Source organism: Oncorhynchus mykiss, chromosome 18, assembly GCF_057628025.1.
Source record: "Oncorhynchus mykiss isolate SJ-2025 chromosome 18, ASM5762802v1, whole genome shotgun sequence".
Classification (NCBI taxonomy): Eukaryota; Metazoa; Chordata; class Actinopteri; order Salmoniformes; family Salmonidae; genus Oncorhynchus; species Oncorhynchus mykiss.
The window spans coordinates 72,705,416-72,849,594 of NC_143039.1; the positions used below are offsets into that span (position 1 = coordinate 72,705,416).

The window sequence follows — 144,179 nt, forward strand, 5'->3', positions numbered from 1 at the left end:
ATCTGCCATATCAGTTATGATATTAACATATGATCTGCCATATCCGTTTTGATATTAACATATGATCTGCCATATCAGTTATGATATTAACATATGATCTGCCATATCAGTTATGATATTAACATATGATCTGCTACATCAGTTATGATATTAACATATGATCTGCTATATCATAACATGAGCTGTTTACCATCCGGTCATGTAATATCCATTTAATTTATTTCAAATAACTGCGCCCAGTTCTGGGTGAATGTGAAAGATACCAGGCTTTGGCTGTGAGTTTCAGTGTTTTTGCCAATATTGTGTACAAGGCCAGCCATTCAGGTCTCTAGTTACTGTTATCCAGGCAAACATGTCCGACAGTGTGTGTGTGTGTGTGTGTGTGTGTGTGTGTAATAACATAAGTGAGATTTAACAAGGCTTGGTTATGTCATGTCATGTGCAGTGTCTGAAAACAAAGTGGCGCCCGCTAGTCTTCTAGCAGTTGACACACTTTATAAAAAAAGACACAGTCATATGGGTAAGAACAGTCCTTTACTTTGTCTGTTGAGAGCCCTGCCCCCTTTTCGACAAAGGAGTGCGACATCAAACGATTTGCACAAAGCACTGGCGTCATTTCCAGCAGTAGGGTGCGTCAACAATCTACAGGTAAAAAAAAACTGAAGGATGTCATCATCATTAGGTGCTTTATAATATATGAAACGGGAATGTTACGAAAATATGTCCAAATCACCCTAAAAAGACACATATATCTTATCTATATATTTATATCATAATTAAATATAGTACCCGTCAAAAGTTTGGACACATCTCCACATTCAAGGGTTTTTCTTTATTTAACACATATCATGTAGTAACCAAAAAAGTATTAAACAAATCTAAATATATTTTATATTTATATTTTGATGACAGCTTTGCACAATCTTGGCATTCTCTCAACCAGCTTCACCTGGAATGCTTTTCCAACAGTCTTGAAGGAGTTCCCACATATGCTGCGCATTTATTGGCTGCTTCTCCTATACTCTGTGGTTCAACTCATCCCAAACCACCTCAATTGGGTTGAGGTCAGGTGATTGTGGAGGCCAGGTCATCTGATGCAGCACTCCATCACTCTCCTTCTTGGTCAAATAGCCCTTGCATAGCCTGGATGTCACATTGGCATGAATGACTCGGGAGACAGACGCAGGAATGCGTAATAGTTTTTTTTATTAAGCACCAAATTACGGCGTGCCGTGTAAAGACATGGAGACGAAGACCAAACAAACACTTAACAAAAACACAGGGTTGAAACCCAAACAAAAGAGCGAGGAGTACCTCGAATAAATAACACACGCGCACAATGATTAACACATGGGACGTGACCCGTAATCATCTGCGCAATCCACAAGGGCACGAAAGCCCAAAACACACAGCACAGGTACTCACACGCACCAACAGACATTATAACAATAATCGACAAGACCATGGAAATCAAAGGGCACACTTATACAAGTACTAATCAGTGGGAATAGGGGACAGGTGTGCGTGATGAAAGTTCCGAAGGGTTCAGTGACTGTTGAAAAACAAATGAAAGTCCCACGAAGCGCAAACCAAATTGGATGGTGTATCGCTGCAGAATGCTGTGGTAACCATGCTGGTTAAGTGTGCCTTGAATTCTAAATAAATCATGACAGTGTCACCAGCAAAGCACCCCCACACCATCAAACCACCTCCTCCATGCTTTACGGTGGGAACCACACATGCAAAGATCAATCATTCACTTACTCTGCGTCTCACAAAGACATTGCGGTTGGAACTAAAAATCTCACATTTTGACTCATCAGACCATTTCCACGGGTCTAATGTCCATTGCTCGTGTTTCTTGGCCCAAGCAAGTCTCTTCTTATTATTGGTGTCCTTTAGTAGTGGTTTCTTTGCAGCAATTAGACCATGAAGGCCTGATTCACACAGTCTCCTCTGAACAGTTGTAGTTGAGATGTGTCTGTTACTTGAACTCTGTGAAGCATTTATTTAGGCTGCAATTTCTGAGGCTGGTAACTCTAATGAACTTATTTCCTGCAGCAGAGGTAATTCTGGGTCTTCCTTTCCTGTGGCGGTCCTCATGCGAGCCAGTTTCATCATAGTCCTTGATGGTTTTTGCGATTGCACTTGAAACTTTGAAAGTTCTTGAAATTTTCTGGATTGACTGACCTTCATGTCTTAAAGTAATGATGGACTGTCATTTCTCTTTGCTTATTTGAGCTGTTCTTGCCATAATATGGTCTTGTTGTTTTACCAAATAGGGCTATATTTTGTATATCCCCCTACCTTGGCTCAACACAACTGATTGGCTCAAATCCATTAAGGAAAGAAATTCCACAAATGAACTTTTAACAAGGCACACCTGTTAATTGAAATGCATTCCAGGTGACTACCTCATGAAGCTGGTTGAGAGAATACCAAGAGTGTGCAAAGCTGTCATCAAGGCACAGGGTGGCTACTTTGAAGAATCTCACATATAGAATATATTTTGATTTGTTCAACAGTTTTTTTTATTTGTTTAACACATGATCCCATATGTCTTATTTCATAGTTTTGATGTCTTCACTATTATTCTACAATGTAGAATATAGTAAAAATAAAGTAAAACCCTGGACTGAGTAGGTGTGTCCAAACTTTTGACTGATACTGTATATAAAAACATTCTACACAGAAATAGAGCCAAATATGTACAGAACAGCCCCCCCCAAAAAACTCTTAAGATTAACAACGAGCAATATACATATATAGATATATATATATATACGGTATATACACATAGGATGCTATGGTGCAATAGAAGGGATCAGGTAGTGACAACACAAACAATCACAAAGCAGCCATCTGCAGCAACTGTTGTTTGAACTGTTGAGCGTGGTGTGAGAGATCCGTGACTCTGTCCACCATGTCCTGAACGGCGGCTGTGTTGGGGTAGTGCAGCGCGGCCGTCTTAGTGGCTCCCACCACAGTCTTCAGCAGGTCGCAAAGCACATTGCTAGAGTTCATCACCCGGTTGGCCACCTCGGGCGTGGCTGCCTGCCTGGACAGAGTGTCCCCAATAAATACCAGTTTGTGAGTGCTGAGGATGACAAACTTGCTGTGTGCCACAAAGATGCGGGGCGGCTGACCAGCGCCCACGCAGCCGAAGAAAGCGTCCACGGCCTTGAGCAACGTGACAAAGTGCTGCTGGCACTGCTCTGCGTAGAAGCCCAGCAGCTGACGGTCCCGCCCACACAGCTGGGCCCTGCCTCCTGTCAGGGAGGGGGAGGGAGAGGAGGAGGTGTCTGACGGGGAGGAGGAGGGGCCTGTCGGGTGCTGGTGGGAGATCCACTGTGTGATGTCATTCTCCACTGGTTTAATCACCTCTTGCTCCAATTGCTTGAACTGGTTCATCTGTGAAGGTTGAAAGAGAGTGGATATTTCTTTCTTCATATTTACACAAACTAGTTAAGGATTGTGGCGAGACGGGAGACGGAAATCTCTCGTACACAATAAACATGATGAAAATACATCCTACCTGTCAATTCCATCATATTAGTATAAAACAGAAGGAATTCTCATAATTTTTCCATAGAGAGCGTAACATTAACATTAAAGTAATGGAGGATTACAGGAGCGAAAAGGTTAATCTCCTCTTCTATGGATGTGTGCCCTGAGGCCTGCCTGGTGGGCTGCTCTGTCAGAGGGAGACAGATGTTCATGCAGTACATGTTGGCGCTGCTTTGTTCTAGGTACCTTCTATGAACCCATGCTAGAAAGGTCATCCACTGCGTGTTTCATTGAATCATGTGTGTTCCATAAATGATGTGAATAGTACAAAACAGAGAAGAACAGAACAGAGAAGAACAGAACAGAGAAGAACAGAGCAGAACAGAGAAGAACAGAGCAGAACAGAGAAGAACAGAGCAGAACAGAGAAGAACAGAGCAGAACAGAGACAAACAGAACAGAACAAAGGAGAACAGAACAGAGAAGAACAGAGCAGAGAAGAACAGAACAGAGAAGAACAGAACAGAGAAGAACAGAACAGAGACAAACAGAACAGAACAAAGGAGAACAGAACAGAACAGAGACAAATAGAACAGAACAAAGGAGAACAGAACAGAGAACCTACTGGGCACAGATGTCAATTCAACATCTTTTCCAAGTTATGTTCAACGTAATTTCATTGAAATGACATGGAAAAAAACTTGGATTCAACCATTGTCTGCCCAGTGGGACGCCGCCAAACTTACCCTAGTAAAACTGACTATCCTACCGATCCTCGACTTCGGCGATGTCATCTACAAAATAGCTTCCAATACTCTACTCAGCAAACTGGATGCAGTTTATCACAGTGCCATCTGTTTTGTTACTAAAGCAACTTATACCACGCACCACTGCGACCTGTATGCTCTAGTCGGCTGGACCTCGCTACATGTACGTCGCCACTGGCTCCAGGTCATCTACAAGTCTATGCTAGGTAAAGCTCCGCCTTATCTCAGTTCACTGGTCACGATGGCAATACCCACCCGTAGCACACGTTCCAGCAGGTATATCTCACGGATCATCCCTAAAGCCAAAACCTAATTTGGCCGCCTTTCCTTCCAGTTCTCTGCTGCCTGTGACTGGAACGAATTGCAAAAATCTCTGAAGTTGGAGACTTTTATCTCCCTCACCAACTTTAAACATCTGCTATCTGAGCAGCTAACCGATCGCTGCAGCTGTACATAGTCCATCGGTATATAGCCCACCCAATTTACCTACCTCATCCCCATACTGTTTTTATTTACTTTACTTTTCTGCTCTTTTGCACACCAGTATCTCTACCTGCACATGACCATCTGATCATTTATCACTCCAGTGTTAATCTGCTAAATTGTAATTATTCACTTCTATGGCCTATTTATTGCCCAACTCCTCATGCCTTTTGCACACAATATATATAGATTATTTTCTTCCCTACTATGTTATTGACTTGTTTATTTTTTATTGTTTACTCCATGTGTAACTCTGTGTTGTTGTCTGTTCACACTGCTATGCTTTATCTTGGCCAGGTCGCAGTTGCAAATGAGAACCTGTTCTCAACTAGCCTACATGGTTAAATAAAGGTGTTCTCAACTGGCCTACCTGGTTAAATAAAGGTGTTCTCAACTGGCCTACCTGGTTAAATAAAGGTGTTCTCAACTAGCCTACCTGGTTAAATAAAGGTATTCTCAACTAGCCTACCTGGTTAAATAAAGGTGAAAAGAAAAAAAGAACAAAGCAGAACAGAACAGAGAAGAGGAGAGAGAAAAAAACCTTTACCTGTTCCTGTCCCAGCTGCACCTTGCTCTGTTTAATGATGTTCTCTTTCTCCAGGAGCTCTTTCTGCTGACGCTCAAAGTCCTCTTTTCCCTGAGAAGAAACGAGAGTGTGAGAACTCAACTAAGAAAGCAGACTTAAACAGAATAGGGTGGCTACATACATAGGGTAGCTACATACATAGGGTAGCTACATACATATGGTAGCTACATACATAGGGTAGCTACATACATAGGGTAGCTACATACATAGGGTAGCGACATACATAGGGTAGCTACATACATATGGTAGCTACATACATAGGGTAGCTACATACATAGGGTAGCTACATACATAGGGTAGCGACATACATAGGGTAGCTACATACATATGGTAGCTACATACATAGGGTAGCTACATACATAGGGTAGCTACATACATAGGGTAGCTACATACATAGGGTAGCTACATACATATGGTAGCTACATACATATGGTAGCTACATACATATGGTAGCTACATACATAGGGTAGCTACATACATAGGGTAGCTACATACATAGGGTAGCTACATACATAGGGTAGCTACATACATAGGGTAGCTACATACATATGGTAGCTACATACATAGGGTAGCTACATACATAGGGTAGCTACATACATAGGGTAGCTACATACATAGGGTAGCTACATACATAGGGTAGCTACATACATATGGTAGCTACATACATAGGGTAGCTACATACATATGGTAGCTACATACATAGGGTAGCTACATACATAGGGTAGCTACATACATATGGTAGCTACATACATAGGGTAGCTACATACATAGGGTAGCTACATACATATGGTAGCTACATACATAGGGTAGCTACAGTGCATTCGGCAAAGTATTCCGACCCCTTCTCTTTTCCACATTGTGTTACGTTACAGCCTTATTCTAAAATGTAGATTTTTTTTCCCTCATCAATCTACACACAAAACCCCATAATGACAAAGCAAAAACGGGTTTTTAGAAATGTTTGCTAATTTATATTTTAAAAAAATAAAGAATTCAGTATTCAGACCCTTTGCTGTGAGAATCAAAATTGAGCTCAGGTGCATCCTGTTTCCATTGATCATCCTTGAGATGTTTCTACAATTTGATTGGAGTTCACCTGTGGTCAATTCAATTGATTGGACATGATTTGGAAAGGCACAGACTTGTCTATATAAGGTCCCAGAGTTGACAGTGCATGTCAGAGCAAAAACCAAGCCATGAGGTCGAAGGAATTGTCCGTAGAGAGCTCAGAGACAAGATTGTGTTGAGGCACACATCTGGGGAAGGGTACCAAAAAAGTTCTGCAGCATTAAAGGTCTTCAAGAACACAGTGGCCTCCATCATTCTTAAATGGCAGAAGTTTGGAACCACCAAGACTCTTCCTAGAGCTGGCCGGCTGGCCGCCCGGCAATCAGGGGAGGGGGCCTTGGTCAGGGAGGTGACCTTTATGGTAGAGTGGCCAGACGGCCTTTATGGTAGAGCCAGACGGAAGCCACTCCTCAGTAAAAGGCACATGACAGCCCACTATCGGAGTTTGAAATAACATTTTATGGTCTGATGAAACCAAGATTGAACTATTTGGCCTGAATGCCAAGCGTCACGTCTGGAGGAAACCTGGCACTAGTACTAAGCTGAAGCATGGCGGGGGCAGCATCATGCTGTGAGGATGTTTTTCAGCGGCAGGGACCGGAAGACTAGTTAGGATCGAGGGAAACATGAACTGAGCAAAGTACAGAGAGACATGCTCATACTCAATAAGACTTGAGGCTGTAATCGCTGCCAAAGGTGCTTTAACAAAGTACTGAGTAAAGGGTCTGAATTCTTATGTAAATGTGATATATATATATTTTTTTTTTATAAATTAGTAAAAAATTGGAGAAACCAGTTTTTGCTTTGTCATTATGGGGTATTGTGTGTAGATTGATGAGGGGGGAAAAAAAAACAACAATTTAATCAATATCAGTATAAGGCTGTAACGTAACAATATGTGGAAAAAGTCAAGGGATCTGAATACTTTCCGATGCACTGTGCACACAGAGAGTAGCTACATACAGATTGTAGGTACATGTATACTTATAAAATACATAGCCTCATTCAACCTTTACTTGCATTCCGCTCGATTAAGATCTGCCTCTTCCTTGATGAACATATGGTACAACCCAATAGGCTGATACAGCCTGACTTCCTCTACACTGTAAGCAGCTAGCACACACATCCTGAATACCACCAGATCATCCAAGGGTCAATAAGGGTCAACTTTCCAAGGGTCAATAAGGGTCAACCTTCCAAGGGTCAATAAGGCAGCAACACACCTTAGAAGCTGTAAAGGAATTTCACATCCAAGCTCTCATACATACATCAGGAATCACGTCTTGACATGAGTGGCTAACATCTTACCTACAATGCCTTGCAAAAGTATTCACCCCCTTGGCATTTGTCCTATTTTGTTACATAACAACCTGTAATTTAAATGGATTTTTATTTGGATTTCATGTAATGGACATACACAAAATAGTCCAAATTGGTGAAGTGAAATGAAAAAAATGACTTGTTTAAAAGAATTACCAAAACAGTTAGAAAGGAAAAGTGGTGCGTGCGTATGTTTTCACCCCCTTTGCTATGAAGCCACTAAATAAGATCTGGTGCAACCAATTACCTTCAGAAGTCACATAATTAGTTAAATAAAGCCCACCTGTGTGCAATCTAAGTGTCACATGATTTGTCACATGATCTCAGTAGATATACACCTGTTCTGAAAGGCTCCAGAGTCTGCAACACCACTAAGCAAGTGGCACCACCAAGCAAGCAGCACCACGAAGACCAAGGAGCTCTCCAAACAGGTCAGGGACAAAGTTGTTGAGAAGTACAGATCAGGGTTGGGTTATAAAAAATTATCCGAAACTTTGAACATCCCACGGAGCACCATTAAATCCATTATTAAAAAATGGAAAAAATATGGCACCACAACAAACCTGCCAAGAGAGGGCCGCCCACCAAAACTCACAGACCAGGCAAGGAGGGCATTAATCAGAGAGGCAACAAAGAGACCAAAGATAACCCTGAAGGAGCTGCAAAGCTCCACAGCGGAGATTGGAGTATCTGTCCATAGGACCACATTAAGCCTTACACTCCACAGAGCTGGGCTTCATGGAAGAGAGGCCAGATAAAAGCCATTGCTTAAAGAAAAAAATAAGCAAACACGTTTGGTGTTCGCCAAAAGGCATGTGGGAGACTCTCCAAACATATGGAAGAAGGTACTTTGGTTAGATGAGACTAAAATTGAGCTTGTTGGGTTTGCACTGTCTGGCGCAAACCCAACACCTCTCATCACCCCGAGAACATCATCCCCACAGTGAAGCATGGTGGTGGCAGCATCATGCTGTGGGGATGTTTTTCATCGGCAGGGACTGGGAAACTGGTCAGAATTGAAGAAATGATGGATGGTGTTAAATACAGGGATATTCTTGAGGGAAACCTGTTTCATTCTTCAAGAGATTTGAGACTGGGACAAAGGTTCACCCTCCAGCAGGACAATGACCCTAAGCATACTGCTAAAGCAACACTCGAGTGGTTTAAGGGGAAACATTTAAGCCCAGACCTCAATCCAATTGTGGATCTGTGGTATGACTTAAAGAATGCTGTACACCAGCGGAACCCATCCAACTTGAAGGAGCTGGAGCAGTTTTTGCCTTGAAGAATGGGCAAAAATCCCAGTGGCTAGATGTGCCAAGCTTATAGAGACATACCCCAAGAGACTAGTTATACACTCTCAAGTGTTCTGTTTTTTGCCTTATTTGTTGTTTGTTTCACCCCCCTAAAAATATTTAGCATCTTCAAAGTGGTAGGAATGTTGTGTAAATCAAATTTTACAACCCCCCCCCCCCCCCCCCCCCCAAAATCAAAATTTAATTCCAGGTTGTAAGGCAACAAAATAGGAAAAATGCCAAGGGGGGTGAATACTTTCGCAAGCCTTTGTAGCTACCTTTTTTTGTCTTAACTAGCTACCCTAAGTTGAATCCTCGACTGTACGTTGCTCTGGATAAGAGCATCTGTTAAATTACCAAAATGTAATGGAAATGTAACATCCAAGTGGTGAGTCGGGCTAGAGTCAGAGTCAGAGTCAGTCATACCTGCAGATGGACGTAGTCATAGTCCTCCATCCAGCTCTTAACACACTTCTCACTATTGTTCATGTTGCCTTTGTCTTGGCTGGAGGGCACAGGAAAGGGCTTGGTGTGGCCCCTGTAGTTATCACTATCTGAGGGTGGAGAGGTTAGAGGGTGGATGACGGCCTCCTCGGGCGTACCACCCCTGGGGTAGGAGGACCCGTTCATGGTGGGTGCTCGTCTAAATAGCAGCTCAGCATTACCCCCCACGGAGGAGGCCAGCTGCTTGGCGTCGTCGGGCACCGTCCTGGACACCATGACAAAGCGATCCAGGTCGTCACTCTTGATCTGGTGCTTGGAGGCGCTGGAGGTGGTCACGGTGTTGAGGGCCCAGCCGCAGTTCTCCAGGCTCTGGTAGGTCTGCAGGATGATCTGCTGGGAGTCCTCCAGCCTACCCAGCTGCCTCCTTAGCTTACTGTGCAGGCTGGGGTCTGACAGGGCAGTGGCGTTGGCCGCAGCACCCCTCCCAAACACCACAAAGTCTGCCAGGGCTGCCCGCACTCGGTCCAGCACGGTGCGCACCTCGTTGGTATGGCGCTCCATGAAAGGGTAAGTCCTCCAGTGGGGGGAAGAGGCCAGGCTCTGCAGGGCCCCGACTGAGGCCTCTACCGCCTGCTGCTGGCGGCACAGCCTCTGGACGGCCTGGTTCACATCCAGGGCCAGCCGGCCCTCAGCGCTGGAGACCGTGGAGGTGGAGGAGGTGGACATGGAACTGTGTGTGGAGCCCGTACTGGAGAAGGACAGGCGATTCACCCCATCAGTCACGTCCCCCAGAGCAGGGGGGATGTCATATATGCCTTGGCCCTTCCCCCTGTCCCTCTCCTGGGGGGTGGAGCGGTGCTGGGAGGGGGGCTGCTGCATCCCCCTGGGGATGTCATACAGGTCCCCCCGAGGCACCGCCCCAGAGAGCTGGTGGGAGGGGGGCGGCACGTCGTAGATTCCCTCGTTGTCATTGGCGATGGGGCGTTGGAGGTGGTGGGGGCCAATTGGCTGGGAACTGGGGGGGAAGTCATAGTTGGACTGGGGGGACAGGGAGGCTGAGGGCTTGGTAAAGGTGGGAGGGGGTACGTCGTAGATGCCCTCCTGTTGTTTGTGTTGTTTGAGAGGCTGGGGGAAATCGTAGTTCCCCTCCTGGAGGGCTGGGGTGTTCCAGCAGGGAGGCACAGAGTACACCTGTGGGGACAAGACAAACATTTGTTGAGTGCCTCAGACTACAGTAAGGAGGGCAGTAGACAGCGATTCAACCAACAATGCCTCATAGCTACAGACACACAGCTTACCCATATCAATATCATAGTTACAGACACACAGCTTAGCCATATCAATATCATAGTTACAGACACACAGCTTAGCCATATCAATATCATAGTTACAGACACACAGCTTACCCATATCAATATCATAGTTACAGACACACAGCTTACCCATATCAATATCATTGTTACAGACACACAGCTTACCCATATCAACATCATAGTTACAGACACACAGCTTACCCATATCAATATCATAGTTACAGACACACAGCTTACCCATATCAATATCATTGTTACAGACACACAGCTTACCCATATCAACATCATAGTTACAGACACACAGCTTACCCATATCAATATCATAGTTACAGACACACAGCTTAGCCATATCAATATCATAGCTACAGACATACAGCTTACCCATATCAATATCATAGTTACAGACATACAGATGACCCATATCAATATCATAGTTACAGACACACAGCTTAGCCATATCAATATCATAGTTACAGACACACAGCTTAGCCATATCAATATCATAGTTACAGACACACAGTTTACCCATATCAATATCATAGTTACAGACACACAGCTTACCCATATCAATGACAAGCACACTTTGCATCACAATATTTTTGTCAGATATTGAGGAACTGAAAGTACTGTTTAGTTTCTGTTGATTCTATATGTGTTAATCTAAATATGGTGTCTGTCTATTCCTCTAATTCTTCCCCCATGATAACTCCATATCAACTTGAATATGACAAGCATTATAAGCAATAAACAGCTAGACCTTTAAAACCAGTATAGTCCTGACAGAGTGGAATAAGGATTGTGAGGTACAGTAAATATCATGCAGCATTAAAGCGGAGTTGTATAAATAAAATGAGTGAGCTGTAAGTGATTTCACTCAGCTTTGAAATCCACTCCTGAACCCAAAATGTAATTAGGAGCAACACAAATAACGGGTTCCCACATATTTCATGTTATTACAAAGCAACTGATGTCCCTAAACCTTGACTGGTCCTGGAACGCTGGTTATTACAAAGCAACTGATGTCACTAAGCCTTGACTGGTCCTGGATAGGCCTGGAACACTGGCTATTATGATGTCATTAAGCCTGCTGGCCCTGGATAGGCCTGGAACACTGGCTATTATGATGTCATTAAGCCTGCTGGCCCTGGATAGGCCTGGAACACTGGCTATTATGATGTCATTAAGCCTGCTGGCCCTGGATAGGCCTGGAACACTAGCTATTATGGTGTCATTAAGCCTGCTGGCCCTGGATAGGCCTGGAACACTAGCTATTATGATGTCATTAAGCCTGCTGGCCCTGGATAGGCCTGGAACACTAGCTATTATGAAGTCATGAAGCCTGCTGGCCCTGGATAGGCCTGGAACACTGGCTATTATGATGTCACTAAGCCTTGACTGGTCCTGGATAGGCCTGGAACACTGGCTATTATGATGTCATTAAGCCTGCTGGCCCTGGATAGGCCTGGCACACTAGCTATTATGGTGTCGTTAAGCCTGCTGGCCCTGGATAGGCCTGGAACACTAGCTATTATGATGTCAATAAGCCTGCTGGCCCTGGATAGGCCTGGAACACTAGCTATTATGATGTCATTAAGCCTGCTGGCCCTGGATAGGCCTGGAACACTAGTCATGTCTCAAATGGCACCCTATTCCCTACATAGTGCACTACTTTTGGCCACTCCTTTCTACCACATCCCTATTGGCCCTGATCAAAAGTATGCACTATATAGGGAATAGGGTGCCATCTGGTACATAGCCCAAGAGAAGTAATCATTTATTCATTGACTTTCCCTGCGAGAGAGAACGCTATTTTGGCAGGCAACGCTTTCATTTAGGGAACTGCAAAGAAGTCATAAATATGATAATTTGACATATTATTCATTTATTACCAGGCAATTAAGAGGAAAACTAGGACCTGTATCAATAAACGCATAGTAACATTCTCCAGACATAAACGGCTACCGCTTCTTACAGGCCTTCTGTATGCTGTCTCTCCATGTGGGCAGTGTTTCTGTGTGTAGTATGAGTGGTCCCAGACATACCCCTTGTGTGGAGGGAGGGATATCGTAAACCCCTTGTGTCCGAGGGTCCATTTGAGTGGATGGAGGAATATCATAGATTCCTCCTTGGGGACGAGCATTCCCATGTTGTCCGGGAGAGTGTGAGTCCATCAGTTTCCCAGGAGGAATGTCATACACCTGGAAAACACGGAGACATTCCCAAATCAGGATACCATAGATGACATTACATCTACAAGGCAGAATTAGCTATGTGAAACACAGAGGCTGTGTCTGAAATCGCTTCCTGTTCCCTTTATAGTGTTTGGCCATGTCTCTGCACAGCTGCGTTTCATATACAGTAGCTAATTGCATACGGTGAAAGATTCCATTTTGGAATAGTCCTGACGGATTGAAATAGGCATTGCTATAGACCGCGTGTAGTTGAGTGAGACACATACCCCCTGTGGTCTCATTGGAGGAACGTCATAGAGGTCCTGTTGGTTATGCTGACCAGCGCTGTAGGCATAGGACTGTCCCACTCCTGTCGGGATCACCACCTGTCCACACCAGGGGCGAGGCAGGAAGAAACAAGACATGACAACAGGTTCATGACAGTTCCAACAGCCCTACGAATGCTTAACCTCTATACCAGTCAGTTTGTTTCATGTTGTCATGCCAACGAGTGGCATGATGTCACAAACAGACTGGTACCCAGGCAACCAAGTAGTGGCATGATGGCACAAACAGACTGATACCCAGGCTACCAAGTAGTGGCATGATGTCACAAACAGACTGATACCCAGGCTACCAAGTAGTGGCATGATGGCACAAACAGACTGGTACCCAGGCTACCAAGTAGTGGCATGATGGCACAAACAGACTGTTACCCAGGCTACCAAGTAGTGGCATGATGGCACAAACAGACTGATACCCAGGCTACCAAGTAGTGGCATGATGGCACAAACAGACTGGTACCCAGGCTACCAAGTAGTGGCATGATGGCACAAACAGACTGGTACCCAGGCTACCAAGTAGTGGCATGATGGCACAAACAGACTGGTACCCAGGCGACCAAGTAGTGGCATGATGGCACAAACAGACTGTTACCCAGGCTACCAAGTAGTGGCATGATGGCACAAACAGACTGATACCCAGACTACCAAGTAGTGGCATGATGGCACAAACAGACTCGTACCCAGACTACCAAGTAGTGGCATGATGGCACAAACAGACTGGTACCCAGGCTACCAAGTAGTAGCACGATGGCACAAACAGACTGGTACCCAGGCTACCAAATGCTAGCCCCACATACTGTATATTCACCCTGTATGTCCTATGAGTTGATAATGTAGTCCCTGAGTCACTGTGACTCTAAACCTGCACATCTCTCCTGACTATCATGGCTGGGTCACATTCATTAGAGCACACAATAGTAAAACGTTTTGCAGTGGAAATCAAAAACAGATGTTTCCTATTGGACATGTTCAAGCATTCCCCCCTGCCCTTCCTGCCTTTCTCAGTCTGTTTTCTTACGTTTGGTGACCAGTGTATATGAATGACCCTATTCTCTGTTAGTGTCCCAAATTGCAACGTATCCTACTTTTGACCAGGGCCAAAAGTAGTGCACTATATAAGTAATAGGGTTTGATTTGGGATGCAGGCCCAGTCAGTCCTCTCCTTATGTGACCCTGCAGCAAATAATAACGACTCAGACCAAATCAGTCCTGACTGTGCATGTCTCGGCTTACTCACAGAGCGCCCTCCAAACCCAACCATGTGATAAACAGAAGCCTGGCAAAGCAAAGGGCCAATGATGTGAGAGAAGGCTAGATCCAACCACTTAGGCAGGGGCGCTATGGCCAGAAATGTCACAGGAAAGCCATGGCGCGCGTCCCAAATGGCACCCTATTCCCTATGTAGTGCACTGCATTTGACCAGAGCTCAGCCAACAGGGCTGGTGCCAGAAACAACAAAAGAAAAAACTAAAGCCATATGAAGTAGGGGACTGAGCTGTCATGAGGTGTGATGCTGCAAGTGAAAACAGACGTCCCAGGACATGGGTGTCACTTCGGGTCCACGAGAGAGGAGAGACAAGAAAGAAGGAAACAGCCCAAAAAGGCAGTAATGCAGTGACAGCTTCTTCCTCCCTTTCCAGCATTTTCATTCATGGGTCTCTCATTACACTCACAAAAGTTACAAATAGAGACATTTCGAATGTCATATTATGGCTATGTACAAAAGGGAAAATAAATGTACCTAAATATGGGTTGTATTTGTTGTATGAATCTTCCTGCTGCTGCGATGGCAAACTGTGGTACTTCACCCAATAGATATGGGATTTGTTTTAGAATTCTTTGTGGGTCTGTGTGATCTGAGGGAAAATCTCTCTCTCTCTCACTGTCCCTCCCCCATACCCCTCCATAGACACACAACCCACTAGCATCGCCACACTGGAACACGCAAGGTTCACTGACAGGGCTGGAAAACGGGACCCATACATACGCCTTCCAGTTACAACAACAGAGAGACTGCCTGTGAGGGGGGTGCGTGTTGGTGGCAGGGAAGTCAGGCGCAGGAGAACAAACTTGGTATAAACGGAGATCTTTAATAAACGCTGACAAAACATCCAAAATGAACAAAATAACAAAGTGGGTACAAAACCCGTCGAGCACCAACACTAAATAGCACATCTCATACAAACTAAACAATCTCCGACAAGGACATGAGGGGAAACAGAGGGTTAAATACACAACATGTAATTGATGGGATTGGGAACCAGGTGTGAAGGAAGACAAGACAAAACCAATGGAAAATGAAAAATGGATCAGTGATGCCTAGAAGGTCGGTGACGTCGACCGCCGAACATCGCCTGAACAAGGAGAGGGACCGACTTCGGCGGAAGTCGTGACACTGCCTCTCAAATGGCAACCTATGCCCTAAGTAGTGAATAGGCTTATAGGGCTAGGGTCAAAAGTAGTGCACTATATAGGGAATAGGGTGCCATTTGGGATGCACACAGAGGTCTCTTCTCTGTCTCTTCGTCTGAATGATCAAAGGTATAACCCCAGCATTATACCCCATCCATCCACCCGACTAAGATGAATGTCTCAGTGGACAGAGACAGGGAGGGAGAGAGAGACAGAGAGACAGAGAGGGAGAGAGCGAGACAGAGAGGGAGAGAGAGAGAGAGACAGAGAGACACAGAGATAGAGACAGAGAGAGACAGAGAGACACAGAGATAGAGACAGAGAGGGAGAGAGAGAGAGACAGAGAGACACAGAGATAGAGACAGAGAGGGAGAGAGAGAGAGACATATAAAGACAGATGGAGAGGTATAGAGAGGGGGAAAGGGATGAGAGTAGAGAGGAATGCCATTCAACCCAGACCCTGACTGAAGACCCTGAGTGAAGACCCTGGGTGAAGACCCTGAGTGAAGACCCTGAGTGAAGACCCTGAGTGAAGACCCTGGGTGTAGACCCTGAGTGAAGACCCTGAGTGAAGACCGAGTCGATGTGGAGGTTTGTAACAGGGGGTACCGGTACAGAGTCAATGTGGAGGCTATATACAGGGAGTACCGGTACAGAGTCAATGTGGAGGCTATATACAGGGAGTACCGGTACAGAGTCAATGTGGAGGCTATATACAAGGGGTACCGGTACAGAGTCAATGTGGAGGTTATATACAGGGGGTACCGGTACAGAGTCAATGTGGAGGCTATATACAGGTGGTACCGGTACAGAGTCGATTGACTGAATACCCTGAGTGAAGACCCTGGGTGTAGACCCTGGGTGTAGACCCTGAGTGAAGACCCTGAGTGAAGACCGAGTCGATGTGGAGGTTTGTAACAGGGGGTACCGGTACAGAGTCAATGTGGAGGTTATATACAGGGGGTACCGGTACAGAGTCAATGTGGAGGCTATATACAGGGGGTACCGGTACAGAGTCGATGTGGAGGCTTTATACAAGGGGTACCGGTACCGAGTCATTGTGCTGAGGTACAGGTTATACAGGTGGTACCGGTACCGAGTCAATGTGCTGAGGTACAGGTTATACAGGATGTCCGTTATTGAAACATGGGAACAAACAATTCTGCTACATTCTATTTCTCTCACACACACACGTACTACCAGATACAGCAGCCAGTTACCCTCTGGAAAACGTCCTGGACTAGAAGGTCCTTGTTGCTTTCTCCGTAGTCCCTACTACTTCCTATGGTGTGACTTTGTGTGGGAAAGTTGCAGCGAATGGACATAGAACACAAGGAGATCTCTGTTTGCGGTTCCCCTCTCTCAAACTCAGTCCATAGAGATGGCTAATACAGTACCTGTTGAAGGCAGAAAGCCACAGGGACCAGTCTGGACACTCAACAGGTACATGTCAGAGTCTGTGTCCTATACCGGCCCCCTATACCCTATACAGTGCACTACTTTTACCAGATCACGATGGGCTCTTTGTTAAAAGTAGTGCACTATAAAGGGAATAAGGTGCCATTTGGGACGTACAGCCACTTTGTGCTCCCTTCTTTCTGTCACTGGGTCCTCTCAGGCGATGCCAGACGCATACTGCTCATGTATTTCCCATATACACCCTCTGTTTACCCAGCAAGCTTTGCTGTTGCGGCAGGCCCGGCCAGGGTACTTGGAGCTCCTAATGGTGGTTGGGTAAATATTGACCAGACTTGTTCTTTAAGGAAGAGGTAACTTTGTGTTCGTGTAACTTTGTGTGGAGGCAGGTAGGTGTGCGCGTGTGTGTGTGTTTGCTTGTAGGTGTGAGTGTGTGTAAAAAGACCCACTATGAGACTATCGTCTCATTGCTCCATCACACGCTGATGACCTGATGACACGTGTCAACGGGCCCATCAGACCTGTCAGTGGTGGCCGGGTCACAGTAATGGTGATAATGACGCTTCCAACAATTGACCCCTTTGTTCCAACCGAATGGGATGATTCTATCTAATCTATGGTTTCCATTCATCTATTCGTCCCCCATCCCTTTGTTCATTTTGGACTTCGGTGAGGGTTTTTTCATCTGTTTGGGCCCACAACATGTTCTGCTCGAGGCCAGCTAAAGTTCAGAAGCCCAAGTCTACGTGCCTTCGTCCAAGTCTTTTAAAAGAGTATGTGAGCACACTCGTTCGGTTCGGCTAGCTGAGGTCTGCTTGGCACCTTTACCCAGCAGTACTGAAGCATGCCGACACCTTTACCCAGCAGGACTGAAGCATGCCGACACCTTTACCCAGCAGAACTGAAGCATGCCAACACCTTTACCCAGCAGGACTGAAGCATGCCGACACCTTTACCCAGCAGGACTGAAGCATGCCGACACCTTTACCCAGCAGGACTGAAGCATGCCGACACCTTTACCCAGCACGACTGAAGCATGCCGATACCTTCACCCAACAGGACTGAAGCATGCCGACACCTTCACCCAACAGGACTGAAGCATGCCGACACCTTTACCCAGCACGACTGAAGCATGCCGACACCTTTACCCAGCAGGACTGAAGCATGCCGACACCTTTACCCAGCAGGACTGAAGCATGCCGACACCTTTACCCAGCACGACTGAAGCATGCCGACACCTTTACCCAGCAGGACTGAAGCATGCCGACACCTTTACCCAGCAGGACTGAAGCATGCCGACACCTTTACACAGCAGGACTGAAGCATGCCGACACCTTTACCCAGCAGGACTGAAGCATGCCGACACCTTTACCCAGCAGGACTGAAGCATGCCGACACCTCTCATATTACCTACCATTCCACCATCCCCACTCACCCCCCGGCTTCCATCCCCCATCTACTGTTCGCCTCTGTCAGCTTTGTCACTGAGGGAGGGCAGGAGTCATGCAGGCAGACTCCAGGATACATGTGGGTACCAGTGAAATTCAATCTGCTGCCACCCAATAGGTGATTCAGAACGTAGAGGAGAGTGGTTTTTCCTCCTGTCACTCCAAAGAGAAGGGCCGTGGCAGAGTTCCTTTAATAGCCTTGCCTCTTGGTTTCAAGGGGGGCACCTGCAGTTGCTGAATCACAGTCGGATAGCTTTACAGTGTTATTATAGGTTACTTTTCCAGCTTTTCGCCTAATGTTCCCATCCACAGCTCCACAGTGGCCTATTAAAGTGACAAACTAATTAATGCAGGCAATTACGTGGACAAACCCAAGAGGCCGCAATCGGCCGTCTCCATGACGACGGTGTGACCATGTGGCCAAATCAAAATCCAAACAGAGATTGGACATAAAGAGGGGCAAAAGGGAGCACACACACACACACAGATTACATCGCTAATAAGGATAATATTTTATTCCCTCTGATCAAAGGGCTTCTCAAGACAGGACCCAACTTTAATGTGATTATGCTAATGATGGCACGGCCATTTCCTGTTTGCTTTCCAGAAATTAATTAATTATTAAGATGTTCCTGTTGACTTTGTTATTCATTCATTATTCAGATGTCCTTCTTGACTCCTGAGAAAGTAAAAAAAAGGCGGGAAGAGGGGATGAGAAATGTCTGGGCTGAACCCTGACCCCTGCCAGCATAGATGTTAAACATGGGAAAATGTAAGTTACCTTTCAGCCAAGCATTTCCTGTCCTTCTTTACTTTCACTCCTAGTTCTTACTCCTTTGCATTGCAGAACTTTTCCGGAAATGGTCTCGGTCTCTCAGTCTCTCAGTCTCTCTGTCTCTCAGTCTCTCTGTCTCTCTGTCTCTCTGTCTCTCTGTCTCTCTGTCTCTCTGTCTCTCTCTCTGTCTCTGTCTCTCTCTCTCTCTCTCTCTCTCTCTCTCTCTCTGTCTCTCTGTCTCTCTGTCTCTCTGTCTCTCTGTCTCTCTCTCTCTCTCTCTCTCTCTCTCTCTCTGCGGTGGCAGGACGGGCCAATGCCTTTTCATACAATGAGATTTATGACCTTGCCCTGGGTCAAATCACGCAGGCCAGTGATTCGTCACCACGGCGACAACAGAGAGCAGACAAGTGTCTAAAGGAGTGGAGCGCCACAGGAAGGAATCATTCATTTATCTGCTGCTGGGGCCCTTCCACACATGATTAGAGGGAGAAAATATGTCTGTCAAGCCTCACAAACAAGTCCACACAGTACATTAGTGCTTAACCTGGTTAAAATCATCTTATCAAGCTAACGGACGGCTCAGTTACCCAAGCAGTGCACTTCCTCAATCCTCTGTGACTTGTGGGAGTTTATTAACTCAGTCCCTCTGTGTTCCTGTCTGTCCTGCTGGTATGTCCATAGTCCACATCAGTGAATAATAGAATCTATAATATATGGGTATTTAACATAGTGACAGGAAGGACCCATAGAAGGAGCCTTGTAAGGCAGGATGTGAAGCAGAGGAGGCGTTCCAGCCTGGTAGGAGTAGATAAGAGGCTTGGCGGGGCCTTTGAACTTTAACCTGACTCCGTCTTTGAGCGCTGTGACCTCACTGCCTGACTCACGCAGGGGGAATTACAGAGAAACAACCAGGACGTCAAAGAGAGAGAGAGAGGGAGAGAGAGAGGGAGAGAGAGAGGGAGAGAGAGAGAGGGAGAGAGAGAGAGGGAGAGAGAGCGAAAGCGCGAGAGAGCGAGAGAGAGAGAGAGAGAGAGAGCGAGAGAGACAGAGACAGAGACAGACACAGAGACAGACACAGAGACAGAGAGAGACAGAGACAGAGACAGAGACAGAGAGAGGGAAACAGACACACCTTTCAGAATCAGAGCTGTAAAAAATATCAACAATAAGAAGCAGTGCCAGTGGCTGATGATAAACGTCCCTCTAACACCAGGGTGACAAAGTGGTACAAGGCAGCTCCTGGTTTCCATGTGAGGGGCTCTTTGTGTGGCCGAGAGCCCCAGGGATGGCTTCCAGCTTCAGGCCAACACTGGGGCCTTGAACGGGGCAGCTGTGGGATGCTTGAGCTCACCCTCCCAGGAGGGTCAGTCAAGGACAGACAGGGAGGGCCACAGCATCAAACTGAGCAGCCTGGGAAAGCTAGCTAGAGCCAGTGCCAAACCTCAGTGTGCCTTTATATACCACATGAACAGAAAATAACCAGTCGCCAATCTGGATTTGCACAGCGGGGTGGGCACACACACACACACGTACGTACACACACACCACACACACACACACACACACACCCACACACACACACACACCATGCTGGGTCCTTTCACTGTGGGGGATGACATGTCGACACATGGTGGCTTTGGTGGAATATGAGAGGGGATCTTCAGTGCAGGATGTTGCCTCAGTGCCCATTACCATTTGATTCCTCAGAGGAGGAAGTGTGTGTGTGTGTGTGTGTGTGTGTGTGTGTGTGTGTGTGTGTGTGTGTGTGTGTGTGTGTGTGTGTGTGTGTGTGTGTGTGTACTTGGCAACCAGGAAATCCCTCTTCTAATCAGCTCAGTCAAACAGAACACCTAAACAGCATATAACCTGTCTACAGCTCTCAGCCAATCAACAACAGGACTGAGCATTCCTCTTACTTCATCAACCTAGACCAGGACTGCTTCACAAATGGCACCCTATTGCCCCAGTCAAAAGTATTGCATTATATGTAAATATATGGAATATCAAATCAAATTTTATTTGTTACATTTCCCCCGAATACAACAAGTATAGACCTTACAGTGAAATGCTTACTGACAAGCCTTTAACCAACAGTGTAGACCTTACAGTGAAATGCTTACTGACAAGCCTTTAACCAACAGTGTAGACCTTACAGTGAAATGCTTACTGACAAGCCTTTAACCAACAGTGTAGACCTTACAGTGAAATGCTTACTGACAAGACCTTAACCAACAGTGTAGACTTTACCGTGAAATGCTTACTGACAAGACCTTAACCAACAGTGTAGACTTTACAGTGAAATGCTTACTGACAAGCCCTTAACCAACAGTGTAGACCTTACAGTGAAATGCTTACTGACAAGCCTTTAACCAACAGTGTAGACCTTACAGTGAAATGCTTACTGACAAGACCTTAACCAACAGTGTAGACCTTACAGTGAAATGCTTACTGACAAGACCTTAACCAACAGTGTAGACTTTACCATGAAATGCTTACTGACAAGCCCTTAACCAACAGTGTAGACTTTACCGTGGAATGCTGACTTACAAGCCCTTAACCAACAGTGTAGACTTTACCGTGGAATGCTGACTTACAAGCCCTTAACCAACAGTGTAGACTTTACCGTGAAATGCTTTACTTACAAGCCCTTAACCAACAGTGTAGACCTTACAGTGAAATGCTTTACTTACAAGCCCTTAACCAACAGTGTAGACTTTACCGTGAAATGCTGACTTACAAGCCCTTAACCAACAGTGTAGACTTTACAGTGAAATGCTTTACTTACAAGCCCTTAACCAACAGTGTAGACCTTACAGTGAAATGCTTACTTACAAGCCCTTAACCAACAGTGTAGACTTTACAGTGAAATGCTTTACTTACAAGCCCTTAACCAACAGTGTAGACTTTACCGTGAAATGCTTTACTTACAAGCCCTTAACCAACAGTGTAGACCTTACAGTGAAATGCTTACTTACAAGCCCTTAACCAACAGTGTAGACCTTACAGTGAAATGCTTACTGACAAGCCCTTAACCAACAGTGTAGACCTTACAGTGAAATGCTTTACTTACAAGCCCTTAACCAACAGTGTAGACCTTACAGTGAAATGCTTACTTACAAGCCCTTAACCAACAGTGTAGACCTTACAGTGAAATGCTTTACTTACAAGCCCTTAACCAACAGTGTAGACCTTACAGTGAAATGCTTACTGACAAGCCCTTAACCAACAGTGTAGACCTTACAGTGAAATGCTTTACTTACAAGCCCTTAACCAACAGTGTAGACTTTACCGTGAAATGCTGACTTACAAGCCCTTAACCAACAGTGTAGACCTTACAGTGAAATGCTTAATTACAAGCCCTTAACCAACAGTGTAGACCTTACAGTGAAATGCTTTACTTACAAGCCCTTAACCAACAGTGTAGACCTTACAGTGAAATGCTTACTGACAAGCCCTTAACCAACAGTGTAGACCTTACAGTGAAATACTTACTTACAAGCCCTTAACCAACAGTGTAGACCTTACAGTGAAATGCTTAATTACAAGCCCTTAACCAACAGTGTAGACCTTACAGTGAAATGCTTACTGACAAGCCCTTAACCAACAGTGTAGACCTTACAGTGAAATGCTTACTGACAAGCCCTTAACCAACAGTGTAGACCTTACAGTGAAATGCTTACTTACAAGCCCTTAACCAACAGTGTAGACCTTACCGTGAAATGCTTTACTTACAAGCCCTTAACCAACAGTGTAGACTTTACCGTGGAATGCTTACTGACAAGCCCTTAACCAACAGTGTAGACCTTACAGTGAAATGCTTACTGACAAGCCCTTAACCAACAGTGTAGACCTTACAGTGAAATGCTTACTGACAAGCCCTTAACCAACAGTGTAGACTTTACAGTGAAATGCTTTACTTACAAGCCCTTAACCAACAGTGTAGACCTTACAGTGAAATGCTTTACTTACAAGCCCTTAACCGATACCTAGTCAATGTGCGAGGGGTAGAGGTTAATCAAGGTAATTTGTACATGTAGGTAGGGGTAAAGTGACTATACATAGATAACAAACAGAGAGTAGCAGTAGTGTACATGTAGGTAGGGGTAAAGTGACTATACATAGATAACAAACAGAGAGTAGCAGTAGTGTACATGTAGGTAGGGGTAAAGTGACTATACATAGATAACAAACAGAGAGTAGCAGCAGTGTACATGTAGGTAGGGGTAAAGTGACTATACATAGATAACAAACAGAGAGTAGCAGTAGTGTACATGTATGTAGGGGTACATACATAGATAACAAACAGAGAGTAGCAGTAGTGTACATGTAGGTAGGGGTAAAGTGACTATACATAGATAACAAACAGCATGTAGCAGTAGTGTACATGTAGGTAGGGGTAAAGTGACTAACTATACATAGATAACAAACAGAGAGTAGCAGTAGTGTACATGTAGGTAGGGGTAAAGTGACTATACATAGATAACAAACAGAGAGTAGCAGTAGTGTACATGTATGTAGGGGTAAAGTGACTATACATAGATAACAAACAGAGAGTAGCAGTAGTGTACATGTAGGTAGGGGTAAAGTGACTATACATAGATAACAAACAGAGAGTAGCAGTAGTGTACATGTAGGTAGGGGTAAAGTGACTATACATAGATAACAAACAGCATGTAGCAGTAGTGTACATGTAGGTAGGGGTAAAGTGACTAACTATACATAGATAACAAACAGAGAGTAGCAGTAGTGTACATGTAGGTAGGGGTAAAGTGACTATACATAGATAACAAACAGAGAGTAGCAGTAGTGCACATGTAGGTAGGGGTAAAGTGACTATACATAGATAACAAACAGAGAGTAGCAGCAGTGTACATGTAGGTAGGGGTAAAGTGACTATACATAGATAACAAACAGAGAGTAGCAGTAGTGTACATGTAGGTAGGGGTAAAGTGACTATACATAGATAACAAACAGAGAGTAGCAGTAGTGTACATGTAGGTAGGGGTAAAGTGACTATACATAGATAACAAACAGAGAGTAGCAGTAGTGTACATGTATGTAGGGGTAAAGTGACTATACATAGATAAACAGAGAGTAGCAGTAGTGTACATGTAGGTAGGGGTAAAGTGACTATACATAGATAACAAACAGAGAGTAGCAGTAGTGTACATGTAGGTAGGGGTAAAGTGACTATACATAGATAACAAACAGAGAGTAGCAGTAGTGTACATGTAGGTAGGGGTAAAGTGACTATACATAGATAACAAACAGAGAGTAGCAGTAGTGTACATGTAGGTAGGGGTAAAGTGACTATACATAGATAACAAACAGAGAGTAGCAGTAGTGTACATGTAGGTAGGGGTAAAGTGACTATACATAGATAACAAACAGAGAGTAGCAGTAGTGTACATGTAGGTAGGGGTAAAGTGACTATACATAGATAACAAACAGAGAGTAGCAGTAGTGTACATGTAGGTAGGGGTAAAGTGACTATACATAGATAACAAACAGAGAGTAGCAGTAGTGTACATGTAGGTAGGGGTAAAGTGACTATACATAGATAACAAACAGAGAGTAGCAGTAGTGTACATGTAGGTAGGGGTAAAGTGACTATACATAGATAACAAACAGAGAGTAGCAGTAGTGTACATGTAGGTAGGGGTAAAGTGACTATACATAGATAACAAACAGAGAGTAGCAGTAGTGTACATGTAGGTAGGGGTAAAGTGACTATACATAGATAACAAACAGAGAGTAGCAGTAGTGTACATGTAGGTAGGGGTAAAGTGACTATACATAGATAACAAACAGAGAGTAGCAGTAGTGTACATGTAGGTAGGGGTAAAGTGACTATACATAGATAACAAACAGAGAGTAGCAGCAGTGTACATGTAGGTAGGGGTAAAGTGACTATACATAGATAACAAACAGAGAGTAGCAGTAGCGTACATGTAGGTAGGGGTAAAGTGACTATACATAGATAACAAACAGAGAGTAGCAGTAGTGTACATGTAGGTAGGGGTAAAGTGACTATACATAGATAACAAACAGAGAGTAGCAGTAGTGTACATGTAGGTAGGGGTAAAGTGACTATACATAGATAACAAACAGAGAGTAGCAGTAGTGTACATGTAGGTAGGGGTAAAGTGACTATACATAGATAACAAACAGAGAGTAGCAGTAGTGTACATGTAGGTAGGGGTAAAGTGACTATACATAGATAACAAACAGAGAGTAGCAGTAGTGTACATGTAGGTAGGGGTAAAGTGACTATACATAGATAAACAGAGAGTAGCAGTAGTGTACATGTAGGTAGGGGTAAAGTGACTATACATAGATAACAAACAGAGAGTAGCAGCAGTGTAAAAACAAATGAGGGGGGGGGGGGGGGGGGTGTAAATAGTCTGGTGACCATTTGATGAATTGTTCATCAGTCTTATGGCTTGGGGGGTAAGAAGCTGTTAAGCAGCCTTTTGGTCCTAGACTTGGCGCTCCGGTACCGCTTGGGCTTTCCTCTGATACCGCCTGGTATAGAAGTCCTGGATGGCTGGAAGCTTGGCCCCAGTGATGTACTGGGCCGTGTGCACTACCCTCTGTGGCGCCTTAGTGTCAGATGCCGAGCAGTTGTCATACCAGGCGGAGATGCAACCGGTCAGGATGCTCTCGATGGTGCAGCTGTAAAACCTTTTGAGGATCTGGGGATCCATGCCAAATCTTTTCTGTCTCCTGAGGGGGAAAAGGTGTTGTTGTGCTCTCTTCACGACTGTCTTGGTGTGTTTGGACCATGATATTTAGTTGGTGATGTGGACACCTAGGAACTTGAAACTCTCGACCCGTTCCACTACAGCCCCGTCGATGTTAATGGGAGCCTGTTTGGCCCTTCTTTTCCTGTAGTCCACGATCATCTCCTTTGTCTTGCTCACGTTGAGGGAGAGGTTGTTGTCCATTTGGGCCTAGCCTAGCTCTCTGAATAACATGAAGCTGGGAGGAAAACAACACAGCCCTGTCTGTCTGTCTGGACTCCACAGAGTACACAGAGACAGAATTTCTGCTCTCCTTAATGGCCAGCAACACAGCTGAAATCTGACTGCACCACTTTGCCAATCACAGATGGGACATTTAGACGTTGACGCAGACTCAATTTAATCTAAAACAAGGCAATTATACACTAGTATAGACACATTCATAAAGACACATTTAAATGACCTTATTACCAAAGACATCATTCCTTTCCCTTAGTAAATCTTCCTGTCAGTGAAGAGGGGGAGTGTGATCGTGATGGTAGGTCTGTGAGTGTGATTAGGGATGTGTCTGGCACCCTATACCTTATAGTGCACTACTTTTAACCAGAGCTCTATGGGCCCAGGTCAAAAGTAGGGCACTATATAGTGAATAGGGTGCCCTTTCAGACAGAGACTGTGGGTGCACAGTACAGGTGGGAGTGATTGACATGCCTTGCTGTTTTCCCTGTGGGTCCTGGTCATAAGTAGTGTGCTATGAAGGGAATAGGGTGCCATTTGGGAGACAGACACAGTTTCCTAAGCACCAGCTCCCTATTTACCCCACAAACACACCTTAGTTGGGTAACGTCTCTGCCAACTCAAGCCATGTTGAAAATACCCACAGACAGAATACATTTCGCCAGGTTATAATTATATTCCCTCTCCTAAGGAGATGGAGTAGAGTACCTACCCAGTTCAGGTTAAGAACAGGTTATAATTACATTCCCTCTCCTAAGGAGATGGAGTAGAGTACCTACCCAGTTCAGGTTAAGAACAGGTTATAATTACATTCCCTCTCCTAAGGAGATGGAGTAGAGTACCTATCCAGTTCAGGTTAAGAACAGGTTATAATTACATTCCCTCTCCTAAGGAGATGGAGTAGAGTACCTATCCAGTTCAGTTTAAGAACAGGTTATAATTATATTCCCTCTCCTAAGGAGATGGAGTAGAGTACCTATCCAGTTCAGGTTAAGAACAGGTTATAATTACATTCCCTCTCCTAAGGAGATGGAGTAGAGTACCTATCCAGTTCAGGTTAAGAACAGGTTATAATTACATTCCCTCTCCTAAGGAGATGGAGTAGAGTACCTATCCAGTTCAGGTTAAGAACAGGTTATAATTACATTCCCTCTCCTAAGGAGATGGAGTAGAGTACCTACCCAGTTCAGGTTAAGAACAGGTTATAATTACATTCCCTCTCCTAAGGAGATGGAGTAGAGTACCTATCCAGTTCAGGTTAAGAACAGGTTATAATTACATTCCCTCTCCTAAGGAGATGGAGTAGAGTACCTATCCAGTTCAGGTTAAGAACAGGTTATAATTACATTCCCTCTCCTAAGGAGATGGAGTAGAGTACCTATCCAGTTCAGGTTAAGAACAGGTTATAATTACATTCCCTCTCCTAAGGAGATGGAGTAGAGTACCTATCCAGTTCAGTTTAAGAACAGGTTATAATTACATTCCCTCTCCTAAGGAGATGGAGTAGAGTACCTATCCAGTTCAGGTTAAGAACAGGTTATAATTACATTCCCTCTCCTAAGGAGATGGAGTAGAGTACCTATCCAGTTCAGTTTAAGAACAGGTTATAATTACATTCCCTCTCCCAAGGAGATGGAGTAGAGTACCTATCCAGTTCAGGTTAAGAACAGGTTATAATTATTATTTTGGAATGAGATGTTTGACAGGCTGCTGTCCACATACTTTTGGTCATGTCGTGTATCTCTCTGTTAAGCGTGGGACATTTTTGAAACAAATTTCCAAAATTAAAATAAATTGGAGCTGATTTGCTGGTGTTTTTACAGAAAATTGGGGGGTAAATCAAATCACCAGTTGGGGAACCCTGCTGTTGGGGAACCCTGCTGTTGGAAAACCCTGCTGTTGGAGAACCCTGCTGTTGGGGAACTCTGCTGTTAGAGAACCCTGCTGTTGGGGAACCCTGCTGTTGGGGAACCCTGCTGTTGGAGAACCCTGCTGTTGGGGAACCCTGCTGAAGGGGAACCCTGCTGAAGTGTATAACTAGCTTATTACAGTATAGAAATACACAGTTGTACTGTACTGCCTGGAACATGAATAGACATGTAGATGACTGGTGAATCCATTTGCACTGGGCTCGGTTGTTGTCTGTGAGCTGGTGTACAGTATTTGAGTACAGACAGACCTAAATACAGGCAGCCGCTGCTGGACTCCTACAAACACCAACAGCATTAAAACACAACTCTGCACTGTTGGCTTTTCCATGAGTTGTGCCCTGTTCAGTGCCCTTTTGTGGCTTCCCAGGCCCTACATACAGCTCGCCAACACACAAATACGCCAAATGGGAGTCTCTCTCTGTCTATGTGAATAAAAACACTGCCCTGTTCTGTGGTGAACTAACATCTCGGCACACCCTGTCCACATTTCATTTCACATTGCTGCCCTGCAATCCTTCCACCCTGTGACTGTGTCTGTGTAATGACTCTCATTAGACTGGTCTGGGGCCAGTGGCGTGGCAGTAACCTCACAGGGCAGGACAACAGAACAGGCCATGGTTTAAACTGGTCTGGGACCAGTGACGTGGCAGTGGCCTCACAGGGCAGGACAACAGAACAGGCCATGGTTTAAACTGGTCTGGGACCAGTGACGTGGTAGTACCCGCACAGGGCAGGACAACAGAACAGGCCATGGTTTAAACTGGTCTGGGACCAGTGATGTGGTAGTACCTTCACAGGGCAGGAAGGACAACAGAACAGGCCACGGTTTAAACTGGTCTGGGACCAGTGACATGGTAGTACCTTCACAGGGCAGGAAGGACAACAGAACAGGCCACGGTTTAAACTGGTCTGGGACCAGTGATGTGGTAGTATCTTCACAGGGCAGGACAACAGAACAGGCCCATGGTTTAAACTGGTCTGGGACCAGTAATGTGGTAGTACCTTCACAGGGAAGGACAACAGAACAGGCCCATGGTTTAAACTGGTCTGGGACCAGTGATGTGGTAGTACCCGCACAGGGCAGGACAACAGAACAGGCCACGGTTTAAAACTCCAATTAATGCCCTTTGAACATCTCAGAGCCCTCTGTCTTCTGTTGCCAGGGGACCGGCTTTAGCTGAGCACTTTTTCTCTCTTTCTCTCTGTCTGTCTGCCCCCCCCCCCCCCCCCCCCTCTCTCTCTCTATCCAGCCCTCTGTCGGTCTGCCCCCCTTCTCTCTCTCTATCCAGGCCTCTGTCTGTCTGCAACCCCCCCCCCCCCCCACTCTCCAGTTATCTTACCTTGCTGGGGGTGTTGTCTGCAGCCAGGGCATTCCTCTGAGGGGGGACCTGGTACACATCTTGTCCCAGGGGTACCTGGTAGATCCCTTGCTGCCCCGGGCTCTGGAGGGACGGGGGCACCTGGTACAGCCCCTGGGACGATGACACGGCCTTCTGCTGGTAGGCCGAGCCTATAGGTGATGATTGGGCGATAGGGGACTGGGCGTCGAACATTGGACCAATCAGCAGCTTGAGGCGGTTGCCCGGGGCGATGCCCTGGCGGCCGTGTAGCGAGCAGAGCCACCACCCCTCCAGGCCACCCGTGTTCTGCTCAATGATTGTTAAGATGTCCCCTTTCCGGAAGGCCAGCTCCTCTGGGGACTCTGGGACGTTGTCGTACAACGCCTTGGCCATCAGGTTCTACAGAGAGAAGAGAGGTCAGTCTACTGTCAGGAACATACAGTTAATGAAGAGAAGTCAGTCTACTGTCAGGAACATATAGTTAATGAAGAGAAGTCAGTCTACTGTCAGGAACATATAGTTAATGAAGAGAAGTCAGTCTACTGTCAGGAACATATAGTTAATGAAGAGAGGTCAGTCTACTGTCAGGAACATATAGTTAATGAAGAGAAGTCAGTCTACTGTCAGGAACATACAGTTAATGAAGAGAGGTCAGTCTACTGTCAGGAACATATAGTTAATGAAGAGAGGTCAGTCTACTGTCAGGAACATATAGTTAATGAAGAGAGGTCAGTCTACTGTCAGGAACATATAGTTAATGAAGAGAAGTCAGTTTACTGTCAGGAACATATAGTTAATGAAGAGAGGTCAGTCTACTGTCAGGAACATATAGTTAATGAAGAGAAGTCAGTCTACTGTCAGGAACATATAGTTAATGAAGAGAAGTCAGTCTACTGTCAGGAACATATAGTTAATGAAGAGAGGTCAGTCTACTGTCAGGAACATATAGTTAATGAAGAGAAGTCAGTCTACTGTCAGGAACATATAGTTAATGAAGAGAAGTCAGTTTACTGTCAGGAACATATAGTTAATGAAGAGAGGTCAGTCTACTGTCAGGAACATATAGTTAAAGAAGAGAAGTCAGTCTACTGTCAGGAACATACAGTTAATGAAGAGAGGTCAGTCTACTGTCAGGAACATATAGTTAATGAAGAGAAGTCAGTCTACTGTCAGGAACATATAGTTAATGAAGAGAGGTCAGTCTACTGTCAGGAACATATAGTTAATGAAGAGAAGTCAGTTTACTGTCAGGAACATATAGTTAATGAAGAGAGGTCAGTCTACTGTCAGGAACATATAGTTAAAGAAGAGAAGTCAGTCTACTGTCAGGAACATATAGTTAATGAAGAGAAGTCAGTCTACTGTCAGGAACATATAGTTAATGAAGAGAGGTCAGTCTACTGTCAGGAACATATAGTTAATGAAGAGAAGTCAGTCTACTGTCAGGAACATATAGTTAATGAAGAGAAGTCAGTTTACTGTCAGGAACATATAGTTAATGAAGAGAGGTCAGTCTACTGTCAGGAACATATAGTTAATGAAGAGAGGTCAGTCTACTGTCAGGAACATACAGTTAATGAAGAGAGGTCAGTCTACTGTCAGGAACATATAGTTAATGAAGAGAGGTCAGTCTACTGTCAGGAACATATAGTTAAAGAAGAGAAGTCAGTCTACTGTCAGGAACATATAGTTAATGAAGAGAGGTCAGTCTACTGTCAGGAACATATAGTTAAAGAAGAGAAGTCAGTCTACTGTCAGGAACATACCGGACTGGGATATGCCTCTGAGAATAACATTAACGTATACACGGACATGGTGACTGAGTTCATCAGGAAGTGTTTAGGGGATGTTGTTCCCACTGTGACTATTAAAACATACCCAAACCAAATAGTGTGGATAAATGGCAGCATTCGCGCATAACTGAAAGGTGCAAACCAGCGCATTTATAACCATGGCAAGGTGACTGGGAATATGGTTGAATACAAACAGTGTAGTTATTCCCTACGTAAGGAAATCAAACAGTCAAAACGTCAGTACAGCGACAAAGTGGAGTCGCAATTCAACGGCTCAGACACAAGACGTATGTTGCAGGGCTTCCAGACAATCAACACGGACAAGTTAAACACCTTCTTCCCCCGCTTTGAGGATAACACAGATGCAGCCCACTCCCAGGACAGTGGGCTCCGTGGCCAACGTGGGTAAGACATTCAAGCGTGTTAACCCTTGCATGGCTGCCAGCCCAGACGGCATCCCTAGCCGCGTCCTCAGAGCATGTGCAGACCAGCTAGCTGGAGTGTTTACAGACATACTCAATCGCTCCCTATCCCTGTCTGCTGTCCCCACTTGCTTCAAGATGTCCACTATCGTTCCTGTACCCACGAAAGCAAAGGTAAATTAACTAAATGACTATCGCCCCGTAGCACTCACTTCTGTCATCATGAAGTGCTTTGAGAGGCTAGTTAAGAATCATATCACCTCCAGCTTACCTGATACCCTAGACCCACTTCAATTTGCATACCGCCCCAATAGATCCACAGACGATGCAATCGCCATCGCACTCCACACTGCCCTATCTCATCTGGACAAGAGAAATACCTATGTAAGAATGCTGTTCATTGACTATAGCTCAGCATTCAACACCATAGTACCCCCCAAACTCAGCATTAAGCTCGGGGCCCTGGGTCTGAACCCCACCCTGTGCAACTGTGTCCTGGACTTCCTGACGGGCCGCCCCCGGGTGGTGAAGGTAGGAAACAACACCTCCACTTTACTGACCCTCAACCCTGAAGCCCCACAAGGGTGCATGCTCAGCCCCCTCCTGTACTCCCTGTTCAACCATGACTGCGTGGCCACGCACGCCTCCAACTCAATCATGAAGTTTGTAGATGACAAAACAGTAGTAGGCCTGATTGCCAACAATGACGAGACAGCCTAACAGGGAGGAGGTGAGGGCCCTGGGAGAGTGGTGCCAGGAAAATAACCTCTCCCTCAACGTCAACAAAACAAAGGAGCTGATCGTGGACTTCAGGATACAGCAGAGGGCGCACACCCCTATCCACATCGGCGGGATCACAGTGGAGAAAGTGAAAAGCTTCCTCTGCATACACATCACTGACAATCTGTTGAGGAAGGCGCAACAGTGCCTCTTCAACCTCAGGAGGCTGAAGAAATTCATAAACTTTTACAGATTGAGTGCATCCTGTCGGGCTGTATCACTGCCTGGTACGGCAACTGCACTGCCCAGAACTGCAGGGCTCTCCAGAGGGTGGTGTGGTCTGCCCAAACATCACCGGGGGCACACTGCCTGTTCTCCAGGACACCTACAGCACCCAATGTCACAGGAAGGCCCAAAAAAATCATCAAGGACATCAACCACTCGAGCCACTGCCTGTTCACCCCGCTACCATCCAGAAGGCGATGTCAGTACAGGTGCATCAAAGCTGGGACCGAGAGACTGAAAAACAGCTTCTATCTCAAGACCATCAGACTGTTAAATAGCCATCCCTAGCTGACTTCCACCCGGTTACTCAACCCTGAACCTTAGAGGCTGCTGCCCTGTATACATAGACATGGAATCACTGGCCACTTTAATAATGTTTACATACTGCTTTACTCATTTCATATGTATATACTGTATTCTATTCTACTGTATTTTAGTCAATGCCACTCAGACATTACTCGTTCTAATATTTACATATTTCTTAATTCCATTCTTTTACTTTTAGATTTGTGTTATGTTGTGAACTGTTAGATACTACTGCACAGTTGGAGCCAGGAACACAAGCAATTCGCTACAACTGCAATAGCATCTGCTAAATATGTGTATGTGACCAATAACATTTGATTTGATTTGTTTTAAAGAAGAGAGGGATCTACTGTAAACAACGTAGTACTGTTAAAGAAGAGGAGTTTACAGTAAACAACGTTGTACCGTTAAAGAAGAGGAGTTTACAGTAAACAACGTAGTACTGTTAAAGAAGAGAGGAGTCTACAGTAAACAACGTAGTACCATTAAAGAAGAGAGGGATCTACTGTAAACAACGTAGTACTGTTAAAGAAGAGGAGTTTACAGTAAACAACATTGTACCGTTAAAGAAGAGGAGTTTACAGTAAACAACGTTGTACCGTTAAAGAAGAGGAGTCTACAGTAAACAACGTAGTACCGTTAAAGAAGAGAGGAGTTTACAGTAAACAACGTAGTACCGTTAAAGAAGAGGAGTTTACAGTAAACAACGTAGTACCATTAAAGAAGAGAGGAGTTTACAGTAAACAACGTAGTACTGTTAAAGAAGAGAGGAGTCTACAGTAAACAACGTAGTACCATTAAAGAAGAGAGGAGTCTACAGTAAACAACATAGTACCGTTAATGAAGAGAGGAGTCTACAGGAAGCAGCATACAGCCTAATGCTATCTAAAATATCATAGACTGTACTGAACATTGTATTAGCCTAATGCTATCTAAAATATCATAAACTGTACTGAACATTTTATCAGCCTAATGTTATCTAAAATATCATAGACTGTACTGAACATTGCATCAGCCTAATGCTATCTAAAATATCATAGACTGTACTGAACATTTTATTAGCCTAATGCTATCTAAAATATCATAGACTTTACTGAACATTTTATTAGCCTACTGCTATCTAAAATATCATAGACTGTACTGAACATTACATCAGCCTAATGCTATCTAAAATAACATAGACTGTACTGAACATTGTATTAGCCTAATGCTATCTAAAATATCATAGACTGTACTGAACATTTTATTAGCCTAATGCTATCTAAAATATCATAGACTGTACTGAACATTAGCCTAATGTTATCTAAAATATCATAGACTGTACTGAACATTACATCAGCCTAATGTTATCTAAAATATCATAGACTGTACTGAACATTTTATTAGCCTAATGCTATCTAAAATATCATAGACTGTACTGAACATTACATCAGCCTAATGTTATCTAAAATATCATAGACTGTACTGAACATTACATCAGCCTAATGTTATCTTACACATGTAACATGACGGTCTTCTAGTCCAGGGGTTCCCAACTTTTTTGAGTTGTGACCACCATCATCCCCTCGACCCATCTGGGCCCCAACCCGACCCACAGTTTGGGAACCACTGTTCTGGTCTATGTGGCTCTTATCCACAGTTAGACCTAGGGTGAATTGTCGCATTTGTGATTTGCAGAACTTGCAATTACCATGCGAAATTCTATTAGCTCCGATGCCAGATGTCTTTTCGACTGATTTGAATTTGATAGGATTTTCTCTCAGTCTTTGCTGGGAGTGCTCCAGGGCATGGTGACCCAACCGGTTGGTTGTTGTGGTGGAGTGTGGTCATAGGAAGGGATAATGGTTCCTAACCACAGCACTAGAGATAGGAAACCCCTAAGGGTTGTTGCTATTGTGTCTATAGGGGACAGACACGTGGTAAACCGACATTCAGTGCAAAACAAATGCGCATACATGCCGTCTGCACTATAGGCTAGCATAGCAATAAAATGGCTATCAAAACATACAACCACAAAAAGGTTCCTTATCTCATCACATCCCAAGCAGAGATAAACCCCCCAGTGGGACTGGCAGGATTGAGCTCACCGTGTAACACAAGTCCACCAGACTTACTGTTCATTTTAAATCCGCTTTTCTTCATACACAGTACAGTCAGTGTGCTTTACTGCTTTTTACTTGCTACGAGAGCAGAGAACCTGAGCTGAGCTACGCTAGCAGAGAACCTGAGCTGAGCTACGCTAGCAGAGAACCTGAGCTGGGCTGGGCTAGCAGAGAACCTGAGATGGGCTGGGCTAGCAGATAACCTGGGCAGGGCTATCAGAGAACCTAGGCTGGGCTAGCAGAGAACCTGAACTGGGCTGTGCTATCAATGAACCTGAGCTGGGCTAGCAGAGAACCTGAGCTGGGCTGGGCTAGCAGAGAACCTGGGCTGGTTTAACAGATAGCACAGCCCAGCTCAGGTTCTCTGTTAGCCCAGCTCAGGTTCTCTGATAGCACAGCCCAGCTCAGGTTATCAGAGAACCTGAGTGGGCTAGCAGAGAACCTGAGTTGGGCTAGCAGAGAACCTGAGCTGGGCTAGCAGAGAACCTAAGCTGGGCTATGCTAGCAGATAACCTGTGCTGGGCTAGCAGATAACCTAACCTGCGCTTGTCTAGCAGAGAACCTGACCTGGGCTTGTCTAGCAGAGAACCTGACCTGGGTTTGTCTAGCAGAGAACCTGGGCTAGGCTAGCAGAGAACCTGGGCTGGGCTAGCAGAGAACCTGAGCTGGGCTGTGCTATCATAGAACCTGGGCTGAGCTGGGCTAGGCTATCAAAGAACTAGGGCTGGTCTGGCCTGGGCTACTCTATCAGAGAATCTGGGCTGAGCTGGGTTACTCTGTCAGAGAAACTGGGCTGGGCTTGGTTGGCAGAGAACCTGGGCTACTCTGTCAGAGAACCTGTGCTGAGCTGAGCTGGGCAAGCAGAGAACCTGGGCTGGGCTGGACTATCAGAGAACCTGGGCTTGACTGGGCTATCAGAGAACCTGGGCTGGAATGGGCTGGGCTATCAGATAACTAGGGCTGGGCTACTATATCAGAGAACCTGGGCTGGGCTTGGTTGGCAGAGAACCTATCAGAGAACCTTGTCTGGGCTGGGCTACTCCATCAGAGAACCTGGGCTGACACAGTACAGGATCATTCATTTCCGTAACTAACAGCTCGTTCTACAGTAACCAACAGCTCGTTTTACAGTAACAACCAGCTTGTTCTACAGTACAAACAGCTCATTATACACTAACGAACAGATTGTTCTACCGTAAAACAGCCTGTTCTACAGTAACAAACAGCTCGTTCTACCGTAACAAACAGCTCGTTCTACAGTAACAAGTTCTACAATAACAAACAGCTCATTCTACAGTAACAACTACCGTAACAAACAGCTCATTCTACAGTAACAAACAGCTCGTTCTACAATAACAAACAGCTCGTTCTACCGTAACAAACAGCTCGGTCTACAGTAACAAACAGCTCGCTCTACCGTAACAAACAGCTCGGTCTACAGTAACAAACAGCTCGTTCTACAATAACAAACAGCTTGTTCTACAGTAACAAGTTCTACAATAACAAACAGCTCATTCTACAGTAACAACTACCGTAACAAACAGCTCGTTCTACAGTAACAACTACTGTAACAAACAGCTAATTCTACAATAACAAACAGCTCATTCTACAATAACAAACAGCTCATTCTACAATAACAAACAGCTCATTCTACAGTAACAACTACCGTAACAAACAGCTCATTCTACAATAACAAACAGCTCGTTCTACAATAACAAACAGCTCGTTCTACCGTAACAAACAGCTCGGTCTACAGTAACAAACAGCTCGTTCTACAATAACAAACAGCTTGTTCTACAGTAACAAGTTCTACAATAACAAACAGCTCATTCTACAGTAACAACTACCGTAACAAACAGCTCGTTCTACAGTAACAACTACTGTAACAAACAGCTAATTCTACAATAACAAACAGCTCATTCTACAATAACAAACAGCTCATTCTACAATAACAAACAGCTCATTCTACAGTAACAACTACTGTAACAAACAGCTCATTCTACAATAACAAACAGCTCAGTCTACAGTAACAAACAGCTCGGTCTACAGTAACAAACAGCTCGTTCTACAGTAACAAACAGCTCGTTCTACAGTAACAAACAGCTCATTCTACAGTAACAAACAGCTCGTTCTACAGTAACAAACAGCTCGTTCTACAGTAACAAACAGCTCATTCTACAATAACAAACAGCTCATTCTACAGTAACAAACAGCTCATTCTACAATAACAAACAGCTTGTTCTACAATAACAAACAGCTTGTTCTACAGTAACAAACAGCTCGTTCTACAGTACCAAACAGCTCGTTCTACAATAACAAACAGCTCATTCTACAATAACAAACAGCTCGGTCTACAGTAACAAACAGCTCATTCTACAATAACAAACAGCTCATTCTACAGTAACAAACAGCTCATTCTACAATAACAAACAGCTTGTTCTACAATAACAAACAGCTTGTTCTACAGTAACAAACAGCTCGTTCTACAGTACCAAACAGCTCGTTCTACAATAACAAACAGCTCATTCTACAATAACAAACAGCTCGGTCTACAGTAACAAACAGCTCATTCTACAATAACAAACAGCTCGGTCTACAGTAACAAACAGCTCATTCTACAATAACAAACAGCTCGGTCTACAGTAACAAACAGCTCATTCTACAATAACAAACAGCTTGTTCTACAGTAACAAACAGCTCGTTCTACAGTAACAAACAGCTCGTTCTACAGTAACAAACAGATCGTTCTACAGTAACAAACAGCTCGGTCTACAGTAACAAACAGCTCGTTCTACAGAGTTATGAATAGAATACAAATACATAAACCAGTTTTCAGGAAGTACCGTCCTTGCTGTTTCTGCATATAGTCTCTCATTTCAGAATGTAGGCTAAGACCTCTCTCTAACACACTGTCTTTCACTGTCACTCTCTTCCTCGCTCTCTCAAGCACACCATATCTGAGCCCTTCCCTTGTCACTGTGTGGGAATCATGATTCAGGAAGCATTCCTCTCAGGCTGAATGTTCCCTGGCCTTCTCCCTTTTCACACCGGCTCTGATTCTCCCGATTTGCGTCCCAAATGGCACCCTATCACCTATATAGTGCACTACTTTTGACTAGGGTCCATGAAGGGAATAGGGTGCCATTTGTGACATACACGGGGTTCCCATGTGAACCTTAACTAGGTCGGTGGTAATCGTTATCTCTCACTGGGCGTCTCACTGGGCGTCTGGCCTCACTAGCCATTGTCTCAGTGCTCTGTCACAGTCCCCAACACTCATTGCACAATTACAGACCACAATTACACCCCCCCCGCCGCCACCCGGCTGCTTGCCTGACCTCAAATGTCACGGCATGCTGCTGGCCAATGGGAGCGGATCGCTGGGCTCTGTTCTTGTTCATTACTCAGATGATGAACGTGCTAGTTACAGTCTCTTAGGAGAAACAGAAATGCTGATTATTATGAGTATGAACTGCCTCTTTTTTCCCCTGATACAGTACAAATATAGATATCTATATCCATCTAACCTCCTTTATGGATGTAAGTTTGGTTAATTGCTGAGACAACAGTTCTGAAAGCAACGCCTCTGCTCTAGTAAGATTCCATGTAATATGTACAGTATGAGAAGGACTGGAGAGGTCACTACCACAACAACAACAGATATGACAAGGACTGGAGAGGTCACTACCACAACAACAGATATGAGAAGGACAGGAGAGGTCACTACCACAACAACAACAGACATGAGAAGGACAGGAGAGGTCACTACCACAACAACAACAGATATGAGAAGGACTGGAGAGGTTACTACCACAACAACCGATATGAGAAGGACAGGAGAGGTCACTACCACAACAACCGATATGAGAAGGACAGGAGAGGTCACTACCACAACAACAACAGATATGACAAGGACTGGAGAGGTTACTACCACAACAACAGATATGAGAAGGACAGGAGAGGTCACTACCACAACAACAACAGATATGAGAAGGACTGGAGAGGTTACTACCACAACAACAGACATGAGAAGGACTCATCTTACCACACAAACAAACAAAAACAACCACACACACACACACACACACACACACACACAGTGAAAAAGCTTTGCTCAGTTAATCTTTCAGAGTGTAAAGATAAAAACTCCACTAATTTTAACACCTCTAAACCACCAATAGTCTGCTAGTTCTCACATCTGACTGTCAGTGGTTAGCTTCCCCTAGTATCAACAGCTTTACCTCACACACTAAAAACACAAAACACTCTTGCACACACACATTGCAAACACACACACACTTCTTATTTTTGCAGGTTTGAAGCACCGAGGCATTTACCCAGAGATGGCAACAAACTTAACACCTCTTCTTCTTTTTTGACTATTTCATCTGAACAATTGATCTTTCGTAACTGCATCTGGTCTAAACACTTCCCCAGGATGCAGAGTCTCTCCCCCTCTCACACACGCACACGCACGCACACGCACACGCACACACACACACACACAACAGCCAATATACAGTAGTGAGGTAGCTCAAAGCCAACACTTTGTCAACACTTATTAGCAAAAGTTGATGCATACTGACCGTGAATAAACTCAACTGTTATACTGTGGTAACTGGACTTCTGAGGTTTGACAACTGTGAGTGAGCACAGATGCGCGCGCGCACACACACACACATACATATACACTCACACACACACACACATACATATACACTCACACACACACACATACACATACACACACACACACACACACACACACACACACACACACACACACACACACACACACACACACACACTCATACTAATACAAGCTCTTCCTGCTATGCAAAGTTTGGGTTTCAAGGGGCTAAAGTTAACCGTTTATAGTAATGATTCAGATTTGTTCATGCAAAGCACTTCGGCAGAATCAATGACTCAGAAGAGTATTAAACCAGAATAGGATTCCAGTTACCGTGAGCTGAATATAGTCTTGATATATTGTGACTGCAAAAACATGATGATACCGGCCATGCAAATGACCTAACAGAAATGTTGAGACTGAGAAATCATTTTGACCTAAAGTGAGGAGGAAATAAAAATATTCTCCTATTTGTTGGTCTGCGTTTGGTCTGTGCTACTACACATCTGTAATTGGAGCACGTGGGACGACCAGTGAGTGCATGCGTACATATATCCCTGGTAAAAACATTGGCTAGTCATAAGGAGGTGACTCAGCAGGCTGTTGATCCTCCAGTAAACATCTGTCCTCCATCTGTCAGTGGGTTGTGAGGCTGGGAGGCCCCTGCTCTTACTCTACTGATGACAACCAATGGGCTTCCTTGGATCCTGGAACATGGAAGTTGTCTTTTAACGAGCAGTAAGTACCGGGTGAGAGGGGGAAAGACGGGCATTCCACCACCTCTCACGACAGGAACCATGAAAAACCAGGGAAGGGTCTTTATGGGTCTTCTGTTACCCAACGTCCCTGACCAGGGAAGGGTCTTTATGGTCCTTCTGTTACCCAACGTCCCTGACCAGGGAAGGGTCTTTATGGTCCTTCTGTTACCCAACGTCCCTGACCAGGGAAGGGTCTTTATGGGTCTTCTGTTACCCAACGTCCCTGACCAGGGAAGGGTCTGTATGGTCCTTCTGTTACCCAACGTCCCTGACCAGGGAAGGGTCTTCATGGTCCTTCTGTTACCCAACGTCCCTGACCAGGGAAGGGTCTTCATGGTCCTTCTGTTACCCAACGTCCCTGACCAGGGAAGGGTCTTTATGGTCCTTCTGTTACCCAACGTCCCTGACCAGGGAAGGGTCTTTATGGTCCTTCTGTTACCCAACGTCCCTGACCAGGGAAGGGTCTTTATGGTCCTTCTGTTACCCAACGTCCCTGACCAGGGAAGGGTCTGTATGGTCCTTCTGTTACCCAACGTCCCTGACCAGGGAAGGGTCTGTATGGTCCTTCTGTTACCCAACGTCCCTGACCAGGGAAGGGTCTTTATGGTCCTTCTGTTACCCAACGTCCCTGACCAGGGAAGGGTCTTCTGTTACCCAACATCCCTGACCAGGGAAGGGTCTTCATGGTCCTTCTGTTACCCAACGTCCCTGACCAGGGAAGGGTCTGTATGGTCCTTCTGTTACCCAACGTCCCTGACCAGGGAAGGGTCTTCATGGTCCTTCTGTTACCCAACGTCCCTGACCAGGGAAGGGTCTTCATGGTCCTTCTGTTACCCAACGTCCCTGACCAGGGAAGGGTCTTCATGGTCCTTCTGTTACCCAACGTCCCTGACCAGGGAAGGGTCTTTCTGGTCCTTCTGTTACCCAACATCCCTGACCAGGGAAGAGTCTTTCTGGTTCCTTGATTTGATCTATAGGTTATGCATCAAAGTAGCCTATTTTGCATTGATAAGCAATTACAATCTCAGTGACTGTTTAAAACATTTATAATAACTAGTGATTCCAGGCAACTGGTAAAAACAGCGTCGAGATGTGTACCTTTTCTATGGCATTCTGGTCTGAATACATTCAAGCAGCATATTTATTTATTCGATTTTACCTTTATTTAACTAGGCAAGTCAGTTAAGAACAAATTCTTATTTTCAATGACGGCCTAGGAACAGTGGGTTAACTGCCTGTTATGGGGCAGAACGACAGATTTGTACCTTGTCAGCTCGGGGATTTGAACTTGCAACCTTCCAGTTACTAGTCCAACTCTCTAACCACTAGGCTACCCTGCCACCTCACATTAACTGGGATAACATTGTAGGTTATACAAAAGCAAGTAAAGAGAGCATATTATTTAATTCTATATCTAATTATTTCACATGGAGCTGTGGGAAGCTAAAAAAGGCTAGCTAGCGTGCTATGTTTTAATCGAGGCTAAAGCCAGCTATTCAGGCTGCCAGCTAGCTACTACGTAACTACTAACGTCCCTAAACAGAGAGGGGGTTTTCTAGTTCTTCTCTTACCTAACATCACTAATGGCATGATTATACAGGGAGACAGTGGTAATGATCCACCCAGGATTCCCTTCCAGGTATCTACAACAAAACATTCTTCAGTATGTTGACTCACTGTGTCTGTCGCTTGGTAGATAGCTTCATCACAAACTGATAACATGGAGTACTAATCTAGCACTAGTAGTTAGACAATAGTTTTAAGATAAGAATTGAACACATAAACAGTTTGTGTGTCTCCAGACACGTAGGCTAATGATTGAAGAGAAAGAAAACTCTGATTCACACATGACCTAGTTGGAGATGTGTCTCACGTCTCTCTGTCCACGGCTGGGAGACGTCTGGCTAGTGATATATAGTCTTGGTCTCATATGCTGTTGTCATTGGACGTGTGGAATAGTGCAGCGTTGAACTGTCCAGACCCACACCTGGAGGCTGGAACATACACAGATACATGTATATGCAGCCGTTTACCCCCTTTCATTCCCTTAACTTAGACCTACCACCCCTCCACCCACTCTGGGGAGTTTCATGACTCAGACACTTCTATATCAACAGGGGTATCAACAGGGTCTCGCCGAAGCACAAATAACAGTTCACTCATTTGTTTGTGGGAACACGTATGCTTAGTTGCTGACCAACCTGAAAATAAAAAGCCTTTACGTAATGTTACCACTGAATGGGGCCCCACCTTCCCTCCCAGCTCCAAGTCAGTCAGTATTCAGGAAGGGCTCACTGGGTGGCTTTGGCTCTGCCTCCAGAGTACACATCAGCCTAATGAAGGTGCTTTGGGTAAATGAGCTCACAAATACGACGGTCCAAATTCCCCCTCTGCTTCAGCCAACATGTCCCTAGGCAACGGGAGAGAGTAGTAGCCCTAGCTGCAATTAAGGAGACAAGGATTTAAACCGCTCCCAAGCCCCCCCCCCCCCCCCCCTCCCCCTCTGCAGATGTGGTACCCCGCAATGGGCTGGTGTGAAAATTAGGGCCAGCCCATCTTTAACACCTGCCCCGGGGGTGATGGTGGTGCATACTGCATAAGAAATGGTGAACCAGCACACCTCATTTGGCCTCATTTCACCATACTGTAGGTAAATATAGAAAATAATTATAGTAATGATGGTGGAAATGAGAACCTGACGACTTTGAACGGCCTGTTCCTCTGAGTGTTCTGTTTCTCTGTTCTGTTCTGTTCCTCTGTTCTGTTCTGTTCGTTCTGTTCCTCTGAGTGTTCAGTTCCTCTGAGTGTTCTGTTCCTCTGTTCTGTTCTGTTCCTCTGTTCTGTTCCTATGAGTGTTCTGTTCCTCTGTTCTGTTCCTCTGAGTGTTCTGTTCCTCTGTTCTGTTCCTCTGTTCTGTTCCTCTGAGTGTTCTATTCCTCTGAGTGTTCTGTTCCTCTGTTCTGTTCTGTTCCTCTGAGTGTTCTGTTCCTCTGTTCTATTCCCCCTGAGTGTTCTGTTCCTCTTAGTGTTCTGTTCCTCTGAGTGTTCTGTTCTGTTCCTCTGAGTGTTCTGTTCCTCTGTACTGTTCTGTTCCTCTGAGTGTTCTGTTCCTCTGAGTGTTCTCTTCCTCTCTTCTGTTCCTCTGTTCTGTTCATCTGAGTGTTCTGTTCCTCTATTCTGTTCTGTTCTGTTCCTCTGTTCTGTTCCTCTGAGTGTTCTGTTCCTCTGAGTGTTCTGTTCCTCTGTTCTGTTCCTCTGAGTGTTCTGTTCCTCTGTTCTGTTCCTCTGAGTGTTCTGTTTCTCTGTTCTGTTCCTCTGAGTGTTCTGTTCCTCTGTTCTGTTCTGTTCCTCAGTTATGTTCTGTTCCTCTGTTCTGCTCTGTTCCTCTGTGTGTTATGTTCCTCTGAGTGTTCTGTTCCTCTGTTCTGTTCTTCTGAGTGTTCTGTTCCTCTGAGTGTTCTGTTCCTCTGTTCTGTTCTTCTGAGTGTTCTGTTCCTCTGAGTGTTCTGTTATGTTCCTCTGAGTGTTTTGTTCCTCTGTTCTGTTCTTCTGAGTGTTCTGTTCCTCTGTTCTGTTATGTTCCTGTGAGTGTTCTGTTCCTCTGAGTGTCCTGTTCCTCTGAGTGTTCTGTTCCTCTGAGTGTTCTGTTCCTCTGAGTGTTCTGTTCCTCTGTTCTGCTCTGGTCCTCTGTTCTGCTCTGTTCCTCTGTTCTGTTCTGCTCCTCTGAGTGTTCTCTTCCTCTCTTCTGTTCCTCTGTTCTGTTCATCTGAGTGTTCAATTCCTCTATTCTGTTCTGTTCTGTTCCTCTGAGTGTTCTGTTCCTCTGTTCTGTTCTGTTCCTCTGAGTGTTCTGTTCCTCTGTTCTGTTCCTCTGAGTGTTCTGTTCCTCTGTTCTGTTCCTCTGAGTGTTCTGTTCCTCTGTTCTGTTCTGTTCCTCAGTTATGTTCTGTTCCTCTGAGTGTTCTGTTCCTCTGCGTGTTCTGTTCCTCTGAGTGTTATGTTCCTCTGTTCTGTTCTTCTGAGTGTTCTGTTCCTCTGAGTGTTCTGTTATGTTCCTCTGAGTGTTCTGTTCCTCTGGGTGTTCTGTTCCCCTGAGTGTTCTGTTCTGTTCCTCTAAGTGTTCTGTTCTGTTCCTCTGATTGTTCTGTTCCTCTGAGTGTTTTGTTCTGTTCCTCTGGGTGTTCTGTTCCTCTGAGTGTTCTGTTCTGTTCCTCTGGGTGTTCTGTTCCTCTGGGTGTTCTGTTCCTCTGAGTGTTCTGTTCCTCTGGGTGTTCTGTTCCTCTGGGTGTTCTGTTCCTCTGAGTGTTTTGTTCTGTTCCTCTGGGTGTTCTGTTCCTCTGGGTGTTCTGTTCCTCTGAGTGTTTTGTTCTGTTCCTCTGGGTGTTCTGTTCCTCTGAGTGTTCTGTTCTGTTCCTCTGGGTGTTCTGTTCCTCTGAGTGTTCTGTTCTGTTCCTCTGAATGGTCTGTTCCTCTGAGTGTTCTGTTCTGTTCTGTTCCTCTGAGTGTAGCCTCATGCTGAGGCTATTCTGTTATGTTTCTCTGATTATAGCCTCATGCTGAGGTTGTTCTGTTCTCTTCCTCTGAGTGTAGCCTCATGCTGAGGCTATTCTGTTATGTTCCTCTGAGTATAGCCTCATGCTGAAGTTGTTCTGTTCTCTTCCTCTGAGTGTAGCCTCATGCTGAGGCTGTTTTATTCTGTTCTTCTGAGTGCTGCAAGCTTGCTAAAGCTAAGGCAGTTCTGTTCTGTTGCCCTGTGTGCTGCTAGCCTGCTAAAGCTAAGACAGTTCTGTTCTGTTACCCTGTGTGCTTCTAGCCTGCTAAAGCTAAGGCAGTTATGTTCTGTTACCCTGTGTGCTGCTAGCCTACTAAAGCTGAGGCAGTTTTGTTCTGTTACCCTGTGTGCTGCTAGCCTGCTAAAGCTAAAGCAGTTCTGTTCTGTTACCCTGTGTGCTGCTAGCCTGCTAAAGCTGAGGCAGTTCTATTCTGTAACCCTGTGTGCTGCTAGCCTGCTAAAGCTAAGGCAGTTCTGTTCTGTTACCCTGTGTGCTGCTAGCCTGCTAAAGCTGAGGCTGTTCTGTTCTTCTGAGTGTTGCTAGCCTGCTGAGGCTGTTCTGTACCTCTGAGTGTTGCTGAGCATCACAGCCAAATGGCACCCTATTCCCTATATAGTGCACTACTTTTGTAGTATATATGGGTGCCAAATGGGACGCAGCGCGAATTAATTGGCCGTGAGGAAGATCAGAGCTCAGGGTACATTTCTTAATGTGGATCTAGCCTAGAGATTGCTGCCGATCCTCTGACTACTAAGGCCTTTAAAACACTGCTGATCCTCTGATTACTAAGGCCTTTAAAACACTGCTGATCCTCTGATTACTAAGACCTTTAAAACACTGCTGATCCTCTGATTACTAAGACCTTTAAAACACTGCTGATCCTCTGATTACTAAGACCTTTAAAACACTGCTGATCCTCTGATTACTAAGACCTTTAAAACACTGCTGATCCTCTGATTACTAAGACCTTTAAAACACTGCTGATCCTCTGATTACTAAGACCTTTAAAACACTGCTGATCCTCTGATTACTAAGACCTTTAAAACACTGCTGATCCTCTGATTACTAAGACCTTTAAAACACTGCCGATCCACTGATTACTAAGACCTTTAAAACACTGCTGATCCTCTGATTACTAAGGCCTTTAAAACACTGCTGATCCTCTGATTACTAAGACCTTTAAAACACTGCTGATCCTCTGATTACTAAGGCCTTTAAAACACTGCTGATCCTCTGATTACTAAGGCCTTTAAAACACTGCCGATCCACTGATTACTAAGACCTTTAAAACACTGCTGATCCTATGATTACCAAGGCCTTTTAAATGCTGGCCAATGTGAATGTAATAACATAATTACAGACTGGGTGAAACCCCATGTCCTGAGTTTCTCCAATTCTCCCAATGCCAGTAAGGCCTATACCACGTCACAACGTCGACTTTTCCATGTCTAAAGTAGCCTAGTACCAGTCTGTAAGGAGGCATTAGCAACAATCTATTATAGCATGCCACATTTTCTATCCCCTTGCAGTTTATGATGCCATGTGTATACAGACTACAGTCCAGCTACAGACTACAGTACAGTAGTAAATCAACGCTACAGTCCAGTTACAGACTACAGTACAGTAGTAAATCAACACTACAGTCCAGCTACAGACTACAGTACAGTAGTAAATCAACACTACAGTCCAGCTACAGACTACAGTACAGTAGTAAATCAACACTACAGTCCAGCTACAGACTACAGTACAGTAGTAAATCAACACTACAGTCCAGCTACAGACTACAGTACAGTAGTAAATCAACACTACAGTCCAGCTACAGACTACAGTACAGTAGTAAATCAACACTACAGTCCAGCTACAGACTACAGTACAGTAGTAAATCAACACTACAGTCCAGCTACAGACTACAGTACAGCCAGTATTTAGATAGTCCATAATAACACACTCCATGCTGAAGCTAACGTCACTGACAAACTCAAGTCAATAGTCATTTTGATCACATTCTGCTGGAAAGCAAAAGTGAAACGGATTAACCAATAGCCAAACTGTGGTAAAGATGGCTCTCTAAATACATTTTGTGCACAAGTCGTTATCAATAAAAGACCACAGTAAGATCCAGATCGTTCTATTTGCCTTCTGGATGGGCATGGAGACCCGCAGCGCCTTTAAAACCATTGACAACTGCGTACCGTTTTCAAGGGATTTGTAAAAAATAATAAAAACACTTGTGGGTCAGATATCATCACCTCTTGAAGAGCAGAGTCAGAACTACGAATGTCAGACTATTCCATACAAAACAACAATGTACATTTAGCTCTGTCATCAGAGTTATAGGCCTACAGCAAGCGGGCTAGGCCTAACTGCATACTTCTCATGATCAGTAGGCTTAACATCAATTGATTATGTCATTTCAAATACGTGAGGGTAGCCTAATAACAGATCATGTCAATATAGCTGGATAACAAGCTTTCAGGGAATAAACCAGATGGCTATGTACCCAGATATTGTTTGATTTGCTTTCCATCTGTAGTAGTGACACTAGTTCGACTGACAACTTTACCAGGACGATGTCAAGCTCTTTCCAAAAGCCTAATCTCTGATGAAGGAAGTGAAATAACACGTTTTTTGTTTGTTGCTTAGCTAGCTAGCTACATGCCAAATGGATCTGGCTACCCTCACAAATACATGATCAATTGATGTTTACTGGTTGCTGTACAACTCTGATGACAGAGCGAAATGTGAAATAATAGGAACGGTGTAGTTCCCACGATGCTCTTCAAGAGATGATATTAAAACCAAATTAGTTTGAACATTTATTTAACAATCCCTTGAAAACAGCACATAGTTGTCAATGGTTTTAGCAGAGCTGGGGATCTCCTTGCTCCCCAGCAGTCAAATACATAGGGGAAATGGTATATAAATATAAGGGTAGCTCGTTGTCACCCACCTTCCCGCCTCTCATCCATGATTCACTATATTCCGCTACACACAGGGACACATTGATAGTATCACCGAAATCTTCCGGTAAACAGTGACGCCATGGCAACTGTAACTTCAACAGGATACGATGTGCAATGTAGTGTCTAACTGCAATGCATGTTGGTACAAACCACACACGCGCGCGCGCTAAGCTTCACCGTGACATTTCCACAAGATGTAGGCGAGCACCAAACTGATGTGCTCAGTCAAAACAGCCCCGTACCTTCCACCCTGTGTGTTGGGTTTCAGAACAGACGTGTCATCGATTTCAGTCTTACATGTGATCATTTCACATATCAAAAGTCAAATCTAATATTGTTGATAGAACCCTTCCCATTTGAGACTCTCCTCTCTTGTGTCTACTGTGTTGGTTAGGTATTCCACCCTCACCAACTTCCACCAAACCAACTTTCAACGAAGACTAGCAGTAAAAGTCTAGATGAAAGCTTTAAATTGTGGGCAGGTCAGAATGTCAGATAGCACAACATCTAAAGACCTTCATTGACCCCAATCACAGAGTACAGTCTGACCGTCTCCAAGCCCATTACGTAAAACACATGTCTTCCGCACCCTTGGGTCAGCCCTCAGTTTGTTAGTTTTATTGTCACATTGATGACATGATGTCCACCTCACTCCTCTCCATTTCCACCCCATTCCTCCTTAGCCTGAAGCAGTTCCTGTTTACACACTCAGACTCTAGCCTGATTTATCTCTGTCTGGCCACGTAGACAACTGAAACCCTCTACCACAGAAAAGAACACAGATAACACAGCTACACACGGGTATATTATTTGAATTGTGTATTGAATAGCCTTCTCCAAAAGGGCTCAGTATAGTAGTGTATTGAATAGCCTTCTCCAAAAGGGCTCAGTATAGTAGTGTATTGAATAGCCTTCTCCAAAAGGACTCAGTATAGTAGTGTATTGAATAGCCTTCTCCAAAAGGGCTCAGTATAGTAGTGTATTGAATAGCCTTCTCCAAAAGGACTCAGTATAGTAGTGTATTGAATAGCCTTCTCCAAAAGGGTTCAGTATAGTAGTGTATTGAATAGCCTTCTCCAAAAGGGTTCAGTATAGTAGTGTATTGAATAGCCTTCTCCAAAAGGACTCAGTATAGTAGTGTATTGAATAGCCTTCTCCAAAGGGGTTCAGTATAGTAGTGTATTGAATAGCCTTCTCCAAAAGGGTTCAGTATAGTAGTGTATTGAATAGCCTTCTCCAAAAGGGTTCAGTATAGTAGTGTATTGAATAGCCTTCTCCAAAAGGACTCAGTATAGTAGTGTATTGAATAGCCTTCTCCAAAAGGACTCAGTATAGTAGTGTATTGAATAGCCTTCTCCAAAAGGGTTCAGTATAGTAGTGTATTGAATAGCCTTCTCCAAAAGGGTTCAGTATAGTAGTGTATTGAATAGCCTTCTCCAAAAGGGCTCAGTATAGTAGTGTATTGAATAGCCTTCTCCAAAAGGGCTCAGTATAGTAGTGTATTGAATAGCCTTCTCCAAAAGGACTCAGTATAGTAGTGTATTGAATAGCCTTCTCCAAAAGGGTTCAGTATAGTAGTGTATTGAATAGCCTTCTCCAAAAGGGTTCAGTATAGTAGTGTATTGAATAGCCTTCTCCAAAAGGGCTCAGTATAGTAGTGTATTGAATAGCCTTCTCCAAAAGGGTTCAGTATAGTAGTGTATTGAATAGCCTTCTCCAAAAGGGCTCAGTATAGTAGTGTATTGAATAGCCTTCTCCAAAAGGGCTCAGTATAGTAGTGTATTGAATAGCCTTCTCCAAAAGGGCTCAGTATAGTAGTGTATTGAATAGCCTTCTCCAAAAGGACTCAGTATAGTAGTGTATTGAATAGCCTTCTCCAAAAGGGTTCAGTATAGTAGTGTATTGAATAGCCTTCTCCAAAAGGGCTCAGTATAGTAGTGTATTGAATAGCCTTCTCCAAAAGGGTTCAGTATAGTAGTGTATTGAATAGCCTTCTCCAAAAGGGCTCAGTATAGTAGTGTATTGAATAGCCTTCTCCAAAAGGGTTCAGTATAGTAGTGTATTGAATAGCCTTCTCCAAAAGGGTTCAGTATAGTAGTGTATTGAATAGCCTTCTCCAAAAGGACTCAGTATAGTAGTGTATTGAATAGCCTTCTCCAAAAGGGTTCAGTATAGTAGTGTATTGAATAGCCTTCTCCAAAAGGGTTCAGTATAGTAGTGTATTGAATAGCCTTCTCCAAAAGGACTCAGTATAGTAGTGTATTGAATAGCCTTCTCCAAAAGGACTCAGTATAGTAGTGTATTGAATAGCCTTCTCCAAAAGGGTTCAGTATAGTAGTGTATTGAATAGCCTTCTCCAAAAGGGTTCAGTATAGTAGTGTATTGAATAGCCTTCTCCAAAAGGGCTCAGTATAGTAGTGTATTGAATAGCCTTCTCCAAAAGGGCTCAGTATAGTAGTGTATTGAATAGCCTTCTCCAAAAGGACTCAGTATAGTAGTGTATTGAATAGCCTTCTCCAAAAGGGTTCAGTATAGTAGTGTATTGAATAGCCTTCTCCAAAAGGGTTCAGTATAGTAGTGTATTGAATAGCCTTCTCCAAAAGGGCTCAGTATAGTAGTGTATTGAATAGCCTTCTCCAAAAGGGTTCAGTATAGTAGTGTATTGAATAGCCTTCTCCAAAAGGGCTCAGTATAGTAGTGTATTGAATAGCCTTCTCCAAAAGGGCTCAGTATAGTAGTGTATTGAATAGCCTTCTCCAAAAGGGCTCAGTATAGTAGTGTATTGAATAGCCTTCTCCAAAAGGACTCAGTATAGTAGTGTATTGAATAGCCTTCTCCAAAAGGGCTCAGTATAGTAGTGTATTGAATAGCCTTCTCCAAAAGGGCTCAGTATAGTAGTGTATTGAATAGCCTTCTCCAAAAGGGTTCAGTATAGTAGTGTATTGAATAGCCTTCTCCAAAAGGGCTCAGTATAGTAGTGTATTGAAAAGCCTTCTCCAAAAGGACTCAGTATAGTAGTGTATTGAATAGCCTTCTCCAAAAGGGCTGAGTATAGTAGTGTATTGAATAGCCTTCTCCAAAAGGGTTCAGTATAGTAGTGTATTGAATAGCCTTCTCCAAAAGGGCTCAGTATAGTAGTGTATTGAATAGCCTTCTCCAAAAGGGCTCAGTATAGTAGTGTATTGAATAGCCTTCTCCAAAAGGGCTCAGTATAGTAGTGTATTGAATAGCCTTCTCCAAAAGGGCTCAGTATAGTAGTGTATTGAATAGCCTTCTCCAAAAGGGCTCAGTATAGTAGTGTATTGAATAGCCTTCTCCAAAAAGGCTCAGTATAGTAGTGTATTGAATAGCCTTCTCCAAAAGGACTCAGTATAGTAGTGTATTGAATAGCCTTCTCCAAAAGGGCTCAGTATAGTAGTGTATTGAATAGCCTTCTCCAAAGGGGTTCAGTATAGTAGTGTATTGAATAGCCTTCTCCAAAAAGGCTCAGTATAGTAGTGTATTGAATAGCCTTCTCCAAAAGGACTCAGTATAGTAGTGTATTGAATAGCCTTCTCCAAAAGGGCTCAGTATAGTAGTGTATTGAATAGCCTTCTCCAAAAGGGTTCAGTATAGTAGTGTATTGAAAAGCCTTCTCCAAAAGGACTCAGTATAGTAGTGTATTGAATAGCCTTCTCCAAAAGGGTTCAGTATAGTAGTGTATTGAAAAGCCTTCTCCAAAAGGGCTCAGTATAGTAGTGTATTGAATAGCCTTCTCCAAAAGGGTTCAGTATAGTAGTGTATTGAATAGCCTTCTCCAAAAGGGCTCAGTATAGTAGTGTATTGAAAAGCCTTCTCCAAAAGGGCTCAGTATAGTAGTGTATTGAAAAGCCTTCTCCAAAAGGACTCAGTATAGTAGTGTATTGAATAGCCTTCTCCAAAAGGGCTCAGTATAGTAGTGTATTGAATAGCCTTCTCCAAAAGGGCTCAGTATAGTAGCGTATTGAATAGCCTTCTCCAAAAGGGCTCAGTATAGTAGTATATTGAATAGCCTTCTCCAAAAAGGCTCAGTATAGTAGTGTATTGAATAGCCTTCTCCAAAAGGACTCAGTATAGTAGTGTATTGAATAGCCTTCTCCAAAAGGGTTCGGTATAGTAGTGTATTGTGTAATACAGTCCTTGACATACCTAAAAGCCAGGCCAGAAGACTTTTGACTCTCAACTAATGTAACGGTATTCATGGGATCAAAGATAAAGAGGTCTCAGCTCTGGGGAAGAAGGGGGTTCTATTAAGAGGAATAAGGGGCGTAAAAGATGCCAGGGGGGGGGGGGGGGGGGGGGGATGTAACCTAGTAACCCTTGGGGACATAATCCGTCAAAGCTATTGGCCGAGATGTACGATGTGTTTACGGTATCTCTACAGGAACACATTTCATGGCTTTACATAGAAACACACCAGATTCGCTTCACACTGTCCTCTCAATTTCACGCTCCACTAAGAGGTTCTGCCCGAACACAAAAATATAAAACGTCCTCCATCGTAGTATCTTTAATTCATAAACGGACCACTTTGGGGAAAAAAATAAGAGTATTTACTCCACAAAGAGTGACATTATAAAACAAGATATTTGCCGGCTTACAAAATAGCAACTAACGTAGACACTGCTATATACTCACTCTAACACAGACACCCACACTGACTCTCCCAGGCACTAAACGCACAGTAGCTGCTTGCATACAAGGCAATTTGTTGTGAAAGCTGAGCTTGAGAATGCCTTAGCAGCATGGGGACTTCTTGGCTGGACCACCATGTTCTCAGCTGTCAAGGTTCTTTTAGTTTGACATCAGGACGGAATCCCAAATGGCACCCTATTCCCTAGACGGTGAACAACTTTTGACCTAGGCCCATATTCCCAACCATCTCAGAGTGATCTAGGATCAGTTTGATTGATTTCCTCCTAAGGTTAAACATGGAAATTATTGGTTTTGTATTGTTATTGATGTAAGGCAGAGAACTCTCAGGCGCCGCGGCCCATAATGCATTCTGCCTCTCCCCACAGCAGGGGGTGGGGAACCTTTGTTCATTCATAGCAGGGGAATGTGCTCTTCACGCTGTTCACAGTGGAACATTTTGTTGACCGGGGGAAGGGGGGGGGGGTGAAGTGGGGGCAACAAGAGGGAGAATTCAGAAATATCTCCAGAGAGGTGTAGAGAAACTGAGTACACACACACACACACACACACAAACACTTATGCAAGCGTACGAGCAAACTACACTCTAAAATGTCTCCCAAACTTTTCACCAGCTCATGAAAACAACGTAGCGAGTCTGTTTTGTGGGGTTCTATATTGAAAGGACTAAGAATGATTTGATATTGAAAGTAAGAACATTGAGATGCAATGGTCGTGTCATACCAATGTACCTGCATAACAATGTCTTTGTGATTACACAGGTACAGGCTCCCTCAGTTAAAGGTTGATTTGTGGGAGAAAGGCCTTGCAACAAAGGAGAGGATTGTATAGTTCAACGATGGCTGAAATCTGCTCCATGAATCAACCCTGTTCTTCTCCTGGAGAATACAAATGCCTGCACGGAGAAGTGCTCTTTCTGAGCAATGCCACACACACACACACACACACACACACACACACACACACACTGTGAACTCTTGGTGGGCCCCGTAGCTGGGGTAAACTCTCGTAGCCAATGAGAAGGGGAAACCTTGAAACAATCAAGTGCATCTTCTGACTAACCTCTCCATACACATTCCTCCAGGAGGGTTTTAGTCATGGGGAGCTCCTGGACTCAACCACCCCACCCCCACCTCACACACCCAGCTCTATTTCCCCTCGCTCCGCCTACCCCACTTCCTATTTCTTTCAGTTTCTTTCTCTTTCAGTATTAGAAACCCCCCCTCCTCTGTCCTCAATCACTGGCTTGCAGAACAATGTATTCACTCTCTCCTCCGCCCCCATTCTCTTTGGACCACTGCCTGGCACCTGAGCCCACAAGAAAGAGAGAAAACACACCCCAGAAGAAGAAAGAGAGAAAACACACCACAGAAGAAGAAAGAGAGAAAACACACCCCAGAAGAAGAAAGAGAGAAAACACACCCCAGAAGAAGAAAGAGAGAAAACACACCACAGAAGAAGAAAGAGAGAAAACACACCCCAGAAGAAGAAAGAGAGAAAACACACCCCAGAAGAAGAAAGAGAGAAAACACACCCCAGAAGAAGAGAGAAAACACACCCCAGAAGAAGAAAGAGAGAAAACACACCACAGAAGAAGAAAGAGAGAAAACACACCCCAGAAGAAGAAAGAGAGAAAACACACCACAGAAGAAGAAAGAGAGAAAACACACCCCAGAAGAAGAAAGAGAGAAAACACACCACAGAAGAAGAAAGAGAGAAAACACACCCCAGAAGAAGAAAGAGAGAAAACACACCCCAGAAGAAGAAAGAGAGAAAACACACCCCAGAAGAAGAAAGAGAGAAAACACACCACAGAAGAAGAAAGAGAGAAAACACACCCCAGAAGAAGAAAGAGAGAAAACACACCCCAGAAGAAGAAAGAGAGAAAACACACCACAGAAGAAGAAGTTCGGTTCACCTAATCACTCTTCACTGTGGTAGTTGAGCCATTTCTACCACGGTTTAAGTACTGTTAGTCTCAAAAGAACCATCTTAAAGGGGGTGGATGTTGGACTACCATGGGTTTGTAGGACTGAGCCATTACGACCAAAATATACACATCACAATATTTTTCTCATTTCTTGATGGTCTGGTGGTATGTGACGGTATGTTTCTGAATAATAACAGTTCTACATTTGTTTTATGAGTAGTGTATGACCCCTTATGACCTATCTTATCCCTCTGCTGTCTTTTACATTCTCCCCCAGGATATTCTCTCTCTCGCCACCCCCCTCGCCCACTCTCTCTCTCGCCCCCCCCTCTCTCTCTCCCCCTCTCGCCCCCCCTCTCTCTCTCTCTCCCTCTCTCGCCCCCCCCTACTCTCTCTCTCTCTCCCTCTCTCCCTCCCTCTCTCCCTCCCTCCCTCCTCCCTGTTTCAGTGTTATGAATCTGTGAACCCCAGACAGTCCAGTGTTATGAATCTGTGAACCCCAGACAGTCCAGTGTTATGAATCTGTGAACTCCAGACAGTCCAGTGTTATGAATCTGTGAACCCCAGACAGTCCGGCAGGCAGCCAGCGAGTCCATTTCATCTGACCCGGGTGGTTTGAGAAAAGTAGTGGACTATATAGGCCAGGGAATAGTTTGTCATTTGGTACGCATTCAGTGTTCCCAGGGCAAAACATAAACAATCCAGGAGGAATTTAATACTTAACACTTCAGCGCTATGAATAATTCACCTCCAGTAAGAGGAAGAGCATCTGATAGAAGGGACAGAAAACTTCCTGTCAATATTTAACTGGATTAAACTGGGCTATGTCAGAAGATAAAGGCTGTAAACTGTCAACCAGAATGGCTGACTCGGGAACAGACAGAAGATAGCTATTAGTGTGTCATTTAATCTATATAGTGGACTACTTTTGACCACAGGCTAATGGACCCTGGTAAAAAAGTAGTGCACTACATAGGGTGGCATTTGGGACTCAACCTGTGAAGTGTATCCAGAGGTCAGGTCCCTGACTGCCAGACCTATCCCAGCCTAGCATACATCCAACCTTCCCTTTCTTTGTTCCGTTGCATAATTAAGATAGGTTATCACAGATTGAATGGTGTGGTGGTGTCTGTGCTATTGCTAAGCCCTCTCAGACAAACATGGCAGAGTAGAGAGTAGTAGAGAGTAGTGGAGAGAGAAGAGGAGTAGTAGAGAGAGGGGTGGAGGAGTAGAGAGAGGAGTGGAGTAGTAGAGAGTAGTAGAGGAAGGAGTGGAGTAGTATAGAGTGGAGTGGAGTAGTAGAGAGTATTAGAGAGTAGTAGAGAAAGGAGTGGAGTAGTAGAGAGAGGAGTGAAGTAGTAGAGAGAGGAGTGGGGTAGTAGAGAGTAGTAGAGAGTGGAGTGGAGTAGTAGAGAGTAGTAGAGAGTGGAGTGGAGTAGTAGAGAGTAGTAGAGAGTGGAGTGGAGTAGTAGAGAGTAGTAGAGAGTAGTAGAGAGAGGAGTGGAGTAGTAGAGAGTAGAAGAGAGTAGTAGAGAGAGGAGTGGAGTAGTAGAGAGTACTAGAGAAAGGAGTGGAGTAGTAGAGAGAGGAGTGGAGTAGTAGAGAGAGGAGTAGAGTAGTAGAGAGAGGAGTGGAGTAGTTGAGAGAAGAGTGGGGTAGTAGAGAGTAGTAGAGAAAGGTGTGGAGTAGTAGAGAGAGGAGTGGAGTAGTTGAGAGAAGAGTGGGGTAGTAGAGAGTAGTAGAGAAAGGAGTGGAGTAGCAGAGAGTAGAGTGGAGTAGTAGAGAGTATTAGAGAGTAGTAGAGAAAGGAGTGGAGTAGTAGAGAGAGGAGTGAAGTAGTAGAGAGTAGTAGAGAAAGGAGTGGAGTAGTTGAGAGAGGAGTGGAGTAGTAGAGAGAGGAGTGGGGCAGTAGAGAGTAGTAGAGAGTGGAGTGGAGTAGTAGAGAGTGGAGTGGAGTAGTAGAGAGTGGAGTGGAGTAGTAGAGAGTAGAAGAGAGTGGAGTGGAGTAGTAGAGAGTAGTAGAGAGAGGAGTGGAGTAGTAGAGAGTAGTAGAGTGTGGAGTGGAGTAGTAGAGAGTAGTAGAGAGTAGTAGAGAGTGGAATGGAGTATTAGAAAGTAGAAGAGAGTAGTAGAGAGAGGAGTGGAGTAGTAGAGAGTAGTAGATTGTGGAGTGGAGTAGTAGAGAGTAGTAGAGAGTGGAGTGGAGTAGTAGAAAGTAGAAGAGAGTAGTAGAGAGAGGAGTGGAGTAGTAGAGAGTAGTAGATTGTGGAGTGGAGTAGTAGAGAGACAGATGGAGCAGTAGAGAGTACTAGAGAAAGGAGTGGAGTAGTAGAGAGAAGAGTGGAGTAGTTGAGAGAAGAGTGGGATAGTAGAGAGAGGAGTGGAGTAGTAGAGAGTAGTAGAGAAAGGAGTGGAGTAGTAGAGAGTGGAGTAGTAGAGAATATTAGAGAGTAGTAGAGAAAGGAGTGGAGTAGTAGAGAGAGGAGTGGAGTAGTAGAGAGCAGTAGAGAAAGGAGTGGAGTAGTAGAGAGGAGTGGGGTAGTAGAGAGTAGTAGAGAGTGGAGTGGAGTAGTAGAGAGTAGTAGAGAGAGGAGTGGAGCAGTAGAGTACTAGAGAAAGGAGTGGAGTAGTAGAGAGAGGAGTGGAGTAGTAGAGAGAGGGGTGGAGTTGTAGAGAGAGGAGTGGAGTAGTAGAGAGAGGAGTGGAGTAGTTGAGAGAAGAGTGGGGTAGTAGAGAGAGGAGTGGAGTAGTAGAGAGTAGTAGAGAAAGGAGTGGAGTAGTAGAGAGTGGAGTGGAGTAGTAGAGAATATTAGAGAGTAGTAGAGAAAGGAGTGGAGTAGTAGAGAGAGGAGTGGAGTAGTAGAGAGCAGTAGAGAAAGGAGTGGAGTAGTAGAGAGAGGAGTGGGGTAGTAGAGAGTAGTAGAGAGTGGAGTGGAGTAGTAGAGAGTAGTAGAGAGAGGAGTGGAGTAGTAGAGTACTAGAGAAAGGAGTGGAGTAGTAGAGAGAGGAGTAGTAGAGAGAGGAGTGGAGTAGTTGAGAGAGGAGTGGGGTAGTAGAGAGTAGTAAAGAGAGGAGAGGAGTAGTAGAGAGAGGAGTGGAGTATAGAGAGTAGTAAAGAGAGGAGAGGAGTAGTAGAGAGAGGAGTGGGGTAGTAGAGAGTAGTAAAGAGAGGAGAGGAGTAGTAGAGAGAGGAGTTGAGTATAGAGAGTAGTAGAGAGAGGAGTGGAGTATTAGAGAGAGGAGTTGAGTATAGAGAGTAGTAGAGAGAGGAGTGGAGTATTAGAGCGTTTTAGAGAGTAGTAGAGAGAGGAGCGGAGTAGTAGAGCGTTTTAGAGAGTAGTAGAGAGAGGAGTGGAGTAGTAGAGCGTTTTAGAGAGTAGTAGAGAGAGGAGTGGATTGGTAGAGAGAGGAGTGGAGTAGTAGAGAGAGGAGTTGAGTAGTAGAGATAGGTGTGGAGTAGTAGAGAGTACTAGCGAGAGGAGTGGAGTAGTAGAGCGTTTTAGAGAGTAGTAGAGAGAGGAGTGGAGTAGTAGAGAGTATTAGAGAGTAGTAGAGAGATGAGTGGAGTAGTAGAGAGAGGAGTGGAGTAGTAGAGATAGGAGTGGAGTAGTAGAGAGAGGAGTGGAGTAGTAGAGAGTAGTAGAGAGTAGTAGAGAGAGGAGTGGAGTAGTAGAGAGAAGAGTGGAGTAGTAGAGAGTAGTAGAGAGGAGTGGAGTAGTAGAGAGTACTAGAGTGTACTAGAGAGGAGTGGAGTAGTAGAGAGTAGTAGAGTGTAGTAGAGAGGAGTGGAGTAGTAGAGAGTAGTAGAGAGGAGTGGAGTAGTAGAGAGTAGTAGAGAGGAGTGGAGTAATAGAGAGTAGTAGAGAGAGGAGAGAGGAGTGGAGTAGTAGAGAGTAGTAGAGAGGAGTGGAGTAGTAGAGAGTAGTAGAGAGGAGTGGAGTAGTAGAGAGTAGTAGAGAGTGGAGTAGTAGAGAGTAGTAGAGAGGAGTGGAGTAATAGAGAGTAGTAGAGAGTGGAGTAGTAGAGAGAGGAGAGAGGAGTGGAGTAGTAGAGAGTAGTAGAGAGGAGTGGAGTAGTAGAGAGTAGTAGAGAGGAGTGGAGTAGTAGAGAGTACTAGAGTGTAGTAGAGAGGAGTGGAGTAGTAGAGAGTAGTAGAGAGTCCAACGATCTAATACTAATCCAGATGTGGGATATTTTCCCAAAGATTAAGGCCAAGCCGAGTATTACAGCATTGTGGTAATTTAACACTGAAGTCATTGGCCCTTAATACTACCGAAACACCAGAAAACTACGTCACAGCTTTGCATGACAGACAGCTCTGACATTCCTAATATGGTCGGATAACACAGACTTCAGACCCAAGCACATGACTCCAATAAAGAACAACAGAGGTGGTTATTTCAGTAAGTACAGTATTTTGGAGGATTCCAAACAGCACCATCAGTCGGTTCCAGAACTTATGACCAGCTCTCTTGCCAAGTGCCCTGCATTTCCTTGATAGTGTGAAGTAGACAAAAGCATTCCAATCGAGAAGAGTACTGAACCTCAAACCATAGTAGGAAGTGGGGTCTTTTCATAAGCTCCAATCAATGCCTTACAGAGTTTGTTAATGGTGACGGAAAGATCTGAAACTATAAGAGGCCAGGTTTTCTTGACTTCGAAGTTGAGAGACAGACAGCTCCATGCCCCCAAGGCAGGATTTTATGCTGATGCTGAGGCATAGCCAGGCCCTGATTGAGCAATCTCTGTTTCTTTACAGATCTCATGAACAGTGAAGTCTATTCAATTATGCAATCTAAGCAGCTTTTAAAAAACCCTGAATATGCTATGTCATGGAGACAATTATGTATAAAGAGGTTTACTTGTTACAACAGGCCAGTCAGTGCTAGGACTCACACCCACAGAGTAGAATGGGTTAAATCAACTTCACTGAATGTCTCGTTTGTTCGTCAGACCTTGAGTGTAAACTAAATATATTGCCCAAACAAAGCTACAGCCACGGTCGAACGGACAGCAAGGGGATACAGAGAGATAACGCAGAATGACTGTGCCGATATATCCTCCTACTAAGTAACCTGATTCGATACAATCATGTATTATTTATTACCCGTGAAGGTATAGCATTCACTGTCAACGCATGAGTATTTCATTACTCCGAAATAAATCGACCCATGGGCAGAGGAGAGAGAATTATTGGGCAGAGGAGAGAGAATTATTGGGCAGAGGAGAGAGAATTATTGGGAAGAGGAGAGGGAATTATTGGGCAGAGGAGAGAGAATTATTGGGAAGAGGAGAGAGAATTATTGGGAAGAGGAGAGGGAATTATTGGGAAGAGGAGAGGGAATTATTGGGAAGAGGAGAGGGAATTATTGGGAAGAGGAGAGATAATTATTGGGAAGAGGGGAGGGAATTATTGGGAAGCGGAGAGATAATTATTGGGAAGCGGAGAGATAATTATTGGGAAGAGGAGAGAGAATTATTGGGAAGATGAGAGGGAATTATTGGGAAGAGGAGAGATAATTATTGGGAAGAGGAGAGGGAATTATTGGGAAGAGGAGAGAGAATTATTGGGAAGAGGATAGAGAATTATTGGGAAGAGGAGAGGGAATTATTGGGAAGAGGGGAGAGAATTATTGGGAAGAGGAGAGATAATTATTGGGAAGAGGAGAGAGAATTATTGGGAAGAGGAGAGAATTATTGGGAAGAGGAGAGATAATTATTGGGAAGAGGAGAGAGAATTATTGGGAAGAGGAGAGGGAATTCATCGGTAGAGGAGAGCATTCTTATGTAGGCTAGTATTCAGCGTCGCATGCGATTCGAGCATCACTTCAGCACTTTAAATCCCACTTCGCCCACTTTGGAAGAGCGCATAGCCTACGCACAGAGAAAGCAACCGGACAAATATATTTTAAACCAATGTAATTAATATCGTAATGTCCCTGTTTATGACTGGAGGCCAAAGAACGAACTGACAGACCACGGAACACCCTCTTCCCGCGTTGACATCCCAAGGCAGCGGTGGGCTAAATGTCTCCCTGGGTAACATCGTTACACAAATGCGGTTAGCCTACAACACTGTTGTTACAACATTGTTACAATCTAAACTGAAACTAACTCAGGTTCATTCTTGTTTTTATTTGTGGTGAAAATAGTTATAACTTTTCCCCAATACATAGCCCTAGGCTACATAAAGTCTAGTCTGAAGGAGATATAATATTGGTGTTTTGCCAGTTTATAATCACACAATAATTTAATAAATCCGTTACAACAGCCATGTCAGTGAATTCCTGAAGATCTCATTTCAATGACTTTGTGAACAGTCACTTACTTTGTACTTCATTTTGAGCGCCTCGTCTTCTCTCTGACTCCGGGGAAGTGTAAAATATCCGCTTGTCGTGTCAAAAAGAACACATGTGAATGTCGCAACGAAACGTTTTATTTTGCGATCAAAACAGCCATCAAGATTTGGTCAATGGTAACGACAATAAAAAAAAGCGAATGTTTCCTTCAATAATTTTCAACCCAGTCGTGCGTATCACCCAGGTTCTGCAATATACTTATCTGGTTGCCGCTGAACGAGAATGATCTTACTACATGAGCGCCTCAGCTCATTTACAATGTCTCTTAACTCATTGGTCAAGTCGCTGCAGAGTACAACTGACGTCATATAATGAACGGCCTGCTACGACGTTAAATGTCCATGTCTGTTGACTACGTTAGAGACAAGGACCACTGGAGGAAAGCGTTTATAAAATGTAGTGAATTGTGACTCAACGTCTTATGTCTTATGTATGTATACAATGTACATGCACCTATAAAGGTATTTTAGCCATCACAAACAGGCAGGGTTGGGTTACTTTATAAATGTAATCCGTTACCTGTCCATCATTTTAACAAGTAACGTAATTTTGGGATTACCCCAAACTCTGTAACGTAATCTGATTACATTCCGTTACTTTTAGATTAATTTCCCCTTAAGAGGCATTAGAAGAAGACAAAAAAAATATTTACCAATTAAACAACATCTATTGCAGGATAAATCAATGTTAAAGTTCACATAGCTGGCCACATATGGATGTTTATTTTTACTTTATGGGTTGGTTATGTAGGCTTCTTCTAACTCATCGCTTTCTACTACATATACGATTAAATTATATCTTTACATTAAAAATCTAAGTCTATCAGAATTTCAGTCATTCCAATAAATGTTATACCCCTTGATCTTCAACAATAGGACTTGGAAATATGGAAGTATAGATTAGCCAAATTGTTTTACCTGAGCATGACACCAAAACGAAGGATTTAGTAGCCAGCCCTACTCTGTTGTTAATGATTTTGTCTTTGGGGACTGATTGGGCTCATTGATTCCAGTTGAAATATAAATGCAGCTCTCGTGGAATGGCATGTTTTGAGCACTACTGAAAAGTGCTATTTACATGTGAAAAATTAATGCCATATTCTGCATTTTCTATAGGCCTATTGTTTACCTTTTGTTGGTGACACTTTGACATCTTGATAATATGCAGCCATTTAAAGGGCAAATCCACAGATGAAACAATAACAAAACTGTCACCCCATGTCTGTTTTGGTAAAAAGCTGAGGGATGGGGAAATGTAACCACTCTCAGATGAAAAGACAAAGCTATGGATGCAAGGACTGAACACCCATCATATAAAATGATTGTTTTAACCATGTTATGAGGCTATACAGTGTTTGTTTACAATGACAATGGACACACCTTCTCATTGCAGGGTTTTTCATTATTTTGACTATTGTCTACATTGTAGAATAATAGTGAAGACATCAAAACTATGAAATAACACATATGGAATCATGTACTAACCAAACACATGTTAAAAAATCAAATCAAATCAAAATATATTTTATATTTGAGATTCTTCAAAGTAGCCACCCTTTGCCTTGATGACAGTTTTGCCCACTCTTGGCATTCTCTCAACCAGCTTCATGAGGTAGTCACCTGGAATGTATTTAAATTAACAGGTGTGCCTTGTTAAAAGTTCATTTGTAGAATTTATTTTCATCTTCATTCGTTTGAAACAATCAGTTGTGCTGTGACAAGGTAGGGGTGGTATACAGAAGATAGCCCTATTTGGTAAAATACCAAGTCAATATTATGGCAAGAACAGCTCAAATAAGCAAAGAGAAACAGTCCATTACTTTAAGACATGAAGGTTAGTCAACAAGGACAATTTCAAGAACCTTGAAAGTTTCTTCAAGTGCAGTCTCAAAAACCATCAGGCGCTAAGATGAAGCTGGCTCTCATGAGGACTATCACAGGAAAGGAAAACCGAGAGTTACCTCTGATGTAGAGGATCAATTCATTAGAGTTAACTGCATCTCAGATTGCAGCCCAAATAAATGCTTCACAGAGTTCAAGAAACAGACACATCTCAACATCAACTGTTCAGAGGAGACTGCGTGAGTTGGGCCTTCATGGTCGAATTGCTGCACTACTAAAGGACACCAATAATAAGAAGAGACGTGATTGGGCCAAGAAACACGAGCAATGGACATTAGAACAGTGGAATTCAAGGCACACTTAATCAGCATGGCTACCAGCGATATGCCATCCCATCCGGTTTGCGCTTAGTGGGACGATCATTTGTTTTTCAATAGGACAATGACCCAACACACACCTCCAGACTGTGTAATGGCTATTTGACCAAGGAGACTGATTTAGTGCTGCATCAGATGACCTGGCCTCCACAATCACCCAACCGCAACCCAATTAAGATGGTTTGGGATGAGTTGGACCACAGAGTGAAGGAAAAGCAGCCAACAAGTGCTCAGCATATGTGGGAACTCCTTCAAGACCGTTGGAAAATAATTCCTCATGAAGCTGGTTGAGAGAATGCTAAGAATGTGCAAAGCTGTCATCAAGGCAAAGGGTGGCTACTTTGAAGAATCTCAAATATAAAATATATTTTGATTTGTTTAACAATTACTACATGATTCCATATGTGTTATTTCATAGTTATTCTACAATGTAGAAAACAGTCAAAATAAAGAAAAACCCTGCAATGAGTAGGTGTGTCCAAGCTTTTGACTGGCACTGTACCTGGTGCATATATAAGCGTAGGTTGACGTAGCAGAGGGTCTGTTGATATACCCGGCCGCCAAACAAATAGCAAACCATCCGGAAAGCAAACCACTACAATGTTTTGTCTACGCCAGGTACACCGCCATTTAGCCGTAACCAACCCAGAACATAAAGGTTATAGCTCAACCAAGTCATGGTCACCAGACAATGAGAATAGTTTCCGTTCTAAATCTAGCTCTTCATCCATATGTTCCTTCTACATATTCGGTGAGAGGTGTTGGTGAGAAAGTTGGGTGCATTAACAGGGACAGGTCAGGAGGAACTACTTTTGCTTGACCTCGTTGAACCAGCTCATCAACCCTGCACCACTAAATCATAGCCTAGGGCCTGTAGGCCAACGCGTTGGCATTGAAACCAAAGTAAGTTTAATTATGTGTAGACATGGTAGTGATCTTGTGCGAGCAGGACGTGTGTGGATAAAGAGTGGGTGAAGTTGATGTAAGTCATCGGTTCCTTCATGTACTGTAGATCATAGAGCTAGCCAAGCCAACATGGAACATTCCATTTGTGTTATATCTTGTCAACAGTTATATCCTCTAAGCAATGGAAGTTTTACTGTTGGCTCACTGTCAGGTAAACTTTCATAAACTGATTAGGGAGGGCACAGGAAATCACAAATAGACACACGCACGTGTGTTTGACTGGAGAGGTCACTACCACAACAACAGACATGAGAAGGACTCATCTTACCGCACGCACGCACGCACGCACACACACACACACACACACACACACACACACACACACACACACACACACACACACACACACACACACACACACACACACACACACACACACACACACACACACACACACACGTGTATTTGAGAAAGAGCAAGTGTAGCAGAGTATTTACCAGTTGAGGTTCATACGACAGATGGAAGAAAAAGGAAGTGCGTTTCTACTGTATGTTTCATGCTTCTTTCAAGCTCAAGCTTCAACGGAGTTTCCGTTTCTATGATAATAAACGATTGTTAATCAACATTTTTTGGGGAAACATACGTTTCTGAACTATTTCCAGTGAATTATAAAAAATAAAAAAAATTGGAGCATCACAAATTGACACAAAAATGTGTCGGTCCTAGTTATTTATCAGTAGCTGTACTTTACTATTTACATGTGCTTTTTACTCCCAATACATTTTCCCTGACACTCAAAAAGTACTAGTTACGTTTAGAATGCTCAGGCAGGACAGCAACATGGTCCAATTCACGCACCTATCAACATAACAGGTTGTCATCCCTACTGCCTCTGGTCTAGCGGACTTACTAAACACAAATACTGCGTTTGGTGTGTTGTAGTGGCTGTCCGTAAATGGAAAAAAACAAGAAAATCGTGCTGTCTGATTTGCTTAATATTAGGAATATGACGTACAGCTTTTACTCAAGTATTTTTTTTTTTACCTTTATTTAACCAGGCAAGTTAGTTAAGAACAAATTCTTATTTTCAATGACGGCCTAGGATCAGTGGGTTAACTGCCTTGTTCAGGGGCAGAACGACAGATTTGTACCTTGTCACCTCGGGGGTATGAACTTGCAACCTTCCGGTTACTAGTCCTACGCTCTAACCACTAAGCTACCCTGCCGCCCCAAGTAGTATGGACGTTCAGTACACTTTTTCCAGTATTTAAAACCGAATACTTTTCAAACTTTTACTCAAGTAGTATTTTACTGGGTGACTTTAACTTTTACTTTAGTCTTTTTTTCTATTAAGGTATCTATACTTTTATTCAAGTATCACAACTGAGGTACTTTTTCAACCAGCGTCTCCTTTTTTGTCTTGACATTGAGTGGGACTTCAATATTCATGATAACTTATCTTTTCCCCCTGATAGACACACCATGGACCTTGATCATACTGTTTTTCCTGCCCAGTAAAATCAAGAACCCAACAGCATCTAATGAGAAAACACTTATTAACCCCCCACCCCACCCTACCCTCACCCTCTAAACAAATGTCCTGCCGAACCACTCTCTTTTATCAACCCTCGTCTAGCTGTTGCTAAGCGAATCATCACACAATCCCTTAATTCTTCAATAATACACACAGCCACTCACTTTTATCAAGACATAATTGCTCCGGGGCGACAGGTAGCCTAGTGGTTAGAACGTTGGGCCACTAACCATAAACGTTGCTAGAGCAAATCCCAGAGCTGACAAGGTAAAAATCTGTTGATCTACCTCTGAACAAGGCAGTTAACCCGCTGTCATTGTAAATAAGAGTTTGTTCTTAATCTCACTTGCCTAGTTAAATAAAAAATATATGTTCTTCACAGAAGTTGGTATCTTTATTTTGTCATTACAGTGAAATATTTATTGTGCTAACCAAGAAAACACTGTCTGAATAACATAATATAAAAGGGACTTACTCCGTCTCTATGCGTGTGCAGTGTTGTAGTTTAACAGCACAGATGAGACTTAAGGTCTTGTCTTAGAGAGTATAGTGGTGAAGAGAATAGAGGTGAGAAGAAACGCCCTAGTTAGCATCTCTGAGCAGACACAGCCTTGCAAGAAAGCCTTCCTTGTGTGTGTGTGTGTACGTGTGTGCGTGTGTGTGTGTGTGTGTGTGTGTGTGTGTGTGGCCGCCTCGCTTCGCATTCCTAGGAAACTATGCAGTATTTTTTATTTTTTATTACTGCATTGTCGGATCTGCTAACCACGTGTATGTGACAAATACATTTGATTTGAAAAGGTTTCAGGTTCAAAACCCTGAGGTGACTAGGTCAGAAATCTGTCAATGTGCCCTTGAGCAAGGAACTTAACCCTAATTGCTAGTGTAAGTGTGTGAACATTTTGGTTTTTGATACTGATTCTCTGCTGCTCTGTGTTACCCAACCAAAATCCCCTGTTTGAAGAGTCTGCAGACAAGCCAAACAATCAAAGGCCGGAGAACGATTAGTGTTAGCGTTTAGGCTCAGTGTTCCCTACCCCACGTTCCCATGACAACAAGTCACCATGGTCGTATCATTCTGTACTAGTTCTACTGTAGTGTGGCAGCAGAAGCAGCTCCCAGAACTGTTTGTGGGGTCTTGCCATCTCTCCTGCTGTATTATCATACCAAACAATGGCACCAGTTTGGCAAGACAACACAAACAGATCTTGGCCTACATTATCACAGGGAATTGCACCACAGAAATAGCCTCACAAATAGCCTTGTAATTACCCTTTCATCTTTGTCTGCTTATGGGTATCGGTGAAGTCTGAGTTGCATAAGAGCCCTGTAGATTTCAACGCTGTTTAACAGGGACAGATGTTTTTCATAAGAAGGTCCCAGGGTTCTGTGCTAAACTGTGAACCGGACTGACGGTTGAAAGAGGCGGGGATCTCCAGATAGTGTGACATGACAACAGGCTCTCTGTGCTGGTTAAAGATAGGGTAGAGGTGGCCCCTCGTGGATTAGAGCCTTCACACTCTCCCAACCACCTTAGGCAGATTTATGAGTCTGCCTCCCTACCTTGCCTTGGCTGCCTCCCACCTTGTCCAGCGGGGCCCAGACAGGGTGTTTGTACTAAATGGCACCCTATTCCCTACATTGGGCACTACTTTTGACTAGAGCCCTATGGGGCATACACAGGCACTACGTAGACAATGTGTATAGGAATTATAGGAAACTACGTAGGGAATAGGGTGCCATTTGGGACTCTAACTTGGTGAGGCCCCAAGTTCGGCCCCCCGCTCGTCACCTCTTTGTGGGCCGTGACCCCCAGTGACCTCGTGACCTGGTAGCAGCATGATGGAATGCTGGGCACGCTGAGACAAGGGCGTCAAAATATGGAATTAGCCCACAATGTTTCTTATATCCTTATATTGATAGGTGCCATTTTGAATTGACATTGAACCCTAATCCTAATCTGCATCGCGGAAGTTCACCTTTCAGCATGATTGGAATTTAAAGGCAATCTTTCTGCTTTTGCAGAGACTGCATTCATGGTAAACGCTGCCAATGTCGGCTCAATCTGAAATCACCTTTACGTTTCTATCACGCAATCTATAATGGTTCAGCGCTACAGAATGAATAGAGCCCTAAATCTGGAACGCCTCATCTGTATCCCAAATGGCACCCTACATAGTACACTGCTTTTGACCAGAGCCCTATGGGAGTAGGTCTGCTATTTGGGACGTAACCTGGATCTAGCTGGGTGTACCTGCGACAGAGGAGAGCTGAAAACATGTGGTCTGTAGTTACACAACTGGGACCGGTCCAATCCTCAAACTGTTTACTTTTCCTTGGGTTGTAAAATGGTGGTATTTTTGTGACAAAGTTCACTGCTTTTCTGCGCTCTCTGTGTTCTTTGTAACCGCAGACAACCCCTGTTCTCCTTGCCCTCTTTTTTTCCGGGTTATTCTAAAGCCAGTCATTATAGATGGCAAAAACATTGCATGGGTTTTCTTGAGTAACAATCCTGGGTAGCACTTTATTTGGATAGTCCATATGTAGATGCTCTACAGACTATCAGTAACATTTCTTTTTTAATTTAATTTTTCTCCCCAATTTCGTGGTATCCAATTGTTTTAGTAGCTACTATCTTGTCTCATCGCTACAACTCCCGTACGGGCTCGGGAGAGACGAAGGTTGAAAGTCATGCGTCCTCCGATACACAACCCAACCAAGCCGCACTGCTTCTTAACGCATCCAACCCGGAAGCCAGCCGCACCAATGTGTTGGAGGAAACACCGTGCACCTGGCAACCTATGTTAGCGCGCACTGCGCCCGGCCCACCACAGGAGTCGCTGGTGCGCGATGAGACAAGGATATCCCTACCGGCCAACCCCTCCCTAACCCGGGCGACGCTAGGCCAATTGTGCGTCGCCCCACGGACCTCCAGGTCGCGGCCGGTTACGACAGAGCCTGGGCGCGAACCCAGGGTCTCTGGTGGTGCACCTGGCACTGCAGTACAGCGCCCTTTAACCACTGCGCCACCCTACTAACCCTAGCTCTAAACTTAACCCTTATCCTAACCCTAACCTTAACCTTTATCCTAACCCTTAACCCTTATCCTAACTCTAACCTTAATCCTAACCTTAATCCTTATCCTAACCCTAACCTTAACCCTTATCCTAACCCTAACCCTTAACCCTTATCCTAACCCTAACCTTAACCCTTATCCTAACCCTAACCCTTAACCCTTATCCTAACTCTAACCTTAACCCTTATCCTAACCCTAACCCCAACCCTTAACCCTTATCCTAAACCCTAACCTTAACCCTTATCCTAACCCTAACCTTAACCTTTATCCTAACCCTAACCTTAACCCTTATCCTAACCTTAACCATTATCCTAACCTCTAACTGACTTAGCAAGGAGTTGCTTATCGACATATAGTTTGTTGATAGTAGGAGAGCATCGACAGATGGAAAATCCATATAAAATAAAGTGTGTCCAAATCCTGTATTGTTTTAAAACTCTTCCAGTTCATTACATTTCCAAGCAGTGTTACAATTGAAAGCACTTTATTTTCATGCAAAAACGTAGTATATCCACCCCTGATGTAGTTATTCAATGCCGCTGTGGACAATGACAGAGTATCTTCGATTTATGTAATTTTCTCAGCGTCATTAGCAAATTATTTATGGAGCAGAGTGAATAGTAATGTGTCCAAGACTAGACTCTGTGGTACTCCAGAAACTCCCGGTTCGACGGCCCTTCAAACAGCCCATGCAAACGTTTCCGTTAGGTGGAATTGTCACAGCTATATAACTCTAGGAGCTGAATAGATCTCCTTGTCTAACGACGTGTCGTTATTTGAGCTCTCAGACTGAGGTGGTATACATGATACACAACCACCCAAACAAGGTCATAAAAAAACAGTCTGAGAGATGGATTGTGCTTGATAAAGTAAATACTATTTTAAAATGATGCTCTATAACTATTTTATATATTAAAAAAAAAAAAAAAAAAGATTTAATGGCATTTTACAGCACCTAGATTAAAGTCCTGTTCTCCTGTTGGTCTCTCATTGTCCGTTGTTCTGATTCTGACGCAGCTTCTCGTTGTACTCATTTGTTTCAGTATAAGACTTTTGTTTTCTAGTCCGGAGAAAACTGTTCATCGTCCTGTTCACCAGCCGGCCACCTCAGAACCATACTTCAGCGTCATCTAGAGTTTTACAATTGAAATGAATAGGTCGCACTTCTGTCTCTCGGTCGCTTCATAACCATTGGCATGAATGTTCTCAAGCCACCCAGCACCTTAGTTGTGCCCAAAAGCTTGTCAATAAACCCAGTCATTTTGAACAGGGGATAACGACTGTTTCGTCTAAATTACACGATAGAGACCTGGATTAGGCAAATATTTAGTTGGAACATCTTTGCCGCCATTATCATGTCATCAAATTGACTTCAGACAGATAACTGGTGGTCTCCCCTCAGTCTTAGCCAACTAGCTAACGTTACATACTACATCTAAAGGCAATCTGGCAACATCAAAATGACGACACAAGGTTTTCCCACAAATGATTTGCCTATTTTAGAAATGACATTGTATTTCTAAGCCACTGTAATGCACTTTCGATTAAACCTTCTTCAGCGCCAAATGACAAAGCATTTGAGTAGAACGATCAGTCGGGACATCAGTCCTAAAACGAATGTTCAAAACAAATATTGTGATGAAAAGTGCAACCCATGAGTGGGAATAGGAGTGAGGTATTTCCTTGTGCTCTCACAAGAAAAGATGGGTATCTAATTCTGAACCACATCGTTGATCGTAACAAGCTCTTCGAGAAAAAAATAGCCCACCTTGATAGTGATGTCAAGGCCTATACATCTCAGCCAATCATTCAGTTCATCGAACAGAACAGCAAGTCCTTACCACCTAAATACATTTCACACACTCCTCCCTCTGGCAATTTAATGGTGATAAGGGTGCTGTATCTCAAATGACACCCTATGCCCTACTGTGCACACATAAGGCTCTGGTCAAATGGAGTGCACTATATAGGGGATAGGGTGCAATTTGGGACAGAGCCAAGGTACCAGAGAGTTTAAAGGTAGCGGGTGTTGGCATAGTTGGGGGGTTCAGTGAGTGATGAGGGCTGATAACGTGTCGACACTTGCATTTCCAAGAGTGAGACACCCCCGCCTGTTTGGTAGTGCAATAAGACCCTTGGTTGGCACGGTGACAGACTGTGTGATGGTAACGGGAGGGACCCCCCTCCCTCTGTGTGTGATGGGGGGGATGGGGTGATGGGGGATGGGGGGGGGCGGAGGGCTCTGTGAGTGTTCAGGCCACAGGGTTTTAAAGCAGCACCATTGTCAGAGTGAGAGGGAATTGAGATGATTTAAGCTGCTCTTGAGACGATATGGGAGGGGGTTGTGTTTGTCTGTGTGTGTGTGAGATCAAGATTGTGGGTCCACAAGAGTGTTTGGGTGTGTTTATTATCAATATCATCCCAATAGGATTTGTTAAAAGCGTTATGCACTAACGAGCCTATGGAGGAAGTCTGCTCAGTCACGGCCACTGTACCACTCATTCCCAGCATGCAGATGTGTTCCTCCGGGCGTCTTTTCCTCCAAGTCCGTGTGACAGATCCAATACATGTGGACAGCCATTTTTTTAGAGAAACACAGCTTTGAAATAGTGACGAGAACATAGTGGTTATCTTCTGGTTATTTTAAGGTCGGTATCCATCCATCCTTTGTGTTTTTGTGGCCAGGGGTGGAGGGGGCTGGTGCGGGTGGGATTCCTAGGACCTGGGGGTTAAAAGTGAAGCTTCCCCCCATAGACTCTGGATGGAGCTTCCCCCATAGACTCTGGATGGAGCTTCCCCCATAGACTCTGGATGGAGCTTCCCCCCATAGACTCTGGATGGAGCTTCCCCCCATAGACTCTGGATGGAGCTTCCCCCATAGACTCTGGATGGAGCTTCCCCCATAGACTCTGGATGGAGCTTCCCCCCATAGACTCTGGATGGAGCTTCCCCCCATAGACTCTGGATGGAGCTTCCCCCCATAGACTCTGGATGGAGCTTCCCCCCAGAGACTCTGGATGGAGCTTCCCCCCAGAGACTCTGGATGGACAAAATACCTTCAAAATACAAACATGCATGAATGCAAACAGGCACGCACATGCATTCACACACACAGACACGCACACACACACAAACACAAACACACACGCGCACACGCACACACACACACGCGCACACACGCGCACACACACGCACACACATACACACAAACACACACACACACACACACACACACACAGTAAATCTAACCCCAACCTCTCCCGGGTTCAGGCCTCCATTTTGTTTGGAGACAAAAAGCCCTCAGCCGAGTGACCTATGTTAGGGTCATGCTAAATAGTAACTGCTTCTCCCTTCATTTAGAGATTCCTTCTCTTGTTTCTCCTCTATGGCTTTGCCATCCTCCAGCTATACCGACAATACCTACTTGTCAGACCCCGGCATGTTGTGTTAGATTCATCTTAATCGTACCAAAACACGAGGAGGAACAAAACAAACAAAATGGACTAGTACAAAGACCCAGGACAAAACAAAACAAAGAGCAAATGGCAACCTATTCCCTATATAGTGCACTACTTTAGACCAGGGCCCTATTCCCTATATAGTGCACTACTTTAGACCAGGGCCCTATTCCCTATATAGTGCAGTACTTTAGACCAGAGCCCTATTCCCTATATAGTGCACTACTTTAGACCAGAGCCCTATTCCCTATATAGTGCACTACTTTAGACCAGAGTCCTATTCCCTATATAGTGCAGTACTTTAGACCAGAGCCCTATTCCCTATATAGTGCACTACTTTAGACCAGAGCCCTATTCCCTATATAGTGCACTACTTTAGACCAGAGCCCTATTCCCTATATAGTGCACTACTTTAGACCAGAGCCCTATTCCCTATATAGTGCACTACTTTAGACCAGAGCCCTATTCCCTATATAGTGCACTACTTTAGACCAGAGCCCTATTCCCTATATAGTACACTACTTTAGACCAGGGGCCTATTCCCTATATAGTGCACTACTTTAGACCAGAACCCTATTCCCTATATAGTGCACTACTTTAGACCAGAACCCTATTCCCTATATAGTGCACTACTTTAGACCAGAACCCTATTCCCTATATAGTGCACTACTTTAGACCAGAACCCTATTCCCTATATAGTGCACTACTTTAGACCAGAACCCTATTCCCTATATAGTGCACTACTTTAGACCAGGGCCCTATTCCCTATATAGTGCACTACTTTAGACCAGAGCCCTATTCCCTATATAGTGCACTACTTTAGACCAGAGCCCTATTCCCTATATAGTGCACTACTTTAGACCAGGACCCTATTCCCTATATAGTGCACTACTTTAGACCAGGGCCCTATTCCCTATATAGTGCACTACTTTAGACCAGGGCCCTATTCCCTATATAGTGCACTACTTTAGACCAGGGCCCTATTCCCTATATAGTGCACTACTTTAGACCAGGGCCCTATTCCCTATATAGTGCAGTACTTTAGACCAGGGCCCTATTCCCTATATAGTGCACTACTTTAGACCAGGGCCCTATTCCCTATATAGTGCAGTACTTTAGACCAGAGCCCTATTCCCTATATAGTGCACTACTTTAGACCAGAGCCCTATTCCCTATATAGTGCACTACTTTAGACCAGAGCCCTATTCCCTATATAGTGCACTACTTTAGACCAGAGACCTATTCCTTGTATAGTCCACTACTTTAGACCAGAGACCTATTCCCTATATAGTGCACTACTTATGACCAGGGGCCTATACCCTATATGTGTCCACTACTTTAGACCAGGGGCCTGTAGGGAATACAGTGCCATTTGGGATGTACAGAGTGATACAATAAATCAAAACACATATTTTGCTAATGTTTTTTGCCGGTGTATCAAAATGCGTGTGTTCCTATCTCCAACAGGGCAGTAATATCTAACAATACACAACAATACACGCAAATCCCCAAATAAAAAGAAAGAAAATTAAGTAATATAGAAACATTAGAATGAGCAATATCAGAGTCTGGAATATAAATATATATGTATATGATGGTGTGTATAGACATTATGGACAGTATAAGAATAGAAAAGGTGGGTACAGTAGTAGCTTTACAGGATGAGCCTTGACTAGAATACAGTATATACATAGGAAGTGGATAAAACAGAATGTCAACATTATTAAAGTGACCAGTGTTCAAAGACTATGTACATAGGGCAGCAGTCTCTAAGGTGCAGGGTTGAGTAACTGGGTGGTAGCCGGCTAGTAACAGTGACTAAAGTTCAGGGCCGGGAACTGGGCGGAGGCCGGCTAGTGGTGACTGTTTAACAGTCCAATCGCCTGGAGATAGAAGCTGTTTTTCATCTCTTTGGTCCCAGCTTTGATGCACCTGTACTCTCTCCACCTTCTAGATGGCAGCGGGTTGAACAGGCCGTGGCTCGGGTGGCTGAGGTCTTTGATGATCTTCTTGGCCTTCCTGTGACACCGAGTGCTGTAGATGTCCTGTAGGTTAGGCAGTGTGGCCCAGGTGATGCGTTGAGCTGACCGCACCACAATCTGGAGAGCACTGCATTTGCTGACGGTGCAGTTGCCATACCAGGCGGTGATACAGCCTGACAGGATGCTCTCAATGGTGCATCTGTAGAAGTTTGTGTGGGTCTTAGGGGCCAGATGAATTTCTTCAGCTTCCCTCCACACTGTTTGTGTGGATGGACCATTTCAGGTTGTCAGTGATGTGCACGCCAAGGAACTTGAAGCTTTTCACCCTCTCCACTCTCTGTCAATGGATGGGTGCGTGCTCCCTCTGCTGTCTCCTAAAGTTCACAATCAGCTCCTTCGTTTTGTTGACTTTGAGGGAGAGGTTATTTTCCTGGCACCACACAGCCAGGGCCCTCACCTCCTCCATGTAGGCTGTTGTGTTGTATGCAAACTTGATGATTAAATTGGAGACATGCGTGGCCACGCAGACATGGGTGAACAGGGAGTACAGGAGGGGGCAGAGTTGAAGAAGTGGAGGTGTTGTTTCCTACCTTCACCACCTGGGCCGGCCCATCACGAAGTCCAGAACACAGTTGTGCAGGTGGGATAGGGCAGTGTGCAGTGCGATGGCAATTGCTCCATCCATGGGTCTGTTGGGGCGATATGCACATTTTAGTGGGTCTACGGTTTCAGGTTAGGTGGAAGTGATATGATCCATAACTTGCCTCTCAAAGCATTTCATGATGACAGAAGTGAGTGCTACGGGTCGATAGTCATTTAGTTCAGTTATCTTTCCTTTGTTGGCTAAAGGAACGACGGTGGACATCTTGAAGCAAGTGGGGACAACAGACTGGGAGAGAATATGTCCGTAAACACGGCAGCCTTGTGAGGATTAACACCCTTCAATGTCTTTCTCACGTCGGCCACGGAGGAGGTGAGCGGCGATGGCCCACGTCGGCCACGGAGGAGGTGGGCGGCGATGGCCCACGTCGGCCACGGAGGAGGTGAGCGGCGATGGCCCACGTCGGCCACGGAGGAGGTGAGCGGCGATGGCCCACGTCGGCCACGGAGGACGTGAGCGGCGATGGCCCACGTCGGCCACGGAGGACGTGAGCGGCGATGGCCCACGTCGGCGCCACTGTGTTTGTCCCGAAGCGGGCAAAGGTGTTTAGCTCTTCCGGGAGCAAGTCTTTGGTGTTCTCGACGTGGCTGTTTTTTCCGTGATTGTCTGGAGTCCCTGCCACATACGCCTCGTATCTGAGCTGTTGAACCACTTTGTCTCCTTACTGACGTTTTGCCTGTGCCTTACGGAGGGCATAGCTGGACTGGTTGTAATTGTCAATGTTCCCAGTCACCATGGTTAACTGCGGTGGTTCGCGCTTTTCAATCTATCCACGTTTTTTGGGGGGGTTTGGATAAGTTGCAATCGTCACAGTGGGAACAACATCTACTATGCACTTCCTGATGAACTCAGTCAATGAGTCAATTCATGTTATTCTCATAGGCAATGCAAACCATCCGTGCTGCAAGGCTCATTGTGCTGTCTCTGGTACGAGTGGCGGTTGGTCGTTTGGTGGAAACTGGGTTTGGAAACTCTGGTCACTCTGATGAATGGGTGTAGTCTGGGGGAAGTTCTTCATGAACTCATTGGGTGTAGTCTGGTTTTCTAGAAGACCAGGGGTGTGTCACAAATGGCACTCTATTCCAGTAGTGCACTTGTGGTGGCACTCTATTCCAGTAGTGCACTATTTTTAACCTTTATTTAACTAGGCAAGTCAGTTAAGAACAAATTCTTATTTATTTACAATGATGGCCTAGGAACAGTGGGTTAACTGCCTGTTCAGGGACAGAACGACAGATTTGTACCTTGTCAGCTAGGGGATTTGAACTTGCAACCTTCCAGTTACTAGTTCAACACTCTAACCACTAGGCTACCCTGCCACCCCTATGTAGGGAAGAGGGTGCCATTTGGTTCAAAAGTAGTGCACTATATAGGGATGAGGGTGCCATTTGGTTAAAAAGTAGTGCACTATATAGGGAATAGTTTGCCATTTGGGACATAGTCCAGGATGACTATTGCTCAGGACCGTCTCTGTGAAAACTAGATATCTTGTGAAAGAGTCTGACTGTTGTTGTGGTTGTTGTTAAGAGCCATTTTGGGTTTAGTAATGAATGGCACAATCCTGTTGTTTGTGTCCCAGTTTTCTGGTGAGGGTGTGTTTGGATGAGATGGCTGGGCTTACTGAGGCAATGTTTTATCAACGTTGTGGGAGTGTATTCTCCCTCTCTCTATTTCACATGCACACACACTCACACACAGCCCAGGGAGAAGGTCAGGTCAAATGTAACATGATGGTGAGAGAGTGGACCTCAGTGTGTGCCCTTCTGTGTCTCACCAACCAGCCATTCAGAAATGACGAGCCGGTCACTAACGTCTTTCAATGGGTAATTTCCTTCCTTAAAACCCACAGCTGCAGAGAAACAGTCAGCTAACGCTAAAAACAGCTTTCAGTCATACATTGTGAAAGATAACTAAAGCTGCGCACACACACACACACACAAACACAAAGAGCCGCCGGTCTGTGGTGAGCACTGTAATTTAATTACTTCTCCCTGCCATCCGGAGTGGTTTCACCTCACTGCCATATTCTAATCCACGAAAGCTTCCCTGGTACAGCACCATGAGCACCCCTCTCTCTACCTCCCTCTCTACCTCTCCCTCTCTCTCTCTACCTCTCTCTCTCTACCTCTCTACCTCTCTCTCTCCCTCTCTCTACCTCTCTCACTCTCCTATCTCTCTCTCTACCTCTCATCTCTCTCTCTCCTGCTCGCTCTCTTTCTCTCCCGTCTCTCCCCCCCCCCCCTCTCTCTACCGCTCACTCTCTTTCTCTCCCGTCTCTCTCTCTCATCTCTCATTACCTCTCTCATCTCTCTCTATACCGCTCGCTCTCTTTCTCTCCCGTCTCTCTCTCTCTCTCTCAATTCAATTCAATTCAAGGGGCTTTATTGTCATGGGAAACATATGTTAACATTGCCAAAGCAAGTGAAGTAGATAATAAACAATAAAAATGAACAGTAAACATTACACTCCTAGAAGTTCCAAAATCCATTGCAAATGTCATATTATGTATATATACAGTGTGGTTAAAGTACAAAATGGGTCAAGTACAAAAGGGAAAATAAATAAACATAAATATGGGTTGTATTTACAATGGTGTTTGTTCTTCACTGGTTGACCTTTTCTTGTGGCAACAGGTCACAAATCTTGCTGCTGTGACGGAACACTGTGGTACATCACCCAGTAGATACGAGAGTTTTATCAGAATCGGGTTTGTTTTCAAATTCTTTGTGTATCTGTGTAATCTGAGGGAAATATGTGTCTCTAATATGGTCATACAAAGGTGAAATAAAATAAACGTTGAGACCCCATTCAGTCATAATATTGACATTTTGATACGGAGGCATGGAATCCGACACAACCAGTTTAAAAACATGGAAAAGCAAACAGCACTTCTTTTGATTGCTGAACATATCACAACAACAGAGAAGAGTTTCAGCATTTCACTTCCTGGCAACAATATTTAGCTATAGATTAGATGACAGTCTCCTTGGAACTACGTTATGGACATACGATAATAGTTCAGACGTACAGTACATTTAGGAATAGTACGGTTTGGGACATTACAGAAGTTAAAAACCAGACGCACCTCTGAAATACAGTAAAATGCAGACAATGTGTTGCTGTTTGCAGTTCTCAAGGTAGAGTCGCTTGTTGATGATGTAAGATTAACCTGCTTCGATCAAATAACGTTTGACAGTGACTTCAAATTCACAATGGTTTATTCAATGTTCCTAAAAAATAAAATAAAATACTATGGTAGAATGGGATTGTTTACTGTGAAATACTTTTTACATTCCTTAAACAAACCAAATCTGAAGGGTTTTGACCATGCAAACAATATAATTCCCTCTATTTTATTCTGTGGACATGTTATTTCTCATCTGGATACGTATACGGTATCACTGACTGACCAAACTTTTCACCTGTGTCCCAAATCGCACCCTATTCCCTTTACAGGGCTCTTATTGTCCTCATAGGCCTATAGGGCTCTGGTCAAACGTAGGGTTGCAAAGCTACCTGTATTTTCCCAAAGTTACCGTAATCTTCAGTAATTTTGGTAATTAACAGAAAATCTATGGCAATCTATCGTCATTTTGGTAATTTATACTGGAATAAAACGTTTTATTCATATATAGTATAATATTTTAAATATCCGTGTCATATTGTTTCTAGCAGATAGAAAGAAATCTAAAGGATCATTCATACTGAAAACACTCATACTAAACACTAATGGTATTTACTAAATTTGTATTTGGGACAGTGTTTTATGGCTTTGTCATTCTATTTATTTTTAAATCTTATTTGATTAATTCATATATTTTACATGTGATAAGGGCGGAGAGAGGTCCCGAAGACACCTGTGATAATCTGAAGTACCCCAAAAGGGCCACTAGATGTCCTGTGATAGATGACATAAAATCCTTGAAAGATACCACAATTCTGCTAGTCTACTGGTAAACTTTGCAAGTCTCCAGTAATATACCCTTTCTTTGCGACACTAGTCTAAAGTAGTGCACCATAAAAGGAACAAGGTAGGACGTAGCCTTCGTTTACAATCCCAATCCCCATCAAATTGGTGTACACTGACATCACAATATACTTTCCAGAAGCTTCTCCTGGACTCTAGACAGATGCTGTGGAGTTAAGGAAGAGATCCAAGTAACAAAAGCTGTAAAATAGACAAAACTTTATAGCAGAGGAAAAATACATTTGGAAAGGAATTCATATCAGGCATAGTGCCTGGATTTAGCCAACCATTTGTTTTTGCTATTGAGTATATCTGGGCACAGGAACCGTATATGATGTTTATGTTCGTAGGCTTCTGACCACGGAAAGGGATCACTCTTTAGTGTTTCTTTTCAGCAAACATGTCTGTCATCAGAAATCACTTTATATTTCCAAATCACGGACCAACACAAGTTTTGAGCCAGAACTGTGGGAAATATTCCAGGAAGCAATACTTTGTCACAACAATACTTATTCCTATCAAATATACCTTTTTGAAATTCAGGAACACATCATACCACATTCATTATGTTGACTTCCTGCTGCTCATCATACGCTACGAGATCTCTTATCAAGATCCATTGCTGTGTATCATGACTAACCTCAGCACAACCCATCCCTCATCTCTCGGGTATCTCAGAGACGAAGGGCTGATCTGGGATCAGATCCCCCCCCCCCCCACCCTGTCCATGTAATCTTATTCATTATATTCTACATTCAAAACTGATCTTAGATCAGCACTCCTACTTGTTGTCTTAGGTCTCTCTTTATGTCGTGTTGTGTGTTTTGTATTATATCTTTATTTTGCCTTTTGTCTTTTGGTAGGCCGTCATTGTAAATAAGAATTTGTTCTTAACTGACTTGCCTAGTTAAATAAAGGTATACATAAAAAATATACATAAAAAAAACGGCCCTAGGTCTGTTTCTTCCCAGCGTAACCCAGTAGCAAAAACCCCATTATTCTCTGAGACTGGCTGACTGCATCGCCTCATCAACTAACTGGAGGAGAGGTCATTAAACTGTAGAGAGGCCTTTTTTCCCCCAGTCAGCTAAAAATATGGAATCCTCATAAAAACACTACATTGGGCTGAACCAGCACTGTCCCCCAAATGAAACCCTATTCCCTATATAGTGCACACAAATTCCTATAAACCCTGGTCAAACGTAGTGTAATATTTTATGAATAAGGTGCCATCCTGGGACACAGCCATAAAGGTGGAATGAAAACAGGGGCACGGTAACAGCTGTAAGACCCCTGAGAAACAACATGTTAATCCTGACCTGAGGTAACCTGGTGTGTGTCCCATATGGCACCCTATTCCCCACATTGTGCACTACATAGCTCCCCTGTGGTGCTGAGGCTCCATGATATTGCAACTCCACTCTGGCTGCCAGCTAACTAACAACCCCCCACCACCATCCACCACTACACCTCACTCTGAATCCAACCAGACTTCTTCAACATCTTCAGAGGCTAGAACATAGGAATGCCATGGAAACAGCATAAACAACAACAAAGAAAATTATATAGATTTTGCACGCTTTCTAGGAATGCCTTAATGAGATCCTTTAGGGTAAACGATGCTAATCTGTCAAGGATCTTTAGATGTGCAGAGACACAGGACAATCTATAGTTTATTTACATCTGCGAGGAGACTTTGCTCTTCCAACATTTCACCCGCTGACATTCAGTCTGCACGTGATAAGTTTTCTGCATGGTTTTGCGAATTACTCCAGATGTTTGATGTTACACAGAAACTTTACGAACCTTTGAAATATAAGCTCAAGTAAGCTCCTGCTTGCCTTGGTCAGCCGATCAGACGGATACATGCACTTCATAGACAGGACAGTATTACCTAATTCACCCAATCTTTGTTGTTGCCAAAAGAGAGACAAAGTCTTATTTAAATTGATTTTACCTTTATTTAACTAGGCAAGTCAGTTAAGAACAAATTCTTATTTTCAATGACGGCCTAGGAACAGTGGGTTAACTGCCTTGTTCAGGGGCAGAACGACAGATTTGTACCTTGTTAGCTCAGGGGTTTGAACTTGCTAGAACCTTCCAGTTACTAGTCCAACGGTCTAACCACTAGGCTACCCTGCCATCTGAACACAGCCAATTCATCTGATTCGTTACTGATACAATCATCCCTGCTACAACTATTTATATTCATATAGTGTGTCCCAGTGGACTATCCCTTTGTTCAGACTGTTGTTTGGACTACCCGGTGAACTCTCCCTTTGTTCAGACTGTTGTTTGGACTACCCTGTGAACTATCCCTTTGTTCAGACTGTTGTTTGGACTACCCAGTGGACTATCTCTTTGTTCAGACTGTTGTTTGGACTACCCAGTGGACTATCTCTTTGTTCAGACTGTTGTTTGGACTACCCAGTGGACTATCTCTTTGTTCAGACTGTTGTTTGGACTACCCAGTGGACTATCCCTTTGTTCAGACTGTTGTTTGGACTACCCAGTGGACTATCCCTTTGTTCAGACTGTTGTTTGGACTACCCAGTGGACTATCCCTTTGTTCAGACTGTTGTTTGGACTACCCAGTGGACTATCCCTTTGTTCAGACTGTTGTTTGGACTACCCAGTGAACTCTCCCTTTGTTCAGACTGTTGTTTGGACTACCCAGTGAACTATCCCTTTGTTCAGACTGTTGTTTGGACTACCCAGTGGACTATCCCTTTGTTCAGACTGTTGTTTGGACTACCCAGTGGACTATCCCTTTGTTCAGACTGTTGTTTGGACTACCCAGTGAACTATCCCTCTGTTCAGACTGTTGTTTGGACTACCCAGTGGACTATCTCTTTGTTCAGACTGTTGTTTGGACTACCCAGTGAACTCTCCCTTTGTTCAGACTGTTGTTTGGACTACCCAGTGAACTCTCCCTTTGTTCAGACTGTTGTTTGGACTACCCAGTGAACTCTCCCTTTGTTCAGACTGTTGTTTGGACTACCCGGTGAACTCTCCCTTTGTTCAGACTGTTGTTTGGACTACCCAGTGGACTATCCCTTTGTTCAGACTGTTGTTTGGACTACCCAGTGAACTATCCCTTTGTTCAGACTGTTGTTTGGACTACCCAGTGGACTATCTCTTTGTTCAGACTGTTGTTTGGACTACCCAGTGGACTATCCCTTTGTTCAGACTGTTGTTTGGACTACCCAGTGAACTATCCCTTTGTTCAGACTGTTGTTTGGACTACCCAGTGGACTATCTCTTTGTTCAGACTGTTGTTTGGACTACCCTGTGAACTATCCCTTTGTTCAGACTGTTGTTTGGACTACCCAGTGGACTATCCCTTTGTTCAGACTGTTGTTTGGACTACCCAGTGGACTATCTCTTTGTTCAGACTGTTGTTTGGACTACCCAGTGGACTATCTCTTTGTTCAGACTGTTGTTTGGACTACCCAGTGGACTATCCCTTTGTTCAGACTGTTGTTTGGACTACCCAGTGGACTATCCCTTTGTTCAGACTGTTGTTTGGACTACCCAGTGGACTATCCCTTTGTTCAGACTGTTGTTTGGACTACCCAGTGGACTATCCCTTTGTTCAGACTGTTGTTTGGACTACCCAGTGAACTCTCCCTTTGTTCAGACTGTTGTTTGGACTACCCAGTGAACTATCCCTTTGTTCAGACTGTTGTTTGGACTACCCAGTGGACTATCCCTTTGTTCAGACTGTTGTTTGGACTACCCAGTGGACTATCCCTTTGTTCAGACTGTTGTTTGGACTACCCAGTGAACTATCCCTCTGTTCAGACTGTTGTTTGGACTACCCAGTGGACTATCTCTTTGTTCAGACTGTTGTTTGGACTACCCAGTGAACTCTCCCTTTGTTCAGACTGTTGTTTGGACTACCCAGTGAACTCTCCCTTTGTTCAGACTGTTGTTTGGACTACCCAGTGAACTCTCCCTTTGTTCAGACTGTTGTTTGGACTACCCGGTGAACTCTCCCTTTGTTCAGACTGTTGTTTGGACTACCCAGTGGACTATCCCTTTGTTCAGACTGTTGTTTGGACTACCCAGTGAACTATCCCTTTGTTCAGACTGTTGTTTGGACTACCCAGTGGACTATCTCTTTGTTCAGACTGTTGTTTGGACTACCCAGTGGACTATCCCTTTGTTCAGACTGTTGTTTGGACTACCCAGTGAACTATCCCTTTGTTCAGACTGTTGTTTGGACTACCCAGTGGACTATCTCTTTGTTCAGACTGTTGTTTGGACTACCCTGTGAACTATCCCTTTGTTCAGACTGTTGTTTGGACTACCCAGTGGACTATCTCTTTGTTCAGACTGTTGTTTGGACTACCCAGTGGACTATCTCTTTGTTCAGACTGTTGTTTGGACTACCCAGTGGACTATCTCTTTGTTCAGACTGTTGTTTGGACTACCCAGTGGACTATCCCTTTGTTCAGACTGTTGTTTGGACTACCCAGTGAACTATCCCTTTGTTCAGACTGTTGTTTGGACTACCCTGTGAACTATCCCTTTGTTCAGACTGTTGTTTGGACTACCCTGTGAACTATCCCTTTGTTCAGACTGTTGTTTGGACTACCCAGTGAACTCTCCCTTTGTTCAGACTGTTGTTTGGACTACCCGGTGAACTCTCCCTTTGTTCAGACTGTTGTTTGGACTACCCAGTGGACTATCCCTTTGTTCAGACAGTTGTTTGGACTACCCAGTGGACTATCCCTTTGTTCAGACTGTTGTTTGGACTACCCAGTGGACTATCCCTTTGTTCAGACTGTTGTTTGGACTACCCAGTGGACTATCCCTTTGTTCAGACTGTTGTTTGGACTACCCAGTGGACTATCTCTTTGTTCAGACTGTTGTTTGGACTACCCAGTGGACTATCTCTTTGTTCAGACTGTTGTTTGGACTACCCTGTGAACTATCCCTTTGTTCAGACTGTTGTTTGGACTACCCAGTGGACTATCTCTTTGTTCAGACTGTTGTTTGGACTACCCAGTGGACTATCTCTTTGTTCAGACTGTTGTTTGGACTACCCTGTGAACTATCCCTTTGTTCAGACTGTTGTTTGGACTACCCAGTGGACTATCTCTTTGTTCAGACTGTTGTTTGGACTACCCAGTGAACTATCTCTTTGTTCAGACTGTTGTTTGGACTACCCAGTGGACTATCTCTTTGTTCAGACTGTTGTTTGGACTACCCGGTGGACTATCCCTTTGTTCAGACTGTTTTTACTCCTCTGGGTGAATTTGAATAATGGAGAGTTTATCAGAGAACATTTCCCATAGAGATAATGCAATCCTGGTGCTGTGCCAAATCATTGTCACGCAGAGCTCAGATAACTCTGTCCTTTTGGATATAGCATTTCACATCCATGATATTCCCTGGGTTCATTGAGGGGCATACAACAATATTTCAGTGTGTCATCATTCCAAACCCTGCAACAAACATGAGCCAATAACCGTATGAGTCAAGCAGCTATACTGCCTCAAGGTGCTGGTATACCTACACTGCTATCTCATTTGTTTGTTTCCATGTCTTTTCTCCAATACATTACCCCACACAGCACGACATGTACGTGACGTTCCACATGTACATCGGTAAGCTGTACAGTACTGAACTCTTTACCTCACGTCTTCCTAACCACTTGGAGTGATCCACCTCTCCTTGGATTGTTGTCTATGGTGGTGGAAGTTAAGTTCTCCACCTGACTCCACCTCCACCCCACCCTGCTGTCAGGGCAGAGTAGACCAGGTCCATTAGTTATGTTCTCCACCTGACTCCACCTCAACCCCACCCTGCTGTCAGGGCAGAGTAGACCAGGTCCATTAGTTATGTTCTCCACCTGACCCCACCTCAACCCCACCCTGCTGTCAGGGCAGAGTAGACCCGGTCCATTAATTATGTTCTCCACCTGACCCCACCTCAACCCCACCCTGCTGTCAGGGCAGAGTAGACCAGGTCCATTAGTTATGTTCTCCACCTGACTCCACCTCAACCCCACCCTGCTGTCAGGGCAGAGTAGACCAGGTCCATTAGTTATGTTCTCCACCTGACTCCACCTCAACCCCACCCTGCTGTCAGGTCAGAGTAGACCCGGTCCATTAGTTATGTTCTCCACCTGACTCCACCTCAACCCCACCCTGCTGTCAGGTCAGAGTAGACCCGGTCCATTAGTTATGTTCTCCTCCTGACTCCACCTCAACCACACCCTGCTGTCAGGTCAGAGTAGACCCGGTCCATTAGTTATGTTCTCCACCTGACTCCACCTCAACCCCACCCTGCTGTCAGGTCAGAGTAGTCCCGGTCCATTAGTTATGTTCTCCACCTGACTCCACCTCAACCCCACCCTGCTGTCAGGGCAGAGTAGACCAGGTCCATTAGTTATGTTCTCCACCTGACTCCACCTCAACCACACCCTGCTGTCAGGTCAGAGTAGTCCCGGTCCATTAGTTATGTTCTCCACCTGACCCCACCTCAACCCCACCCTGCTGTCAGGGCAGAGTAGACGAGGTCCATTAGTTATGTTCTCCACCTGACTCCACCTCAACCCCACCCTGCTGTCAGGTCAGAGTAGACCCGGTCCATTAGTTATGTTCTCCACCTGACTCCACCTCAACCCCACCCTGCTGTCAGGTCAGAGTAGTCCCGGTCCATTAATTATGTTATCCACCTGACCCCACCTCAACCCCACCCTGCTGTCAGGGCAGAGTAGTCCCGGTCCATTAGTTATGTTCTCCACCTCAACCCCACCCTACTGTCAGGGCAGAGTAGACGAGGTCCATTAGTTATGTTCTCCACCTCAACCCCACCGTGCTGTCAGGTCAGAGTAGTCCCGGTCCATTAGTTATGTTCTCCACCTGACCCCACCTCAACCCCACCCTGCTGTCAAGTCAGAGTAGACCCGGTCCATTAGTTATGTTCTCCACCTGACTCCACCTCAACCACACCCTGCTGTCAGGTCAGAGTAGACCCGGTCCATTAGTTATGTTCTCCACCTCAACCCCACCCTACTGTCAGGGCAGAGTAGACGAGGTCCATTAGTTATGTTCTCCACCTCAACCCCACCGTGCTGTCAGGTCAGAGTAGTCCCGGTCCATTAGTTATGTTCTCCACCTCAACCCCACCCTACTGTCAGGGCAGAGTAGACGAGGTCCATTAGTTATGTTCTCCACCTGACCCCACCTCAACACCACCCTGCTGTCAGGGCAGAGTAGACCCGGTCCATTAGAGAATGTACAGCATGTTGCGCTCTCCCAACAACGGCTAGGCAGCAACATGAGGAGTGTATCCTAAATGGCATCCTATTCCCTTTTTAGTGCACTACTTTTGACTAGAGCCCCATGGGGAATAGAGGCCCTTTGGGACACAGATGAACTATTTTATCAACCCACAGTTCACCTCAGTAGTTCAACGTAATGGGGTCCTATCACATACTTTAGAAAACATCTGAGTCAAGACTACACCCTGGGTTCTGTTTCCGTTCTGTCTTCTCAGCTTCTTGGTGCAGATCAAACTGTCTATGAGGAGGAGAGAAGTGGGTCAAGGAGGCCGTGCTGCTCTCTTTTTCAGCCAGTCTGTACCCCTCACGGCAAGGCTCCAGGTCAGCCAAACATTACTCCCTCTGGCTGACAGAACTCAGAGGATAGGCTCGCATCCTCATCCTTGTTATAGAAATGGGGAAAATGTTGTAAAATAATGTCCAGGTCTTGAGAGAACTGTGTAAATGGAATCCTCAGAGGACGGCTGGAATTCATACCTGATTTCCTCCTGATTTCCTCCTTTTATGAGACTAGATATAGGAACACTCCACTTGCTAAATTGAAAGTTTATATATTGAAAGTCTGTACATGAAAAAAAAAAAAAAAAAAAAAGTCTATATATTGAAAGTCTATATATATAAAAAAATAAAAAAAGAGTTCTTAACAGGGAGTGTTTTTTTTTTTTTTACCCTCGTAGGTGTCGTCTCCTTCAGACATGAGCTCGTCGTCAGAGCTAGCCCAGCTGTCAGGATGCCTCTATAACAGGAAAAAGGGTTTTTAGAAAAGCCAACCAGCACACTGCTATGAACCCATGTTTTCTTTCAACAGATGTTTAAGGTGAACAGGTATAAGTTAAAATGGCGCCGGAAGAAATGGCAGCAGTTTTACGGGTGCCCAACCACTTTTTTTGCCACTATTGGTTAGAGCCTGTCAGTAAGCATTTCACTGTAAGGTCTACCTACACCTGTTGTATTCGGCGCATGTGACAAATACACTTTGATTTGATTTGATTACAGTTTCTTAGACCATGTGGGCTGGGCATCCATCCTGAAGGTAAATAAATCAATAAAATCAGGTGCCAGATTTGGTGGTTCAATCTATCACATCTAAATATGTTGATATATGGGACAGTCATTGTCCCTGACGTTTTACATAACAGTACTCTCTTCCAGACAAGGGGAAATCGCAAAGCCTCAGGCTCACGGTCTGGTCCACCGACCCAGGCCATGTCCCAAATGGCACCTTGATCCCTATATACAGTGTCTTCGGAAAAAGTATTCAGACCCCTTGACTTTTTCCGTATTTTGTCACGTCACAGTCTTATTACCAAATGGATTAAATAAATAAAAATTCTGCATCAATCTACACACAATACCCTACAATGACAAAGTGAAAACAGGTTTTTAGATATTTTTGCAAATCTATAAAAAAACAAAAACACAAATACCTTATTTACATAAACGTATTTACATAAGTATTCAGACCCTTTGCTGTGAGATTCGAAATTGAGCTCAGGTGGATCCTGTTTCCATGGATCATCCTTGAGATGTTTCTACAACTTGATTCGAGTCCACCTGCGGTAAATTCAATTGACTGGGCATGATTTGGAAAGGCGCACTGTCTATATAAGGTCCAACAGTTGACAGTGCATGTCAGAGCAAAAACCAAGCCATGAGGTCGAAGGAACTGTCTGTAGAGCTCGGAGACAGCATTGTGTTGAGGCACAGATCTGTGGAAGGGTACCAAAAAATGTCTGCAGCATTGAAGGTCCCCAAGAACGCAGTAGTCCGGCCAAACTGAGCAGTCGGAGGAGAAGGGCCTTGGTCAGGGAGGTGACCAAGAACCCGATGGTAACTCTGACAGAGCTCCAGAGTTCCTCTTTGGAGATGGGAGAACCTTCCAGAATGACAATCATCTCTGCAGCACTCCACCAATCAGGGCTTTATGGTAGAGTGGCCAGACAGAAGCCACTCCTCAGTAAAAGGCACATGACAGCCTGCTTGGAGTTTTGCCAAAAGGCACCTAAGACTCTCACACCATGATAAACAAGGTTCTCTGGTCTGATGAAACCAAGATTGAACTCTTTGGCCTAAATGCCAAGCGTCACTTCTGGAGGAAACCTCGCAAGATCCCTACGGTGAAACATGGTGATGGCAGCATCATGCTGTGGGGATGTTTTTCAGCAGCAACGACTGGGAGACTAGTCCCCTGCTCAGATCCTCAGACTGGGGCAATTATTCCCCTTCCAACAGGACAACAACCCTAAGCACACAGCCGAGACAATGCAGGAGTGGCTTTGGGACAAGTCTCTGAATGTCCTTGAGTGGCCCAGCCAAAGCCTGGACTTGAACCCGATCAAACATATCTGGAGAGACCTGGAAATAGCTGTGCAGCAACACTCACCATCCATGCTGACAGATAGAGAGATTCTGCAGACAATAATGGGAGAAACTCCCCAAATACAGGTGTTCCAAGCTTGTAGTGTCATACCCAAGAATAATCGATGCTGTAATCGCTGCCAAAGGTGCCTTAACAAAGTACTGAGTAAAGGGTCAGAAGTGTCTAAAACCTGTTTTTACTTTGTCGTTATGGAGTATTGTGTGTAGATTGTTCAGGAAAAATAAACTATTTAATACATTTTAGTAGAATGCTGTAACACAACAAAATGTGCAAAAAGTCTAAGGGTCTGAATACTTTCCGAAGGCCCTGTAGTGCACTACTTTTGACCAGATCCCTATTGTAGTGCACTACATAGGGAATAGGGTGCCATTTGGGTCACAACAATGCTTCCAACACACACTGTCCCCTGTCTCAGGCTGTCTGCAGAGCCCCATGTAGACACCCACAGGAGGCCAGAGGTTAACAGACACAGTGTGTTTGGTCCCAAGTACAGACATATATATATCCACATTAATGTAAATGAATGGCTCTGGCCACAAGCTTTGGCTGTCTATGAGTGTTGTCCTGTGGGTCTCTGAGTCACAATGAACAGACAATGTGGTTTTTAACCTGGAACCAGGAGGCGTTTGCTAGTTTTGATTTACAAAAAGCATTTCATTGGATTGAATCTGAGGAGAAGTAATCACTTACATCTGTTTTCATATAAGTTTATCTGTGTCACGTGTGCTCCCTCTCTGGCCTCTAGGTCTCCAGGCTGCTCGTTATGGCGCAGGCCTGTCACCATCATTACGCTCACCTGGACTCTCTCACTTCCCTGGTTAACTTCCCTATATTCATGTCACTCCCTTTGGTTCCTTCCCTATATATGTCACTCCCTTTGGTTCCTTCCCTATATATATGTCACTCCCTTTGGTTCCTTCCCTATATATGTCAGTCCCTTTGGTTCCTTCCCTATATATGTCAGTCCCTTTGGTTCCAACCCTATATATGTCAGTCTCTTTGGTTCCGTCCCTATATATGTCACTCCCTTTGGTTCCTTCCCTATATATGTCACTCCCTTTGGTTCCTTCCCTATATATGTCACTCCCTTTGGTTCCGTCCCTATATATGTCTCTCCCTTTGGTTCCGTCCCTATATATGTCTCTCCCTTTGGTTCCTTCCCTATATATGTCTCTCCCTTTAGTTCCTTCCCTATATATGTCACTCCCTTTGGTTCCTTCCCTATATATGTCACTCCCTTTGGTTCCTTCCCTATATATGTCACTCCCTTTGGTTCCTTCCCTATATATGTCACTCCCTTTGGTTCCTTCCCTATATATGTCTCTCCCTTTGGTTCCTTCCCTATATATATATATATATGTCACTCCCTTTGGTTCCTTCCCTATATATGTCAGTCTATTTGGTTCCTTCCCCAGGCGTCATTGTTTCTGTATCATGTCTGTGCGTTGTTCGTGTTTTCTTGTTTTGTATTACGTTGTGTTTATTTAATAAAACACACACTCCCTGAACTTGCTTCTTGACTCTCAGCGCACATCGTTACAATCTGTTTCCCTGACCACAGTTACATGCATACAATAATCAGATTATTGTAGGTGGTAATAATAGTTTGTTTAAAACATTTTAATGCTTTGCAAGAAGAACGATGTCCCGAATAATCCTGTTTACATCTGAAATCAGGCTACCTGATGGGACTTTTGATAAATGCAGAAAATCGGCAGTCAAAATAAACATTCTACCACAGTGACTTATTTCTGCGAAACCTTTAAAAAAAATGTATTCTGACTACATACAGTTTGTATGTGGAAACTATTTTCTAAGATGCATACTTTGTTTTTACAAACTCACTTCACTCGTAATAGAGGGATGCCCGCTCGGCTGATGCTAGCTCATGCAGAGATCAAATAAACCGCTGGAACACCGATTAAGATGTTTGTTCACATGTCCTGATGATTTGAAACATCGCTCAGAAAACCAGGTGCTTTAATCAGCGTATGCTTACTTAGAAAGGTCATAGTCTATCTCCATACTCAGCCTACTGCTTGGGACGCACAGAAAGTCAAAGTTAAAGGTGTGTCCTTTAAGAGAGAGATGTGTTTGTTTCCTTCGCGCCTCTATCGCCTCTTGCACCTGTGTTTGTGTTACTTGGGCAACATGCAGAAGATGTTTGTGTTAGGCAACATGCAGAAGATGTTTGTGTTACTAGGCAACATGCAGAAGATGTTTGTTACTTAGGCAACATGCAGAAGATGTTTGTGTTACTAGGCAACATGCAGAAGATGTTTGTTACTTAGGCAACATGCAGAAGATGTTTGTTACTTAGGCAACATGCAGAAGATGTTTGTTACTTAGGCAACATGCAGAAGATGTTTGTTACTTAGGCAACATGCAGAAGATGTTTGTTACTTAGGCAACATGCAGAAGATGTTTGTGTTACTAGGCAACATGCAGAAGATGTTTGTTACTTAGGCAACATGCAGAAGATGTTTGTTACTTAGGCAACATGCAGAAGATGTTTGTGTTACTTAGGCAACATGCAGAAGATGTTTATGTTACTTAGGCAACATGCAGAAGATGTTTGTTACTTAGGCAACATGCAGAAGATGTTTGTGTTACTAGGCAACATGCAGAAGATGTTTGTTACTTAGGCAACATGCAGAAGATGTTTGTGTTACTAGGCAACATGCAGAAGATGTTTGTTACTTAGGCAACATGCAGAAGATGTTTGTGTTACTAGGCAACATGCAGAAGATGTTTGTTACTTAGGCAACATGCAGAAGATGTTTGTTACTTAGGCAACATGCAGAAAATGTTTGTTACTTAGGCAACGAGCAGAAGATGTTTGTTACTTAGGCAACATGCAGAAGATGTTTGTGTTACTAGGCAACATGCAGAAGATGTTTGTTACTTAGGCAACATGCAGAAGATGTTTGTGTTACTTAGGCAACATGCAGAAGATGTTTGTGTTACTTAGGCAACATGCAGAAGATGTTTGTTACTTAGGCAACGAGCAGAAGATGTTTGTGTTACTTAGGTAACATGCAGAAGATGTTTGTTACTTAGGCAACATGCAGAAGATGTTTGTGTTACTAGGCAACATGACGGAGATGGTTGTGTTACTTAGGCAACATGACGGAGATGGTTGTGTTACTAGGCAACATGACGGAGATGGTTGTGTTACTTAGGCAACATGACGGAGATGGTTGTGTTACTAGGCAACATGACGGAGATGGTTGTGTTACTTAGGCAACATGACGGAGATGGTTGTGTTACTTAGGCAACATGACGGAGATGGTTGTGTTACTTAGGCAACATGACGGAGATGGTTGTGTTACTATTCAACGTGCAGAAGATGGTTGTGTTACTTAGGCAACGAGCAGAAGATGTTTGTTACTTAGGCAACATGCAGAAGATGTTTGTGTTACTTAGGCAACATGCAGAATATGTTTGTGTTACTAGGCAACATGCAGAAGATGTTTGTGTTACTTAGGCAACATGCAGAAGATGGTTGTGTTACTAGGCAACATGCAGAAGATGGTTGTGTTACTAGGCAACATGCAGAAGATGTTTGTTACTTAGGCAACATGCAGAAGATGTTTGTGTTACTTAGGCAACATGCAGAAGATGGTTGTGTTACTAGGCAACATGCAGAAGATGTTTGTTACTTAGGCAACATGCAGAAGATGTTTGTGTTACTTAGGCAACATGCAGAAGATGGTTGTGTTACTAGGCAACATGCAGAAGATGTTTGTTACTTAGGCAACATGCAGAAGATGGTTGTGTTACTTAGACAACATGCAGAAGATGTTTGTGTTACTTAGGCAACATGCAGAAGATGTTTTTGTTACTAGGCAACATGCAGAAGATGTTTGTGTTACTTAGGCAACATGCAGAAAATGTTTGTGTTACTTAGGCAACATGCAGAAGATGTTTTTGTTACTAGGCAACATGCAGAAGATGTTTGTGTTACTTAGGCAACATGCAGAAGATGTTTTTGTTACTAGGCAACATACAGAAGATGTTTTTGTTACTAGGCAACATGCAGAAGATGTTTGTGTTACTAGGCAACATGCAGAAGATGTTTATGTTACTTAGGCAACATGCAGAAGATGTTTGTGTTACTTAGGCAACATGCAGAAGATGTTTGTGTTACTTAGGCAACATGCAGAAGATGTTTGTGTTACTAGGCAACATGCAGAAGATGTTTGTGTTACTAGGCAACATGCAGAAGATGTTTGTGTTACTTAGGCAACATGCAGAAGATGTTTGTTACTTAGGCAACATGCAGAAGATGGTTGTGTTACTTAGGCAACATGCAGAAGATGTTTGTGTTATTAGGCAACATGCAGAAGATGTTTGTGTTACTAGGCAACATGCAGAAGATGTTTGTGTTACTAGGCAACATGCAGAAGATGTTTGTTACTAGGCAACATGCAGAAGATGTTTGTGTTACTTAGGCAACATGCAGAAGATGTTTGTGTTACTTAGGCAACATGCAGAAGATGTTTGTGTTACTAGGCAACATGCAGAAGATGTTTGTGTTACTAGGCAACATGCAGAAGATGTTTGTGTTACTTAGGCAACATGCAGAAGATGTTTGTTACTTAGGCAACATGCAGAAGATGGTTGTGTTACTTAGGCAACATGCAGAAGATGTTTGTTACTAGGCAACATGCAGAAGATGTTTGTTACTTAGGCAACGAGCAGAAGATGTTTGTTACTAGGCAACATGCAGAAGATGTTTGTTACTTAGGCAACATGCAGAAGATGTTTGTGTTACTTAGACAACATGCAGAAGATGTTTGTGTTATTAGGCAACATGCAGAAGATGTTTGTGTTACTAGGCAACATGCAGAAGATGTTTGTGTTACTAGGCAACATGCAGAAGATGTTTGTTACTAGGCAACATGCAGAAGATGTTTGTGTTACTTAGGCAACATGCAGAAGATGTTTGTGTTACTTAGGCAACATGCAGAAGATGTTTGTGTTACTAGGCAACATGCAGAAGATGTTTGTGTTACTTAGGCAACATGCAGAAGATGTTTGTTACTTAGGCAACATGCAGAAGATGGTTGTGTTACTAGGCAACATGCAGAATATGTTTGTGTTACTTAGGCAACATGCAGAAGATGTTTGTTACTTAGGCAACATGCAGAAGATGTTTGTGTTACTTAGGCAACATGCAGAAGATGTTTGTTACTAGGTAACGAGCAGAAGATATTTGTGTTATTTAGGTAAATAGTAGAAGATGTTTGTGTTACTAGGCAACATGCAGAAGATGTTTGTGTTACTTAGGTAACGAGCAGAAGATGTTTGTTACTTAGGTAACGTGCAGAAGATGTTTGTGTTACTTAGGTAACGAGCAGAAGATGGTTGTTTGTTAGGTTCCTTGTTAGGCCTGTAGGAAAGTCTACTATCGGTTGAAGAGATTTGAGATTTCTTAGGTTCCTTGTTAGGCCTGTGGTTAAACCTTCTATCGGTTGAACAGATTTGTTAGGTTCCTTGTAGTAAAACAATTTCCGACTTGAACTAACTGATATCCTGTGAATGTACTGAATGTGGGCAGGTTGGTGTGTGGTATTGTCTTTTAGAAGATTGACTGGTGGGGTTGACTGTATTAAGCCTGTTAGAAGATGGTGGGATTGACTGTATTAAGCCTGTTAGATGGTGGGATTGACTGTATTAAGCCTGTTAGATGGTGGGATTGACTGTATTAAGTCTGTTAAATGATAGTGGGATTGACTGTATTAAGTCTGTTAGATGGTGGGATTGACTGTATTAAGTCTGTTAAATGATGGTGGGATTGACTGTATTAAGTCTGTTAAATGATGGTGGGATTGACTGTATTAAGCCTGTTAGAAGATGGTGGGATTGACTGTATTAAGCCTGTTAGATGGTGGGATTGACTCTATTAAGCCTGTTAGATGGTTGGATTGACTGCATTAAGCCTGTTAGATGGTTGGATTGACTGCATTAAGCCTGTTAGAAAATGGTGGGATTGTAGAAAGTGGAATATGGGTTTCCCTCTGTGACGTAGAAGTCCGTCACTGGCCGCATTTGGTACTTTAACGCACGCACACATTCATCACTCCTCCCTGCTCCGTTATCAGATAAGGTAACAATGTGGGTCAACACAAATTAACTTCTCTGTCTTCGTACATACATTTCACACTTGTCAGTGTTCATTTTTAATATAAGTAATATGTATTATACTTATCTATGTTGTGGATGAGAGCATTGTTTGTTTGTTCTGTTCCTCTCTCTATTACTGTAGCTTCCGGGTATGCTGGATAAGGACCCGAGCTAAGGGAATTGGGCTGACTTTGTAGTGCCTGTCCCAAATGGCTCATTAATGTAAATGGGCATATTGAAAGACACTGTCAGTAGTGATGTCATTTTGTAAATGTTATGTTGTGATATTGTTTCATAAACACGTTGCACTGTATATACTTTAGTATGTTTAGTTAATGTAAAATGTAGGTTTGTATAGGTAATTGCTTAATTAATTAGTGTTAGTTGTTCTGAAGGGAGGGGCTAGCCCTACAAAAAGGAGCCTCTCTTTCAATTCATGGAAGAGGCCATTTTGGATTGAGCTGTAGATGGGGAAGCATTGTGTTTAGCTGTCCCATAAGGTATATGGTTGATGGCAGTACTGTTGTTTTTGTTCTAGAATCACTATGTAAATAAACACCCTGAAGCACAGAAGAACATTTGGGGCTCCGCCATCTTTTTATTTTGATAGAGGTTAGGTTTTCCAGTATAGCCTTCTGGCCTACTCTACGTGATAGTTAGGTTTTCCAGTATAGCCTTCTGGCCTCCTCTACATGATAGTTAGGTTTTCCGGTATAGCCTTCTGGCCTCCTCTAAGTGATAGAGGTTAGGTTTTCCAGTATAGCCTTCTGGCCTCCTCTACATGATAGTTAGGTTTTCCAGTATAGCCTTCTGGCCTCCTCTACGTGATAGAGGTTAGGTTTTCCAGTATAGCCTTCTGGCCTACTCTACGTGATAGCTAGGTTTTCCAGTATAGCCTTCTGGCCTCCTCTACATGATAGTTAGGTTTTCCAGTATAGCCTTCTGGCCTCCTCTACGTGATAGAGGTTAGGTTTTCCAGTATAGCCTTCTGGCCTACTCTACGTGATAGTTAGATTTTCCAGTATAGCCTTCTGGCCTCCTCTACGTGATAGAGGTTAGGTTTTCCAGTATAGCCTTCTGGCCTCCTCTACGTGACACCCTCATTTGAGATTGTTCTATAGCTTTAGTACCAGGAAATTTGACAATTTAAATTTTTTACTATAGATTAATCTTAATCGCTCACCAAAGGATAAACCTTTATGAATTACCATTTATGAGTCTTTATTTCTGATAGGATTGACTACATTATTAAGCCTGTTTGAAGATGGTGGGAGTGACTGCATTAAAAATACCAATGAATGTCAGGAGTACTCATCCTCTGGGACAACTGAAGTTCAGGAAACGCTCACTCTGACATGGAAGCGGAAACTACTCAAAGGTCAACCCAAAGGTCAAATGTAACATGATGGTGAGAGAGTGGACCTCAGTGTGTGCCCTTCTGTGTCTCACCAACAAGCCATTCAGAAATGAATAGCCGGTCACTAACGTCTTCCAATGGGTTGTTTGTTACAGAAGCAGATCACAGATTCATCCCTCCCCCGTTAGATAAACCTTTATAAATGACGTCTTTCAATGGGTCATTTCCTTCCTTAAAACCCACAGCTGCTGAGAAACAGTCAGCTAACGCTAAAAACAGCTTTCAGTCACACATTATTGTGAAGGATAACTAAAGATACACACACACACACACACACACACACACACACACACACACACACACACACACACACACACACACACACACACACACACAAACCAGTGAATCATCATGCGTGCTTAAACAACCACACTGCTGTGGTCCTCCCACAACACAACCCAATGCCAGGTGTTGATAAGCCTGCTTTGCCTCAGTCCTACCAGTCTAATGGTAGAGGGTGGACCTCAGTCCTAACAGTCTAGTGGTAAAGGGTGGGCCTCAGTCCTACCAGTCTAATGGTGGATGGTGGGCCTCAGTCCTACCAGTCTAGTGGTAGAGGGTGGACCTCAGTCATAACAGTCTAATGGTGGATGGTGGGCCTCAGTCCTACCAGTCTAGTGGTGGAGGGATGGACCTCAGTCCTACCAGTCTAATGGTGGAGGTGGAGGGTGGGCCTCAGTCCTAACAGTCTAATGGTGGAGGCGGAGGGTGGGCCTCAGTCCTACCAGTCTAGTAGTGGAGGGTGGGCCTCAGTCCTACCAGTCTAGTGGTGGAGGGTGGGCCTCAGTCCTACCAGTCTAGTGGTGGTGGGTGGGCCTCAGTCCTACCAGTCTAGTGGTGGAGGGTGGGCCTCAGTCCTACCACTCCAGTGGTAGAGGGTGGGTCTCAGTCCTACCAGTCTAGTGGTAGAGGGTGGGCCTCAGTCCTACCAGTCTAGTGGTGGAGGGTGGGCCTCAGTCCTACCAGTCTGGTGGTGGAGGGTGGGCCTCAGTCCTACCAGTCTAATGGTGGAGGGTGGGCCTCAGTCCTACCAGTCTAATGGTGGAGGTGGAGGGTGGGCCTCAGTCCTACCAGTCTAATGGTGGAGGTGGAGGGTGGGCCTCAGTCCTACCATTCTAATGGTGGAGGTGGAGGGTGGGTCTCAGTCCTACCAGTCTAATGGTGGAGGTGGAGGGTGGGCCTCAGTCCTACCAGTCTAGTGGTGGAGGGTGGGCCTCAGTCCTACCAGTCTAATGGTGGATGGTGGGCCTCAGTCCTACCAGTCTAATGGTGGAGGGTGGGCCTCAGTCCTAACAGTCTAGTGGTGGAGGGTGGGTCTCAGTCCTACCAGTCTAGTGGTGGAGGGTGGGCCTCAGTCCTACCAGTCTAATGGTGGAGGGTGGGCCTCAGTCATAACAGTCTAGTGGTGGAGGGATGTGGGTTATTAATCCCTCTCCTATGATTTTATGATTTTATTTCAGATCCCTGTTAGCTGTTGAAGAAGCAGCAGCTAGTCGTCCTGGGGTCCACACATTATATTGAACATGACCAAATACAGAACACAAATTGAGAAGAACAGCAATACACATCCAAACTAAGAACACCACGACCCCCCAAGAAATAAACATTTTCGTTTTTACATTTTTTATTGTTCATACAATGCATTACATTTTTTATTGTTCATACAATGCATGACATTTTTTATTGTTCATACAATGCATGACATGTTTTATTGTTCATACAATGCATGACATTTTTTATTGTTCATACAATGCATGACATTTTTTATTATTCATACATGCATGACATTTTTTATTGTTCATACATGAAACTGAAAAATACAAACTATCAATCTTAGAGTATTATCTAAAGCAAGGCTGTATTACAGTATAACTAGTCAAGAATACAGCAATTCATGTTGTCTTTATTTGTCTCTATCAGGACTTACAGATGCAGATCACAGATTCATCCCTCCCCCATTAGATAAACCTTTATAAATGACGTCTTCCAATGGGTCATTTCCTTCCTTAAAACCCACAGCTGCTGAGAAACAGTCAGCTACTGCTAAAAACAGCTTTCAGTCACACATTATTGTGAAAGATAACTAAAGACACACACACACACACACACACACACACACACACACACACACACACACACACACACACACACACCAGTGAATCATCATGCGTGCTTAAACCACCACACTGCTGTGGCCCTCCCACAATACAACCCAATGCCAGGTGTTGATAAGCCTGATTTGCCTCTGTCCTAACAGTTTAATAGTGGAAGGTGGTCCTCATTCCTTCCAGTGTAATGGTAGGAGGTCCTCAGTCCGAACAGTCTAATGGTGGTGGTTGTCTCAGAGACTGGAGATGTTGGAGGAGAGGAGCTGTAGTCTCAGAGACTGGCGATGTTGGAGGAGAGGAGCTGTTGTCTCAGAGACTGGAGATGTTGGAGGAGAGGAGCTGTAGTCTCAGAGACTGGAGATGTTGGAGGAGAGGAGCTGTTGTCTCAGAGACAGGAGATGTTGGAGGAGAGGAGCTGTTGTCTCAGAGACAGGAGATGTTGGAGGAGAGGAGCTGTTGTCTCAGAGACTGGAGATGTTGGAGGAGAGGAGCTGTTGTCTCAGAGACAGGAGATGTTGGAGGAGAGGAGCTGTTGTCTCAGAGACAGGAGATGTTGGAGGAGATGAGCTGTTGTCTCAGAGACAGGAGATGTTGGAGGAGATGAGCTGTTGTCTCAGAGACAGGAGATGTTGGAGGAGAGGAGCTGTTGTCTCAGAGACAGGAGATGTTGGAGGAGACGAGCTGTAGTCTCAGAGACAGGAGATGTTGGAGGAGAGGAGCTGTTGTCTCAGAGACAGGAGATGTTGGAGGAGAGGAGCTGTTGTCTCAGAGACAGGAGATGTTGGAGGAGAGGAGCTGTTGTCTCAGAGACAGGAGATGTTGGAGGAGAGGAGCTGTTGTCTCAGAGACAGGAGATGTTGGAGGAGAGGAGCTGTTGTCTCAGAGACAGGAGATGTTGGAGGAGAGGAGCTGTTGTCTCAGAGACAGGAGAAGTTGGAGGAGACGAGCTGTTGTCTCAGAGACAGGAGAAGTTGGAGGAGAGGAGCTGTTGTCTCAGAGACTGGAGATGTTGGAGGAGAGGAGCTGTTGTCTCAGAGAGGCAGCTCAGAAGAGAAAAACACATGTTGGTGATGACTGGGCTTGGGCCCCTATGTTCACAGATAATATTAATATATGAATAAGTATTAATATTAATAATAATCTAATATAGGCCTTGTAGAAGAATACTTTTTTTTCTCTGTGGCTTTGATACCAGTAAATTTGATAATTTCAATATTTTATCACAGATTTGTCTTAATCTTGTACCAAAGGATAAACCTTTATAAATTACAATTTATGGGTCTTTCTGGCTCAGACAAAGCTGCTTACTTACAATGACTGTGTAATGTAGTATGATGATACCTACACATGCCCCAGGTGTGCCCAGGCACATCAACTATGAGAGGCCATTTTTATAATCAGTGTCTGATAAGCGATAAGACTCTCTCCAGCGTAAAAACCGCCTTCCAGAACCTGTGGTACTGAAAGGTGATATCCTAGCGTGCTGTGATCACTACAGCCTGGATCCTGCGCAGAGAGCGGGAAAGATCTCAAGTATCTAAAGTTCCCAATGGTCTGCCCATGACAACACAGACAGGGGCTATTCCCATTCCCCTCTCTATCCTGGGAATACATTTAAAAAAGATTCCCTACCCTGCAGAAGAGAACGTAACCTTACACAGATCCACTTTGAAACACAAGAGAGATGAGGTGTCTGTGCCTGTCCGTCACTTGGTTATTAGTCGGCCCACAGGGTCCTGAGGGAACCTGGTGGGAACACAAAGGCTGAGTCCCAAATGGCACCCTCATCATCTATATAGTGCACTACTTTTGGTCAGACACCTATGGGCCCTGGTCAAAAGCAGCTCACTACATAGGGAATAGGGTGCCGTTTGGGATGCAGAAACAGAGAACAGGGATGACATGTGCCCACTGTTCTACACTGTGAGGTTGTGACATGTGCCCCCCCTTGGGGATAGGGATTAGTATAGGTGTGGTGAGGAGCATGGATGACTGTCACCCAATACACCAACGTCCGTTGGATGTCCCAGGTGTCTGGTGACACATGGTACGGAGGGACATTCGGTTTGTTCGGATGAATCACAGGCTATGGAGTAGAGAGATGGCCTGTGGCATGGTGTCATGACTCGGGTCAAGTGCCACGTCATACTCTGTGTGACACTCTGTGACACATCATACTGCACTGACAATGCCTTAGGCATTTAGTCTGACCCCAGCAAGAGTATAGCTGTGTCGTGTGTGTGTATGAAAGAGTGTGTAATGTTCTACAATGTAGATACATGGTGGTTGTTTCTACGTAAAGTTGACCTGTTTTTCTAAACCTCTGTTTGTGTGTCTGCAACATATGAAGTGAGAGACAAACTGTACAAATGTAATCTACAGTCTAGACATGTAGCTATGGAGAGTCTGTGAAACTTACAACCCAATCTCTCCCCTCCCAACCATCCCCCCCTCCGGCCCCCAATCCCCCGCCTCTCAACACATATCTATCTCTCACACCCCTCCTCTTCCAGACAGACAGACAAGCCCTGAGGATCAGTCTCTTCACCTCATATTGACTGACTGACAGCACACCATGTTCCCATAACCGCTCTGGGACCACGCACTAGCCTGGGAGTATGTTTTCGGATAGTTGTTGTTGAGCTGGCAGACTAGAACGATGTAGTGTGTCCCAAATGGCACACTATACCCTACATGGTGCACTACAGTGTAGGGAACAGGGTAGTCATTTGAGATACATGCATTCAGGTTTCCTTTCTGATGTATTCTTCTGTGAAGTTCAGCAAGGTTATGCTGCTGCAGATGTTGCCACGGTGACGAGAGGAAGGAGTCTGACATGGCCGTTTCCCACAGCTGCCCCCGTGTCCGAGCTGCCGTTTCGTAGAAGCCCAGTGTGACAGAGGGAGAGAAACCGTTTACAGTTGACCGTCTCACAGTGTGACATCATTGCTGCATGGTAACACTGGCCAACACTGATTGGTAAAAAAAAAAATGAAAAAAAATGAAAATGAAGTCAAATATAAAAATACAATTGATATACTGAAAGAAAGCATAGATTGTATAAATGAACGTGTTTGTTCTATCTGCACAAAAAAAATTAACAGAATTGATGGAAATGATTACTGGTAATAGTGTTTGATTGAAAAGCTATACAGTCCCTGTAACTGTTATGACCCTCTCAGCCATATTACAGACCAACATGTTAGATGAGTCCTGGACATAGAAACGGCACAGTTATGACCCTCTCAGCCATATAACAGACCAACATGTTAGATGAGTCCTGGACATAGAAACGGCACAGTTATACAGTCTGTCATCCAGTTTCGGTGTGAGAACATTCAACCTACAGTAGCCATTATCCTCTACTCATCTTCTTAAACAACTCTTGTACACCATTGGCTGGCTGAGGCAATTCTTTAAAACCATTGGCTGGCTGAGGCAATTCTTTTAAACCATTCGCTGGCTGGGGACGGGTAGTTTCTCCAGGAGACGCTACCCAGACGTTTGTAATTCCTCATGGTCACGTTCTTGGCCTGTCCTGCTGCAGGAGATTTACTAGTGGGGACGAGACATTTATGGGGGACGCGGTGGGAAATTGAGGTCAGCGTCCCAAATATTCCCCTTATTCCCTATCTAGTGCACTATTATGGGCCCCCGGTAAAAAGTCATTTTAGTCTATGCAACATTGCTAGTTCCATTCTTTGACTTTTAGATTTGTGTGTATTGTTGTGGATTGTTAGATATTACTGAACCGTTGGAGCTAGAAACACAAACGTTTCCCAACACCCGCAATAACATCTGCTAAACATGTATATGTGACCAATAACATCTGCTAAACATGTATATGTGACCAATAACATCTGTTAAACATGTATATGTGACCAATAACATCTGTTAAACATGTGTATGTGACCAATAACATCTGTTAAACATGTATATGTGACCAATAACATCTGTTAAACATGTATATGTGACCAATAACATCTGTTAAACATGTGTATGTGACCAATAACATCTGTTAAACATGTATATGTGACCAATAACATCTGTTAAACATGTATATGTGACCAATAACATCTGTTAAACATGTGTATGTGACCAATAACATCTGTTAAACATGTATATGTGACCAATAACATCTGTTAAACATGTGTATGTGACCAATAACATCTGCTAAACATGTATATGTGACCAATAACATCTGTTAAACATGTATATGTGACCAATAACATCTGCTAAACATGTGTATGTGACCAATAACATCTGCTAAACATGTATATGTGACCAATAACATCTGTTAAACATGTATATGTGACCAATAACATCTGCTAAACATGTGTATGTGACCAATAACATCTGCTAAACATGTATATGTGACCAATAACATCTGATAAATATGTGTATGTGACCAATAACATCTGATAAACATGTGTATGTGACCAATAACATCTGTTAAACATGTATATGTGACCAATAACATCTGTTAAATATGTGTATGTGACAATAACATCTGCTAAACATGTATATGTGACCAATAACATCTGTTAAACATGTATATGTGACCAATAACATCTGCTAAATATGTATATGTGACCAATAACATCTGCTAAACATGTGACCAATAACATCTGTTAAACATGTATATGTGACCAATAACATCTGCTAAACATGTGACCAATAACATCTGTTAAACATGTATATGTGACCAATAACATCTGCTAAACATGTGACCAATAACATCTGTTAAACATGTATATGTGACCAATAACATCTGATATATATGTGACCAATAACATCTGTTAAACATGTATATGTGACCAATAACATCTGTTAAACATGTATATGTGACCAATAACATCTGCTAAACATGTATATGTGACCAATAACATCTGATATATATGTGACCAATAACATCTGTTAAACATGTATATGTGACCAATAACATCTGCTAAACATGTGTATGTGACCAATAACATCTGCTAAACATGTATATGTGACCAATAACATCTGTTAAACATGTATATGTGACCAATAACATCTGTTAAACATGTATATGTGACCAATAACATCTGTTAAACATGTATATGTGACCAATAACATCTGCTAAACATGTGACCAATAACATCTGCTAAACATGTATATGTGACCAATAACATCTCCTAAACATGTATATGTGACCAATAACATCTGTTAAACATGTATATGTGACCAATAACATCTGCTAAACATGTATATGTGACCAATAACATCTGTTAAACATGTGTATGTGACCAATAACATCTGCTAAACATGTATATGTGACCAATAACATCTGCTAAACATGTGTATGTGACCAATAACATCTGATATATATGTGACCAATAACATCTGATAAACATGTATATGTGACCAATAACATCTGTTAAACATGTATATGTGACCAATAACATCTGTTAAACATGTGTATGTGACCAATAACATCTGCTAAACATGTATATGTGACCAATAACATCTGTTAAACATGTATATGTGACCAATAACATCTGTTAAATATGTGTATGTGACCAATAACATCTGTTAAACATGTATATGTGACCAATAACATCTGTTAAACATGTGTATGTGACCAATAACATCTGCTAAACATGTATATGTGACCAATAACATCTGATAAATATGTGTATGTGACAATAACATCTGCTAAACATGTATATGTGACCAATAACATCTGCTAAACATGTGACCAATAACATCTGATAAATATGTGTATGTGACCAATAACATCTGTTAAACATGTATATGTGACCAATAACATCTGTTAAACATGTATATGTGACCAATAACATCTGATAAATATGTGTATGTGACAATAACATCTGCTAAACATGTATATGTGACCAATAACATCTGCTAAACATGTGACCAATAACATCTGATAAATATGTGTATGTGACCAATAACATCTGTTAAACATGTATATGTGACCAATAACATCTGCTAAATATGTATATGTGACCAATAACATCTGCTAAACATGTGACCAATAACATCTGTTAAACATGTATATGTGACCAATAACATCTGCTAAACATGTGACCAATAACATCTGTTAAACATGTATATGTGACCAATAACATCTGCTAAACATGTGACCAATAACATCTGTTAAACATGTATATGTGACCAATAACATCTGATATATATGTGACCAATAACATCTGATATATATGTGACCAATAACATCTGTTAAACATGTATATGTGACCAATAACATCTGTTAAACATGTATATGTGACCAATAACATCTGTTAAACATGTATATGTGACCAATAACATCTGCTAAACATGTATATGTGACCAATAACATCTGTTAAACATGTATATGTGACCAATAACATCTGATATATATGTGACCAATAACATCTGTTAAACATGTATATGTGACCAATAACATCTGCTAAACATGTGTATGTGACAATAACATCTGTTAAACATGTATATGTGACCAATAACATCTGCTAAACATGTATATGTGACCAATAACATCTGTTAAACATGTATATGTGACCAATAACATCTGCTAAACATGTATATGTGACCAATAACATCTGTTAAACATGTGTATGTGACCAATAACATCTGTTAAACATGTATATGTGACCAATAACATCTGTTAAACATGTATATGTGACCAATAACATCTGTTAAACATGTGTATGTGACCAATAACATCTGCTAAACATGTATATGTGACCAATAACATCTGCTAAACATGTGTATGTGACCATTAACATCTGCTAAACATGTGTATGTGACCAATAACATCTGCTAAACATGTGTATGTGACCAATAACATCTGCTAAACATGTGACCAATAACATCTGTTAAACATGTATATGTGACCATTAACATCTGCTAAACATGTGTATGTGACCAATAACATCTGCTAAACATGTGACCAATAACATCTGCTAAACATGTGTATGTGACCAATAACATCTGCTAAACATGTGTATGTGACCAATAACATCTGCTAAACATGTGACCAATAACATCTGTTAAACATGTATATGTGACCATTAACATCTGCTAAACATGTGTATGTGACAATAACATCTGTTAAACATGTGTATGTGACAATAACATCTGTTAAACATGTATATGTGACCAATAACATCTGTTAAACATGTATATGTGACCAATAACATCTGTTAAACATGTGTATGTGACCAATAACATCTGCTAAACATGTATATGTGACCAATAACATCTGCTAAACATGTGTATGTGACCAATAACATCTGCTAAACATGTATATGTGACCAATAACATCTGCTAAACATGTGTATGTGACCAATAACATCTGCTAAACATGTGTATGTGACCAATAACATCTGCTAAACATGTGTATGTGACCAATAACATCTGCTAAACATGTGACCAATAACATCTGTTAAACATGTATATGTGACCATTAACATCTGCTAAACATGTGTATGTGACCAATAACATCTGCTAAACATGTGACCAATAACATCTGCTAAACATGTGTATGTGACCAATAACATCTGCTAAACATGTGTATGTGACCAATAACATCTGCTAAACATGTGACCAATAACATCTGTTAAACATGTATATGTGACCATTAACATCTGCTAAACATGTGTATGTGACAATAACATCTGTTAAACATGTATATGTGACCAATAACATCTGTTAAACATGTATATGTGACCAATAACATCTGCTAAACATGTGTATGTGACCAATAACATCTGCTAAACATGTATATGTGACCAATAACATCTGCTAAACATGTGTATGTGACCAATAACATCTGCTAAACATGTGTATGTGACCAATAACATCTGCTAAACATGTGTATGTGACCAATAACATCTGCTAAACATGTGACCAATAACATCTGTTAAACATGTATATGTGACCATTAACATCTGCTAAACATGTGTATGTGACCAATAACATCTGCTAAACATGTGACCAATAACATCTGTTAAACATGTATATGTGACCAATAACATCTGCTAAACATGTGTATGTGAATAATAACATCTGCTAAACATGTGTATGTGACCAATAACATCTGTTAAACATGTGTATGTGACCAATAACATCTGCTAAACATGTGTATGTGACCAATAACATCTGCTAAACATGTATATGTGACCAATAACATCTGCTAAACATGTGTATGTGACCAATAACATCTGTTAAACACATGTATGTGACCAATAACATCTGCTAAACATGTATATGTGACCAATAACATCTGTTAAACATGTATATGTGACAATAACATCTGCTAAACATGTATATGTGACCAATAACATCTGCTAAACATGTATATGTGACCAATAACATCTGCTAAACATGTGACCAATAACATCTGCTAAACATGTGACCAATAACATCTGCTAAACATGTATATGTGACCAATAACATCTGCTAAACATGTGACTAATAACATCTGCTAAACACATGTATGTGACCAATAACATCTGATTTGATTTGAAGCTGTGCACTATATACAGTACAGAGACAAATCTATATGGTGATAAATGACCTGAACTGATGACAATAGATAGAATGAGAAGTGTAACATTTAATGTTACAGTCTTGTATTATTCGTCCTTTAAACTACTACTACCTGTTTAATGGTTATGGCCCATGTTAGCAAAACTTATTTTAATTTCAAACTTCACATTTCTCTAAGATAGGCTACTTATTTTAATTTCAAACTTCACATTTCTCTAAGATAGGCTACTTATTTTAATTTCAAACTTCACATTTCTCTAAGATAGGCTACTTATTTTAATTTCAAACTTCACATTTCTCCAAGATAGGCTACTTATTGTAATGGGACGATATCAGCAAAAATGCTTGCGATGTGTGGTCGGTGTCAATAATTTTCGTGTCTATCGTCCCCTGCTTACCTACATAGTAAATAGGGTGCCATTTGGAACGCTGTCCTGGAGAGAACCATGGGCCGAGCCCTAGGGGTTCACTGGAGAATTTTGGGGGATGGGGGATCCAATCCTAATTCTGCTGTCTGTGGATTTAACGAAAATAAACATAACGAAAAGAGCACTGGAGTAGAGAATCTCTCTTTCTTAGAGAGGAGATGGTGATTTTGAGTTCACTGTTCAGTTAAGCACAGAGGAGATGGTGATTTTGAGTTCACTGTTCAGTTAAGCAGAGAGGAGATGGTGGTCAGACTGCATGAAAACCAATTAGCCAGAAGAACAGCAGTTCCTGACCATTCACAGACCACCCACAGGCTTGACTCATACTGGTAGCTTTTTTAGGAAGGATTAGCTGCAGTTCCCGCTGTGTGTGTGTGTGTTTCTAATTGTTGGATTGGTCCATCTGGTTCCCTCTCTCCCTGTAGGGGTACAACCCTGGGGACACTCTGAAGTATCATTGGGAGTGGTTGAGTAGGAGAAGGAAGAGAGGAACCATTGGGAGTGGGAGAGATGGAGGAGGGGAGTGAGTGAGTGGAAGAACAGACAGACAGGAGCTGCTGTGTTTGTGAATGACCTAATGGCTGTGTGTGGTTTCACCTGAGCAAGCAAACCCCCATCATTATAATCACAGAGAGATGGTGTGTCCTGTCAGTCACTGTGAAATGCCTCTATAAACAAGGCCATTTTTGGAATAAGGCTGTAACGTAACAAAATGTGGAAAAAGTCAAGGGGTCTCAATACTTTCCGAAGGCACTGTATATATCTCTGGTTTACGTGGCTACTCTGAACACACTCTCACACCAAGCTGGCAAATACCCTGCTGCTTTGAACCACATTTCACAAAGTTGACTTTCCCTAAGCCAGGCTAATTAGTAAACTAACTCTCATCTTAGTGCAAGCAACTCATCTGGCTTAGCAGCAGGGTTTGTTTGTGTGTGCGCAGGTGTGTGTGTATGATTCCGTGTGTGAATCTGTGTGTGTGTGTGTAATCTCAGATTTTGTGGCAAACAGTCCATTCCTATTTGTTCTGGGAGGCTCCATTAGAATGCATGGGGAGGCAGCTGATTGGCTCTTCCACAGCTGTGCCGTGAGTACTACTGCATCGCCGACTTAATTACACTACTGATTTGCATTTTAAATGAGATTTGCTCTCAACTAAAGGCAGATTACTTTCACATCTCTTGTCCCTGTCATAAAGGATTCCACATCAGACGGCTGCATAATCACATGCTAATGACTCCATCTGATTAGAATGTTTAGAAAAAGAGAAGAAGAAACAGAGAGGAGAACGTTAACACTGGCAGCTAGATCTATGACTGATGAGACGGGCTGGCATCTATGACTGATGAGACGGGCTGGCATCTATGACTGAGACAGGCTGGCATCTATGACTGATGAGACGGGCTGGCATCTATGACTGAGACAGGCTGGCATCTATGACTGAGACAGGCTGGCATCTATGACTGATGAGACAGGCTGGCAGGCTGGCATCTATGACTGATGAGACAGGCTGGCATCTATGACTGATGAGACAGGCTGGCAGGCTGGCATCTATGACTGATGAGGCAGGCTGGCAGGCTGGCATCTATGATTGATGAGACAGGCTGGCAGGCTGGCATCTATGACGGATGAGACAGGCTGGCAGGCTGGTATCTATGACTGATGAGACAGGCTGCACCTTTGACTGATGAGACAGGCTGGCATCTATGACTAATGAGACAGGCTGGCAGGCTGGCATCTATGACTGATGAGACAGGCTGGCAGGCTGGCATCTATGACTGATGAGACAGGCTGGCAGGCTGGCATCTATGACTGATGAGACAGGCTGGCAGGCTATCATCTATGACTGATGAGACAGGCTGGCATCTATGTCTGATGAGACAGGCTGGCATCTATGACTGATGAGACAGGCTGGCATCTATGACTGATGAGACAGGCTGGCAGCTATGACTGATGAGACAGGCTGGTATCTATGACTGATGAGGCAGGCTGGCAGGCTGGCATCTATGACTGATGAGACAGGCTGGCAGGCTGGCATCTATGACTGATGAGACAGGCTGGCAGGCTGGCATCTATGACTGATGAGACAGGCTGGCAGGCTATCATCTATGACTGATGAGACAGGCTGGCAGACTGGCATCTATGACTGATGTGACAGGCTGGCAGGCTGGCAGCTATGACTGATGAGACAGGCTGGCAGGCTATCATCTATGACTGATGAGACAGGCTGGCAGGCTATCATCTATGACTGATGAGACAGGCTGGCAGCTATGACTGATGAGACAGGCTGGCATCTATGACTGATGAGACAGGCTGACATGCTGGCAGCTACGACTGATTAGATAGGCTGGCAGCTATGACTGATGAGACAGGCTGGCAGGCTATCATCTATGACTGATGAGACAGGCTGGCAGCTATGACTGATGAGACAGGCTGTCAGGCTGGCATCTATGATTGATGCGACAGGCTGGCATATATGACTGATGAGGCAGGCTGGCATCTATGACTGATGAGACAGGCTGGCATCTATGACTGATTAGACAGGCTGGCCGGCTGGCATCTATGACTGATGAGACAGGCTGGCATCTATGACTGATTAGACAGGCTGGCAGGCTGGCATCTGTGACTGATGAGACAGGCTGGTAGGCTGGCATCTATGACTGATGAGACAGGCTGGCAGGCTGGCATCTGTGACTGATGAGACAGGCTGGTAGGCTGGCAGCTATAGCTGGGTTTCATTTGGGATACTGACTGATGAGAGGCTGGCAGGCTGGCAGCTACAGCTGGGGTTTCATTTGGGAGACTGACTGATGAGAGGCTGGCAGGCTGGCAGCTAACTGATGAGACAGGTTGTTAGGCCGGCAGCTACAGCTGGGGATTTTTTGGGGAGGCTGACTGATGAGAAAGGCTTGCAGGCTGGCAACTACAGCTGGGGTTTCATTTGGGAGACTGACTGATGAGAGGCTAGCAGGCTGGCAGCTACAGCTGGGGTTTCATTTGGGAGACTGACTGATGAGAGGCTAGCAGGCTGGCAGCTACAGCTGGGGTTTCATTTGGGAGACTGACTGATGAGAGGCTAGCAGGCTGGCAGCTACAGCTGGGGTTTCATTTGGGAGACTGACTGATGAGAGGCTAGCAGGCTGGCAGCTACAGCTGGGGTTTCATTTGGGAGACTGACTGATGAGAGGCTAGCAGGCTGGCAGCTACAGCTGGGGTTTCATTTGAGAGACCGACTGATGAGAGGCTAGCAGGCTGGCAGCTACAGCTGGGGTTTCATTTGAGAGACCGACTGATGAGAGGCTAGCAGGCTGGCAGCTACAGCTGGGGTTTCATTTGAGAGACCGACTGATGAGAGGCTAGCAGGCTGGCAGCTACAGCTGGGGTTTCATTTGAGAGACCGACTGATGAGACAGACTGGCAGCTACAGCTGGGGTTTCATTTGAGAGACTGACTGATGAGAGGCTAGCAGGCTGGCAGCTACAGCTGGGGTTTCATTTGAGAGACCGACTGATGAGAGGCTAGCAGGCTGGCAGCTACAGCTGGGGTTTCATTTGAGAGACTGACTGATGAGACAGACTGGCAGCTACAGCTGGGGTTTCATTTGAGAGACTGACTGATGAGTTTGTCAATGTTTCAAATGGCACCCTACTCCCTATATAGTGCACTACTGACCAGACCCCTTTTCCCTATATAGTGCACTACTGACCAGAGCCCTATTCCCTATATAGTGCACTACTTTTGACCAGAGCCCATAGTATAACCAGAGCCTGGGTAAAAGTAGTTCAATACAGGGGTGCAGCTTTGGTTTTAGATGTGGGGAGGACGTATTTTTCATTTTTTTTTTAAATATATGTTTTTATCCAGTCAGATGAACACTCTAAACAGCCTACCCGACCGCTCGGAGACGTCCGCATGGTCCTAAAGCACACCGTTCCCCTATTTTGTATCACATTCTAACTATAAAACTGGGTGGGACAAAAATGCAATTTCAGAAATGCATTTTTGCGTCCCCAGTGAAAGTTGTGCCCCTGGTGCAATATCTAGTGACTAGGGGGCCATGTGGAACACAGCCTGACTCATTTGTTTATTTGGCTTCACCAACTGAGGACAAATATAGTTTCTGGGCTTCTGTCCCTTCCTAAAACAACAACTTCCTACTACCCAGGATGCACTTCAAAATGACAGCAATGTCAGCCTCCAGCCCAGATGGGCATGTCTCTTAGGGGGTTTATCGATGGACTGTTCTGTCCTCACAAGTCCTGGCTGTGGCCAAACAACAGAATCTATGAAAGGTAAAAATACTCAGGAAAGAGTATGAGGAGCATCTTTATAAGGTTGGTGGTTTTCTAGTGTTTTTGTAAGACACACATGCATGCACACAACGCACACAGGAACAGGGGGACAACCTAGTCAGTTGTACAACTGAATGCCTTCAACTGAAATGCGTCTTCCACATTTAACCCAACCCCTCTGAATCAGGGCAGTGCGGGGGCTGCCACAATCGACATCCACGTCTTCGGCGGTCCGAGGAACAGTGGGTAAACTGCCTTGTTCAGGGGCAGAATGACAGATTTTTACCTTATCAGCTCAGGGATTTGATCCAGCAACATTTCAGTTATTGGCCCAACGCCCCTATCCGCCAGGCTACCTGCCGCATGAATGCACCAAAGCACATACAGCACATACAGCACATACAGCACATACAGCACACACACACACACACACACACACACACCAGTGGAGGCTCCTTAGAGGAGGAAGGGGAGGACAATCCTACTCAGTGAAGTTCTGAAATATACAGTAAAAAAAATTACATTAAAAAAGTTATACTTTTTTTTAGATAAATCTAAAACATAAAACTATGCTAAGGCTGGATTTAATCTGTAGATTGATTTAAATTTAAAGGCAATGTTACACGTTATAGCTTGATTTACATTTAAAGGCAATGTTCCTTAGTTATAGCTTGATTTAAATTTCAATCAATGTTTCCATGTTATAGCTTCATTTACATTTAAAGGCAATGTTCCCGTGTTATAGCTTGATTTACATTTTAAGGCAATGTTCCTTAGTTATTGCTTGATTTAGATTTAAAGGCAATGTTCCTTAGTTATAGCTTGATTTAAATTTTAAGGCAATGTTCCTGTGATACGGATGTAGCCCTTTCTTGCAGTCAATGACCAAAATCATAATTTCATCATTTATAATGTTCTTTCAACAAAACCAGATGAAAATCCGATGTTTCTATGTCAAACGGTTTTGTTATATTTCAGTATAAAAAGTGCAATATTGGGATGCAAACTCCAAATGAAATTCATTTCAACTCTATACCTGACATGTAACATGTGTGTTATTTTCTTAAGCCCATTTCCATGTGTGTATACGGGTGTATACTTTGGTTTCAAAGTAGATTTGTTCAAGACTACCAAGAATCACTCTGTGTGGACCCCGATTCAGCCCACTGCGGTGAAAGGTTCATCCATCCCTAAATACATTCACGTTACCAAATACCTGACAAAAACACACTGTTTCGCATTGAAGGTCTGCAGTAGTGTGTAATTTTAGAAGCTTGGTGAGATGGTGACATTGTTGGACAGATTGAGATTTAGATAGTGAATAGTGACAGTTGGATATTTTTCAATTCAAAGTAGTTTCTTCAAACTACAGGAGACGGACAAAGTAGATTATATATATGGTTCTTGGTTTTAGACCATTTTAGAAAATGTTTTGTCTTGAGTTTGTGCAATTTTTTTCAATTTACCTTGCTAAGTTTAGTAGAAAGTAGCTAGCTAGCTACCAGAGTGCAGTTTTCTCTACCCGAATGGCTAGCCAACGCTAACGACAATGTAGTGGATTTTTTGTTGAAGGACGCCTTTCATTGCCACATCAGAATCAGGCTTCTGGGAAAAACCTGCATCGATCATGTAATGGATGAACGTCTGCGTATTCAAACTGTCAAAAACAACGAGGAGTTAAGAAGAAACCGGGAAGACGTCTTGGGGAATGTAAGAGTTGGCTTTTAGGGGAATGAGAGGGAAAGTTCTGCTAATAAGGGCTACTACAAGGAGTTATGCATAATGCACACACACACACACACACACACACACACACACACACACACACACACACACACACACACACACACACACACACACTCTTCAAAGCATGAGATGGGGGGTACATTAACCATTTCTCACTTCTTAGGATTATCAAAGACTTAAAAGAGATGCCAAATGAAACAATGATCACTGAGAGCACGGCCAGGTGTGACTTGTCCCCTATAAACTGGCTGTGTTTTAAACTCAAAGTAGACAGGCCTCGGCCCTAAACCCTCAGTTGTTGAATGACGTTTTTGTAACGATGTGCGTTGAGAGTCGGGAAGCAAGTTTCAGGGAGTGAGTGTTTTAATAGAATGACTACAGTCACTACAGTTTACATTGAATTGTGGGTCATATCAACCCCGCAAGTGACGAAGTTGTTCATCCGCTCCCTCGAGCTAAATCGAGGGCTGAGGGGTCAACGTTAGTGAATTGGACCTCGATTTAAGATGGCAATCAAACTGCATCCAGTTTCGACTGGGATTCTCCCAAGGGACAGTGGCTAGCGTGAGCGCTGAGGGGGTAAAAATAATGTGTTTGGACTGCAGCCACTGTCTCCTCTCCTCTTACACAGGACTCTCTTGTGGTCTAAAATAGCTCAGAAAGGCTGAGGCGAGGGCAGGCAGGGAGAGACAGACAGGCAGGAAGACAGGCTGAGGCGAGGGCAGGCAGGGAGAGGCAGACAGGCAGGAAGACAGGCTGAGGCGAGGACAGGCAGGGAGAGGCAGACAGGCTGAGGCGAGGGCAGACAGGGAGACAGGATGCCAGACAGGCAGGGCAGGCAGACGGCCTCAGCTCAGTGATCAGCCAGCCTGTGTTTAATAAACAGCTTTATCTAGCTCTGTGGACGTCACTGCTGCTGCCGCTCCACACAGATTAATGTCCTTTTTCATCCTCTTTAAGCCCTGAGCAGGAGCCCTGACCAGCCCATCCAGCCTCACAGGAGCCCTGACCAGCCCAACCAGTCTCACAGAAGAACCTGACCAGCCCAACCAGCCTCACAGGAGCCCTGACCAGCCCACCCAGCCTCACAGGAGCCCTGACCAGCCCATCCAGCCTCACAGGAGCCCTGACCAGCCCAACCAGTCTCACAGAAGAACCTGACCAGCCCAACCAGCCTCACAGGAGCCCTGACCAGCCCAACCAGCCTCACAGGAGCCATGACCAGCCCAGCCAGCCTCACAGGAACAGAGTTGTACCTTGAGATTCCTGTGCCCCCCCCCGCCCCCCAACTGCCTCCCAGTGTCTCTCTTTCTACCTCCCTGCCTCCCTCCTTCTCCCTCCCTACCTCCCTCCCTCCCCTCTCATCACCCCTTCATGATTAAACTAGCTGCAGCCTCGTCATATGTTTATCTAATCATATTCTTCCACTAACCCACAGATCTGTACTTTCTCGGGATGACCAGCAAGGTTTTTTTTCCCCCGAGAGGTTTGTCGTCGTGGTGAAAGCTCTGCGGTTTGGGGTTCACGAGTGTCATGATGTAAAAAGGCCTGTGTCCCAAATGGCACCCTTATCCTCTCCATAGTGCACTACTTAGAGAGAGGTGGGATCCTTCGCTGCATATAGGAAATTTGACATGGAAACCCTGCTATGATGGACATCTGGCTCTGCGGTGGTGGTGCTGCACTAGACAGATGTCATCTATATAACGTGGTTGATCGGTCGGTCGTACCTCATCCAGCTCATCTGATGTCACCAGATCCTAAGTCAGTGTTCTTTCTCTGAGTGCAAACCCTTTTCCCTAGATAGGGCACTACTTCTGACCAGAGTCCTATAGGCCCTTGTCGATAGTAGTGCACTATACCGGATAGTAAATAAGGTGACATTTGGGACACAGCCTAGAAGTGCCTCTCTTGAGTCTCCTGAGTCTCTTCAAGGCTCACTGGGTGCAAGGTTTTCGCCAGCTCACCACTAACAGCAAGAGATGGGAGCCTGAGTTGCCTATGTGGGTAGATTATGGACAGTGTCCCATCCTGCTGAGGTCTCTGAGGCTCTGATGAGAGAAGAACAGCTCCGTACTTCAGAGGCTGTCATTAGAGATCCAGTGGGTTCTGAGAGAGGACTGGCCTCTTCAGGACACACACACGTATGCACACACACACACAGATACACAGGCACACACACACACACACATGCAATCACAGACACAGACACACAGATACACAAACACACAGATACACAGACACACAGATACACACACAGAGAGAGACACACACACACACACACACACACACACACACACACACACACACACACACACACACACACACACACACACACACACACACACACACACAGATACACAGACACAAACACATACGTACCCACACACTTACTCACACCCCTACACACTTTATAACAGGACACACACCCCTTTACCTGGGTGTCTTTACCATGGTTTACACAGCAGGGTTAAGCCCAGTGACCCAGGGATCAGGACCTGCATGGTTTAAGCCCAGTGACCCAGGGATCAGGACCTGCATGGTTTAAGCCCAGTGACCTGATCTGCTAAACATGGTGGGGAAATCAGGTAGTCTCGGTCTCACCCCTTGGAATGCTTCAGTTCAAACACACACAATCACACATGCAAGCCACACGTGCAAGTTAAGTTCCTCCTGGTCCACATCACTGAGGACTCGACATGGGCCACCAACACCACCACTTTTGTCAAGAGGGTGCAACAGCGTCTCTACTTCCTAAGGTGGCTGAAGAAATCTGGCATGCAACCCTGAGTCTTCGCCAGACACTACCAGTGCACCATCGAGAGCCTCCTGACCAGTTGCATCGTGGCCTGGTAAGGCTATTGCTCCATCCATGCCCTCCAGCGGGCGGTGAAGAACGCTCAGTACATCACTGGGACCGTGCTCCCATCCAGGACATCCACGTGAAACCTACTCGACACATCCCAGCCACGAGCTTGTTCTCTAGCTTACCATCGGACAGACTGTATCGGAGCATGATGTCTCATACCAACAGGCTCAGAGACAGTTTCTGTCTACAAGCCATCCAGTTCATGCTGAACACATGAACTGGACAGACCACCAGCTCTGATTCTCCACACCGTAGCACACATTCGCTTACACGTCCACACACACACACACACATTACAACTGTTGCTGCCAGACTCTTATTATACTGCTCAATTTACACCTGACCCCCCTCCCCCTCCCAAATAAATGTGTAAATATTGGACTATCAATCGTGCCTTCCTGTATTATACATATGCTAAAATGTCTATTATATTCTACTGAGCTGTTTACTTTATGTTCTTATTCTTATATTTTCTTATATTTTACTATTTAGTGTTGTTGCATTGTCGAGAAGGAACCTGTGTGTAAGCATTTGTTTGGGTGATGTATACCATGTGTATCCCGTATATACAACTAATAACACTTGAAACTTGAAACACACAAACTACTTTCCAACACTGTTAGCTAGCTTAGCTAGAACCTGCTGAACTCCAAGGCAGATTAAACTGCCCCAGTGCAACTGGTTTCTTCTCATTCTAGAACTCTCTGAGGGAGAGAGGAGGAACAACAGTCAGGTTGTAAATGTGTCGGTCTAGACCTCACTGTTTCATCCTATGGTGTTATACTGGTCAGAGAATCCCAGGATATTTAAAGGTCTTTGAAATGTGCTTGGTGAAAAACAGTAAAGTACAGTGCTTGATAAAGTAGCCATTGTGTCCAGGTCCCAGAGGTACAGGTAAGGACAGATGGGGAAGGAGCTGTTTTGCTGTTTGGACTCCTGCTTGCATCCCAAATGGCACCCTATTCCCTTTATAGCCCACTCCTTTTGATCTGACCCCATAGGGCTCTGGTCTAAAGTAGTGCACTATGTAGGGAATAGGGTGCCATTTGGGACGCACTTCCCTTTTCCCGGAATCTTAAACGGTATCATTCATCTGAGACTCGTCAACTAACCCATAAATAAGAGGCCCCCCAAGAGCAAAACGTGAGAGAGCAGTTCAGCTCGGCACTGAAACTATAGGCAAGAGAAATGGGTGCATCCGTTGTTGCTACCCGATCCCCAGCCTCAATACACTTAGGGGGGGGGGGGGGGGGGGGGGAGAAACAGGGAAAAGAGAGGAGTTGAGAGAGAGAGAGAAAGAAAGAGAGTCCTGAGAGAGTAAGAGAAAGAGAGAGAGATAGAGCGCAAGAAATAAGAAGTTGGACTATCAGTATACCTGAACTACTGTAAGAAAACAAGGTTTTAGAAGTTAGATTATCTGTACACCTGAACTACTGGGTTCAGTAAACACGGGCTTCTACCATGATATTATGTCTCCGTGGATTAAGGTCCAATTAGTGATTAACCTGGTGAGACAGAATGATTTCCACAAAGATGATACGAGTAGAAATAAATTAAACTTTCCTAAATATAAACGAATGAATAACACTCCATACAAATGACATTACTACAGTATAACACTGGAATCCAAAATGACCAAATAATTGACTTCCCTTTAGCTCAGGACCAAATATACTCGAATGTTTGCATTATGATTATAGACAGCATGGTCGAATGCCATTGCAATCAAACTCAACATAGAAACGGAGAGGGGATCATGGAAAGAACAAAATTGCCATTCTTTAGTGACAGATCTCATCAGCCACAAATGTTTCCTGTTTGTTCATGCACAGAGTGTACCCACCCCATGCTTTACTTCGGATATGCCCTGTAATTTTTAACCATGCAGTCAGTCAGTGGTTGGCTGGCTGGCACAGTCTAGTACCCATGACGTAATCTCTTTCCCTGGGCACAGCTAGTGCTCTGGACACGCATCCCAAATGGCACCCTGTTCCCAATAGTGCACTTTAAAGGGTTCCATTTGGACGTAGTCCTGGCTTCTGTAACCCACGTAACAGTTGTGGTTTCACCTGTTAGCATTGGACACACACAGAAACAGATGGATCAACATGTTATGTTCTAAAGATATAGTCAAACAATTACAAAGGATATTTTTCCTTTTTCCCATTCTCTTCTTAATGTTTCCATTTTGTGTAGTAGAGTTTATACAACAAAGTATGTTTTGCTCTGAGTGTGAATATAGTACAGTATAGCCTTATATGGTAACTGGACTGACAAGGTGTTTGTCTAGCCCAGGATTTTCAAAGACAAACTAAATTACTACAACTACAATAGCTCTTTCGCCATCTGGCTTGGATCCTTTGTCGACACGGCGTCCCGCCGTACCACCACGACTGGTCTGCCGACGAATACCCCATCCACTGTGCCTTCAACCGTCCTCCGTCGGACATCAGAGCAGACGCTTCCACTAGCCCCAGGCTACTAACTTTAGCACTAGCGTAGTAGCGAATACTCCGCTGCTTCCCTGTTCCTTCTATTGCTGCCCCCTGGATCCTATGATCACTTGGCTACAGTGCCTTGCGAAAGTATTCGGCCCCTTTGAACTTTGCGACCTTCTGCCACATTTCAGGCTTCAAACATAAAGATATAAAACTGTATTTTTTGTGAAGAATCAACAACAAGTGGGACACAATCATGAAGTGGAACGACAGTTATTGGATATTTTAAACTTTTTTAACAAATCAAAAACTGAAAAATTGGGCGTGCAAAATTATTTAGCCCCCTTAAGTTAATACTTTGTAGCGCCACCTTTTGCTGCGATTACAGCTGTAAGTCGCTTGGGGTATGTCTCTATCAGTTTTGCACATTGAGAGACTGACATTTTTTCCCATTCCTCCTTGCAAAACAGCTCGAGCTCAGTGAGGTTGGATGGAGAGCATTTGTGAACAGCAGTTTTCAGTTCTTTCCACAGATTCTCGATTGGATTCAGGTCTGGACTTTGACTTGGCCATTCTAACACCTGGATATGTTTATTTTTGAACCATTCCATTGTAGATTTTGCTTTATGTTTTGGATCATTGTCTTGTTGGAAGACAAATCTCCGTCCCAGTCTCAGGTCTTTTGCAGACTCCATCAGGTTTTCTTCCAGAATGGTCCTGTATTTGGCTCCATCCATCTTCCCATCAATTTTAACCATCTTCCCTGTCCCTGCTGAAGAAAAGCAGGGAGCAGGCCCAGCAGGCCACCACCATGTTTGACAGTGGGTATGGTGTGTTCAGCTGTGTTGCTTTTACACCAAACATAACGTTTTGCATTGTTGCCAAAAAGTTCAATTTTGGTTTCATGTGACCAGAGCACCTTCTTCCACATGTTTGGTGTGTCTCCCAGGTGGCTTGTGGCAAACTTTAAACAACACTTTTTAAGGATATCTTTAAGAAATGGCTTTCTTCTTGCCACTCTTCCATAAAGGCCAGATTTGTGCAATATACGACTGATTGTTGTCCTATGGACAGAGTCTCCCACCTCAGCTGTAGATCTCTGCAGTTCATCCAGAGTGATCATGGGCCTCTTGGCTGCATCTCTGATCAGTCTTCTCCTTGTATGAGCTGAAAGTTTAGAGGGACGGTCAGGTCTTGGTAGATTTGCAGTGGTCTGATACTCCTTCCATTTCAATATTATCGCTTGCACAGTGCTCCTTGGGATGTTTAAAGCTTGGGAAATCTTTTTGTATCCAAATCCAGCTTCACAACAGTATCTCGGACCTGCCTGGTGTGTTCCTTGTTCTTCATGATGCTCTCTGCGCTTTTGACGGACCTCTGAGACTATCACAGTGCAGGTGCATTCATACGGAGACTTGATTACACACAGGTGGATTGTATTTATCATCATTAGTCATTTAGGTCAACATTGGATCATTCAGAGATCCTCACTGAACTTCTGGAGAGAGTTTGCTGCACTGAAAGTAAAGGGGCTGAATAATTTTGCACGCCCAATTTTTCAGTTTTTGGTTTGTTAAAAAAGTTTGAAATATCCAATAAATGTCTTTCCACTTCATGATTGTGTCCCACTTGTTGTTGATTCTTCACAAAAAAATACAGTTTTATATCTTTATGTTTGAAGCCTGAAATGTGGCAAAAGGTCGCAAAGTTCAAGGGGGCCGAATACGCAAGGTGTTGTTTAAAGTTTGCCACAATCCACCTGGAAGACACACCAAACACGTGGAAGAAGGTGCTCTGGTCAGATGAAACCAAAATTGAACTTTTTGGCAACAATGTAAGACGTTATGTTTGGCGTAAAAGCAACACAGCTCATCACCCTGAACACACCATCCCCACTGTCAAACATGGTGGTGGCAGCATCATGGTTTGGGCCTGCTTTTCTTAAGCAGGGACAGGGAAGATGGTTAAAATTGATGGGAAGATGGATGGAGCCAAATACAGGACCATTCTGGAAGAAGTGGAGTCTGCAAAAGACCTGAGACTGGGACGGAGATTTGTCTTCCAACAAGACAATGATCCAAAACATAAAGCAAAATCTACAATGGAATGGTTCAAAAATAAACATATCCAGGTGTTAGAATGGCCAAGTCAAAGTCCAGACCTGAATCCAATCGAGAATCTGTGAAAAGAACTGAAAACTGCTGTTCACAAATGCTCTCCATCCAACCTCACTGAGCTCGAGCTGTTTTGCAAGGAGGAATGGGAAAAAATGTCAGTCTCTCGATGTGCAAAACTGATAGAGACATACCCCAAGCGACTTACAGCTGTAATCGCAGCAAAAGGTGGCGCTACAAAGTATTAACTTAAGGGGGCTGAATAATTTTGCACGCCCAATCTTTCAGTTTTTGATTTGTTAAAAAAGTTTGAAATATCCAATAAATGTCGTTCCACTTCATGATTGTGTCCCACTTGTTGTTGATTCTTCACAAAAAAAATACAGTTTCATATCTTTATGTTTGGAGCCTGAAATGTGGCAAAAGGTCGCAAAGTTCAAGGGGGCCGAATACTTTCGCAAGGCACTGTATATCTCACTGATCATCCCCTTAGCCAACACCTAATTTGGCCGCCTTTCCTCCCAGTTCTCTGCTGCCAGTGACTGGAACCAATTGCAAAAATCTCGAAGTTGGAGACTTTTATTTCCCTCGCCAACTTTAAACATCAACTATCTGAGCAGCTAACCGATCGCTGCAGCTGTACATAGTCCATCTGTATATAGCCCACCCAATCTACCTACATCATCCCTATACTGTTTTTTATTTTATTTACTTATCTGCTCTTTTGCACACCAGTATCTCTACCTGCACATCATCATCTGCTCATTTATCACTCCAGTGTTAATCTGCTAAATTGTAATTATTCGCTTCTATGGCCTATTTATTGCCTACCTCCTCATGCCTTTTGCACACACTGTATATAGACTTTCTTTTTTCTACTGTGTCATTGACTTGTTTATTGTGTTATTGGCTTGTTTATTGTTTACTCCATGTGTAACTCTGTGTTGTTGTCTGTGTCACACTGCTTTGCTTTATCTCGGCCAGGTCGCATTTTTCAATGAGAACTTGTTCTCAACTAGCTTACCTGGTTAAATAAAGGTGTTCTCAACTGGCCTACCTGGTTAAATAAAGGTGTTCTCAACTAGCTTACCTGGTTAAATAAAGGTGTTCTCAACTGGCCTACCTGGTTAAATAAAGGTGGAACATTTTGTTTTTTAAAATAAATATTGCCGCGTTCACATGCTACTTGGAACTAGAAAACTCTGAAATGTACGACTTGCTAACTGGTTGTAGTTATACACGTGCCACTTTCAACCATTTAGCAAGTTGGAAATGTGCGAGTTTCCGAACTAGCACGTGAACGCGGCACATGTCATTAGGTATTTTTTTAGTCACATGGGTCCAGGTAGTCAGGCTGTTTGACCTTGGAATTGAGGTGATCCATTTGTGGTGTTTTGAAAACTCATTGTCATTATCAGGCCATGGATCCTCTCATCGGTCACACTGTGGACAAAGATGGGGTTACTGTACACAAAACCATGTGCCAGAGAGGAAACCGTGTGATTGTTGCAATTACCCTCATTGTTGTTCAGATTCAGAGTGTTTGATAATCACATGTACAGGGTTGCAGGTGTAATTGCAAGGTACAATGAAAATCTTAGGCTTCGAGCTCCAACATGCAGAACTTATGAAATAAAATAATGACAATGGTCATAAAAACAATAGAAATAGATATACCACTACATACATCATAACAACTGTGGCGGTGACGAATAGATATACCACTATATAAGTCATAACAACTGTGGCAGTGACGAATAGATATACCACTATATAAGTCATAACAACTGTGGCAGTGATGAATAGATATACCACTATATAAGTCATAACAACTGTGGCAGTGACGAATAGATATACCACTATATAAGTCATAACAACTGTGGCAGTGACGAATAGATATACCACTATATAAGTCATAACAACTGTGGCAGTGATGAATAGATATACCACTATATAAGTCATAACTGTGGCAGTGATGAATAGATATACCACTATATAAGTCATAACAACTGTGGCAGTGACGAATAGATATACCACTATATACGTCATAACAACTGTGGCAGTGACGAAAAGATATACCACTATATAAGTCATAACAACTGTGGCAGTGATGAATAGATATACCACTATATAAGTCATAACAACTGTGGCAGTGATGAATAGATATACCACTATATAAGTCATAACAACTGTGGCAGTGACGAATAGATATACCACTATATAAGTCATAACAACTGTGGCAGTGATGAATAGATATACCACTATATAAGTCATAACAACTGTGGCAGTGACGAATAGATATACCACTATATACGTCATAACAACTGTGGCAGTGACGAATAGATATACCACTATATACGTCATAACAACTGTGGCAGTGATGAATAGATATACCACTATATAAGTCATAACAACTGTGGCAGTGACGAATAGATATACCACTGTATAAGTCATAACAACTGTGGCAGTGACGAATAGATATACCACTATATAAGTCATAACAACTGTGGCAGTGACGAATAGATATACCACTATATAAGTCATAACAACTGTGGCAGTGACGAATAGATATACCACTATATAAGTCATAACAACTGTGGCAGTGACGAATAGATATACCACTATATAAGTCATAACAACTGTGGCAGTGACGAATAGATATACCACTATATAAGTCATAACAACTGTGGCAGTGACGAATAGATATACCACTATATAAGTCATAACAACTGTGGCAGTGACGAATAGATATACCACTGTATAAGTCATAACAACTGTGGCAGTGACGAATAGATATACCACTATATAAGTCATAACAACTGTGGCAGTGACGAATAGATATACCACTGTATAAGTCATAACAACTGTGGCAGTGACGAATAGATATACCACTGTATAAGTCATAACAACTGTGGCAGTGACGAATAGATACGTCCATTGGGGCGGAGGCAGAGTAAAGGCTTGAGGGGGTGGGGTGGAATTACCATAGGGGGAACAGCAGCACAACCATTGAGTGAAATAAAAACAAGTAAATAATATAATTTACATATTAATGACTGCAACAGTGATGAATATATATATTTTTCTTCGCATATTTAAAAAAAATATTTTGCTAAACCTCAACATCTAAATACTCTCCTGCAACCCGCCTCACCCAATGTAGCGTGGATTTGCTTTTTTCTCTAAAGTATTTATATTTACTTTGGATCCGGAACCCCTCAACTGAAGCTAGCCAGCTAACTACCAGCTATCAGTCAGCAAACCATTGCCAGCGGTCATCAGCTAACCTTCAGCTCGAATAGCTCTCGCCAGTTCGAACAACGTGACTCTAACCAGAGCATAACAGACCTATTATTTTTACCCCCGGATTCCCACCGCAAACTGAACATTTTCATCTGGATCTTCACAACTAGCTAACAGCAACCCCGGATGACTACTCCTGGCTAGCGTTTCCATCCACTTAGCTTGAAGCTAGCCCGGCCAGAGCTCCTGTGCTACCACCGAAGCATACTCCTGGGCTACAATATCCGGACCCCTTCTACAGCCGGTACGGGGCATGGAACCCCGCAGATCCCCTACGACTGGAATACCGACACAATCTGCCCGAGGACTCCAACAGGCCCCTCAGGCGCGACGCCCACTGAAGGCCCATTATGCTAACCAGCTAGGCCTGCTAGCTACCTAGAGCTACTTGGAACACTACTAATTCCACGACCGGTCTATCGACGTCACCGCATGAAGAGGCAAAAACAGACTTAACCCCATCGCGACGTCCCCCAAAGGCTAACTTTCTAGCCCTTGCTTGCTTGCTAACCCGGCCTTCTAACTGCTAGCCTACCCCAGTCTACTAACTGCTAGCTTGTTTAGCCCCGGTCTGCTATCTGCTAGCTTGTTTAGCACCGGCCTACTAACTGTTAGCTTGTTAGCACAGGCCTGCTAACTGTCTGAATCGCCGTGTCCCCAGCCAGCCCAACCACTCACTGGACCCATATTTATTTTCAATCTCTTTTCGATTTTTAATTCGATTATACCTCCCGGTAACCTGCCTCACCCAATGTGATACGGAATCGCTATTATTTTTAATTTTAGAATACATTCAGGAATCTCCAGAAGCTAACCAGCTAATTAGCTACAAGCTGTTTAGTCATTGTTAGCCACTGCTAGCGGCTTTTACCTTCTGCACAGCCAGCCCTTTTTAGCCTGGATAATACTCGCCAGTCTACCAGTATCGAACTGTCTCTCCACAACAACGTCGGATTCCTGCCGTAATCCCTGTGTTACGGTTTTCTTCTGGTGAAAGAGAGGCGGACCAAAACGCAGCGTGGTTATTTATAAACATCTTTAATAAAGATGATAACGTGAACAATATACTTATACAAATCAAGAAAACGTGGAAAACCGAAAACAGTCCTAACTGGTGCAAAACACAGAGACAGGAACAATGACCCACAAAATACTCAAAGAATATGGCTGCCTAAATATGGTTCCCAATCAGGGACAATGATAAACACCTGCCTCTGATTGAGAACCACTCTAGGAAACCATAGACTTTCCTAGACAACTCTACTAAATACAACCCTATAAATCTAATAAACCCCTAGACAAGACAAGACACATAAATCACCCATGTCACACCCTGGCCTGACCAAAATAATAAAGAAAACACAAAATACTAAGGCCAGGGCGTGACACCCTGGACCACTACTTCTGATCTTCACAGCTAGCTTGCACCCAGTACCGAAGCTATCCCTGAGGCCCACCTCCCGGCCTACTCAGCTGTTCACCTGAACCCCAATCATACACGGCTAGAGCCCAATACTCCACCGGATCCTTGCTGTAAACTCTGGACTTTGGCTAACGCCACTGCCACAAAGCTAGCACTGGTTAGCCGTGAGCCTGGCACATCTCCCTGCTAGCAAACTAAATTCTACAATACCTCTTTCGCCATCTGGCTTGGATTCTCTGACGAAACAGACCCCCCGCCGCACCACCACGACTGGTCTGCCGACGAATACTCCATCTGCTGTGCCTACTCCATCTGCTGTGGTAGACACCCCCTACCACCCCCGGGCCTCTAACTTTAAACGCTGTGTCGCCCGCGTGCTAGCGTAGTGGCGGCTTCCCTGTTCCATCTACTGCTGCCTCCTGGACACTAGGATCACTTGGCTACATAACTGATGCCTGCTGGACTGTCCATTAATCACGGTACTCCATTTTGTTTATTTATGTTTTATCTGTCGGCCCCAGCCGCGAACTCAGGCTCTGTGTGTAGTTAATCCGACCCTCTCTGCCTAGTCATCGCCATTTTACCTGCTGTTGTTGTGTTAGCTAACTAGCTGTTGTTGTCTCACCTGTTGTTTTAGCAAGCTCTCCCAATCAAGACCTGCGATTACTTTATGCCTTGCTGTATGTCTCTCTCAAATATCAATATGCCTTGTATACTGTTGTTCAGGTTAGTTATCATTGTTTTAGTTTACAATGGATCCCCTAGTTCCACTCCTCACACCTCTGATACCTCCTTTGTCCCATAAATCTGCTCCTTTATTGCTTGTCCCCAACGCTCTAGGCGACCAGTTTTGATAGCCTTTATCCGCACCCTCATCCTACTCCTCCTCTGTTCCTCGGGTGATGTGGAGGTAAACCCAGGCCCTGCATGTCCCCAGGCACCCTCATTTGTTGATCTGTGATCGAAAAAGCCTTGGTTTCATGCATGTCAACATCAGAAGCCTCCTCCCTAAGTTTGTTTTACTCACTGCTTTAGCACACTCTGCCAACCCTGATGTCCTTGCCATGTCTGAATCCTGGCTTAGGAAGTCCACCAAAAATTTGGAGATTTCCATACCCAACTATAACACTTTCCGTCAAGATAGAACTGCCAAAGGGGGAGGAGTTGCAATCTACTGCAGAGATAGCCTGCAAAGTTCTGTCATACTTTCCAGGTCTATGCCCAAACAGTTCGAACATCTAATTTAAAGAATTAATCTCTCCAGAAATCAGTCTCTCACTGTTGCCGCCTGCTACCGACCACCCTCAGCTCGCAGCTGTGCCCTGAACACCATCTGTGAATTGATCGCCCCCCATCTAGCTTCAGAGTTTGTTCTGTTAGGTGACCTAAACTGGGATATGCTTAACACCCCGGCAGTCCTACAATCTAAGCTAGATGCCCTCAATCTCAGCCTGTATCCGCTACGGGTCCACGGTCAAACGACCACCCTGGGTCCACTGTCAAACGCTCCCTAAAACACTTCTGCGAGCAGGCCTTTCTATTCGACCTGGCCTGGGTATCCTGGAAGGATATTGACCTCATCCCGTCAGTTGAGGATGCCTGGTCATTCTTTAAAAGTAACTTCCTCACCATCTTAGACAAGCATGCTCCGTTCAAAAAATGAAGAACTAAGAACAGATATAGCCCTTGGTTCACTCCAGACCTGACTGCCCTTGACCAGCACAAAAGCATCCTGTGGCGGACTGCAATAGCATTGAATAGTCCCCGCGATATGCAACTGTTCAGGGAAGTCAGGAACCAATACACGCAGTCAGTCAGGAAAGAAAAGGCCAGCTTTTTCAAGCAGAAATTTGCATCTCCAAAAAGTTCTGGGACACTGTAAAGTCCATGGAGAACAAGAGCACCTCCTCCCAGCTGCTCACTGCACTGAGACTAGGTAACACGGTCACCACCGATAAATCTGTGATAATCGAAAACTTCAACAAGCATTTCTCAACAGCTGGCCATGCCTTCCTTTAGGCTACTCAAACCCGGCCAACAGCCCCCCCCCCCCCCCCCCCCCCCCCCGTAGCTACTCGCCCACGCCTCCCCAGCTTCTCCTTTTCCCAAATCCAGATAGCAGATGTTCTGAAAGAGCGGCAAAATCTGGACCCATACAAATCAGCTGGGCTTGACAATCTGGACCTTCTATTTCTGAAACTGTCTGCAACCATTGTCGCAACCCCTATTACCAGCCTGTTCAACCTCTCCTTCGTATCATCTGAGATCCCCAAGGATTGGAAAGCTGCCGCGGTCATCCCCCTCTTCAAAGGGGGTGACATCCTGGACCCAAACTGTTACAGACCTATATCCATCTGCTCTGCCTATCTAAGGTCTTCGAAAGCCAAGTCAACAAACAGATCACTGACCATCTTGAATCCCACCGTACCTTCTCCGCTGTGCAATCCAGTTTCCGAGCCGGTCATAGGTGCACCTCAGCCACGCTCAAGGTACTAAACGATGTCATAACCGCCATCCATAAAAGACAGTACTGTGCAGCCGTCTTCATCAACCTGGCCAAGGCTTTCGACTCTGTCAATCACCGTATTCTTATCAGCAGACTCAGTAGCCTCGGTTTCAGTCTAATGACTGCCTTGCCTGGTTCAAATCGGAGGGCATGTTGTCCGGTTCTCTGGCAGTCTCTATGGGGGTACCACAGGGTTCAATTCTGGGGCCGACTCTTTTCTCTGTGTATATCAATGATGTTGCTCCTGCTGCAGGCGATTCCCTGATCCACCTCTACGCAGACGAGCCCATGCTGTATACTTCTGGCCCTTCCTCGGACACTGTGCTATCTAACCTCCAAACGAGCTTCAATGCCATTCAGCACTCCTTCCGTGGCCTCCAACTGCTCTTAAACGCTAGTAAAACCAAATGCATGCTTTTCAACCGTTCGCTGCCTGCACCCGCCCGCCCGACTAGCATCACCAACCTGGATTGTTCCGACCTAGAATATGTGGACATCTATAAGTACCTAGGTGTCTGGCTAGACTGCAAACTCTCCTTCCAGACTCATATCAAACATCTCCAATCCAAAATCAAATCTAGAGTTGGCCTTGGTTTCTCAAATGATTGCCTCGCCTGGCTCACCAACTACTTCTCAGACAGAGTTCAGTGTGTCAAATTGGAGGGCCTATTTTCCGGACCTCTGGCAGTCTCTATTTGCCATTACTAGGCAGTGTTGCAACCATTGCTCTCCATTGTACAGCTGTCAAACCTTTTGAGGATCTGAGGACCCATGCCAAATCTTTTCAGCAATGTAGAAAATAATAAAATAAAGAAAAACCCTTGAATGAATAGGTGTGTCCAAACTTGTATATATGTGTCCATTGTATATATGTGTTAATATTCATGTTGCTATTCATTATGTTACTATTCATTATGTTACTATTCACTGTGTTACTATTGATGTTACTATTCACTATGTTACTTTTCATGTTACTATTCACTATGTTACTATTCACTATGTTACTTTTCATGTTACTATTCACTATGTGACTATTCACTATGTTACTATTCACTATGTTACTATTCACTATGTTACTTTTCATGTTACTATTCACTATGTTACTATTCACTATGTTACTATTCACTATGTTACTTTTCATGTTACTATTCACTATGTTACTTTTCATGTTACTATTCACTATGTCACTTTTTCTGTTACTATTCACTATGTTACTATTCACTATGTTACTTTTCACTATGTTACTTTTCATGTTACTATTCACTATGTTACTTTTCATGTTACTATTCACTATGTTACTATTCATTTTACTATTCACTATGTTACTATTCACTATGTTACTTTTCATGTTACTATTCACTATGTTACTTTTCATGTTACTATTCACTATGTTACTATTCACTATGTTACTTTTCATGTTACTATTCACTATGTTACTATTCACTATGTTACTTTTCATGTTACTATTCACTATGTTACTTTTCATGTTACTATTCACTATGTTACTATTCACTATGTTACTATTCACTATGTTACTTTTCATGTTACTATTCACTATGTTATTACTCATTTTACTATTCACTATGTTAAAATTCACTATGTTACTATTCACAATGTTACTATTCACAATGTTACAATTCACTATGTTACTATTCATGTTACTATTCACTATGTTAAAATTCACCATGTTACTATTCACAATGTTACAATTCACTATGTCACTATTCATGTTACTATTCACTATGTTATTAATCATTTTATTATTCACTATGTTACTATTCACTGTGTTAAAATTCACTATGTTACTATTCATGTAACTATCCACTTTGTTACAGTTCATTTTCATATTTACTATGTTACTATATGAAGCCGATGTGAAATGACTAGCTAGTTAGCGGTGGTGCGCGCTAGTGGCGTTTCAATTAGTGACGTCACTTGTGGAGTGATGGGTAACGATGCTTCGAGGGTGACTGTTGACGTGTGCAGAGCGTCCCTGGTTCGCACCCAGGTCGGGGCGAGGGGACGGACGTAAAGTCTATACTGTTACATATTCACTATATTACTATTCACTATGTTACAATTCACCATGTTACAATTCACTATGTTACTATTCATGTTACCATTCACTATGTTACTATTCACTGTGTTACTATTCATGTTACTATTCACTATGTTACTATTCATGTTACTGTTCATGTTACTATTCACTATGTTACTATTCACTATGTTACTATTCATGTTACAATTCAATATGTTACTATTCATGTTACTATTCACTATGTTACTATTCATGTTACTGTTCATGTTACTATTCACTATGTTACTATTCACTATATTACTATTCATGTTACAATTCAATATGTTACTATTCATGTTACTATTCACTATGTTACTACTCATGTTACCATTCACTATGTTACTATTCACTGTGTTACTATTCATGTTACTATTCACTATGTTACTATTCATGTTACAATTAAATATGTTACTATTCATGTTACTCTTGACATCATTACTATTCACTATGTTACTATTCTTGTTACTGTTCATGTTACTATTCACTATGTTACTATTCATGTTACTATTCACTATGTTACTATTCACTATGTTACTATTCACTATGTTACTATTCATGTTACAATTCAATATGTTACTATTCATGTTACTATTCACTATGTTACTATTCATGTTACAATTTAATATGTTACTATTCATGATACTATTCACTATGTTACTATTCATGTTACTGTTCATGTTACTATTCACTATGTTACTATTCATGTTTTTATTTATGTTACTATTCACTATGTTACTATTCATGTTACTGTTCATGTTACTATTCACTATGTTACTATTCACTATGTTACTATTCACTATGTTACAATTCACCATGTTACAATTCACTATGTTACTATTCATGTTACAATTCAATATGTTACTATTCATGTTACTATTCACTATGTTACTATTCATGTTACTATTCACTATGTTACTATTCACTGTGTTACTATTCATGTTACTATTCACTGTGTTACTATTCATGTTACAATTCAATATGTTACTATTCATGTTACTCTTCACATCATTACTATTCACTATGTTACTATTTATGTTACTGTTCATGTTACTATTCACTATGTTACTATTCATGTTACTATTCACTATGTTACTATTCACTATGTTACTATTCACTATGTTACTATTCATGTTACTGTTTATGTTACTATTCACTATGTTACTATTCATGTTACTATTTACTATGTTACTATTCACTATGTTACTATTCAAGTTACTATTCACTATGTTACTATTCATGTTACTATTCACTATGTTACTATTCATGTTACTATTCACTGTGTTACTATTCATGTTACTGTTCATGTTACTATTCACTATGTTACTATTCATGTTACTATTCACTATGTTACTATTCACTATGTTACTATTCACTGTGTTTCTATTCACTATGTTACTGTTCAAGTTACTATTCACTATGTTACTATTCATGTTACTATTCACTATGTTACTATTCATGTTACTATTCACTGTGTTACTATTCATGTTACTATTCACTGTTACTATTCACTATGTTACTATTCAAGTTACTATTCACTATGTTACTATTCATGTTACTATTCACTATGTTACTATTCATGTTACTATTCACTGTGTTACTATTCATGTTACTATTCACTATGTTACTATTCATGTTACTATTCACTGTTACTATTTACTATGTTACTATTCAAGTTACTATTCACTATGTTACTATTCGTTTTACTATTCACTATGTAACTATTCGTGTTACTATTCAATATGTTACTATTCATGTTACTATTCACTATGTTACTATTCATGTTATTATTCACTATGTTACTGTTCACTATGTTACTATTCATGTTGCTATTCACTATGTTACTATTCATGTTACTATTCACTGTGTTACTATTCATGTTACTGTTCATGTTACTATTCACTATGTTACTATTCATGTTACTATTCACTATGTTACTATTCACTATGTTACTATTCACTGTGTTTCTATTCACTATGCTACTGTTCAAGTTACTATTCACTATGTTACTATTCATGTTACTATTCACTATGTTACTATTCATGTTACTATTCACTGTGTTACTATTCATGTTACTATTCACTGTTACTATTCACTATGTTACTATTCAAGTTACTATTCACTATGTTACTATTCATGTTACTATTCACTGTGTTACTATTCATGTTACTATTCACTATGTTACTATTCATGTTACTATTCACTGTTACTATTTACTATGTTACTATTCAAGTTACTATTCACTATGTTACTATTCGTGTTACTATTCACTATGTAACTATTCGTGTTACTATTCAATATGTTACTATTCATGTTACTATTCACTATGTTACTATTCATGTTATTATTCACTATGTTACTGTTCACTATGTTACTATTCATGTTGCTATTCACTATGTTACTATTCATGTTACTATTCACTGTGTTACTATTCACTGTGTTACTATTCACATTACTATTCATGTTACTATTCATGTTACTATTCATGTTACTATTCACTGTGTTACTATTCACATTACTATTCATGTTACTATTCATTTTACTATTCATGTTACCATTCACTGTGTTACTATTCATATTACTATTTACTATGTTACTATTCATGTTACTATTCACTATGTTACTTTTCGTGTTACTATTCACTATGTAACTATTCGTGTTACTATTCAATATGTTACTATTCATGTTACTATTCACTATGTTACTATTCATGTTATTATTCACTATGTTACTGTTCACTATGTTACTATTCATGTTGCTATTCACTATGTTACTATTCATGTTACTATTCACTGTGTTACTATTCACTGTGTTACTATTCACATTACTATTCATGTTACTATTCATGTTACTATTCATGTTACTATTCATGTTACTATTCACTGTGTTACTATTCACATTACTATTCATGTTACTATTCATGTTACTATTCATGTTACCATTCACTGTGTTACTATTCATATTACTATTTACTATGTTACTATTCATGTTACTATTCTCTATGAGGAGGGGGTACTGGTAGTTTTTGAGTCCCTTTTGAACTGGGTAAGTAAGTTTACAAAGGTGGGAGGGACCAGGGCTGTTCTACTCTACATCATGTGGCCTGTTGTGCTACGGCACTGTCCTGTGTAGTTTCATAGTCCCGCACTGTATGTTGGCGCTATAGGTGGCCTGTTGTGCTACGGCACTGTCCTGTGTAGTTGCATAGTCCCGTACTGTATGTTGGCGCTATAGGTGGCCTGTTGTGCTACTGCACTGTCCTGTGTAGTTGCATAGTCCCGCACTGTATGTTGGCGCTATAGGTGGCCTGTTGTGCTACGGCACTGTCCTGTGTAGTTGCATAGTCCCGTACTGTATGTTGGCGCTATAGGTGGCCTGTTGTGCTACTGCACTGTCCTGTGTAGTTGCATAGTCCCGTACTGTATGTTGGCGCTATAGGTGGCCTGTTGTGCTACTGCACTGTCCTGTGTAGTTTCATAGTCCCGTACTGTATGTTGGCGCTATAGGTGGCCTGTTGTGCTACGGCACTGTCCTGTGTAGTTTCATAGTCCCGCACTATATGTTGGCGCTATAGGTGGCCTGTTGTGCTACTGCACTGTCCTGTGTAGTTGCATAGTCCCGTACTGTATGTTGGCGCTATGGGTGGCCTGTTGTGCTACTGCACTGTCCTGTGTAGTTGCATAGTCCCGTACTGTATGTTGGCGCTATGGGTGGCCTGTTGTGCTACGGCACTGTCCTGTGTAGTTTCATAGTCCCGCACTGTATGTTGGCGCTATAGGTGGCATGTTTTGGAAAATTAATAGGAGAGTGCACATGAATAGAGAAAGGGCATCGAAAATACTATGGCTTCATAGAAAAGACATCCGAGTCCCAACCGGCCTGAAATTACTATGGCTTCATAGAAAAGACATCAGAGTCCCAACCTGCCTGAAATGACTATGGCTTCATAGAATGACATCAGAGTTCCAACCCGCAGAGCCTTTGTTTAGTCTGACGGTCCAACTGGTGCCAACTTATAGAGTGATTCACTCAGCCTTAATGTTTTCGTGCATTCAGACATACACTGTAAGAGCCTACTGAGTCTAAATATTAGGACGTCTCACAGACATTATTTCATAGGTACAGTATGTACACACCCACATACTTTATTGTACAAACAGAGCCTATGCGGTCATAGCAGACCTACCTACACATTCACATAAAGAGTAGAGGTGTACTATGAAATGTCTGTGTACTACAAAGTACACACTTACATAAAAAGTTTGTGCCATGACAGTGTGTACTAGGAAATCCACTCATCTACAGACACAGGAAACTCCACTTTGTGGGGGATTTTTGTCAAAGACAGGAAGTGATCTCTGACAAGAATCCATAGAATCTCTCTGATCTTATCAGTGAAGAGGCATCATCTACTAGAGTAGCCATAGAGACCAATGAGCTGATTGTGTCCAGACAGACAGTAAAGTGACTCTGTTCCTGCATCCTAAATACTGTGAGATCAAGAAGTTAAACGTGGTCACACATACTTGACTATTTCATGCACTACTTTTTCATGCACTACTATTTCATGCACTACTTTTTCATGCACTACTTTTGACCAATGGGTTTAGTCTATGTGGCACCTGGCGGAATCTGCAGTACATCCTTCTAGCGCACTGTTGACCTGATAAGTGTCACGCCCTGACCTTTTAATGTCTCTATTTGTTTTGGTCAGGGTGTGATTTGGGGTGGGCATTCTATGTTGTTTTCTATGATTTTGTGTTTCTATGTTTTGAGGGCCTCCAGTCCGGAGCCTCTGGCGACGTCCTTCAGTCCGGGGCCCGCAACGAGGGTGCCCAGTCCGGGACCCGCAACGAGGGTGTCCAGTCCAGGACCCGCAACGAGGGTACCCAGTCCGGGGCCCGCAACGAGGGTGCCCAGTCCGGGGCCCGCAACGAGGGTGCCCAGTCCGGAGCCCAAAAACGAGGGTGCCCAGTCCGGGGCCCGCAACGAGGGTGCCCAGTCCGGGGCCCGCAACGAGGGTGCCCAGTCCGGGGCCCGCAACGAGGGTGCCCAGTCCGGGGCCCGCAACGAGGGTACCCAGTCCGGGGCCCGCAACGAGGGTGCCCAGTCCGGGGCCCGCAACGAGGGTGCCCAGTCCGGAGCCCAAAAACGAGGGTGCCCAGTCCGGAGCCCAAAAACGAGGGTGCCCAGTCCGGGACCCGCAACGAGGGTGCCCAGTCCGGGGCACGCAACGAGGGGCGGCGGTGCTTTGATGCACTGTTCACTGACCGACTGTCTCAGTTCTGCTTTGATGCACTGACAGACTGTCTCAGTTCTGCTTTGATGCACTGTTCACTGACCGACTGTCTCAGTTCTGCTTTGATGCACTGACAGACTGTCTCAGTTCTGCTTTGATGCACTGTTCACTGACCGACTGTCTCAGTTCTGCTTTGATGCACTGACAGACTGTCTCAGTTCTGCTTTGATGCACTGACAGACTGTCTCAGTTCTGCTTTGATGCACTGTTCACTGACCGACTGTCTCAGTTCTACTTTGATGCACTGACAGACTGTCTCAGTTCTGCTTTGATGCACTGTTCACTGACCGACTGTCTCAGTTCTGCTTTGATGCACTGTTCACTGACCGACTGTCTCAGTTCTGCTTTGATGCACTGACCGACTGTCTCAGTTCTGCTTTGATGCACTGTTCACTGACCGACTGTCTCAGTTCTGCTTTGATGCACTGACCGACTGTCTCAGTTCTGCTTTGATGCACTGTTCACTGACCGACTGTCTCAGTTCTGCTTTGATGCGCTGACAGACTGTCTCAGTTCTGCTTTGATGCACTGTTCACTGACCGACTGTCTCAGTTCTGCTTTGATGCACTGACCGACTGTCTCAGTTCTGCTTTGATGCACTGACCGACTGTCTCAGTTCTGCTTTGATGCACTGTTCACTGACCGACTGTCTCAGTTCTGCTTTGATGCACTGACAGACTGTCTCAGTTCTGCTTTGATGCACTGTTCACTGACCGACTGTCTCAGTTCTGCTTTGATGCACTGACCGACTGTCTCAGTTCTGCTTTGATGCACTGTTCACTGACCGACTGTCTCAGTTCTGCTTTGATGCACTGACCGACTGTCTCAGTTCTGCTTTGATGCACTGACAGACTGTCTCAGTTCTGCTTTGATGCACTGACAGACTGTCTCAGTTCTGCTTTGATGCACTGTTCACTGACCGACTGTCTCAGTTCTGCTTTGATGCACTGACAGACTGTCTCAGTTCTACTTTGATGCACTGACCGACTGTCTCAGTTCTGCTTTGATGCACTGACAGACTGTCTCAGTTCTGCTTTGATGCACTGACCGACTGTCTCAGTTCTGCTTTGATGCACTGACAGACTGTCTCAGTTCTGCTTTGATGCACTGTTCACTGACCGACTGTCTCAGTTCTGCTTTGATGCACTGACCGACTGTCTCAGTTCTGCTTTGATGCACTGACAGACTGTCTCAGTTCTGCTTTGATGCACTGACAGACTGTCTCAGTTCTGCTTTGATGCACTGACAGACTGTCTCAGTTCTGCTTTGATGCACTGACAGACTGTCTCAGTTCTACTTTGATGCACTGACAGACTGTCTCAGTTCTGCTTTGATGCACTGACCGACTGTCTCAGTTCTGCTTTGATGCACTGACAGACTGTCTCAGTTCTACTTTGATGGACTGACAGACTGTCTCAGTTCTGCTTTGATGCACTGACAGACTGTCTCAGTTCTGCTTTGATGCACTGACCGACTGTCTCAGTTCTACTTTGATGCACTGACAGACTGTCTCAGTTCTGCTTTGATGCACTGACAGACTGTCTCAGTTCTGCTTTGATGCACTGACAGACTGTCTCAGTTCTGCTTTGATGCACTGACAGACTGTCTCAGTTCTGCTTTGATGCACTGACAGACTGTCTCAGTTCTACTTTGATGCACTGACAGACTGTCTCAGTTCTACTTTGATGCACTGACAGACTGTCTCAGTTCTACTTTGATGCACTGACAGACTGTCTCAGTTCTGCTTTGATGCACTGACAGACTGTCTCAGTTCTACTTTGATGCACTGACAGACTGTCTCAGTTCTACTTTGATGCACTGACAGACTGTCTCAGTTCTGCTTTGATGCACTGACCGACTGTCTCAGTTCTGCTTTGATGCACTGTTCACTGACCGACTGTCTCAGTTCTGCTTTGATGCACTGTTCACTGACCGACTGTCTCAGTTCTGCTTTGATGCACTGACCGACTGTCTCAGTTCTGCTTTGATGCTCTGTTCACTGACCGACTGTCTCAGTTCTGCTTTGATGCACTGACCGACTGTCTCAGTTCTGCTTTGATGCACTGTTCACTGACCGACTGTCTCAGTTCTGCTTTGATGCACTGACAGACTGTCTCAGTTCTGCTTTGATGCACTGTTCACTGACCGACTGTCTCAGTTCTGCTTTGATGCACTGACCGACTGTCTCAGTTCTGCTTTGATGCACTGACCGACTGTCTCAGTTCTGCTTTGATGCACTGACCGACTGTCTCAGTTCTGCTTTGATGCACTGACAGACTGTCTCAGTTCTGCTTTGATGCACTGACAGACTGTCTCAGTTCTGCTTTGATGCACTGACAGACTGTCTCAGTTCTGCTTTGATGCACTGTTCACTGACCGACTGTCTCAGTTCTGCTTTGATGCACTGACAGACTGTCTCAGTTCTACTTTGATGCACTGACCGACTGTCTCAGTTCTGCTTTGATGCACTGACAGACTGTCTCAGTTCTGCTTTGATGCACTGACCGACTGTCTCAGTTCTGCTTTGATGCACTGACAGACTGTCTCAGTTCTGCTTTGATGCACTGTTCACTGACCGACTGTCTCAGTTCTGCTTTGATGCACTGACAGACTGTCTCAGTTCTGCTTTGATGCACTGTTCACTGACAGACTGTCTCAGTTCTGCTTTGATGCACTGACAGACTGTCTCAGTTCTACTTTGATGCACTGACAGACTGTCTCAGTTCTACTTTGATGCACTGACCGACTGTCTCAGTTCTGCTTTGATGCACTGACAGACTGTCTCAGTTCTACTTTGATGCACTGACAGACTGTCTCAGTTCTACTTTGATGCACTGACAGACTGTCTCAGTTCTGCTTTGATGCACTGACCGACTGTCTCAGTTCTGCTTTGATGCACTGACAGACTGTCTCAGTTCTGCTTTGATGCACTGTTCACTGACCGACTGTCTCAGTTCTGCTTTGATGCACTGACAGACTGTCTCAGTTCTACTTTGATGCACTGACAGACTGTCTCAGTTCTACTTTGATGCACTGACAGACTGTCTCAGTTCTGCTTTGATGCACTGACCGACTGTCTCAGTTCTGCTTTGATGCACTGACAGACTGTCTCAGTTCTGCTTTGATGCACTGTTCACTGACAGACTGTCTCAGTTCTACTTTGATGCACTGACCGACTGTCTCAGTTCTGCTTTGATGCACTGACCGACTGTCTCAGTTCTGCTTTGATGCACTGTTCACTGACCGACTGTCTCAGTTCTGCTTTGATGCACTGACCGACTGACAGACTGTCTCAGTTCTACTTTGATGTTTTGGCATCCATGCATCATTGATCTGTATTGTTGATGGTAGCTAACATAGAGGCTGTGAGGCTCTTGACTGGTCTTGTCCTGTAATTTAGATGTTATCTGTTGGCAATTGAGAGAAACACAATATCACATCTAAGGGTATTCAATGGTTCAGTGTCATTTTCTCTAAGCACCACCTGCGTTAAAATGATACAGTCCACTAACTCACATACAAATCTTTTATTTTCTACATGAACTTTACTGACATGATAGTGGCTTCGTCCCAAATTGCACCCTACTCCTTATGTATGCTCTGGTGAAAAGTAGTGCACTATATAGGGAATAGGGTGCCATTTGAGATGCTGCTAGTGTCTGTATACACTGCAACTCATGTGGGACACTGTGTCCTCCTCCTGAATCTGCCTTACCCCAGATCCTAGACGCTGATAGGCCGGATACGAGTTACGACTGGATGACTTTGCCTTGGGCTAGCCAGGCTTATTTCGGGAGGATTGAGCCAAAAGGTGGAAACTTTCATGTTTCTGGGAAGTCCTGCCTCTAGCTGGTTTACAATCCCCACATACCTTTAGCCTGGGGCTCCACTCCTTCCTCCTACTACCAATCCCATTTTTTGTAGGTCTAGCTAGTCTAAATGAAACTGAGTTCCTGCCTCTGTTTTGGGTTTACCAAGTGAACCATTAAATTAGATTGCATCAGATGAAATCAAACCTAAGCTGTTAAAATGAATTCTCAAACATTCCATTGAAGATGTGTGCCATATCAGTCCAGTATCATAAAACAATTTGGGTAGTAAAGTAATTCAATTTCGATCTTAAATGGCAGAGGCATAAAGAATGCGATGACCCGTATTCCTTTGACACTGATTGTGATCGACTTTTCAAGGTAATGCCTCCTGTAAAAATCTCCCGTGAACAATTCCCCCAATGATAGACTGACACACGTTGGGACATGAAAAACATCTCTGTACTCAGATCATTAATTCTATCTGATGCATGCCATTCTCTCAGGTCCTAGCACAACAAGTATAGTACCTAGGGCGTTGTTTCGTTTCATTGGGGACATCAGAATTGGGGACATTCATTGGGGACATCTGAAGCTGGACCTGAGAGTGAAATTAAGGTTCCACACAGTGGATGGATGGTGCCAGTGGTGGGGGACTCTTTTTGATGTGAGCCCTCACAGGAACTGAATCCCGCTAATCATACAGTATTCCGCCAGCCACCGTCACTGAGCTGATCAACTTATCCTCTTCACTGGCGTTTATCTGCCTTATCATTACATATAGGACAGCACATCATAGGTGGTCTTACCACAGGGTTTTCCCAGTGGATTGCAAAAGGAGGAACGATTCGTAATCACATTTAAACCAACAGGAAATACACGCCTGTAATGAAAAAACATGTACTGTACCTGTCTAAAACAGAGCCATAGATGTATATTAGATGAAGGGTTTTGATAGAGTGGGGGGGACAAATAAAGGGCAGGTCATGTGATTTTCCCAATGCATCCTGGGTCATCCTGGGGCCTAGAGTCTTTGTCAGTGGCAGGTGTGGGTACAGGCTTCTCTGGAGCAGGTGTTTATTTTCATACAGGAGCCAAAGAGAGTTCAGGTGGTACAGATCTGATTTGCTCCCTCGGTAAGACATAAAGTAGATCACCACATCAAACACTGTTCAACCTCGACCTGGGATTTAGAGTGGGGAACTCATGGACAGCTGCCTTTGGAAATCATCAAAGGTAAGCAGCAGCGTCACATGGCTAGGGAGCCTGCTGTAGCTGGCTAGCTGGCCGTTCTCCACACAAAAGAAACTCCTGACTGAAAGAACTCTGTTTTGCCTTTTCTTTGTGTCCTCTTAGTCTAGTCCCAGGTCTTTTTTTTGTTCTGTCTAGGGATTTCCTTTTAAACAATCACCACAGATGTTGGCAAGACACAACAAACAGATCTAGGACCAGGCCAGTGGCAGCATGTCCTCCTTCCCCCCCCGTCACATGAAACAATCAACCAGTTCAATGTGTTGCTTGTTATACCTTTCAATCGATTGATCAGGAAAACAAATTAAAATTAGTGTACAGTAGGGGTACGTCTTGCTCTGATAGAGGAAAGGAGCATCTTGGCCCTGAGTCCCAAATGACACCCTATTTCTGCATAGTGCACTACTTTTGACCAGAGTCCTGTGGGACCTGGTCGAAAGTAGGGCACTATATAGGGAATAGGGTGCCATTTGGAACACAGATGTTGACTCATCCTCTGGTTGGTTCCAGTTAAGGTAACGTCCTGTGACAGGGATCCTAACCAGATGAAGCCTCTGCCGATGACTCACCTGTACAAAGGCCATCTGCCTGGAGTGAAAGAAGGGGGAGAGAGAGAGAGAGAGAGAGAGAGAGAGAGAGAGAGAGAGAGAGAGAGACCATATATGAATAGATGAGTGAAAGTGTTTTGGGGCAATGTCTCACCTTGCAGATTCAATTACACAGGAAAAACAAAGGGATTCACAATGGAAGAGATCAAAGAGACTTCATATAAAGTGTCCAGAATGCAGGTCTGTACAGCACCCGAGGCTGTGACTTTTCAGGTTGGACAACAATCCCTGTTTCAGAACAAATCACACCGGAGAATGTTTAAACGGGAAAGCTCCCTCTTAATCCTTTACAGTGGATAGATTTATTACATTATACATCTATTTATTATACATCTATAAGGCTATAATGTGAACTCAAATTGTTCAGTGTTCCTAGTTAATGAGAATGTTGCATTGTTGTGTAAGCCTACCGTATTTGTCATTGATGTGCTGCAATGTGCACAAACAAATAAAGACAGCAAAAATAAAGTGTCTAGATGTTTCTTCCAACCTCTTGGTGGAGTCACACAAAAAGCATAAAAGCAAGAATGGGATTGAATTGAAAGACTGTGGAAAAGTACAGCAGGGATTTACAGGAACACTGGAGTAGGTGTCCACCTGGTGGCCAAATATGTCAACAACAGAAGCTTGTAATTCATCGACAAGGCAAGGGTTCTTTTTCGAACGGAACGTTTTACATTTTAATCTGGCAGTTGGCCTTTAGGTCGGGACTCATTAAATGTTTCCCTGACATATTTCTACGTGACATTTGTTTTTTGTATTCAGCCCCGGCTTCGTTAAATCCCATTTTCTAAACAAGAACACGGGCTGGTCGTATTTGATATGCAAATTATCTTACAGATACATTTTTTTCAATCACAAAAACAGAGCTGAATTCTTCTGACCTTAATAAATAAACATCAACTTTATAATAAGGAAGATTATGAATATTCAATTTTATGATCAACACTGTTAAACCAGGCAAGCACTACAAAGTACCAGTGCATTTGATCTGGACATTTCACAGAGATCATATTAGATCATATGACTGATATCCATTGACGTTTTCACACCGTACAGAGATAGGTGGGTATCATATGTATGCAGGCAGACCGGTGGGAACGAGTCAAATAGCTCTTTCATCCCACTAACCTAACCTAAACTGCCCAGAGGGTGGGTATGTCTTTACCCTTCTGAATGGCCATCTCTTCGTCTACAGACTATCACACCCCCGCATTACACTATCTAGTCTACACCCAACTTCAATTTACCTTACACAGGACCTTCCAATTCAGTTGACCTAAACACAGGACCCTCCATTTCAGTTGACCTAAACACAGGACCCTCCATTTCAGTTGACCTAAACACAGGACCCTCCATTTCAGTTGACCTAAACACAGGACCCTCCATTTCAGTTGACCTAAACACAGGACCCTCCATTTCAGTTGACCTAAACACAGGACCCTCCATTTCAGTTGACCTAAAGACGGAACCCTCCATTTCAGTTGACCTAAACACAGGATCCTCCATTTCAGTTGACCTAAACACAGGACCCCTGCATTTCAGTTGACCTAAAGACGGGACCCTCCATTTCAGTTGACAGGTGGGATGGAGTAAAGACTTCCCTTCACTCCCAGTCATCTACCACAGTTGAATTCCTCACAAGTTGTTATGGAAGTCAGATACACACTGCAATCCAATGCTTATCTATTTCAATACCTTATATCACAGACCAGAACAATAGGGTTTCCTATGATTCTTTATACCATCCTCCATTGTCTGTGAGACAGTGGATGTTGGTGCCGTTTAAGATGAGGGAGGACAATTTTTCATGGGCATGTCCTTATTTCTATTACAGCATATTGGGTGACTCTCGTTCATATTCCATTCACCCAGCTCAATGTAATAGCAATAGGTTTAGGCTACTACATGATACTCAAATTTTCCCTATCATTTGCATACGAGAGTTTCTATTGAACAAATTCAGGAATGTGTATCCCCGTTTTGTTCCATTTGCTTCCGTTTAAGAAACGTATTTCAACAGAATCTGCAAAATGAATACACCCCTGATCACCCATAAACACAGTTAACTTTCATAGCAGCCACTCCTCTCTCTCTCTCTCTCTCTCTCTCTCTCATGTTTTTTTCTCTCTCGTTCTCCTCTCTTTTCTCTCTCTGTCTCTCATCTTTCTCTCCTCTTTTCTCTCTCTGTTTGACTTTCCTCTCTTTCTGTCTCCTCTCTCCTCTCTCTTCCCCCCTCTCTCTCTCTCTCTCTCTCTCTCTCTCTCTCTCATGTTTTTTTCTCTCTCGTTCTCCTCTCTTTTCTCTCTCTGTCTCTCATCTTTCTCTCCTCTTTTCTCTCTCTGTTTGACTTTCCTCTCTTTCTGTCTCCTCTCTCCTCTCTCTTCCCCCCTCTCTCTCTCTCTCTCTCTCTCTCTCTCTCTCATGTTTTTTTCTCTCTCGTTCTCCTCTCTTTTCTCTCTCTGTCTCTCATCTTTCTCTCCTCTTTTCTCTCTCTGTTTGACTTTCCTCTCTTTCTGTCTCCTCTCTCCTCTCTCTCCCCCCCCTCTCTCTCTCTCTGTCTCTGTTTCTCTTCTCTCTTTCTCTCTCTATCTCTGTCTCTTTCTGTCTTTGTCTCTCTCTCTCTTTCACAACCTCCAGACTATGAAATTGAAGTACAGTCTAAATGATCCTGTACTAAAATTAGCATTTCTTTGCAGTGTTTAATGTGTTGATGCTGAATCATTCAAATGAAAGTTATACTGTGTCATTGGTCTAGTTCTATAGAAGTTTGTTCTTACAAACAAACCCCCACAGAAATGTAAACCATTTTCCTCTGGTAATGAATGTAGACATAGTTATCAAAGATAACATAGAAAGAAAATACATTTTACACTGCTGCATTATGCATTCAATAGATGTTGAATAAGCCATTAAAAACCCCAAAATACTTATAGATTACATATAAAAAAATATACAGTATCAGTCAAAAGTTTGGACACATCTACTCATTCAAGGGTTTTTATTTATTTAGACTATTATCTACATTGTAGAATAGTAGTGAAGACATCAAAACTATAAAATAACACATATGGAATCAGGAAGTAAGCAAAAAAGTGTTATGTAAATATATTTTACATTTTACATTCTTCAAAGTAGCCACCCTTTGCCTTGATGACAGCTTTGCACACTCTTGGCATTCTCTCAACCAGCTTCATGAGGTAATCACCTGGAATGCATTTCAATTAACAAGTGTGCCTTGTTAAAAGTTCATTTGTGGA

The 144,179-nt window shown here is 43.6% G+C and overlaps 1 protein-coding gene across 2 annotated transcripts; it reads right to left on the reverse strand.

Annotated features, from left to right (window-relative positions):
- Positions 1–517: 517 nt before the first annotated feature.
- Positions 518–66,292, reverse strand: LOC110496698 (enhancer of filamentation 1). 2 transcript variants are annotated; one of them, XM_036953538.2, is made up of 7 exons: positions 66,225–66,292; positions 29,600–29,998; positions 13,241–13,339; positions 12,825–12,980; positions 9,452–10,660; positions 5,304–5,393; positions 518–3,411 (listed from the first exon to the last, which is right to left on the reverse strand). In XM_036953538.2, the coding sequence occupies exons 2-7, from the start codon at positions 29,990–29,992 to the stop codon at positions 2,848–2,850; spliced, it is 2,511 nt and encodes an 836-aa protein (XP_036809433.1). In that variant the 5' UTR covers positions 29,993–29,998; positions 66,225–66,292; the 3' UTR covers positions 518–2,847. The 2 variants fall into 2 exon arrangements, with proteins under 2 accessions (XP_036809433.1, XP_036809432.1); XM_036953537.2 differs by lacking the exon at positions 66,225–66,292 and adding an exon at positions 61,061–61,450.
- Positions 66,293–144,179: the final 77,887 nt, after the last annotated feature.

Coding starts and splice junctions, on each gene's coding strand:
- LOC110496698 (XM_036953537.2), bottom strand. Junction 12,981..13,240: donor CTCCAATGAGACCACAGGGG/GTATGTGTCTCA, acceptor CGTGTTTTCCAG/GTGTATGACATTCCTCCTGG. Junction 3,412..5,303: donor TGCAGCTGGGACAGGAACAG/GTAAAGGTTTTT, acceptor CAACCTTCACAG/ATGAACCAGTTCAAGCAATT.